This window comes from Synchiropus splendidus, chromosome 4, assembly GCF_027744825.2.
Source record: "Synchiropus splendidus isolate RoL2022-P1 chromosome 4, RoL_Sspl_1.0, whole genome shotgun sequence".
In the NCBI taxonomy this organism is placed as follows: Eukaryota; Metazoa; Chordata; class Actinopteri; order Syngnathiformes; family Callionymidae; genus Synchiropus; species Synchiropus splendidus.
In genome coordinates, this window is record NC_071337.1 from 10,804,888 (window position 1) to 10,912,838 (window position 107,951).

At 42.1% G+C, this 107,951-nt stretch overlaps 8 protein-coding genes across 21 annotated transcripts; 4 read left to right on the forward strand and 4 right to left on the reverse strand.

Annotated features, from left to right (window-relative positions):
- The first annotated feature begins 3,038 nt into the window (after window positions 1-3,038).
- On the forward strand, window positions 3,039-29,703 carry cdk6 (cyclin-dependent kinase 6). Of its 2 annotated transcripts, none has more exons than XM_053863647.1 (8): window positions 3,039-3,482; window positions 4,179-4,522; window positions 6,638-6,773; window positions 11,705-11,872; window positions 21,441-21,550; window positions 26,866-26,916; window positions 27,051-27,186; window positions 27,603-29,703. In XM_053863647.1, the coding sequence occupies exons 2-8, from the start codon at window positions 4,299-4,301 to the stop codon at window positions 27,753-27,755; spliced, it is 978 nt and encodes a 325-aa protein (XP_053719622.1). In that variant the 5' UTR covers window positions 3,039-3,482; window positions 4,179-4,298; the 3' UTR covers window positions 27,756-29,703. The 2 variants fall into 2 exon arrangements, with proteins under 2 accessions (XP_053719622.1, XP_053719623.1); XM_053863648.1 differs by lacking the exon at window positions 3,039-3,482 and adding an exon at window positions 3,585-3,854.
- A 244-nt stretch (window positions 29,704-29,947) lies between these two features.
- fam133b (family with sequence similarity 133 member B) lies at window positions 29,948-34,745 on the forward strand. Its single transcript, XM_053862468.1, has 11 exons — window positions 29,948-30,094; window positions 31,243-31,340; window positions 31,503-31,581; window positions 31,894-31,998; window positions 32,072-32,104; window positions 32,301-32,375; window positions 32,853-32,951; window positions 33,023-33,061; window positions 33,154-33,246; window positions 34,177-34,227; window positions 34,507-34,745. The coding sequence occupies exons 1-11, from the start codon at window positions 30,071-30,073 to the stop codon at window positions 34,600-34,602; spliced, it is 792 nt and encodes a 263-aa protein (XP_053718443.1). The 5' UTR covers window positions 29,948-30,070; the 3' UTR covers window positions 34,603-34,745.
- Window positions 34,746-34,787: 42 nt separating this feature from the next.
- Window positions 34,788-38,643, forward strand: LOC128757295 (progranulin-like). 3 transcript variants are annotated; one of them, XR_008414370.1, is made up of 7 exons: window positions 34,788-35,266; window positions 35,439-35,511; window positions 36,199-36,336; window positions 36,414-36,575; window positions 37,240-37,368; window positions 37,464-38,432; window positions 38,593-38,631. XR_008414370.1 is itself a non-coding variant. In XM_053862467.1 (6 exons), exons 1-6 carry the CDS (start codon window positions 35,070-35,072, stop codon window positions 37,557-37,559), a joined length of 792 nt encoding a protein of 263 aa, XP_053718442.1. In that variant the 5' UTR covers window positions 34,788-35,069; the 3' UTR covers window positions 37,560-38,643. The 3 variants fall into 3 exon arrangements, 2 of the variants coding, with proteins under 2 accessions (XP_053718442.1, XP_053718441.1); XM_053862467.1 differs by having other exon boundaries at window positions 35,442-35,511; window positions 37,464-38,643; XM_053862466.1 differs by having other exon boundaries at window positions 37,464-38,638.
- Window positions 38,644-41,620: 2,977 nt separating this feature from the next.
- On the forward strand, window positions 41,621-55,690 carry LOC128756959 (serine/threonine-protein phosphatase 6 regulatory ankyrin repeat subunit A). Of its 2 annotated transcripts, XM_053861859.1 has the most exons (28): window positions 41,621-42,089; window positions 44,142-44,198; window positions 44,281-44,364; window positions 45,227-45,305; window positions 46,138-46,208; window positions 47,087-47,290; window positions 47,355-47,442; window positions 47,577-47,719; window positions 47,785-47,892; window positions 48,618-48,722; window positions 48,925-49,003; window positions 49,077-49,191; window positions 49,877-49,959; window positions 50,019-50,082; window positions 50,140-50,208; window positions 50,271-50,414; window positions 50,481-50,592; window positions 51,385-51,459; window positions 51,522-51,720; window positions 51,798-51,879; window positions 52,844-52,961; window positions 53,027-53,246; window positions 53,317-53,398; window positions 53,750-53,833; window positions 53,896-54,044; window positions 54,104-54,180; window positions 54,241-54,320; window positions 54,388-55,690. In XM_053861859.1, exons 1-28 carry the CDS (start codon window positions 41,940-41,942, stop codon window positions 54,464-54,466), a joined length of 3,000 nt encoding a protein of 999 aa, XP_053717834.1. In that variant the 5' UTR covers window positions 41,621-41,939; the 3' UTR covers window positions 54,467-55,690. The 2 variants fall into 2 exon arrangements, with proteins under 2 accessions (XP_053717834.1, XP_053717835.1); XM_053861860.1 differs by lacking the exon at window positions 44,142-44,198.
- btd (biotinidase) lies at window positions 55,312-58,978 on the reverse strand. Of its 5 annotated transcripts, XM_053861870.1 has the most exons (6): window positions 58,559-58,971; window positions 57,984-58,133; window positions 57,758-57,909; window positions 57,517-57,694; window positions 56,924-57,451; window positions 55,647-56,084 (listed from the first exon to the last, which is right to left on the reverse strand). In XM_053861870.1, exons 1-6 carry the CDS (start codon window positions 58,769-58,771, stop codon window positions 55,797-55,799), a joined length of 1,509 nt encoding a protein of 502 aa, XP_053717845.1. In that variant the 5' UTR covers window positions 58,772-58,971; the 3' UTR covers window positions 55,647-55,796. The 5 variants fall into 5 exon arrangements, with proteins under 5 accessions (XP_053717843.1, XP_053717845.1, XP_053717846.1 ...); XM_053861868.1 differs by having other exon boundaries at window positions 55,312-55,944; window positions 57,517-57,909; XM_053861871.1 differs by having other exon boundaries at window positions 57,517-57,909; window positions 58,929-58,978.
- Window positions 58,979-60,044: 1,066 nt separating this feature from the next.
- On the reverse strand, window positions 60,045-84,032 carry snx13 (sorting nexin 13). 5 transcript variants are annotated; one of them, XM_053861862.1, is made up of 25 exons: window positions 83,810-84,032; window positions 72,203-72,315; window positions 72,025-72,127; window positions 71,845-71,934; window positions 70,660-70,781; window positions 70,465-70,583; window positions 70,284-70,388; window positions 70,110-70,198; window positions 69,723-69,806; window positions 69,419-69,557; window positions 69,082-69,170; window positions 68,470-68,569; window positions 68,180-68,373; window positions 67,838-67,942; window positions 67,598-67,765; window positions 67,446-67,515; window positions 66,040-66,218; window positions 63,938-64,045; window positions 63,755-63,865; window positions 63,522-63,683; window positions 63,373-63,444; window positions 63,164-63,309; window positions 63,030-63,098; window positions 62,841-62,953; window positions 60,045-61,789 (listed from the first exon to the last, which is right to left on the reverse strand). In XM_053861862.1, the coding sequence occupies exons 1-25, from the start codon at window positions 83,852-83,854 to the stop codon at window positions 61,554-61,556; spliced, it is 2,931 nt and encodes a 976-aa protein (XP_053717837.1). In that variant the 5' UTR covers window positions 83,855-84,032; the 3' UTR covers window positions 60,045-61,553. The 5 variants fall into 5 exon arrangements, with proteins under 5 accessions (XP_053717837.1, XP_053717836.1, XP_053717840.1 ...); XM_053861861.1 differs by having other exon boundaries at window positions 67,595-67,765; XM_053861865.1 differs by having other exon boundaries at window positions 66,040-66,182; window positions 83,810-84,031.
- A 13,885-nt stretch (window positions 84,033-97,917) lies between these two features.
- On the reverse strand, window positions 97,918-99,745 carry twist1a (twist family bHLH transcription factor 1a). Of its 2 annotated transcripts, none has more exons than XM_053862962.1 (2): window positions 99,051-99,745; window positions 97,918-98,290 (listed from the first exon to the last, which is right to left on the reverse strand). In XM_053862962.1, exon 1 carries the CDS (start codon window positions 99,630-99,632, stop codon window positions 99,078-99,080), a length of 555 nt encoding a protein of 184 aa, XP_053718937.1. In that variant the 5' UTR covers window positions 99,633-99,745; the 3' UTR covers window positions 97,918-98,290; window positions 99,051-99,077. The 2 variants fall into 2 exon arrangements, with proteins under 2 accessions (XP_053718937.1, XP_053718938.1); XM_053862963.1 differs by having other exon boundaries at window positions 97,918-98,293.
- Window positions 99,746-101,931: 2,186 nt separating this feature from the next.
- On the reverse strand, window positions 101,932-102,400 carry LOC128757897 (fer3-like protein). Its single transcript, XM_053863520.1, has one exon. The coding sequence runs from the start codon at window positions 102,387-102,389 to the stop codon at window positions 102,027-102,029; it is 363 nt and encodes a 120-aa protein (XP_053719495.1). The 5' UTR covers window positions 102,390-102,400; the 3' UTR covers window positions 101,932-102,026.
- Between the last annotated feature and the right edge of the window lie 5,551 nt (window positions 102,401-107,951).

Genomic DNA, 107,951 nt, shown 5'->3' on the forward strand with positions numbered 1-107,951 from the left:
TGAACATGTGTCCTCTTCATTTGTTGGTAGAGCATCACAGCGCCTACCACTGGCCTGGCATATGTACAACATCATTTTAGGTTATTTTGATGAGCGACTCCTTGTGTGTATTGCCTCCATTCCACAGCATGATGATTCATTTCCACGTTCATTCATGCTCTTGATATGACCAGGAGGAAAGGACCAATCCATGAGGTCCTTCATTATCTTGTCTGTTTTGTCAGTAATCGTGTTGCCAGTTTATCAGCACATAATCCCTCTCTTCGCTCAAGGACTCAAGTATTCTCCTCACATCAATACATTCTTTTAGAGCACAACAAGGCTTGTTGTAATTAGTAATACAATATGGCAAACACAAAGCAACTTAGCAGGGAAAAACTGACAAAGAGGAAAACCCACTGGAGCGCGCAAACATGTTTTCACAGTCTTTGGTTTCTGTCTATTCTCATCTCTGAGCTGCCAATTGATTCTTTTTCTTTTGTCGCAACAATGAGCAGTTAAACGTCACGTTTTAATGGCCGACTGTTTATTGGACCCGACAAGCTGCGAGACAAGAGGAAGCTTCAAAGATCTCAAATGATTATTTTACACAAAAATTCAAACTGATTTAATCTAATAAATATGACAAATTAATAGACAAATATTAAGATATTAAAAGCTTTGTTTAGACATTGTGCTGCCTAGGGGATATTTGTGCCATTTTGGGAGCCTACCGTATGTATGCCTCAATACTTAATTTAAATGTGTTATTTATGTTATTTATTTTATTTATTCTATTTTCCCTCTCTGAAGTGGCATCTTTTGATCCTGTTGAGTTAGAAAATATTATCTGATATGATTATCTATATCTGATTTTCCTCTGACTGCAAATGCATACAGATGTTAATGGATGTCTCTAAAGTATACGAAAGATTAGGTGTGAGTTTGTGCACGAAGGGTTTTCTGTCTCTGCGCTGTGATCAGCCGGTGACCTCTGCAGTGTGTCCCCCTTTTCTTCTCCCGTATAACTGGGAGAGCACCGTTAAAATAGCTTTTAATGATCAATTAAGACAATGAACTGCGACATCTCCATCTCTAAGAACTAACTGTGTTCTTTATTTCAGTATGATCCGATCATTGCGGCTCCACATGCTGACAAGCGGTGATAACAAAGTTTTCTAACTTTTATCAGATCTTAAGTGCCATTGTTCATTTACACGAAGCCTAATGTAGCCACATGTATTCACCCCGGTCCATGCCTCTCACAGCTCATTCCACAAGAACAATACTGATCAAAAATCTCCCCTCCAGTAGGATTGATGTGCAAAGCAGCGCCCCCATTATGATGGAAATGGATCGAATTTTGGGCTTGCCTACAAAATTGAGGAGCAAATTTTGCTCCAAATACTTTTTTTTTGTCAAGTAGGAACCCCAAAATGTTATTGAGTCAGAGAGAAATTGAAGTTAAGTCCTGTCTACAAACACCTTTTTACAATTCAAGTGAGTCATTTTGGTTCTAAATTTAAGTTACAGAAGACAAAATCATGTTGAAGAAGGACAATAATTTGCTATTGAAGCGGTCATCTTGTGCTTATGCAGGAAAAAAAAAAAATATATATATATATATTTTACTGAGTGCTGTTAGTCACACGACGAGACTGGACTTTAGATTGGGCGCACGTATTCACGATTAATAAACAAATTGATAGCTTTTTACAGTCAAGTATCAGTAAATATGAGGATGTTTACAATGAACTGTTAGACAACAATAAATACCGTATAATGACTGATTACGGGCTAATGTGCTGCCAATGCACATACTAATAAGTAGTTTATTTATGCTAACATACAGTATGTTCATTGGTCAAAAGTGTGAAATCTACAGCTCCTTCAACGCATAACAGATGGATCAAAGGAATTCTTAATCATGCAAAACTGGAGAAGATTCAAAATCAAATAATTTGAAGTCTTTGAAAAATTCACCAAATGTGGGACTCTTAAATATCCAGAAATATCATAGGGACTTTGACCTTGTAAATATATATGAGAAATAGGTTTATTCTTGTTGTTAATAATAATTATCATATTCTACACACGTGGTTATGTAAAACAGAAATTGACTGTGGCCTGATCTCCAATTTAACAAGTGAACTTGATTTGGTTCAATTTTATTGAACAGAATCTAACGCTGTTGGACTCATAAAATAATGTGTTTATTTTGTTTTGTTTTTTGTTATCAGAAGGATTTATACTGTTCCCTTTTATTTTTCCTCTTTATGAATATTCAAATAAAAACAACTAAGACACAAAAACCCTCATTTATTTAATATACTTCACAATGACAATTGTGTTTTTATTTTTTAATGTAATAATCTACTTGGTTTTCCGTATGACACAAAGTAAATACTTAAAATTGAATGTGTAAATTGTTTGAAAACTGTAGTTTGTATTATATAACTTGAGAATGTCAATATTTAAAAAAAGAAACACTAAACACAAAGAAAAAATCAGAGAAAAATGTATTTGTTTTTACCATGTGACATGTTTATTTAACATGGATTATTTCAAATAAGACACAACGAATTTAGTGACGCCAATTGTCAAGTTGTTGCTTAAAAAAACTTTTACTGAGTCATCAAACGCAGAGCCCTGACCAAACCCGCACAGCCAAACGTTCTGATGCAGCTAGTGCCATCCGACCACCCAGTACTGGAGTCCCCCTCCTCAGATGGAGTCCCGGGCCTTGAACCTGACCCCTCCGGAGCATCCAGGGTGAGCTTGTCACATCGCATCCCCGCTGCCTCTTTTAAGCTTCAGTACTCCCTCAAGTGTTGCAGATAGATAGTGTGTCCGATGTAAATAAAAAAAGCCTCCCGTTCCCCTGCGCGACCCCCGCGGTGCTCTCGGTCCCAACACAGGGAGGAGACCTCTGAATGGCAACAGCACCGAGGAGGCGGCGTGTCTTTGTAGTCGGGGAGGAATGCGGAAATGTCCCCGCTCCGTGTCAAACCACTCTCTGAAGGGGGTCAGGCCACATTCAGCCGGCGTGGGAAAGGCAGCCTCAGACGGAGCTCACACAGCCAAGCCGGGCTGTAGTTGCATGGGCCTACCCGGGGTAAAAAAAAAAAAAAAAAAGAAGAAAGAAAGGGAGAGAATCCAAAGAGGAGCGTGGTTTCTTGAAGGCTGAATCACGCCTTGCCTTTGTCCTCTGACCCCCCCTTGCTCAATTCCAGATCCCGTCCCCTATAACACACACCCACCGACGCGGCGACACCCCCTACTCCTCCGCCTCCAGCGGCCGCCTCCGCCGAAGCTGCTGCAGTCTGCGGGAATGGGGGGTCGGTTCGCGCACGCACCGACTACCAACTACCTGTGTGGCCCCGGCATGGACGATAGTGGACAGTGATGCGTTCGCGACCGCACTGACTGTCGGAGACGCCAGTGCCTCCTCAGCTTCTTGTCGGACATGTCGACTTTGCCACATATTACTGACCGCAAATAAGGTAAATAAAATCAAAGTGATTACTTTCCTTTAAAAAGACGTGCCAACAGTGGCATGACGCGTTGAATCATTTATTTTCACGCATTCTGCAATTAAAATAAGATTTATTTAAATATAGCAGGCAGCGCACAATATTATTATGCTTCACACTCTAGCACATTTTTTTTGCCTCGTGATATGTTTCTGTAGAGCTTCTGGGGTTGAAAAGTCACTTTATGGGTTTGTGAGAGATGCAGTGAAGCAGTGGGAGGCGAGGACAATGCAGGCGCAGACAGCCACGTGCTCTCCGAGTTGGTGTCGCTAACAACACAAACTTTATTTAAATAGGACAAATGGACAAGATCGCTGTTATGTTTCCACTCGCTGATGAAAGGTAGGCGCTTTATTCACCTGGGTTCACTTTAAATGCTGGCGTTTAGTTGCCTTTCGACGTCCTGGTCACTTGCACGGACGAGCACGGACTATCTTGGTTCTTCAGGCTGATTATTTACAAACTTTTTTTTTTCTCCTGTTAAGTGATGCTAACGTGTCGCTTAATTCACACGGGTTTTTAGCAAACCTTGCTAACCAGTAACCAGGCGAGGAGTGGACGTTGATACCGAGCGAGTTGCAGCTGGACGTTAACGTTGACATTCGTGATATTGACTTCCAGGAGAAAGATGACATGTCACGGTCCTTGTTTCTGTCTGTCGTGCAGGCATTGCGTGTGCCAACTCTTCCCTGCGAATATGACTTTGTGAGCAACTCTCTGGCTCGCCACCCTCGCCGGGATTCCCCCTCCGCTTTTCCGACCAGAAACACAATATATTCTGCAAAAATGGACAAAGACAGTCACGTCCATCAATATGAACCTGTGGCCGAAATTGGAGAAGGCGCTTATGGGAAAGTGTACAAAGCCAGAGATTTAAAGAACGGAGGGCGATTTGTTGCCTTAAAGAGAGTCCGAGTGCAGACGGAGGAGGAAGGGATGCCACTGTCAACCATCCGGGAGGTGGCGGTACTGAAGCAACTGGAGGCGTTCGAGCACCCCAATGTGGTCAGGTGAGCCATGACGCAGCAGCTCGCTCTCCTTCTGATCTCCACAGCGTGACACACGCCTCCTTCATGTACCTGACATGTTTTTTTTTTTTCTTTTCCTAAGTCCAAACTTCTTCCATGACCAGCTACTTCTGCAAATAGCTCCATCGCTATTGAGTTTGAAGTGTTTCTTTGGACTGCATTGCGGAATACCACCTAGTTTTTCTGCAAAAAACACAACAAATAAGGCCATCATTTGCATTATTTTTGCATTATTCAGAGACAAAACAATGTGCACCTTCTTGTCTAATGGAGTCAACAGTGATGTCCTATGGCTGGCATAGATTAGAACATAGTTATAATCTATTGTAATATGGATAAGGTTTACACGTATTGTGATCTGAATATTGCTTTAGTGACTCCTGCTTCACACCCAGCACCCAATTGGCATGAAAATGTTTCCATTATGTTATCAGCCAAGATAGCAAATGTATTCCTGCGGTGAATGTATGAGCATATCTCTAGGAACCTTTGGTAAACAGTTGCCTCTATGGGGACTTTGAAGAGGCTGATGTCAGCGACACCAAAGGAGGGGTGTCCACACTGGTCCACAAGGGGCTGTAGTGGACTGGTTTAGACACCCCGGGGTTAAAGCATTGGGGTTTTTTTAATTTCTTTTTTATACAGATTTCTCCTGTACTTCCTTCACTTAGTTCTCAATCTGCCCAGTCTTTCATTTGCACACACCGTTTTCGCATGAGTCACAGCAGTCCGACCTTGCTCCACAAGCACCTTATTTTGGAATATTGGGTGCCGTGGGACTGAAGGGGAAGTTCAAATGCATGTTGTTGTGACCTGGTGTGTGTTTTGCAGCCTCTAACAATTATTCCCCAGTGCATCAATGAATAATGGCCATGGTTTTATCTTAATGGAAACACATGGGCTTGTGCTCTGGCTGGGAGACAGACATGCTTCAGAGATTAAATGGTTTTGAATTGAATCACAGGGTGTGCGCAGTAAAAAAGTTCTTTAATCAAGTGAACATAGCAGAATGGATTTTGATTTAATCAGATTAGCATACACCCCTGATCTTGGACGTTGTGTTGTCTGCCTTCTGTATGACTCATGTCGACACCTGGATGTTGCTTGTAAGTACTGTTATTTATTCCATATGTTTGAGAGGCCTTACTGTACACCGACAAGCTGGCTGTTTAACCCTGGCGCTTCAAGAGGAGGCCCTCATCTCCCGTCTCCCATCATGAACCCATCGCCTCTTCAGCGACTCCATTGCTACGAGTGTTGGGCTGTTGGCAAAGGCACCTGAAGAAGAACTTCCACAAAGATACTACATTACTTTTGCACTTATCCATTGCAGTCATCAAGACACATTTCACTTTGAGGAAGTTGAAGCTCATTTTTACGTGTTAATTATTAAATAAATTCCGTACTAATCGAGCAATTTAAAATACTTCAAAAAACTGCTTGGCTGACTGGTGTGACACATTGATTTTCTGTCAAATATTTACCAGTGTTATCGTTGATGAAACATTTCTAGTTGCCTTCCACCATCCTCTTTATCATAGTGAAAGTGAGAGTTATGCCAGATTTGTGAACTCAAACAGCCTTTATCAGTTCATTGCTTTATACGATGAATAAAAGTTGCTGTCATATTTTATATAACAATGGATAATCAGTAACAAAACTTGCCAGAGCTCAATCAGACAGTTGTTATATGAAAATGTAATCAATGATGAGTTGGCACTTTCTCACTATAAAGGAACGGTTTTCCCATTCTACAGGGTTTAAGTAAAACAGAACTCCATGCACTTTCCAAAAGCAGTTTTGGAGCTGGATAGTTAACTGTTTGAATCAGAATCATAAAAACTTTATTAATCCCAAGGGATTTTTTTTTGTAACTTAACATGCTCCGTAAACGTATGTCAAATATAAAATGCAAAATACATTTTTTAACAGACAGTTAGTGAGTCTGGAAGGAGTCACTAGAATCCAACAATTTCAAAGTTAACTTTGTAAAACCCATTATTCCATGCACTATTTTCTGCTTTTCGATGATTTATGGAGCTAGAAACTAGGTTCATGCAATTGAAAGACTGACATATTGATTCTTTTCTTTCTCAGATTGTTCGATGTCTGCACCGTCTCTCGAACTGATCGTGAAACCAAACTTACTCTTGTGTTTGAGCACGTGGACCAAGACTTGACCACATACCTAGAGAAGGCCCCGGACCCTGGAGTACCGCCAGAGACCATCAAGGTAAGTAAATGTGCGATAATATTAATATTGACAATGACATGTGGCTCTGTTAAGTTTTTGTTGCATATCTATGGAAGAAATCTATTAGAAAATATGGCAATTCATGTGAAAAGTCAGTGAGCAACCTCAGCTGAAGAAGGTCTGAAAATCTGAATTCTGAAGATATAATTATAACACTGTGAGACTAATAAAGGCCATCTAATCTAATATACATGGAATAACAACAACACCACTCACAAGTGGTACAATTGTTTTGAGGCTAATTTCATTTTGAAATAACCACTGTAAACTCGAGATGTGAATCAATTGATCAAGTTCTCTGTGTTTCAATGTGTCACAAGTGTGGACATGACCAGAGCTGCACGGCTGATGGTGCTTCCCCAGATGTGCTTTGAGTGTTAAACCACATCTATGAATACCCAAGTGCACGTGCAAACTCCTGTAGCACGCCATCAGAGGAAAGGCAGCCAGTTAGCTGCCGGCCGTGATGAACGCCAGACATTTTAGAAACAAAAAAAACAAACAAAAATCTTTGTTGGTTTGATTCTTAATTTAAAGTTAACTTTAGTGTTCATGTGGCAGAGTGTCATGTGTCCATTGTACACTCCCATTGACATGTTACTCATGACTCTTCTATGGTGTTGCGTGTTGTGGCTGTGTGCATGGAGCTAAGATTATGATTAAGTCTATAAGTACCAATATGCAGAGTAGTTGCAAAATAAAAACACATTCAACCACAACCTCCATTTAAAAATTCTAGAAGGTTATTTGATGCCAAAAATGATCTGTGAAGTGTAATAGTGTTGAGTTACCCTTTTTCGAAAGGGTCGGAACTGGACGCGTCGCCACTTCCTTTCCTGAGTAACTGTTCCTCTTTATTTAGATCTTTCTCATAAACATTTCTTTCTTTTCAAATCTTTATCATGTTTCACCCTTAGGTCTCAGCTTAGTAGGATCATGTGCAATACTGGAAATGTTCAACTCAGTTTTCAAAAAGAAGGAGCCCTCCAGTCCAAGTGTCACATTTAAAAAAGGGGAACTTCTGGGCGTTTGAGTAGCAATCGCTTTTATAGCCTGGAGCCAAGTTAATGTTGGTTGCTATTGTAGTGACAACCTTTAACTTTGTGTTGCGTGCATGGAAGAGCTCACTCTCTGTCTGTAAGCACTTATAGACACATCAGCTGTTTCTTTGATGTATATGAATAGACCCAATGAAACATGGACATGAAAGGGTCCACATCCTAACATTCAATAATTTATGGATGTGTTTTGAATCACTGTCTATGTCTATTTGATAAGCGTCTCTGTTTTGTGGGACGCACTGGAGAAGATGGTTACAAATGATGTAAAAGTCATGTCCTCAACCAATTCATGGTTGGCATCCCTGGAAATATGTTGGAACATTGTGATAGGTCCTCGCATCCTCTCATGGATCTTATCAAAGCCATCTGGTATAATTTTGACCATCGTGGCTATCTTGGCAAGACTCTTTCCCTGGACATCATTAGATTTAAATAGAGCTGGCAGAGATGTTTTTGATTGTATTTTGAGTGGGTCTTGGTTTTAAAAATCTATTAATCTATCTGTATTTTCCTGTGCACGTCCTGATACTGATACCTAAAGGTTTTTTTTGAAGGCCCTGTGTGTAGAAGCCAGAATGTAAACATTAGTATTTTCAGTAATGCAGCAAGTTGAGGGTTCTTCTACTGTTTATATAATCAATTCTCTGAGAATCTCCTCCATATTTTAGCAAAGTTGGTAAAGATTTAATGGCCTCGATTCACAGATGAAATCAATGCGGCCATCCTCAGCCATCAGGAAAATGTGTACATTTATTACATATTCGTTTTTTAGATTGTGTGTTATTTCATTTTCCTGATCTGTCTGAAGTCACTAATCCACTTTTATTCATATCTAAGTAAAACCACTCAATGACCTGTGGTTTTGGAATCCACCTCCATTCCAAGCTATCGAACAGACATTGATTTATTTTGTATACAATTTCTTTTGTAGTTCTGAGAGTAGGTGACCATGTGAACTTTACCCTTCATTCTCCTATTGCTCACCAACATGTATGATTCGGGATTAAGAGAAGATAAAGACACATCCCAAAGACATTCTGGCATCCTTCCTCAATTTACACCCAGACACCCAACTTAAGGTCAGGCCTTCCTTTTACAACCCCCCCTTCCGCTGCCCCATTCAGACTTAAGACCCACCACATGGTCATTGATAAAAGAGGCCCTCATCCAGGAATCAAATGAGCTGGAAGGACATCAAGCGGCCAAGCTTCCCCAACCTCACTACTCCCTATTCGGCTGGACGCTTGGGTCTCACCCACCCTTCTCCGTCGCCATCGTTCAAGCTTCCACAGTTGTGTTCTCAGTAGCCCATAAAGGGGGAGGTTAATGAAGCATGGGTCGGGAATTACACTAACGCTAACCGGCAGATGTCCCATATTGTGCTTGGCTACAATAAACAATATGGCTGCCTCTGGTGCATTTGCATCAGAAAAGGTGGTGCGCTCGGAAAGCAGTGTTGTGACTGCATCATACCGAGGACATTCTTGCTCCCCCTGCCTTATTTGGATCAAGCCAATTGCCTTTTTTTTTCTTACGGCTGAGATGGATCTTAAGATTCACATTTGTCATTAATAGTTTTCACTATTTTGTTACTACCCATTTCAAACTTAAATATGTTTTTTTTATATGCTGAAATTGATGCCTTTTTTTTTTTTTTTTTTTAAATACAAACCAAACTTTGAAGCTAAAATGTGTCTTCCTTCTGTCTGAATGGTTACAAGGAAACCTCAGACTCGATATTTCACTAATACATACCAAGCTGTTGCTTATTGGAAGCACTGAAAGGTTCACAACTAGAAACACAAACACGATAATGGAGAAAAGGCCGCCACAGACATATTCTACTCGCTGTTGCTGCCAGACACGATAATGTCTACCAATCAAACAAACATAAACTTGAGATTGTTTGAGGGTTCAGGATAAGTATGGCAGGTATTACGAGTTACTCCGCATATCATATACAACCCGATTCATCCGAGTCACAGAAGCTTGATATAAATGACCAAGTTGGTGGTCGCATGATAAGCAGTGTACCATCCCACGAATGCATGAAGATGCAGCGATGATGTAGGTGAGAGCAAATGTTTACCCCTTTGCAATACTGTGAATGTTTTTGTTTGTAGACGTTTGCATATTCAATCATATGTCTCGTCACTTCATGCTGTTGAACATTTCCCTCAGCCACGTTCATTTAGGGAAATTGATACAAAAGGTGGGAGGGATCAAGCAAGACTGTGTGTTTGTATACAAGTTGCATCCAAGGTGGTGTTAATGAGCAAACCCCACAGAAAGGAAGCCCCGTGAAACAGCTATTTAAAGTGGAGAGGAACTGATGGGGTGTGCTATTGTGACAGCCCACCCACTCACAATAACCAACTGCCTTCCTGTGTCCAATGCTTGTGTCCGTCTCTCTTGCCCACTTTGCTGGGTCATGGTTGGATGATTATATAGAAAGGAGGGTTTGTTTTTGCCACCTGCTTTGAGGTCAACATACACTTGCTCTGTGCCATGGCGAGATTGAAAAGCAAAGATGCTCGCGTTTGATACTGACACGCTTTTGTGTCTCCATGGCTCTATATAATCTTTCACACCATTTCTTTTCGCATTGTGGGAACCAAGGCAGCAGACAGCAGACCACTGGTGGTTGCTGAGTTTCGACTTGAGTGTGTAGACCCGTCAGACTCACTCACTAGCTGGTTAGATAGTGACAAGAACCCATCAAATCGATTGAAAAGTTGATGTGCATTTGCATTGTCATTTTTTTTTGCTCATGTCATAGAGGAATGTCACGACGTAGTAACTTAATAACTGTATTTCTAACAATGTTGTTTTTCATGCGGCTTTTGCCATTAATGTCAACTTTGGATCTGTCGATGGATAAGCATGACACACCTGAATTAAAATTTAGCGATGGAAGACAGTACAAGAAAGAAATGTATGTAGACATCTCAGTATCATGAAATTAAAACAAAAACACTAAAAATATTTAGGTAAAAATGTTGATTGACAGGTTAAGAAAAATGGCTAAATGATGTTACATTTTGGCAGTTTGATTCCTCCAACTGTATTCAATGACCTCATTGAAATGTATTTTTGTTTTTCTAGACAAGCTGCATCACTATTCCTGGTTACTCTTTATTACATTTGCAAGACCTGTTTTGTTGTTCAGTTAGGAAAGAACAAGTCTAAGCTGGTCTAGCATGGCTCACTCTCGTTCACATCAGACTAGTTTCACTTGTGTTCCACGGACACTGCAGCCAGTTCTGAGGTCAGCTTTTGGACACAGAGGAAGAATGGGGCGCCAATTAACTGAAACAGGACAGCTGCTGAGACTCGGCGGTCCGTGCTTGCTCAGAGAGGGGCCGCCTTCTGCCTCTATCATTTGTGTGCGTGTCAGTTATCAAACATCTGCCACTATTGACAAGAAAAACCTCCCCAGTTAACTCTTTCCACACAGCCGTGTCTGCTGCCATTAGAGCTCACTGGTTACTGCGTCTTGTCATTCAAGCTTTTTATTGTTGCCAGCTCAACAGGATGAATGTGATGGGTCAGGAAACCACATGTTGGTCGCATTCAATGGACCTAAGGAGTTCTTCAACTACCCATAACTTTGTATATAGACTGCTCTTAATCGTTCCAATTACTGAATCGATTGCTAGTTATTACAACAGTTCATATTTATCGAAAAAAAAATCTTCATGTGACTATTAAATAGTTGGATTTCAACTGAAATAAAAATAAATAATAATAAATAAACAAATAATGTCCACAACAAACTTTCTAACCTATTTTTGTCAAACATGTGTTATAATTTCTGATTGTTATTCTCATAATTTTGTCACCTTGCAGGATATGATGTATCAGCTCCTCCAGGGTTTGGACTTCCTACACTCGCACAGAGTGGTCCACAGGGACCTGAAGCCTCAGAACATCCTGGTCACCAGTGGAGGACAAATCAAACTGGCAGACTTCGGTCTAGCTCGGATCTACAGCTTTCAGATGGCATTAACTTCAGTGGTGAGTTTTATTACTGATGCCCGGATCCATTGGTTCATATAGTGAAGGAATAAGACCCTTAAGCGCATCATCCTGTCACGAATTAAGCAATGTATTTTTTTTTTTTTTACAGACATTTTTGACCACTCCATTAAAACCCTTCATTACTGAAACTCACTCAACAAGACCTGCTTTACTGAACTTTAAGGAATTATAATCAACTTTTTATGTAAACTTGAACTGAGGACGTGTTATAATTCAAATTTTTATTTAGTAATATATATATATATTATGTGGTCAATCGTTTGATGCTAGTCGTTCCTAGTCATCCAGAGACTTTGACATGCCGCCGTGAATCGCACTGCGGCTCAAGAGAGTTGAATGAAAAGTGTCTAACGTGGTGGGTACTTACAGTGCATCCGTGGGTCATTCTGCAGCACTGGGGTTGATGATAACATTTCTCTGTGTAAAGTGAGAGCCGGGGCCCCTGGTGGCCCGTCTCAGGAATCCCTGAGTGGGATGGCACAGAGGAGGAGAGACGGGCACTCCTCCCTTCCCACTGTCGGTGCTTTGATGTCCCGCTGGTGAGCGCTGGCGTCTGATGACCAGATAATATCCAGTGACTGAATGGAGTCTTTGGAACACATTGAAATGTCGGGAGATGGGACTTGTAAGATTAAGGGGATGAGAATGTTCATCAACACTTTATTCCTTTCACATTAATCACATCTTCAGAACTAAAAATAGAATTCATTAATATATTATTTTTGCGAATGTCTGCTTGATTAAATCCAAAACAACACGTTTGATTTTAACAGCAAAATAATGTTATTATCATAACATTTAGATTTTGTCTTTTTGTCAAAGTTAAGGATGAATCCGGGCGAAGCCTCAGGGGAAGTAATAACCATGGAATTTGCATAATGTTACTCATTTAGATGATGGGGTTTTTGTGGCAAAGTTCACAGCTCTTTTTTTTGAATGAGTAGATCGGCTTATTATGTGTTTGGGAATTCACCTTGAGATGTATGAAACAGTCTCAGAAACTTGCTCACAGAAAAAGCCATCCACATTTCCTTCCTCCATACACACTCGTGTGGTGAAGTGAAACCAAAAGGTGGACTTTTTGGTGTCGGTTCATTTAATAAATCATCTGTGTAACTCTTGTAACACGTTTCTTGGGCAGAATCAAGTCACTGTTAAATGTCTTGCACGTGTTCACAAGCCGAGCAGATCGTTCCCCTTTGCCCTACAGTTGCACATTGAGTCAGTAAAATGTTGAATTTACTGGTATGGTGAGGAGGTTTTGCGAACTTCTTTTTGTGAAGCAACACCTCAGAGTTTCGGTCTGATTCATTTAGCGCTTCTACAATGACAATAGTCGACTGCTGATGTGTGTAACCAACATGTGTGACAGTTTGTGAATGTTTTATGTGATAAATGCTCTTCCCCTTCTGTCATGAATCTGCTTTCTCATTTCGCACACTGTATATGGTATGCCGTTTTCACATGAGACGTATTACCACATCTTATCATGTAGAAATCCCATTGAACACATTTTACCCTCCGTGGGAGACCGCCGGGGAGACCACACATTGGCTTGGTACTGAATTCTAGATGAGACCGCCCTTGGCTGTCCCTAGGGGTCTGTTGCTTTGTTGATGGTATTTTAATGACCCAGTCTTGCTGCGACCTCATTGTACTGGCTTGAGTGACAAGTTGTGTGGAGCTGATGGGCTCATCTTAAGTTACGAAAATAATCTGGGGTTCTGTTGCTCCAAAATCCTGAAAAACACATTAAATTTGTGATATTTAATTTGACTGTTTTCCGTTGTTAGTGTATCGGATCCTGTATTGCTGTGATGTGGGATTTTGCTGCCATTTATTCCCCTCATCAATCAAGTCACTGTGTTTGTGTCACATTAAGTGTGTCCACCAAAACTTAATATGGGCTTATTTGCAGGCATTTAGGAGCATGCCAATATTTGGGCCGTTATTTTTTTCTTTCCTTCTTTCATGGCAATTTGGCTTATCCGATATCACAATATCTCTCAAGAAGAGGACTTGTTTGGAGTCTATTTCGGGCTTATTCTGCTATTTCATTTTTGTATTGGTGGATTTCACGTGTGAAATCTGGTGATATGAAATTCAGTAAATCATATTCTATTCATTTTTCAACTGGCTTACAAAGTCCATGAAACGCTTGGAAATTCCCCACAGACCAGACTGCAAAGTATGAAATTGACTTCCTGTTGATATACGAATGTCCAATTATTGTTGGTGGTCATGTGATTTTGTTTTCTTCTTGGTTGGACGCAAATTGTTTTCAGTCGATGTGGGAAATGTTCTCGTAAGCTTCAGAATTTCCCTGCCAAAAAACGTTATTTTACAATGCATGTTGAAAGAAAGCTGTCTTTTAATCCACGCCATGCTGCAAAATGTCTGGTCGATAGATGAGAGATAAGCTCTAAGCTGTGATATTGATTTTTCCGTATCAAGTCTTATTTTATGTTCCACATTTTTTGCTTGTGAATGAATGAATTAAGTATCTTCAGAGGTGCATAGTTGTCTGTCAAGGAGTTGATTCTGATTTTTTTTTTTAGTGATATGCTGATCAGTGATATGAAATGAAAGCAAAAACCTGTACATGTCAACCAATGGCGATGTGTTGTTCCGCTGACCAGGAAGTAGAACAGACGTATCTTCGACCTGTTGACAAACATAGTCTTTCACGGATATAAATGTTCCACGCATTTCGAAGTTTCTCTGGCTCATAACATTTAAATAAGTATGGACGTCATCAGCCGGCGGCAGTTAGACGACCCATTCTATAAGGGGACCCCTTTGGTACCGCCACAAATTATGAATGTTTGAATGAATAGAAATAGTTTCCAACTTGTGGGCATTCAATTTTACAATTAATTATTAACTGCGTGATCTTGTTTTGTGCCACATGCTTCAGATTAAAGTAGTTTGGACTGGATCAAAGTGGCTTCATTTTTTTTTTTCTCCTGAAAGGCCTCCCACAGTGCATACAAGACTAATATTGCCATATCTTGAGTAACTTAAAAGAAATCGAATCCAGGTTTCCTGCAACCCTGTAGTCTAGGCGGCCAATTAAAACAAGTCCTTGATCTTTCTCCATCTGTATTTTCTTTGCTTCCTTGCCTTCCATCACTAATTGAAATGATTTTTGCTTTGAATAGTAATGTTTGATACGTTTTTTCCACATTACCGTTGAGGAAGGACTTAAGTCAGTGATGTTTAAAGATGAAGCAGGCAGTTTTGTCTCTGTATCTGCTCTTCTGCCAGACAATGTGTTTCTACTCTGGACAGATGGGGACCAAAGAGTCCAGGCATGGTGAGAGAGAGCTGCACGCAGGAGTGCACGTGCATTGCACTCTGGGAATGTTTAGATATCGCCTCAAACAGCTCCACGTGGGAAGAAGAGAAGTTCTCCTGCTTTGACTGACGCTGGCCTGAGAGAAATTTGAAGACCCCAGTTTGACACCCGTTGGCTTGCCCCAGACTCAAGTCATACATGCACCACGTTGCAAAATGATATCAATAATGTTCATATATGTTCTTTGACCAATGCAACTTTCAAAAGTTTGTGGCATCCTGATAATTAAATGCAATGGCTGTTATTCCTGCGCTTACGACAGCAACTGCATATCAAAGCATTGTATGTGCCAGCAATGTCCCGAGGAATAACGAAACGGGGGGGCAGAAAAAATTACAGCATATATCAGGAATTTTCCAGCTAATGATGTGCGGATGTGGTAGCACTGAGGAGAGCGAGCCACTGACTGTGCTGTCTTTGTTTCGCTTGCCCAGGGCCCCATGCTGCATTCCTCTACACTGTGCATACTTTGGCAACAGATGTAGTTCCATTTTTTTTCCTCGCTGTTTTACTGTATACAGTTTATGTGCTGGTATTGCAATTTTCTCCGTAGTCGGTTTCTGCATGAAACATTGCAATACTGTTCTGTATCATACACAGTAGTGGAGCTCGGTGCCCTTTTCAAGTGGTCTACCATCTCAGCTCGATAATGCCAAAGAAAATGATCATTACTTTCATCTCAAAAGTATCTCTGCAGTCTATTTGTTGTTTTTCTCTATCCAGCATTTTGCAATTATGGCTGCAGAAGTAAAGTTGTTAAGGTTAATAAAAGTATACTTATATATTTTCACTTCTTTTCCATAGCCGTCTTTGACAGTTATTTTTAAACAGCCTTTGTCTCTATCTGAAGGCCTTTCTCACCGGGACACAGGTACTGTTATTTCCTGAACTTAAATTGTTTATCGGCCAATGGCATGGCAGCAACTCGATGCGGTCTTTAGCCCTTTTGTCGCACTTCTGTCCCATTTAATTCACACGACAGTTTGCTGCAGTGTCGTAATGTGTCATTGTGAAAAAGGTTTACCATATCTCATCTGCTGATTAATCTGTGGTGAAGATGACTTGCTGTAGTTCAAACCGAGCGTCAGAATGAGGAAGAAAGGAGATTGAACGTGTCATGCTTGTTGCAGTCAGAAGGGCGGAGAGACTGGGTTTTTCTCGCACAACTGTCTCTTGGGTTAGCAGAGAATGGTCTGGGAAAAAAAGAGAAACTATCCACTGAGCAACAGTTGTGTTGACAAAAATGTCTTGTTAATGTCAGAGGTTATAGGGGAACGGACAGACTGGTTTGACATGTGAGAGGCTCCAGTAACTCAAATAGCTGTACGTTACATCTATGCACGATCCCATCTCTGAACGCATGTCAAACCCTGGCTAGATGGGCTCAGCAGCAGACTGGTGTCTCTTCTGAACTAGGAATGGTGGCTCAGTTTCTGCATTTAAACTCTACGATGATGAGTATGGCTCCATCCTACCTTGTCTCAACAGAACAGACTTGTGACAGTAGTGCGATGTTGTCACAAAGCTTCAATTGTCTCAGGCTGCTTCTTAATCATGACAATGGGTTCCCTTTACTTGAGTGACCTTCACAGTCAGTCTCAAGCCAACGGACCTCTTTTGGGTGTGGTGGAGCAAAACGGCATCACGTGAAATTTCCACCACCTGTTTGAATCCATGCTACAAAGAACAGAGGCGGTTTTGAAGACAAAAAGGTGGAGCAAATAAAGCAGCGGATTAATGTATATTATATTTACAAATGGCCATTCAGGCTTTCCAATAAACTAAACCAAATGTGATGCTGATGTTCATTCAACCATCAAATACAGGAGCCTACAGGGACATTTTCCTGTTCGTGGTATTTTAACATCTTATTTTCTCTCAAGCACCAGTTTCCATATAGCGGGCTTACGTTTATGGTTTGAATTAGAAATGAACAAGGGAAATTTGTGACCTTAGCCTCGGCTATATTTCTCTAACCATAAAGTCCTTATGCACCTTGAACAAGTCCTGTACATTGAATTGTTATAATTGGCTACTAGGCTTCCTAGTTTCTCCTAAAAAGAGTATTTATTTCTACCTGTGGGGCTTCCAGAGTGCTCATCTGTGAGAGCATGTAGGCGAGACGGCATGTCTGTGTGTGCACTTTCATCCTGTACTTCCTCAGCGAGAGGGAATGTAAATATGGGAACATGGCCAAGCTTAAGCAGTCTCATTGCAGCCTCGAGCACCAGCTTGGTTATCTCCACTCTAGTCTGCCAACTTTCAGCTGTTCATTCTTTACTTTAATGATGCAGGAACAGTTGGATCTTTCACTTACTGATAATTGATTTTTCTTTTCAGACCTCGTTGTTACATCCGAGTATTACTGTTAACTAAAGCGTGCGTGCGTGCGTGCGTGCGTGCGTGTGTGTGTACATACATATACATACACACACACACATATATATATATATTTTTTTTTTCTTAATAATGCTTTATATGCATGAAAATAAATCCAGTTAAAATAACAACTAAAAAAATAATTTAGTCATACTAAAATCAAGTACAAGCTGCCGATAATATGCACACGTTTGGCGACGCACACACGTAATCCATTTAAAAGCAGGTGCACCGTCAGTCACGTGCTTGTGCTCACACATACACAAAGATTCGCGGTTTCAATCTTTGTTTTCGTTCTTTATGTTGCTCGCACACTTTGCCACTGGCTATGTGCCAGATGAGGCAAGTCTAACAGGCTTGGAGGTCCAGTCCAGGAGGTCCAATGTGCTCCTTTGGGGCAGAAGAAGTCATTTCCTCCCTTAAGCAGAGTGCAAAGGAAAGCAAATGAGTGACAGTGGAGCAGGACAGTGTTGGTGGTGAGGGGGAGGATGCTCTCAGCAGAATGGAATTTTCAGAATGTCGGCCTTTAATCTGGAGTCAGCCTCCACACTCTCAGGCCAATCTTACATTTGTGCTCCCTGCTTTATCTGACCCCGGTCTTTATTGTTGACATGTGGCAAGCAATAAAGGTATCCAATTTAAAAATGTACAAAAACACTTATCCTTGTTACCTAAGACAAAATCACTCACATGCTTTGCTCTTCCATGTCTAACATGCGTATGCAAGACGTGAAGTAGATTTAATCTATAACAAATCTGGATGAGCGGGACAGGTTAAAATGTCATGACAACAATCATCTATTACCAGGACTGATCATAAAATGTTTTTTTTTTGGCCACAGTTTAGTTGATTTATTTTATTTGTAGACTTGAACTGTAGTGACATTAGTTCTTTGAGCAACAGTAACTTTTTGGTGAATAAAAGTTTTAGTTTGCTGACAGTTCTATTGTATCCATATGGACGCAGGTGAAAGACTGACCTACACAATTGAATTATTTTGAGACAGCAGTTGATGAGCTTCTTGAAATTTAAGTCCAGCAGATCAAAGATATGCGAGTTTTAAAATCATAGGAAGCAGTGGAATTTCAGCTGACGATAAGATCCAGTGTGGATGTCTTGAGACGTTCACATGTTGGGACTCTCTTTGGTGGAATCCTGCACTGACTTGTGCAGTCGCAGGCAAGTTCGTGCACACAAACCCCCATAACGGAACCCAATTTCGAAGCATGGAAAGTCAGCCTTATGATTGGAGCTATCGGATCATGGAGTCTTTTGCCTTCTCTCCGTCGTCCGTCTTATCCCATAGCGGTCTCAATAGGCCAACTAAACCCAAACTGAATGGTGCAGGATTCTGCGTCCGGCTTCTGCTGAGCATTTGTCTGTTACAGGAGCACTGTGTGGCTCTAATCTGAGATGCTGTTAACGTGTGATTTCTGAGGCTGGTGACTCAGATGATCTTATCCTTGGCAGCAGAGGCGGCTCGTGGTTGTCCTTTCCTGGGGTGGTCCCCTTGGGGGCCAGTTTTGTTGTAGTGCAGGCTGGTTTGGTGACTGCACTCAGACAAATTCAAAGTTTTGCAAATTCCTATGCTGACTGACCTATATTTCCTTTAGTAATGATAATTCTATCGTGTTTTGTCTTTATTATGCATCGCCAGTGTCAAAGGTAGTAAAGCCTAGGCAACATGAATGAAAATGTGTCAAAACATTTGAATGGTAGTGTACAAGAATCTCAATGAAATAAACACGAATGGAAAAATAAATCACATGACAATCATTAACACTGTTGAGAGAGTGTTTCTAAAGATGCACTGCTACATGAGCAGGTGTTACCACCTTCTATCTCTTTGGTGTGAATTTTCACCTATCATACAGCGTTGATGAAAGCGGATATCCTTCAAGGTCTGTGGTTCTTCCTAGAAGGCCTGGTTTATCTGAGATCTGCATGCTCTTTAGCAAACCTGACTCAACATGCAGTTCATTTCTGCTTCCATTTTTTTTCTTTTCAAATGTTAATTGTTTATTAATTTCTGTTTTTTATTTATTTGTACCAAGGAAAGACAAGAGAGTGCAGTTTACTGCTGGAATTATGCTAATATTGTTGGTATTATGTGCTTCAAAAACTCATTCATGTCTGCTCTGTATCTTGTTTTTTGCTGTTGCAGTGCTGATGCACATGTATTACTGTTACATAAATTACCTTGGGGTCCACTTAACTTCATCATCTTGAGACTTCACTGGAATTAATTAGCTCTCAATTCTTTGAAAAATAACTTCCATTCATGATTTCTTTTTCTTTTTGTGGTTTCTCTTATGAATGGCCTATGGGGTTTTTTGTATTCAGTCATATGGCAGGGTTTGTGAGGACAGCTAGCATCAACTTCCTCCTGGTTTCCACTAAAGCAGGAAACAGGAGATGAGAAAGCATTTGTGCATCTGTAAAATGCAGCCGCCGTTTCTAATAATAGCATCATTCACTGTAGATAGAAATGTCAGTCTGCAGCACAACTTAACCCCCAAAAAGTTTATGATTTTTAACCCCTTTCCTGCCGCAACAGAATATATTCATTCAATCCTGCCTTGTTGTATTTAGAAGCTGTTATGAAAAATCTCACTCTTATAATGGGTTTAATTTGACCATAATGCAAAAAAATAATAAATTAACAGCATATATATACATATATATTTATCAGCATATCGACTGACTGCAGCTGAAAACAGTTCTGTCCCTTTGGCCTGAGAAATTCCCTTCCTCTTTAGGAACTGGGTTTTCCGTGTGGAAACCAAATGGTCAACAATAACCAAATGTTGTTCCAGTTCCCTGGACGCATTCTTGACAATGTTAGCTGTAGTTCTGCTTTAACTGTATGTTAAGGATGTGACAACTTTACAATTGATACCTTAAAGTGAATTGCTTTGTGCTGGTGTATAATGCTTTTTTAATTATTTTTTATTTACTTATTATTTAGTTTTTGATCAACACCACTTTTTATATATGTATGGAAATCTGATTATATTCTTTAGATCCATGACTGGATTTTCTTAGCATACAGAGGAAACTTTAGTGGATGTGTAAAATGGCTGTTTGTATTAATAAAATACTGAGTTAGACAAAAATGACTGAAGGTTTTAGTTGCTGAAGCAAACTCTTATTTTTGCAGCATATTGTCTTCATAAGTCATTCCCCTTGAAAGTAAAACTGCTTCAGTTAAAATGGGCATGTATAGTTAAATGCACATCACATTCAAGATTTGTGGGAATAACTTTCCAGAAATGCTCACAGAATGAAAGCCCTTTTTCTTTAAAGGCCTCAGTTCTGAGTGAGCAACTGCTGCTGTGCCAGACGAAGGAACTGTAGCCACAAACTGTAGAAGAAATCTGCAGTTGAGGAAAGCACCTGGAACCAGTCCACTCTTCGTAGGGGTCACTGAGTTTTGTCTGGAAGCTTTCCCTACTGTAACAATGTTGCTGCTTTTCCTGCTGGTTATAACTGTACACACACTGTTTCATGGCTCCCAAAAAAGCGACGACATTAAATGCCCTGGCTCTAATAATATTGGGGCAACTAGTCGGATTGAGACATCTGTTCTATCATAGCGTCAAGTTTATATTGTAACTGAAGTATAGTTCCTGCCTGTAATTATTTTCATGTCTTGTTTTATTTTGAAAAGCAGAATTATAGTTGTTTTCAAAATATAAGTGAGTCATTTTCAGTGTTACCGCTACTTAAATCTATGGTTGTTAACACATGTGCTTGTATTTTGTCAATAGATTCATCTAAATATTCAATGTCTTTTCTTCTTTTAGGTGGTGACTCTATGGTACCGAGCTCCAGAGGTGCTCCTTCAGTCCAGTTATGCGACACCAGTAGATCTATGGAGTGTGGGCTGCATTTTTGCAGAAATGTTCAGGAGAAGGTGAGATGAAAATCCAATATTTTTCAAAGGTTTCTCACTCAGAATATTTAAAATTATTTTTAAATTTGCCTCAAGTGACTATATGAGTTATATGGCGGATCCATATTAAGTCTACTTGAGTGATTATTTATTATTATTCTTACTCTGTTTTTTAATATCCTCTTTGTTTATTGTGTAGCTGCATGACAGTCAGTATCACTGTCTGGGCTTCATGATAAGTGCATTTATCATGAAGCCCAACGGTTAGTTTCAGGTTGTCTGTATTATTTAAATACTTCATTCGAACATTCTTTACCCACATAGCAGCTGTCAGATGCATAGTGTGCTGCAATCACTTTTCAGTTAGCTTATCAAGCGTTTACAGTAATGACAGTCATCTCTGTGTGCTCGCTGCATGCTTGTCTGGATTCCACTTCTTAGAATGAGTATTTGTCAGTTTGTGGTCTAACGAGCTTCAGACACCGTACTAATAACGGACCCTTTTGTAGCTATTATACTGTATCTCTTCTCAGCATTAATGTGTGCGTGTGGTCTTTGGGCTTTCATCTTTTAAGCAGTTGTATCTTTCAAGCAATCTAGTTTTTGTTTAATTTTAGCAGGTTGTTTGGCTTGTGTCAGCCTCCCGTGGCAGGTCTTGCTCAAGAGAGCAGAGTCTCACTTGGTTTCCTTCCCTAACCGTCGTCAAACCCCAAAACGCACATCCAACTGCTTTCACCCTCCATAAAGAATTATTGTAGAATTATGAAGATAGATGATTGTTCAAGACGACTTTCAACATGTATGTGAGAGTGTATGTAGTTGAGATCCGTTGATAGAGGCTCATTTATAAAAAATGGCATTATTTAAATTCACTTTCAAGTATAAAGCCTTTTGACCAATAATAAGCTTTTTTTCTGTATTATGAAGTTATTATTGACCCCTTTTACCTAATGCTGATGATGATCAGTTAAAGAAAAAAAAAATAATAATAATAATAGACAAATAATAAAAATAACACTATCAGTCGGAATTTTTAGAATCATGTTACTACTTATTACTACACGATCTACTTATTACTAGGGTAATAAGTAGACTTATTACTAGGGTAATAAGTAGACCAAAAGGATTATATATAATTTTAAAAGAAAGTAGACTGCAACATTCTATGCTACGAGGGCATACCTGACAGTAATTCAAGTAAGACGCTCATGCAGTCAAGCAGCTATTTTATAGATTGGTATTGGAGATGCTGTGATGAAGTTCCTACCCTGTTTGTTGTTGCAATCCTTCCAACTTGTCTAACAGGTAAAACTTTATTCTTTTTTAAATATTCATATGGCTTTCATGAGCAAATTCACTGTCATACGTAAAGTTCACGCTTTAAGACACGGGTAAACTGATTCAAGCAATATGCTGTTCTTACTGTGCCTTCATGGACTACTGACAAAACAAAGAGCTCATGTACAGTGTAAATAACCTTTCTACGGACAAGAGAGAGACACCTGAACTGCGTTCATCTGGAGTGTCTGGTGTTGGCTGCTCTTTGTGTGCAACGTGTGTCTTTCTTGTTCAGGTTTGCACAACTGCCTTTGAAAAAGCACTGATGTGTAAATACTTTTTTCACAATCTGGCCCATTTCCAAGTTAGCCTGAAGGCAGAAGGTTCAGAGGTGTGCAGGCCGAGGAGAACATACACTTGAGCACACACTCTCTCCCTATGTAGGCGATTAGATGGCTTTTAAAAGCCACCTGTTGGAGATTAAAGGGCACCTGGGAGAAGAAGGGAAAGAAAGCACACGTTTGATTGAGACTCAAGGAGGTTTCTGCCTGTTTTCTGTTTCAATTCAATGTTGGCGATTGTTGACGGCTCAGCCACTGTGATTTACTTGCCTTTGTTGAGTTGTTTAGGGTCACCTTAAATCAAAGCGTGGGCTTCAGGTGTTACATTTCCAGACTCAGTTTCATATAAATATTGTCTATTTGTTGTTTCCATAAGTCTCTGACATAGATTCACAGCTTGGGGTTGAAGGAATGTAAAAGGTTTTAGTTCTGAAGTGAATTGCCATGTAATAAAGTCTGAGACCTGAAGCTTCATCTCTGCTTTCCTGCAGTTGCTTCTTCTCTTTTATGGCATCTGAACTCCAGTATTGCAGCGTTATCTGTCTCGACTCAGGAAGTTCCTGAATAGGAATAGGCAGTTGATAAATCTGGACAGACTTGTTTGGATTCGATATGATGAACTGCTGACTGTGAGCCTCGTGGGTTCACTCTAGGACACCACATTTGGCTTCACACTGTTTGGCGGTTCGTCCTCCACCAGCAGCAGTTATAGCCTCTCTCCATATCAGTCTGTGAGAAGCTTAACCTAAAGATAAGAGGCCTACCATTGGACGGCCTTACTTTCCTGTTGCTTTCGAGGAACAGTTGCTTTTTGGACAGATCATAGTGATTAACCAAAAAGCTGTGAAATGTTTCTTTAAAATGAGAGCTAAATTAAATTATTCACACCTTCAGAAGTGTTGGTGGCTTGTAATTTAAGCACCACACAATTCAACACCTCATAAAAACACGTTGCCTTTTAAACATCTGTGTGGCAGTATTTCTTAAGCTCACAAAACTGTCTTGGTTGCATCAGTATTTAGTGGTCTTTCCCTTATTTGTAGTTTTTTTATGTTTGTGTATTGGTTAGGCAAAAACATTTTTATGTCCCTTTAATAAATGCAACTTATTCAGTAAACAAAGAGTATATTGCATAACCGGCAGAAAAAGAGTGGTCATTCAATTTAGCTAAATCTGTTGACACCCTCTGGAAGCCCCGCCCTTCCCTCTTAAAGAGTTCAGTAATGAATACTTTGTTGTCAAAGGAATGTGCGCAAACATACAAGTCTGCATTTGCATGGATGGAATGGCAGAACTGTGAGTCATGGCTCAAGTCAATACAGTAGAGAAACGCCTGCAAGTTGACTTTTCTCCCATCAAAAAGTCTGAATGTGTTGTGTTAATGCTCCAGAACTCCAGCCCCAGATCCTTGTTGACTTTCTCACGGTGTGGAACTTCAAACGATTCTCCAGTCAACTGATAAATTGCCAAAAACACACAGCGTTAAGTCCTGCAACAAAACAGAGACACACGACGAGAGTCTGCCTTGGCCGTGACGCTTCTATCCAACATGTTTTTATTTGTTTGTTTGCTCCATTTCCCACTTAAAGTTGCTCTTTCATGTGCAACCGCATGCATGCACACACACTGAAACACATTCCAGAGGTTGTGATGGAATGTGGGTCGTAGGAGTGTTAACAGTAAGGGAAACGTGACTCAGCTGATGGTCCAGACACACAGAATCTCCTTCTGCCGCTGATGTATGTTTGAAAATGTAACATTTAGAGACAGTCTCTGAATTCAACTGCTTCATTTAACCTCAACTGTTCCCTGTGCATGTCTTAACTGTACATAGTGTTTTTTTCTAATACTTGTACAACTTTCAAACTGACTTAAAATTGAACTTTACGGTAGGCAAATTTTTCACCTTCTTTAACAACAGTCAGAACAGGTTTGGTCTGCTCCAGAGTTCCTCTGACCCAGCATAGTTCCAAACCATGAGGGACCTCTTGTGGTCTTCCTTCCATGACAAGAAGTCACAGGGAGGATTGCCTCAGCAATGAACGACCGTTTGACAGTTGAAGCTGCTGCTGAATAATTGAGTTCTGCATCAGGGATACGAGTCATGTGACTTTCTGCGTTAAAATGTGCTAATACCCCCTGGGTGACGAATTTCCTGATGTCTCACTTTATAGGAAAGTGTGGGTGTTCAGCTATGCAGCGCTTTCCTGCTCACTGGGAAAATACAGAAAGTCAATAGCGTCTGAATGGACCTTTGCTTGAAAACAGAACACACACAAACACATGTTTGTGACACACTGTATAACATTGACATCTGCTGGTGACGGATCCATTGGTCAATTTTGTTTTTCAGTGCCCTCAATGAATAAGCATACACGACATCTGAGGACTAATAATTTGACGTAGCATTATTTTTATTTAATATTTTTAAGGAAATGGAAGATAAAGATAAAACTGGTCCCTCAGCTGTTTTTGTTGAACCTGCATTTTTCACATCATACATGCTTATATACACATATGATACAAATCATTTTCTGTTAAGAGGGTTGAATTCACAAGACCTATAAGATGGTGCTGCTTGGTTTGCTTCATCATTGTTAGTCAAGTAGGTTTCATCTTGTCGGAGTTTTTTTCCAACCCCAGTAGAAATACAGAATTAAATCTGTCCGCAGACATGCAAATGTAAACAGGATAATAATCCCATGTGAAACGAGAAGTGCACTTGTGAGGGAAGTCTGCCGTTAAGCTGCTTGTTTCTACTTGTTTCAAAGTTAAAGCAGGTGGCAGTCACGTTACTGTTCACATTACTTACTTTCTAACTCAGTGATGTACTGGACGAGTACAGTGTTTTTTACAGTGTGTGTACAGTCAGATTTGTCTGAGTTGTAGTCGTCATTCCCAGGATAAGCTGGTCCAGTCTGTTTGAGACAAAAGTTCCTAATAAATTTGCTACTTTTCCATAGCTTAAGTTGCCCGACGGACACATCTAGTGGAGCATCAGAATTAGGTAATATGTTAAGCTCATGACTGCAGACCAGACATGAGGATAAGTGCCTTCATCGGCATCCGAAGTTAAGTGTTCAGACAAAACTGGCATCATGGCAAAATATGGAGAGTAGACATCCCGATAACCTTCTTTGGCTAGATGAATAAAATGGTCATCATGTTGTCACAACTGTGTTTGCAAACAGACCAACTTATTTTCACACGCTGAGACAGCAGATATTTTGCTCATCCTTTTTGAAATGTGCTTGCTTTGCTGGTTTGATCATAAACCAGTGGCTCCACAACTTCCCTAACTGCAGCACATGAATGAAACACGATCGCATAAATACATAATGACCAATAACTTTCTAACCCATGTCACCATTAGGTTACATGTCACTTGTATTCAAAGCATTGTCCTCGTCATTTACCTTCTGTCTATCATAAAATACACATTTTTAAACTCTGTTTAATATTACAAGATAATAACCTGTAATAAACAGTTAGCTTTGTTTGTTTAAAGTCCGTTTCATGAGGGTCATGTACCTTTCTGTCCTGTTCATTCTGGGGTGCAGCAGCAGTAAAACACAAATGAGCCAGTTTCAAAAGAGAGCAGAAATAGATCACATTGAACTCGTGTGTGGTTTCTCTACTTTGCAATGTGGCTATTATGCCCATGACTCGCATAAATGTTTAAGCAGCAGACTTGATCCCCAACTTCCTCTTTTCCAGACCTCTGTTTCGTGGGAACTCGGATGTCGATCAGCTGCGGAAAATTTTTGAGTGAGTGCACGATCCAAATCTTTTTTTTTTCACAGGAACCCACATAATTGTTGACTCATCAGAACTTTTGGGCATTAATGCCGACAGCTGAATGTAGCTGACTGTTTTTTGTTTTTTTTTCTTCATCGTTGCAGTGTTGTTGGTGTACCTCCAGCAGAAGAATGGCCACAGGAAGTGGCCCTCCCACAGAGTGCCTTCACCCCTGTGATCCCAAAGCCAATAGAAGACTTGATTCCAGACATGGATGAGCAGGGGCGGACTCTCTTATTGGTAATCTTCCGTGTTCTTCTTTATTTTTGTTTTGTGTATTCATTTATTTATTTAATGTTAGTTTTCAATCATTTGTGATTGGAAATATGCCTGTTTTTTCACAATTTAACTTTGCAAATTCAAGTCACATTTGCTGAATACCATTTAAAATTCTTATTTTGGTCTGTTAATGTGCACAGACTTTCATTTGAATAATTCATACAACATAGCAATTTTGCCTAGTGGTGCGCCACCATCATTTTCAGTGGAAACCCTGAATAATTATTGTAAATACTGGTCATGTTTAAACCATTAAAATGGTGGGAAAGAGGGAAGTGGTGCATGTGATTATCCGCTAAACTTTTTTGGACAGTGATCAATGCCTCGACTCCATTTTTCACATCATGTATTCATTGTTTTTTCTCCTCTCTTTGCAGCAATTCCTTGCCTTCAACCCCTCCCGGAGGATATCTGCCTTCGCTGCGCTGAGCCACGACTACTTCCAAAGCGTGGACAGCCACAGTCGAAGCGTGTACGCAGCACAGCCCATCCTCTGCAACAAGCCCACTATTGAAGAGCGGTCTGCGTGATGGGCTCCTTTTAAAGAGTTGATTTAGAGTTCACTCAGTCCATCCGCAGAGTTTGCTGCCTGATAAAAGAATCAATTCAAGATGCTGCCTGAAGCCGATATATTTAGACTTGCATGAATGAAAGGAGAGTGCTTGGTCAGAACCTTCCTCTGACTTGGGTATTATAATGTGTAAATGTAAGAATGACTCCGCCCCTTTGGGTGGTCCACTTGGCAGCAATTTTAGAATCACTGTCGATGAGTCTGTTTATTCAGTTACAAAATTGTTTTTCAATGCAAACGCCTTCTGAGACATTCAGAAAGGATGGATGGTTGATTCACTCTGACGTACCCATAAACGCGCACGGACCCTCAAGTCCCTCCATGATTTCGTGGTAATTGCTGCTTTTAGGTTGTTGAAATGGAATGTTTTAACAATGCAAAGACTCTTGCGACTTCCCCTGAGATCGCAAGACCGACTCGATCACCTCCTGGCTAAGAGGGAAGATTTTGGGGGCGTCAAGAGGGACATCGCCTTTGGGTTTGCTTGCTCCGCTAATCTTTACAGCACAATGACTGATATGGACTCCTTAAAGTGTGTGCACTGCCGCTGACATCCACACACTTGCGTCTTCAGTCAAGACAACAGAGGCACCTCTCAGCCACTCACTGCCTTCGTCATTATTTTATTGATCTCTGTTTGTGTTTGGTGCCACACTGAGGATGTGCTGAGTCACTGCGGACCAGTAGCAGGATTCTAGTGGTAGTTGAGACTCAACACTTTCCAGCACATTCCAGGCTACCAACATGAGGAGCTTACACGGCTGCTAAATAAACAGTAAATGCATGGATGTTTGTCACCACAACGATTATATTGACTATCCACATTGTACACAGGCTTGAAGAAATGGAGGAGCACTGTCGCTGTTGCAGACGTGGTCCACCCTTCTGTAATGAATTGTAACATTGGCAAGTCTTATATGCATGTTTGCTGCAGCTCATGCCTCTTAGAAACCGGGCCTTTTTATATCCGTACACCAGCTTTTTAGCCTCCTGTCTTAGGGTAGTTTGACGACGCAAGGGTCATATAACTGATAGGCATTGAGGTTGTGCAGAACCTAGGTGTAAAACAAGCAGCAAGTGCGACGTGTAGAGTTATTAGACGGGCAATGGAATGTCGAATGGTGAGAGTATTTTGTCTGATTCTGGTTCCGATGGGTAGCTCAAGTCAGATTTGAGTGATGATTTTTCTTTTGAATGAAATGCACATTTATTTTTGTACAGCTTTTTTCAGCCGCATTTATTTTAAAGAAATGTTCCATTGTTTTTTTGTTTTGTTTTTTTATATTTAACCTGCAGATAAAAATCAAGTCGAGCGGGGTTTATTTTTCCTATCGTGGTTCTTTCAGAACAATAACACCTTGTTTACACACTGGTTTACCTTTTCCTACAGGTAGTGCTGCTAGCACACAAACACACACACTTTCTCAGGTTCTTTTTCATGGACGTCCATACTTTTCAGACAGTTTGCACAATCTTGGGCTACTAACTGACTACACCACAACTCATTCAGGTTTCTGTCGTCTTGCACCGTGATCAGACCATTGATCATTTCTCTGTTTCTTCCTTGGCATTCTTCATCTTACTGTTGTCTCCAATAACTGTTTGTATTTGCCACAAGTGTCTTTTGTCTGCCGGACCGTAGGCAAATTATACTTGTACAAATAATTCACCAACTCAAATAGGCTTGTGTATTTTATGGTGTATAATATTGGTTCTTTTACATGTCGAGTACAATAAAATCTTGCTTTGATGAATTGATACAATTATGTGCCATTTTGAGTCCACTGGTGAGCTCTGCTGTTGTTTGCTTTGAAACCAAGTTCATCAACACAAATCCGAACCATGTCACATTTGTGTACATCGTATGAAAATGTATTGTTTATTCTGTTTCACCAGTCAAATAAAACTTTTACGCCATTTCTGTGTATCCAGCTCATGTATTGTCGACTGCTGAGTTTCAGCTGACTGACATTTTTTTTAAATATTTAAATATTAAAAAAAACAGTTTGAAGATCTGAAGAAGAAAAGATGTTGAAGCAAGATTCCAAGGAGGATCGAATAAAAAGTGAATACACAACTCAAAGGCGCTGGACCGTGGGTACACTGAGCGCCCCGCAGGGGGCGTTAAGGGAAGCTGATAGTCACGTTGGTATCATTACAGTGGTGACGAAGAAGAACGCTCACTATTATGTGTTGATGTGGCTCCGCTGTGTTCGTTTGATTTCTTGTAATTTATCTGTTCTGTCGGTCACGTTTCAGTGTTAATGGCCAACCATGGGGAAGAGGGACAATCGAGTGGTGAGTGAATGTGCAGCATGTGTGTGCAACGAGTCGCAACAGCGAACCGAGAAAGGCGACTGCGCTGCAGTGTTGGCTGGGTTAGCTTATGCTAGCCTGCTGCAGCGGGATGCTGAATCACAGCATTGGATCTTACCTTGTTCGTTGTATACGATGCGACAAAACATACACTTCGCACAGGCAGGTTTCCGCCAGGTGCATACACTTCAATGTATTTTCAACGTTTACATACGTGGTGGGTGTTTCAGTTGCTACAGCATTCAGTGCTAACTGTAACCCTCTTTGATTGTTGCTGTGCTAACATTCTGCTTTGTCTGGGAAATGTTAGTCGCCGTCAATTCAGATGGTGCTATTTTGTAATGTGTTTGTCTCCCTCGTCACTGTGCATCAATCACAGTCAAACGATATTGAGTGCCTTTGTGTTCATCACTCTTTGTGATCAGATAGAATTGGCTGACGATATATTCATATATTTTTTACTCTGGAGTGTCTTTTATTGTCATATAATGAGCTGTTGACAGCAGACATTTATTTTCCCACATGAACGCTCTCAGTCTCCATGGTTCGTGTAGTAGCATTGTAGTTATTGTCTTCAAATAGTGTCGGGCATTTTATTTTAGTTGTCGATGTAGAGCTGATTGAACGCAGTAAGGCTGCAACCACTGTTAAATTAGTCAGGGGTGAAATGTCCTACTCCTGATGTCTCTTCTGTGTGCACGCATGAGTGGGCGCAATACCAGAAACGACTGATGCTCCGGTACCATTTGCAAGGATGTCTTTCTCCCAATGGTACATCTGCCATGCGTTTGATGCAGATCCCAAAGCTTCTCTGTGGCATAGGTCATAAAACCACAGCTAGATGGTGTTGTGAAAACTATCATTCTAGCTAAAGTCAGCAAGCACCTTCAGGGTTTACTGGAGACTTTTACAGTGACGCTGGCTGCTTGTATACGTCAGGGATCTTCCCGGGAATCACGAAGTCGCTGTTGCACACAGAAATAGTTAGGTTGCACTGAGCAGAAGCTGTTAAACTGTGATATTGTTTTAAGTACACTTTAAGGCTACCATGGGGATGAATTGTAGCATTAAACAGTAGGACCAATGATGGAAAATCTAACACTTTTACATGTTTTGTTTTGTCATTTCAGGCGTATGTTAATCCCATAGCTGCTGCTCGAGCCAGGGGGCCGGTACAAAATGCCGGACCAACTATTCAAGATTATCTTAGCAGACCTCGACCATCATGGTGGGTAAAGACTTGTCAGGTAGAAGACCTGAGAAACAATACCAATGTGTGAATGAACTCGTAGAATCTGTTGTCAATTGAATTTCTGCGAGATTTGTCCTTTAGGCAATTGATATACTGTGATCTTTGAGATAATGCTTTGTTGTGGTATTGCATCATTAGGGAGGAGTTGAAGGAGCAGTTGGAGAAGAAGAAGAAAGGATCCCGAGCCCTGGCTGACTTCGAGGATAAAATGAATGATGTGAGTTGCATGTGTCAAAATATCGATCACTTATTTGCCATTGTTGACCGTGTGGAAAAAAAAGGAATTTATTGATCAAAATGAGTGGAAGATTAAGCACTTTTTTAAACAAATTTGAACATTATATGACACACACAATCATTTTGGCTTAAGAAAAATGAAACAAAAGTAAGGACCTCACCTTTTCATCACACTTTCTTCACTCTGGTGGAAGCACCCTTGATAAAACTTAAAGTCTGACGTCGTGTACGTTTTGTGACACGGTGTAAAATGTATTTATTTTTTTCCCCCCACTGTTTGCTGTGTTTTTAGAGATGGAGGAAGGAGCTGGCCAAAAACAGAGAAAAGCTCTTGGGTGGAGGCGACAAGGACAAAGAGAGAGACAAAGAAAAAGATGAGAAAAGGGAGAAAAAAGAAGTAAGAAAGATACTTGGACGAAGCTGTCCCACTCATGATGCTCCTTTGCCTCACTCCCACCTTTCTTTTCCAGAAAAAGAAGAAGGAGAAAAAGAAGTCCGCTAGGGTGAGAAGAGACCTCCACGACCTCACTCTGACATTCATGCATGTGTTTTGTAATAATGGCAACTATAGTAGAATATATTATGTGTAAAGGACGCGTAATATTGAATTTAGAATAGGGATTTATGAGTGAATAGTTGTACCAGAAGCAAGTTTGCTTTGTGTCTAATGAACCCTGCTTTCATTGTGTTTTGGTCAAGCGTTCTTCATCTTCTTCTTCCTCCTCATCGAGTTCTGATTCCTCCAGCAGCTCTGCCTCCGAGTCTGAAGACGAGGTGAATTATTCAAACTGTTCAAAAAATGTAGTCCAGTGTGTTACTAACATTCCTTCGTTGCCATTTTTATTTCACAAGGTTTATTTTTGTTTTGTAAAACTTTAAATTCATATGATTAGGCAGCATTAATATTTCACTATGAAGATAATAGATTAACATTAATACTGCAGTGAAAAGCTATTTTACTTGATTTAACTCCCATTTCTGCTGTTAAGCTGTATTTTTGTTATTTTGAAATTATCCTGTTGGAGAATAATATTCATCTTATTATTGTATTTTCTATATCCATAACATTAATGCAAAAGTTGCTGAATCAATGACTTATGTTGTCATATTTTTATAAGCATATTAGCTTGTAAGCATCAGGCTCACCCCTAGATGTCGCTTTTTCACAACTTATATTTGGAATTTGTCGCTGTCAATGAAGGCGTTCTAAAAAAATGTTAAATGTTGTAAAAACCATGTATTTTTATTCAGGATGAGAAGAAGAGTGTGAAGAAAAAGCACAAAAAGAAGAAACTGTCCATCAGAAGACGTTCGAACAGTTCTGACGCCGGCTCAGATGCTGAGTACAAGGTTTGTAATCCACATGATCGCACAGGTTTCACTCCAAGTTTTGCCTTCATTTTTTTCTTTCTCTTGTGAAGAAAAAGAAAAGAATCAAGGAAGAAGGAGACAAAGAAAAGGTAATGATCTTGTCATATATAGATGACAGTTTTCAGTGAGTATTGTGTGTTTAGGCCCCTGAGTCACGTCATGTCCGTCTTGTGCTGCTCAGGATGAAAGGAGTCGCAGAAAGAAACGAAAGTCTGAACGTAGCTACAAAGACTCTGCGTCCGAGTCGTCTGCTGACTCTGAGGGGGAGGAGCCTGTAAGTGTTGAAAGACGTTTTGACATTTAAACACTGATCTTAGAGGATTTAATGTACCAGACTCTGTATTCAAGATCTATTACTCATCACGAAGTAATCTTTGAGAACAGCATTATGAACAGTTTTAAACCTGTAAATAATGCTCCGGCTTCTGTACTTTGATTTAATATTCCCTGGAAACACTAGTTAACTCCGTATGTGTGGTCTCATAAGGCACGTGCCACCATTTTCTTTCCAACCATAGAGCACTAAGAGCATTAACCAATTAAGTATTTTTACCTTAAACCCAACCAGCCGGTGCAATGAAGTACTTTTCTAATAGTAGGCTGGTCAATGTTATGTTTCCTATACTGAAGAGAAACCTTTTTTTTAACTCATTGATGTTGGGGTGAGCAACTTCCAACATCTTTTATATAATGATGACAAGAGAATCCACAAACTAATGCGATAAAATGTAGAATGCAGTGATTTGACACCATGTGCTGCCTGGCCACCCTCAATAAACCGTCCATATCCACAACTTAATTCAGTGAGGAAGTTGGACGTGTGATGAAGAAGCCTGCTCGTGATTTACAGCATCACTTGTTGAGTTTATCGCCAACATTGTGTCTTCAGTCTTTTACTTTGTTCTCTCTGTTTACCAGTTATCTTTTGGTGTTGATCCAAACACATCTTTACAGATTTGCTTTTCATTTGAAATACACATTATATTTAATACGTCAGTCCCCTTGCGTTAAACCATGTGACCTGATGACAACTGTCCTGGTGGATTGCTGTCCTCGGGTTGTTTTATTGTGTGAACAATGATTGCAAAAAAAAACGGTCTCATGAATGTAATCAGGTTTGCATCACATCCTCATTTCAGTTCTTTAATTCAGCTGATAAAACATCCCTCGTCCTCGACTTTCATTACTGTTTTCCCCCCCTCAGACTGAAGCCAAGAAGAAAAAGAGAAGCAGTGAAGAGAAAGAAAAAATCACAGTAAGCAGAAGGGAAAGTCATTTCACCCTGTGTTAGTTGAACAGAAATGAGAGTGAAAATCAAATGAATATATATATATATATATATATATATATATATATATATATATATAGCTTGTATACCCCAAGAGCCAAAGCAATGGAAATCACAGTGACTCTAGAAAGAAGCTTCTTAGCCAGATGGAGCTGAAACCAAATGTTTTCCCATGAATTCATGCTGTTGATGAGCTTTCTTGTAATTTGACGAAAAGATTGTATTAATTCATGCCATCTCTCCCAGGATAAATCAAAGAAGAAGAGGAAAAAGAAGCACAAAAAGCACAGCAGGAAAAAGAAAAAGAAGGCAGTGTCTCAGTCGGACTCTGAGCTTGACTAACTTTCAATCTCTCGATCCGCATCAGAGGAGCGTTGCCGTTGTCGTTGCCTTTCATTGGCCCCAAATACCTTCTGCTCAGCTTGACCCACTCTCAACAACCAGGAAGTGGTTCTTTGAACCTGACTCACGTGAGAGCAGGAGGTCTACTTTAGTTTGTGGTGGCGGTCGGCTTCCATAGCTGATGGCCTCCACTTTTCTTGGACTTGCTGAGTGGCTGACCTTGTAGTTGCTACTTGAAGCTGCTGCCCGTCATCGTGCATGTGGACTAGATCACTTCACGTCTTGCGTGGCAACCTACCACAGATTTTTTTTTTTTTTTAATGCAGCTCAGTTGTTTCAGCACCATTGTCCTGAAGCGAACAACAAATGTCAGACAGCATTGTTGCCTTTTTTTAATTGGCAGTGCAATGTTGTAATAGAAATAAACAATTACACAACATGTACATTCATACTCAATCTGTTGTCACATGGTTTGTCTTGACTGTTGCACAATGTCACTTCATCTGTCAAAGCTCTTCTCTTCTGTATTTTGTCTCATTGCTGGAATTTCCTCTGTTGTGTTCTACTCAAGCAATAAATCTTTCAGTATCCAGAATTCTCCTGATAGAGCAAACAAAAACCTCAAGAAACCAACTGCTTCTGTTTTTCACTACTGCGTTTACAGGTAAGTCTTGTGATTTAAATGACAAAGTTCAGCTTAGTACACCCTTTAATGGCTTATCTTTATTTGGGAGGATTTTATTGTACGTCTGAGGGTGCAGCCATTTCAGCTTTGCCTTTCATGACAAGGATGAGTTCTGGTGCCCTATTTTTTTTAAACTTCTGGTTTCATACAGTAGGAGGTTTGATTCTGCTGCGAGAGTTTGCTTTGTATTGACGCGGAAGACGAAAAAGGAAGCACCTCTTACAGTAAGTGAAACATTTCTGTCTATAAACTATCAAAATTTCTGACGAAAACCTTCGTTTATGCACAGTTTTTAATGTGAGAAAGAGAAATAATTGAAATTGTCAATGAAATGTCTTGTATGTTGTATGTATGTTGTTGTTGTTTTTTCCAAGTTGTCGGTAGGAGTGGTTTCAGATTCTCTTTTTGTTGTTAATTTTTTAAATAGTTTGAGTTTGTGGCTTGAAAAGTGCTTATTTTAAATTTAAAATATTTTTATTTAAATATATGAATAAATGGCTGCACAATTGATATGTTCATGTACATTTAAATATTAAAGTCCCTGTGTAAGAGATAAAATAATAAGCAAACTGATTAATTCATGTTCATCTTAACCTTTTTTCCTCCTATAATTTTACTATATTATTCTTTTCTGTGATGTTTTTTTTTGTCTAGTTGCATTGCTTCATTGTCATAAGTTTTTCAATATCCTCAGAATTTTCATACTTAGCCACTTAAGTAATATTTAATCCTGTGAATTTGTTTTGTGTGCTCTTGTTTTATTTATTTATTTATTTGCTGTATTATTTATTTAGTAAGTAATGCACCAGAAAGAGCTGTAATAGTGGTACACACACACACACACATATATATATATATATATTTTTTTTTTTTTAACAAGCTTACTGAAGAGTTTTTCCCCCCCTATCTAGATGATGCGTTTCCTGCTGTGGCTAACATTGGCCTCTTCGGTTTCCTGCAACATCATTTGCCCAGATGGCTCCGTGTGTTCGACTCAGGCCACCTGTTGTCGAACAGCACACGGATACAGCTGCTGTCCGTATCCAAATGTACGAGCCGTGCAATAACTCGAGAGGCTGTTCTGGAAACTTAACTTGAGTTGAAACATTTTCATATTCTCTCCAAGGCTGTGTGCTGCACTGACCTGTCTCACTGCTGCCCGCCTGGATTCCAGTGCAACCTCCAGGCTCATCTGTGTGAACGGACCGGCCAGCCCTGGCTCACCATCCCTCTGACGGCAAAAGTGGAATCCCAAAATCCAACTAGGCCCCTTCTACTGCAAGACAAGGTAACTTCATTGAACTTCATTGAGTTACTTGTCAGTTTAAAGCATATGTCTGAAACAACTGTAGCAACCAATATCACCAGCTACACTCTGCAAATCCCAATGAGTATTTGTTATTAAGGGGAGTCAATGTTAGACTTGTTTTTGTTGTGTGTGTGGGCCTGTTTATACTGCCTCCTGCGGACCAATACCTGACAAAACACTCTCCTCGTGGGGACCTAATGGCTTTGTGGGGACCTTTTCAAAGTGTGTAATTAAAATCTGAGTCTCATTCATCTGTTTCCCCTTTTATAATGAATGTCCCTTTTCATGAAGAAAAAACAATGAAGATAATGCACATTATCCTAATAATAATCTTAGTCGTGACACATTGATTTAAATTTTTACGGCAGTTTTAATCCAGATTTTTCACATTGTTTCTACAAAGAATGAATGCATTTAGGTTAGTGGTTTAAGTGAACTTTAAACTCTGTTAAAACAAAATACGAGGTGTAACCAGAACTAAACTCCACTGAGGATTCGCTCAAATCGGTGACTGGCTTGAGGCAGCAGTATTTGAAACTTACTGTGAAATGTATCGGAATGAAAGCAATAGAAACTTGGGTTGTTTGGCGTTTCTCTGTGCTGGAATTCCCAGTCTTTCACATTTTACTTTCACTTTTGCCAGACCGTGAGTGAGGCTCCAGAGGCCGGTGGTGGTGCAGTCATTCGCTGTGACTCTCAGTTCTTCTGTCCGGCCGGCTCCAGCTGCTGCCTCGGATCCACGGGCAGGTGGAACTGCTGCCCCTACCAAGTGGTGGGTATCTCACCTTCTATTTCACATTACAACAGCACATCAACTTGGAAATGTATCGTAGAATCATCTTTATTGACTGGAGTGCTTTATTTCAGGGCGAGTGTTGTCCAGACGGCGAGCACTGCTGTGCGTATGGATACCACTGTGACCCTTCCTCACAGTCATGCAACAAATGGTTCTCACAGAACTGATCAAGAACTGTGGAACTCTGGGATTCAGACTGGTGAACTCTGCCAGCGTGTTAAAAGCGCTGCCACTTCCTCAACACTCTTTCAAAATCACATCATGAGAAGCATCAAGGCTGCCGCTCAAATCCACTGCTGATGAAATAAATGTTTGTGTTCTGTGTGTTGGTTCTGCTCATAAGCCGCTACTTACTTACTTAATATACTTTGGGTCTTCATGAAAAGCCATTTCACGCTGAGAATGTCCATTCACTTCATTCACAACCTTCAGCTCGAGATAAGAGGGTCCATCTCTGTATGGTATGTAGCTTTAAGGAATTGAAGCCCTGGTTCACAGCATCTTGCTTGGAAGATATACACAAATGCATGATTTCAAAGAATTTTATGAGGTATTTTTGAGCAAATGTTTGTGATTTGTGGTGGAATTTTTGCCTCGGTGAGCAATATATCGTCTCATTGTGCTCCAAAAGTATATCTTGGTGACATAATAATTTCTTCCCCAAGGGGGCGTCAGGTATTGACATATGCCTGACCGGGAACAGATTTCTGTGTTATTTACATGCTCTTGGCGTTTCATATGTTTTCTGTAAATGCATTGAGTTGTGTGTGTCTGTGTGTGTAGCTGCACAAACACACAAGGAGTTGCTTCAAGCGTGTTTGGTCCCTCTGTGGTTTTATATCGTGGATTATTGGCTCTATGATTCTGCTAGAGGACATTCTCCTACTGAAAGTCTGAGTCTGAAAATAAATCCACACTATTAATGTTAAATAATGTGGAATACTCTCTGTATTTTCTTCCCACCATAAGTGCGCGCTAATGGATGGCACTGTGTGTGTAGCAGGGATTCTCTTACAAGGTGTCAGAAGGTCAAAGCAGAGGTCAGTGTAATTTTACACTGGGCTACTGTGTCCCATTGCTAAGTGTTGCATCTTTTCCTGGGTGCACACACACTTGAAGTATATATTTAAGTCAAACACAGTATAGATTATGACCAGGTTGTGCAACCACCCACTGACTTATTTTCTTACTGACCTGCAGCAGCCCTGAGAGCCTGAACATCTGGCCTACATGTGTGTGGATTGAGGAAAGCATACAACCTGCTCTCCTGTCAAATGGAAGCTTCTCAATAGCTGGTAAGAATGGCCTGTTCCTCCTCCATGCTTTCCTTCTCCCTCAGGGTCATGTGTTTTTTGTCCACTCACGAAGCTTGTTAAGCATTTGTTTGGTTGTAGCTCCTTACAGCTTGATGAAGAAGTCTTTGCCTCAAGTGGGATTTTTGTGTACCGACCACATGTGCCAAACTCAAGGGTCAGGGGCCAAATCCGGTCAACCAAGTGCAGAATCAGACATGTGCAAACAATGCCAGGAATCAGGAAGAAACTCCCAAGACAAGTGGTTAAAAAAGAGGAATTTGAAAACAGATGGAAAAGTGTATGTTTGTCCTTAGCGGCATCTTGACGTGATGCTAAACACTGTGGACTGAACACCTAGGAAAGCAAAGTGAAGGTCCTTCAGAATGGTAAGAAGATTATTTCAGTCATTCACAGAACTAATTGGAAAACCACTGGATCAACTGAAACCTGTGGGACGGTCATGTCTTCTGTAAGTGAGCTGTAACTCCCAGCTACTTCTAGTGGGAATCTAGTGGGTAGTCTAAATGGTTTTATGGTCCTCAAACAAAGTAAAATCCTACTCTTCTGTGTATTATACTTACATCCAGGGTCAGTACGCACTTGAGTCACATATTTTGAAATAATATCCACTCAGTTCAGCGGGTGGTGGTCTTTATCTTGGAGAGTCATTTTCATACACAAAACAGACCTTTCGCTTGAAAACCTCCCTCCCTCTGAGTGAATTTGTTTGCGTGGTTTGGCAGGACCGTTCATCGTGGAGCGGTGTTGAATGTGCAAGCAGACACACACACACACACACACACACACACACACTGGTCTCGTTAGCTACCCTCACATTCTCTGGCAAATCCGGTTTGTTCCAGTTTCATAATGGGATGGGACTTTTGAGGCTCTGCCACCCAAACACACGCTGGGACCTAACTAACGTTGGGCTTCGTTTTCACAGTAGTTCTCAGTAGCTCCTGCTCAGTCTCAAGAGATGCAGAGTCTCTCCTCACACATGGCTTTATTTGACCTTTTATTAACCATTTTCACCATTTTCCCCATCTTTGACATGGATATGTCCTGGAGGATTTCACTCTTTTGTTTCTCTTTTCTGCACCTATGTATTCAAATGTAACTGAGCTGAGCAGACAACTGTCTCCTGTGCCTCCCTGTACATGGACCTATTGTTCAGGTTGTTGGGGCCTGTTTGTTTCTCTGTTACTCATGACATTCCTCCGGTTCAGTTACCCTTCATTCTTTCTTTTCTTATTTTTTCTGTTCCATAAATACCCCCATGGTTCCACTATCATTGTTTTTGTTCCTGTTCCACCAACCCTGTGACTTTTGCATTCTATTCTCCTTTGTGTTTACGCTCTGCTCTTGACTTTGTGAAGTGTGCTTAATAAATAACGCTGACCTTTTCCGACATAACTCACTGCAACATTTTACTCTCACTGGAAACTGTTTTCTGGACTCTGCATGTGTATCTGTGAATTTGAGTGGAAAAATGGCACCTCCACTCTCCCTCTGCTCCCCTCTCCCCATATACATTCCAAACATTTTACGAGCCAGAGACCTGAGGTGCACAGCTGCCACCTTACTCCTGAATATTTCATCATCCCTTTAAAACAGAGGCAGCGGTTGCTATTTTAGATGAGCATGGGCTTCGTCTCACGCGTGATGTGTGTATACATAGACGCAATCACTTGATGTGTACTCAACTGAAACGCAACACTTTGCTTTTGCTCCCATTTGTCATGAGATGGACTTAAAGATCTGAAATTCATTCCAGATACACAATGTCACCAGTTCTCACATTGTTCACAAATCTGTCTTTTGCTTTGCTGCGATAGTCCAACCCACATCACAGATGCTGATCAGGTGAGCCTCAGACTGTCCGCAATAAAAGGCCACTCTGAAATGTGCAGTTTTGTCACACAGCAAAATGCCACAGATGTTGCAAGCATTGAGGGAACGTGCAATTGCGGCATGCTGACAGCAGGAATGTCAACCAGATTTGTTGCTTGTGCACTGAATCCTCATTTCTCCACCATAAGCCGTCTCCAACGGCGTTTCAGAGACTATGGCAGTACATCCATCCCGGCCTCACAACCACAGACCACGTGTAACCACACCAGCCCAGGACCTCCACATCCAGCAGGTTCACCTCCAAGATCGTCCTCACACAGCTGCTGAAACTGGTTTGCATTGGATCTGTACACAATTCTTGGAAATGTCCCAGTTCTTGCATGGCCAGCATTCTCACCGGACATGTCACCCATTGAGCGTGTTTGGGATGTGCATGACTGGTGTATGAATATCCAGCAACTTCGCACAGCCATTGAAGAGGAGTGGACCAACATTCCACAGGCCACAATTGACAATCTGATGCGAAGAAGATGTGTTGCACAGCATGAGGCAAATGGTGGTCAGACCAGATGCTGACTGGTTCTGAGTCTCCAGACGCCCAATAAAGCAACAATTATTGTGGACAGTCTGAGGCTCACCTGTGCATCACCTGTGATGTCAGATGAGCATCTTGATGTGGCGCCTCTGTGAGGTGGAATGGATCATCGCAGCAAAGCAGAAGTGCTCACTATCACCCAGATTTGTGAACAGTGTTTGAGAGGAATGGTGATATTGTGTATCTGGAATGAATTTTGTGATCTTTAAGTCCATCTCATGACAAATGGGAGCAAAAACAAAAGTTTTGGTTAAGTATATTTGTGGTTGCTGTTGAGGTCTTTCACTCACCGCCCAGATGTGCACATTCCAAACATGCTGTGCTGCGAATTCCTCCCATTCTAACCTTGCCTCTTCTCTCTTTCTTGTCCATCTCCATTCATTTCCAGGATGTTGTGCTGGGACTGTTCTGAATCTCCCTCCCTCCCGCGGCTCCGCCCCTCCCCTCTCCTCACCGCGCCTCCCGCTGAAAGCGCTTGCTTCAGCAGTCTGCCTGGAAGCCGGTGATGCATTCCCACTCGGCCCACAGCGAGTGGGTCCGTGTGCGCCGGGAGGATACGGAGCTTCCTGTCTGAGCTCGATCTGCCGCAGAGGACTCCCCTGCTGCTGCTGCTGGAGGTGAGGGAGGGGAGAGCGGCGCTGACAGATGAAGGACGGCCTGATCTGGATCAGACCGCGAGATGTGCAGCCTCTCTCCGCAAGGACACAGCAGCTCCAGGGACGACCTACCGACACATGTGCAGCTGGATTGTGTCAACAGGAAGTGAGCGTGAGTGACTGTGTTGTCGGGCGACCGGGATCCTGATGCGATCAGAGCGGGCGAGCAGAGTGTGCATCGTGGTGCTGGAGGAGGTGGAGGAGGATGAACCCACCTCTTCACACGGGCCTCTTTGGCCCAAACCGCCCCCTGACCACAGACACCATCAGCCCTCTCCCAGGGCTCAGGAAGACAAGGTAGGTTGGCTTTGCTCGTGACTTCACGTTTAAACCTGAACTCAAGCCTTGATGCTGCTGCATAAAAATACATCCCACTGCAGACACATGTCCTCCACCCAAATATAGCTCCAATATACTGAGGCATATTGCTGAGCTGGAGTCACCGTGAAGCTGCTAGAGGAGGGGAAAGTGCCCACAGTCTGATCCAGGATGCATATTTCCCTGGGAAACGAAACACACCGAGCTTGAATACATACGACAGAAGTCCAGTGTTTATACGTGGGGGCGGTTGTAAACCACTGAAAGGCTCCAGGAGAGTTGCAGGTGACACTTCTGGTTTGAGCACAACCGCTGCTGAAAACATGAACTTGAGAGCGGAGCGCTTCTCATGGCTGTATCAGGGGAGAACCATTTAAATGACTGGACTCTTCCCTGACCGTGTCGTCTGTCGAGCGATAAACTCGCAGGGATCATTACCTGTGGTCGGCTCCAAGTCTCTTGGGCGGATGATCTGGGACCAGAATCACAAGTTTGACATGGGGGCTCCTCACAAAAGTTGGAAAACTTTCATTCCTGATTCCAAAAAGGGAATTATTTTCTCCCGAAAGCTGAAGCCTTCTGGTATTTCCAGGTCCTAATGTTTTGGTCTTATGCTTGTACTGTGAAGACTTTTAGGTTTTAGATGTCTTCAACTCAAAGTGTTGCTCTTGTCTTGTCTTAAACTCTGGAAATTATCGGTTTTGTACTGTACCAATCTCAGCTGTCTAGGTGTCCAGTACTCTGGCCCTTTTCAGATCAACTCAAAGACCCCTGCTCTAAAGTCATGCTCTCAGAAGTTGGTTCTCAGACTTGACATCTAAGAAACTGGTTTCATTTCCGTAACACCTAGACGTCTTTGACCAGTTGTTTTCCATGGCTGCTTAAACATTGTTCTATAATCTAATAGAGATTGTCAGACAAACCCGGGGCCCCTGTGATGTCCAGCATTAAGAACAATTCCTGCTGTCATCTCCATCGTCCTGTGGCAGCTGCTGCTGCATGAACCTGGCACTGATGGAAGGTTTAGTCTGCTAGTCATCGTGGATCTTATCTAATCTGAGAGTTTGTTCAGTTGTCGTCAGGCTAATATGCACAGCACAGAGGGCAACATGCCTCGCCTATTTTTAGAAGGTGGAGTTGTGTATATATAAATGACTGAATGGCATAAATCGAATCTCACCGCCTGCAGCTCAAAGCTGATGACATTCCAGTGAAGGTGGCACCGCCGTCATTTAAAGGAGACGGGATCATTTACCACGCTCATGTTGCAGGTCAAAGGTCGGCCTGACTCATCAGGTCAATATCAAAACATCCTTTAATATGCAGATGAACTTCCCCCATCTTAGGGAAGTTGGAGGATGATGAGCAACACGCAGTCTGGACGGTGAATCTTGTTGAGTCTCAGGGTGATCTTTTCTGGACACGCAACAAAAACGGTGTTCCTCAGAGGTGGGACCTTGGACCACTGTTGTTGAGCACAGTTATGTGCTCCAATGTCTGGCTCTGCCAAATAAAGAACCGTTCCGTTCTACTCTGAGTCTCCTGCAGATGTCACTGAGCAGTTCATCCATTGTAATTGAAGTACTATAGAGCTACTAAATACTGTACATAACGTGACAAATACTTTCAGACTCATTGCAGGCACATCCAAAGTCTGGCTCCGGGGCCATGTGTGGCCCACAACCAAGTTTTATATGGTCTGGAGACCATTATAAAAGGCATTATTTGTGACTTTTCACCATTAAAACTAAGAGCGCGAATTCAATTACACGCCATGGGTGAAAAGAAAACATAAGGAAGTTGTGCTGCTGTGTGGTGAGACATTTTGAACTTAAGATTTGAAATGTGTCCCCGTTCATCCTTCTGTTTTAAACCAAGCCTGCAGTTAACATATAGGACACCGTTTGGCCCCTCAACTCATTACGTATTTGCATGTGTCGATCTACCACGATAAAAGTTATTCTCGTGCTTTTGAATGAAAATGTCTTTTCTTTTTCAATTGGAATTCATTCATTTGTGTTGCCCTTGCAGCAGGCTCCGCCCCACGGTAGTGAAAAACACATTGGTAAACTTCATTCTTCATTTCTGGTGAGGGAGAGTGAAGCTGTCATCTTTCACCGGCGACTTCTCTGCTGCGCTAATCCACACCATATCTGTCTTTGCTCCACAGCCTCCTCTGCTCAGAGCCATTTTCAGCGGCAGTGCCGAAGAAGTTCGTGCTCTTCTGCTCAACAATGAAGATGTCAACCTTCAGGTCGGCCCCTCAGTTTTGAGGCTCAGTCTTGTTTATACCATGCAGCAGTGGGACAGGCTCATCGGATTTCCAGCAGCACGTTAATAATCAGTTGTATTAAATTGTATTATATAGTTTTAATCACTGACAGAAGAGTGCATTTTTGTGCCATTACACCACAAATGTAGGGCAAAACAAGCAGGAAAAGATATGATTCTCCAAAAAAATAATTCTGTCCGTAATTTTAAAGAGAGTTTTTCATTGAAAAGCAAATGCAAGCTATTCAGTGGTATTAAAACACCCTGGGTAAACAGCAGCATGTGAAAGAGCTGATAAACTTAAAACCCGGTTTGTCAGGATAAGAATTTAATTAATTCACACAAATCTGATCCAGTCTTGTATAGGAAGTGTGTTAGCTGCAGTGTAGCAGTGCGGGACTCAATACATGGGAACAGTGTGGCAGATCTATGGAGTCACTGAAGCCCTCACCTGATGCTCTCACACACGCTATTTAGCCCCAAATATTTCTAATTTAGCTTTTGTTTGCGTTTGTGGCGTGTTGTAAATTATGCTGATGTCATCACCCCGATTCTTCCTGGAGTCAGCAACATAAGCTGCAGCCCACGGTGGTCACATGACTTGTGTTTATAGCCCACTCTGCAGAGGCTACGGTGGAGAGGAGCAGATAAATGCATCAGCAAGCTGCAATGGTCAGCGCAGAGAGTGTTTCAGGATGCCTGTCTGTCGCGGTGACGAATCAGATTACTGCAGTTTGGAGTGTTTTCTGTGTGTGTGTGTGTGTGTGTGTGTGTGTGTTTGGGGGGATCGGAGTCTTCTTCAAATTGTCACGCAATAACAGAATAAATCAAAGATGTGTTTACAGGACGAGGAGCAGCGGACTCCGCTTCACGCTGCAGCCCACGTTGGCCATGCTGACATCATTGAGCTGCTCATCCTCTCAGGTACCTTCTGTCCCTCAAGAACATCTTGTTCACGCTCAGTGTTGCCAAAAATGTTTCGTTTTAGATGAAGTGACATCTAGATTGTGCATCAAATGATGTGAATTGATGACAGCAGCATGCAGCAGGGACGTATATAGAGGGGCCCCTAGCACCAGCCCTGTTTGCATATAAGTGAAAAGTGCCCCTCCAAACCCTAAATTCTTGAAGTTTGAAGGTGATTTATTTCAGCGATGAACCAACTCAGCAACAACAATGATATAGTTTGCAATGGATGCCCCTGGCTTGAGCTCCAGCCCCCCAAAATGTCACATGTGCACATGCCCACTAGCGTGACAGCACAACAAAATGTAAACAAATTCACTCAATAATGCAAGATATTGAATACATTTGAGTGTATTCTCAACTGCTCTCTGTAAGAAGGGAGTCTGTGTCCTGTGCCACTTTCAGACCCCGGACACCAGTCATGTGTCAGAGGTGTCCGCGTGCTCCCATTTCTGTGAAGTCACCTGAGCACTCTGGGCGTCGTCAGCAAACACAGCAGCGTGTGATCACTGTTTCCCAGGCGTGTGAAGGCAGAGCGACAGGTGCATTTCAGGGCTATTTAAAAGAGCCACGCCAGACAGGATGATGGGAGTTTTCGCTCCATCTGGCACCATTGGCCAGCAAGGACACCTCCTCTATGGGCCACATGTTCTCTGTTTACATCCTCTGATTTCACCGCTGTCTCTGGCCTCAGCACTGCCACGTTACAGGCTGTTTTCCTGCTCCACTTGTCGACTTCTCTGTCTGTTCCCTGCACACTTTCCTTATGTCAATTTTCACTCTGTTCAAGGAGCCAAAGTTAACGCCAAAGACAATATTTGGATGACTCCGCTGCATCAAGCTGTCGCCTCTTGTAGTGCGGTAACTGTTTACACTACTTGTTTCTGAGTCCAACATTTGCTTCTCATCTGGTTTCACAGTTCACTCTGCTACTTATTTTTCAAAACCCAAAGTTCTATATAGTCACATATTAGACATACAGAAAGAATGAATCATGAAACAATATTCTGAATATTATCAGATGGCATTGCAACATTCATTTATTTAGATTATGCTTGTAGTTTGATCAGAAAATTTAAGTAGTAGCTTGCAACAGGTTTAATCGCTTCAAAGGGGAACAGAAAACTATATTTGAAGTTAAAAAAATAATAATTTTAAATGGCGAATTAGAAGTCTTTCTTTTACCATGTAATAAGTGGCGACCCCTGAAGGGAGAAGCCGAAAGAAAAAGAAGAAGATGAAGACAACATATGGGGTGGAAGAAAATAGGATGTCAAGTAGCAAAAAATAGGAAGATATGTAATATTAATGTTTTTTCCCCCCTAAAAAAATGATGAAATTATCAGAGAAATTAAAAGATTGCTCTGTAGAATAACACATTAAGCTGCTGTACTGTAGGGAAAAGATGTTTTGTAATAATATAAGTTTTTAATTTATGAAAGCATGATGAAGTGGAAATGTTTTTTACATGATATGGTGATGGGGAAAATGCTAACAACATTATATGTACTTTGAAAATTACAACAAAATATTCTGTTAATTCATTTTAAAAATGTATCACCAGGTAAACATTTGTATTAGATATATTAGAAATAAATTAACAATATTAAAATTATACATTTTTTTAATTTATAAAAGCAAGAAGATGACCAAAGAGGATTTATGAAGAGATGGACTTCTTGTTTATATATATTACTGGGGGGGAGTGATCACTTTGTTCATGCCTGCTGTGGGTCCAGGAGTCTGCGCTGATGCTGCTGAAACACGGTGCTGATGTGAACGCTCAGGACAAGAGAAAGGTCACGCCGCTCCACGTAGCAGCAAGCAGCCGCAGCCTGAGACTCACCAAACCATCCACTCCTCCGCCCAGCGACCCTGACGCTGCTGAAGAGGACGGGCCCTCGCCACTTCTGGATGCCACCGACGGCGCGCACTTGTTGGAGGTCTGGTTCTTACATCAGACTTTCCCACTCAGATTGTGTAAAGGAGCTTATTCTGACCTCGCAGATGGTCCAGCTGCTTCTGTGCAAAGGAGCAGATGTCAATGCAGAGGACGAGGACCAAATCAGAGCCATCCACTGGGCAACCTGTCTGGGTAACAGAGATTTTTTTTTTCCCAAAAAGGTCAAATTTCTTTTTGGATGAGGTCGAAAGACTCTCACCTGTTGTTAAATCCCGGAGTAAAGTGCATTGTTGTGGCAGTGAGTCCATCCATGGCTACTCCTTCAGGTCACCTTGATATTTTCGAGTTGTTGGTGGCAAACGGCGCAGACATCGACTGCGTGGACGCCATGGACAACACTCTCCTCCACCTCGCCGCCTACAACGGGGTCATGTCCGCCGTCTGCTACCTGCTGCAGCTTGGGGTCTCGGTACGTGTCCCGACACCTCCTGCCATCGCTGGTTTCTTTACTTGTTTGGCCCCTGCTGTGTGCAGGTGAACTCCAGTAACATCTATGGAAACACTCCGCTCCATCTGGCGTGTTTGAAAGGACACAACCTGGTGGTCTCTGCCCTGGTTGAGTGTGGCGCTCAAGTTAACCAGGTGTGTGGCTGAAGAGTCTTTATCGGGATGATGCAGTCGGGGGAGTGACATAGCAGCAGCAGTGTAATAACTGAACAGCCATCTCACCTAGATGCTAAAAGCAAAACAACAAATCTAGCAAAACCTTAAACTTGGTCAATGATAGCCAGCTAGAGTTTATGTTTCTTTAATAATACAGATTCTATGTAAAGGGAAAGCTTCAAAATTGTACTGGAAAATGATCTTAAATACTACACAATATCACGAGAACATCTGGACTGGATTTGAAGTTGAAGTACACATGCATTTTAGAAAAAAAGGTGAAATACACCAATGGTATTATACTTTTTAGCGCAATGCTTACAAGAATGTTTTCAGAATTTAGGTCCAAAATGTAGAATATGTAATATATATAGGCATATATTATTATAGTTAGTGTTATGTAGTAGAGCAAAATGATAAGAGGAGGGTTGGAGTTATTAATATTTTTTGTGTTTAATGAATATATTTATTGTCTGTAAGAAAAAAATAACAAGAAAATGTGGATTGGAAAGAGGCACAGGAGTAAAAATATATAGTGTTTCTGTGAGATCTGAAGAATGTGTCTGTATTTAGGATTTCTTTGTATTTGAATCACGTGGTTCGATTTACGACACCATGTTAATGGTCTTGACTTACCATATTGAAGTCCAGTTTCTGCCTCTGAATCCCAAATGTGTTGCTCAATGCTCTGCTTCTGTCCTCAGGTGAACAACAGAGGGTTTTCAGCCCTTCACTACGCCTCCTCCTCCTGTCAGGGCGAGCTGTGTCAGAAAATACTGTTGGTCAACGGAGCCTGTCTGAGCCTGCAGGTACACTGATGCAACTCAAAACATGTGGACTAAACATGTGTTTACGCTTGAAATATCTCACCACACACGTAAAAGCTTTCCATTGTAGCTACCAACTTGCACCATCAATAGAATATTTTTCCAGAATTCTGCTGCACTTATTTGATTTTGCCAGGTCATTATTAAGTTTTAGATTAAAAAGCTTTCCTGACGTCCTGTCCAGACCCAGAGTGGAAAGACCCCTCTGCACTCGGCTGTAGCAAACGGCAGTCTGTCCTGCACCAGGACCCTCATCCGAAGTGGTAGGAGACGAGACTCAGCGCCGCATGAATCCATATTCTGGCCTTGAAACAAAACCAAACCTGGTCTGTGCAGGAGCTGCGATCGAGAGCGAGGACAACAGTGGGAACAGTGCTCTGCACTTGGCTGCCCTCTACGGCCACAACCTCATCATCACAGCTCTTCTCCAGCATGGGGCCGATGTGCTGAAGTCAGTCACTGTTTGATGATGTCTTGAACTTGAACTTGACTGTCTTGAAACCAAAGTTTGATGCTACTTTTTTTATTCTTATTCTTAGTTACACGAAAAAGCAATTCAAATTTCCAATGCAAAGACAGTGTTGTAGCTTTCTTAATAATATTAAACAGATTAAATATTACAATTAGAAACACTTTTGATGTTTTTCGGCCCCTCAATTGTTTGATTATGTATTATATTATTATATGATAATTACATTATTATTATATTATTATTATATATAATATATATTATTGTTGTTGTTGTTGTTATTATTATTGTTTAATAATACCATCTGCCAGTCCCATAATGATTAATATTTAATGTGACATTTGACACTACCTTCAATAGTGAACCCATCTGGAATATAAAAAAAAAGAAAGAAATGTTTCAGAAGGCGATTCTTGGTCTGAAAAAGCTTAAGATTCACCAGAGAGAGAGAGATGAATTTTTCAAAAATATTTTTGGTGTCTCTTCTGTACCAACAAACGAAGAAGGAAGAAATGAATATTAGATGTGAAAGAAACCAACGTTCTGTGTTGAGATGCAGTGAAGCTTTTGCTGCTGCCTATTTCACTTTGAAACACTGCACCTGCTCCTGTGAAGCATAATCATCATGTTCCAATGAATTTTCCTGCTCTGGCGTTGCTCCTCTCAGACGCGGCGTTCACGGTCTCCTCCCCATTCACCTGGCCGCTCTCAGCAGCCACCTGGAGTGCTGTGACAAGCTCCTCCTCTCAGGTGAACTGACTGCTCGTCCTCACGTGGAGACCTTCGACTGATGCTGTTGGTTTGTGTAGGTTTCGATGCCGACACCTCTGACCACTATGGGAGGACGTGTCTGCACGCAGCAGCTGCTGGAGGGTGAGCTGCTCCTGCCCCTGTGCTTTGGCTCTGATTCCTCAGCCTCTGTCTCCACAGAAACCTGGACTGTTTGGAAATGCTCCTGAACGTTGGAGGGGACCTGAACCGAAGGGACAAGTTTGGAAGGTGAGCGAGCGAAGGAGGGGATGGAGTTGAGTCTTGGGACCTGACGTCCTCATCTCTCACAGGAACCCTCTTCACTATGCAGCGGCACACAGTCACTTCCAGTGTATGTTTGCGCTGGTGGTCTCCGGGGCCAACGTCAATGAGCGTGACGGGAAGGGCTGCAGCCCTCTGATGTACGCAGCTGCTGCCACCAGCTCTGACCCTCAGTGAGTCCTGTCAGCGACATGGTCCGGCAGCCAGTCCACCGTGTCTCACTGGTGTTCTGTTGGCAGATGTCTGGATTATCTGCTGAGTAATGACGCTGACCTCAAGATTCAGGACAACCAGGGTTACGGCGCACTGCACTATGCAACAGCCAGCGGCCGAACACTGACCCTGCTGCATGTAGGTATCACTGCGGCGTGAGTCAAAGTGAGAAACACAGACTCACATAAACAGGGTGTGTTGACCAGGGAAATCACATTTCCATGTTATATAGAGGGGCAGTTCTGAGTTGTCAAGGGGGAAATTTATGGTAAAACTAATAATGGAAGATGGGTAAGAAGTATTATTAGCAGTTGAAGTAGTACTGCATTATTACAAATAACAATACATTTATTATTATGCCTACTTGTATCATTCTACATATGAATATATGGCACTTTATTCATGTCTTATTTTGAGAGTTGATCTTATAATTTCTTTTTTTTAAGTTTTGAATGTAACATAGTGAGCTGACAGAAACACTTCCTATGATCAGGTTTGTAGTTCTTCTCTTATGAGGGCTGCGTACATACAGTCAGTGTCCAGCAGGGGGCACCTTGGTTGCACTTTGCCTTGGTCTGATCCAGACACACTAGTCCAGAATGAGGTTTGTAGGTTTGAGAGACGAGGAAGAAGAGGACAGGGTGAGATGGAGGAGGATGATCCACTGTGGCCACCCCTGAAGGGAGAAGCTGAAAGAGAGAGACGAAGAAGAAAACAATAAGAAAAAAAGAATCAAACTAGGGACTGAAAAGAGTATAAAATAAAGTGGTATTTACATCTGTCTGTATGGGAATTTAAAGCCAACAGGCATCTTGCCGCTTGATCAGTTTTAGATTTTCCTCTGACCTCCTAAGGGCCAGACCAAGGGCTGCACGTGGCCCCCGGGCCGCTGATGTTCACTCCCTGCCAATGAAGACATTTCTCTCTCAGTTGATAGAGACTTCAGGACCGGACGTGCTGAGCCACTTTTTCCGCAGTGCACCATTCAGCCTGCTCCATCTGGCGGTGAGTTCAATGACCTCTTATTGATCAGGTCAGAGCTCAGCCAGTCATGTGACCTTGTCCAGGCTCACCACGGACACAGAGACTCCCTCGAGGTCCTCCTAACCTTCCTGCAGCAGGTGGACGTATGCAGCGCGGCGGGCCGCACGGCTCTGACGCTGGCCGCCAGCTCAGGTCACCAGGACTGTGTCTCTCTCCTGCTGGTGCACGGCGCCTCCCCTCTGCTCCAGGATGGCGCCGGCAGGACAGCGATGCACGCTGCAGGTAAACCCGTCTGCTGATGAATGGTTTGAGTTTGTCGGGGAAAGTGAAGATTCAGCAGTTTGGGATTTCGGTTTCAGCGGCGAACGGTCACCTCCAGTGCCTGAGTCTGCTCCTGAAGAGCAGCGGCGGAGCTGCAGACCTGCAGGACGCCCACGGAGAGTGAGTTCTTCTTCACCACTCCTCCACTGTCAGACCAGCGGACCAGGTTTATTATAGCAGCCTCAGCCAGTCAGAGTGGTGACAGTATATCAGGGCGTGCATGTGACGGCGTATATGACTGAACACTACCCTTGTGACCTTGTGACCCCACGAGGTAAAGCATCAGTTTGAGGATGAAGACTTCAAAATAACTGGGTCTGGTTTAAAGTCCTAGTTAAGCTTAGCCATGTCTTACCGTGAGAGGCCTGGAACAGCACGCTACTGCCACCTACTGTCCGATTGAGCTCAGTGCAGTTAGTGATTCCTGCATTGCATAGCAATGTTGGGCAATAATATGGTGTCAAATATGAATACATTTAAGTAACTGTGAATGGAAATAAGCAGCTTGGTGGAGGTCTGCGCTCTCTTGAGTGCTTCTCCAGTTATTGGTGGGAATGACCTGTATAGTCTTATGGTGCGACTGAACACATGAGGTTGGTCAACCATCAGGTTTTTTATTTGTATTTTCACACCATAGACCATACTATAGCTGCTCCAGCAGGGCAGCAGGCAATGGGCAGATTCAGAGCTCGACAGATGGCGCTCTCGGTTTAATAATAAAAATGATAATAACCACATATTATTATTTACAATTATGAGTAAACGCTGAGTTGTTATTATCATTACTATGCATTTGGCTTTCCAGATGTATTTCTCTCTTGTCACTGTCAGTCTCTCTTTACAAACCTTCTCCTGCTGAAGTGGGTCTCATTTGATTCAGTTTCTTTTTTCTCTTGTAGATTAATTAATTTATATTTAATTTTCGATATTTTTGCCACAGTAAAGTTAAACTTTTTCATGTAACAATTTGAGGAGGCCTCTGTCTGTTTCCATCTAATTCAGTTTTTCATGTTTGGATTTTCCAACCTTTTCTTGTGAATTTCTGTGATTCATGTGATACCAGAACTGTGACTAATGTGCGCAGGACGCCCCTGATGTTGGCCGTGTTGAACCAACACTGTGACTGTGTCGACCTCCTCCTCAGTAAAGGAGCCAGAGTGGACGTCCCAGACTGGCAGGGGCGGACGGCGCTGCACCGAGCTGTGAGACATCATCACACACCTGTGTATGACCAAGCCTTGCTCTCATTGTTACGGTGTCTTCTCAGGCGGTGATCGGGCGCGAGGCAGCTGTGGTCTCCCTGCTTCAGTTCGGAGCGAGTGTCTGCACCAGGGACGACCAGGGTCACACGCCTCTTCACCTGGCTTCTTCTTTTGGCCGAGGGGCAGCTCTGAGGGTCATGCTGCAGGCCACTAGCGCCTCCCACGTCCACTCCCACATGACCGACAGGAGGGGCTACACACCCTTGCACTGGGCCGCCTACAATGGTACTTTGAACCCTCCGTCGAACTCATACTTCTAGATGTTATTCATCTAGAAGTGTGTTGTTTTCTGCAGGTCACATGGCCTGTGTGAAGATGCTGCTGAAGCACAAAGTCTGCTGGAAGGGAAACTCCTTCAGCCCGCTGCTCTGTGCTGTGTGAGTTCACACCTGCTCACACGTCGCCTCTTGAGATCATTATTTAATCCAAGGTTCCGTCTGGATCCACAAGTATTTTGAAAAATGCATCACTTTGTTAAGAATATTTTTTCTTTTTTTACTCTGTGTTGCGCAAGAAACACTGCCACCTGCTGTCCAAATCAGGTCATTTGAAATGTTGTAGTCTGCATCACAAAAATCTGAATCAGAATCAGATTTATTGCCATGGTCAGTGGGGATCGAACTAGAACTAGGAAAACGTGCGGTCAAAATAAAATAAAATAAAATAAATGAGAGATTTGAGTCAGTGACATTGAGAATAAATGACAGTAACAACATGCATCTTCCCAGAGCCAACAACCACAAGGCAGTGGCGGAGATGTTGATCACCTCTCTCGGTAAAAGGACGGTGAACTCAGTCGACTCCAGAGGAAGGTGAGACTCATTCCTCACTAAACGCGAGCGGCACGTTCTGAAGCCTCCACACTCTGACGCAGGAGTCCTCTGCACGCTGCTGCTTTCTCCAATCACGTGGAGTGTGTTTCCCTGCTGCTGACCCACGGTGCCAGGGTCGACGCGGCGGACCGGCCGACTGGCCGCACGCCGCTGATGATGGCTGCACACCTGGGACACACAGACGCCGTGGGTCAGTAGGACGGGTCGCTCTCCTCCTCCACAGTCATGGTAGCGCTTCATTGGTTGCAGGGCTGCTGGTGAGCAGAGCTGATCTGAGCGTGCAGGACGTCGACGGCAACACAGCCTTGCATCTGGCCTGCAGCCAGGTAGAGTCGACGCTGAGGTGACCCAACACAGCTTCATGGACTCTCGTTTGTTCCATTCAGGGCTATGAACAAGTGGCCTTGTTGATTCTGAAGAGCAGCGATGAGAACGTCACTCGCCTCAAAAACTCCTCCCATCACACGTATGTAGTCGTCCCACATCACCAGCGCCACCTGAGAAGATCTGACCTCTGACCTCTCTGTCTGCAGAGCTCTGAATGTTGCAGCCAGGAACGGTTTGGCCGCCGTGGTCCGGATTCTCGGAGCTACAGTGGAGCAGGACACGTAGCTTTTCCTGGTGGACTCAACCCTGATTACCATGTAATCTCCGTCTTCTGGAGGTTCTACTCCAGCGCTGGTGGAGGACCTGTGCCTCGGACACGTCCTCGCAGCAACACTGTGAACAATGGCTGTCTCCGATTCAGAAGCCTCTCTGCTGCTCCTTGTCTCAGCGCCACGCGCTGCACACTCCAGTCCCAGTCCTGGAGGCCGGGTCGCTCCAGCAGCTCTGACTGGGTCACAGTCAAACTGCGGAGCCGTCCACACTTGAAAACCCATGTCTCTTGTTTCCTTTAACCGGCCTCTTGATATGATGGGGATCTGTTCTCTCTCTTTATACTTTAAACAAACGGCATCATGTACTTTTTTCCTTTTATATTTTTCAGCACAGATCACAGTTTAGCTGGAAATGTTTAACTTATATTTTCCTCCAAAATGATCAATCATCATGTCGAAATGTTTTATGTTGCCTTTCTACTGTTTCCACTTTAATCCTAATTTTTAAGACATTTTATTAGTTTATAATTCATGCATTTCAAATTTAAGATTTTATCTATTTTTATAGTGATAATATAGTAATAAGTGATGATATATATATATATATCTCAAGTTTCAGAACCTTGTTCACAAAGTACTTTATTGTGCATTATCAATAGTTTCAATTTTTCTAATTTATCAGATTACTGCTATTAAGACAGTAATCCCTCACTACATACTTTTCTTTACATTGTGTCACTAGAATCTATAGCAAGATCACAGCATTATATTTTGGCTTTCTTTATTTTAAAATGATGTAAATAAAGATAAAATTATAAATCATGTTGTAATGGAAACACGACTGCATTTATTTAATATTTAAAACTGGGATTTCATTCAATCTGTTTAATAATGTTTTGCTCACACAATGTCAAGCTTGCTGTATGGTGGTAGATTTGCTGACTCGTGTTTTCCAGGCTCAGATAGAAACACTTTGCCATCGAAGGTTGTACGAACAAAAGTGTGCATGTGAGCGGTGTGTTTCATTTTGACAGGTCAGCAGTTTTAATACTTTTATTGGAACGTCCAGCATGTCTGAGGCTCGTTCAAGGCACAAGGTTGGTTCCAGTTGGCATAAACCTGATGCATCAGCAACAATTTCTTACATTCGAGTCTGACAACCGCTGGACATTTGCAGTTCACAGTTCTTGTGATCAAGATTTTGTATCGACTTCAAGGTGAAGGTTCATTATTAAACTCTGACTCAAAGACTGTTGATGTCTCACTCTGACTGAGCTTCTGTGTCTCACTCTGAGACACAAAGTTTGAAGGCGGGTGAGTTACACTGGTGTTTCCTCTACTCTTCAGCCGTCGTCCTGACCGTCCCGGTCCAGGTGATACAGGCGTCCGTACAGGCAGGCGGTGACCAGACCGGCCGACATGTTGCCGTGTCTCATGGTCACGCCGCCTTCTGCTGTCCGCTCCAGGTTCTCGGGCTGCTCCAGAACCATCCTGCTAGCCAGAACCGAGGGAAACACGTGTTTGGTCCCAAAGTGTCCTGCTAACACAAAGTCCACCCGGGTGTCAGCCCGGTCCACTTCCTGCCCACAGGAGCTGGGGTCGGACCCGGCACAGCGCACGACAGCACACACCTGCCAGTGAGGAAGCAGCCAAAATATTATGAGAAGCTTTGTGATATCTTCCATTCTTCCTTTTGTACCTTGGTTCTCGACCACAATCCGTTCCAGACGGCTGTTCGAAAAGCGACTTGTTCGAAATCTGAATCGATTTTTTCCATTACAATGAATGGAAAAAGCAATAATGCGTTGCAAGCCTTAAAACAGTCTTTTGTAGGAGTGAATGTAGAGTGTCTGCTGCAGGTGCGCTGTTCCTCTATGTGTGTGGCCGCTGCATGTGGGAGGGGTTGCTGAGTGAGTGACGTCTCTCCAGAAGTGAAGAGGTGCCCGGTGCGTGTCCAGCTCTGAATGTGCGCTTCTGTGCAGTTTGGCTGTGACAAAGTCATAAACCAAGTCACGCTCTGTCCCAGACTCGCCTCATCCCTGTCAGAGCTCCAGCCCACAACAGGACATCAAACCCTGGAGTGAGCGCTCCAGCACCTCCCCTGTGACACTCTACCACGGTCCAGTGTGGAGACAGGAAAGGTTTAACACCTCAATATGAAGAAAAAACAGTCAGTAAATGTAGCTAATGGGACACGTCTGCATACAGAGGCTGCGTTATACACAAAAACAAAGCGCGTCATGGGTCAGATGATCGGTCCGCGCACGTTATGTTTTTTCCAGCTTTTTTCGGGGGCGTTCGAGTTCTGGATTTTCGCTCGAAATCCGAAGCAAAAAAATCTCGAAATTTTTGTCCGAACTCCGATTTGTTCGGATTCCGGGACGTTCGAAAACCGAGGTACCCCTGTATCATTTTAATGACTAATTTTTATTCACACTTATTGGTTTAAGACAGACACAGACTCACTCACCTGGACGGCGTATCTGCCGTTGACTGTGTGCGTTCCCGCGAAGACACCCAACGCATATAGCTCTCGACCGCCCTCTTGTGGCGATAGCGTGTACTGCAAGTGGCAGCAGAAGGCGCCGTCACAGACGCCGAGTTCTCCCTGCAGGTCACTGAGTAGCACGAACTTAAACGGGTCGTGCATCATGGTGGAGGTGAAGGACGGCGGTGAGGCGGGGCAGCCGTCTCTGCGACAGTAGCCAGGGGCCGGACTCGAGTAAATCTCTGAGGTGTTTTGCCCGAGTGGTTCCAGAACCGGCACCGAGGCCACCAGCAGCTTCCCTTCCTCGGGGTCCCCGAGCCGAGCGTGGTGGTAGACGGCGCCGGACGGCCAGTAGATGCCACTTCCTGTCATGAGGAGCGCATCACTCCGGATGTTGGGTGAGAGCAGAGTGATGTTGCTTCCGAGGCTGAACGCTCGCTGGAACTGGATCAGGTCCAGGAGAGGAAGCTGGTTCATCCAGGCGGCAGGGAAGATCAGCTGACGGACGCCCTGCAGGGGGCGCCAGAGTCAGGTCATCGAACACACACACACACACACACCGACGACTCTCTCACCTGCTCCAGCAACGTTAACGTGGGCTGGTCGAACAGGATGTCGAAACACGTGATGAGGCCAAATTTCCCCGCAAACGGCGTTTCAAAAGTGACGACCTCGGGCCGCGGCGGCGCATCGAAGGCCGCCTCAAAGTAAAGGTTGTTCTTATGGTAGCGAGCGACTAAGACGCCCTCAGAACTGCGTGAGAAAGAGAGGCAGGGAACTAACATCATTGGAGTCACACTAGTTTTGACTGTGTACCTGAAGACCACATTCGTGTTGAACTGCCAGTGGCCATCGGGAGGACAGGGAGCGGAGGGGTCAGACGGCAGAGGGCACGGCTGTACATCGGCCATGTTGGCCACCAGGTAGATGCCGTTCCGTCGAGCCATGCAGCTCAACCTCTGCAGCACCTGTGACGAACACCAGCGTGACCTCACTTCGAGCCAAGCTCCAATCACAAGCTCTCATCTTGAGGTCACATCACCTCAGTGCCGTCGTGTCTCCCGGGCTCCGTGCACGGGTTCCAGGTTTCCTGCTGAGGGTCAGGAATGCTTTCCAGGTAGCTGGAGATGGACGAGCGGCTGAAGTTGAAGCCCTGCAGACCGTCCTCTGGGAACACCAGGATCTGTGCTCCCTGGGAGAGACACACACTCATGTTCAGCCCACTCCTCACTTCCTGCAGCAACACAACATCACGCTTCGGATCTTCTAAGAGGAGAGTGGGGTTCACCGTTAACACTTCTGTAAACTTTAACTGCAGACGTTAACCATATCAAGTTTTTGATGGGGCCAGAATGGGGCCAACTTACATTGGCATTAAAGAAAAATGGCAGAAAAAAAGAAAATACGAATTGGCTGAAACATTTTTGTATTGAGGTAGAAAACTAGAATGGTATTAAAATTAAAAATAAGAATATATTTCTATATTTATTTTGTCAGCCAATATTCTTTTTTTTTTCAATGCCAATGTAAGCTGGCCCCATTCTTGCCCCACAGTTTTAAAAAAAATTCTAAACATGACCTATTGAATATATTGAATTCACTGTTAAAGCCATGGACCTGCTGGGCCGCCAGAGCCGCCTGCTCCTCGTACAGATCCAGGTTCTTCTTCACGTGCTGGAGAGCAGCCAGGCGGGAGGACGCGAGCCAAGGCTGCGGGTTCAATACCGGGTGGTGCTCGTACACCGCCGCCGTGTACGTGGACCCAAGAGAGGCTTCTGTTTGACTCCACGACAGAGTCAAAGCAGCGAAAAACAGAGCGCGCAGAAACATGGTTTCGTCCCGGAAAGCTGGAGCGCTGACTAAACACTATCACCAGGGAGGTCAGAGGTTAACGTGGGAAAGTGTCGCTGTACATGCGTCGCAGCGAGGCTCCATATATAAACGGGTTACCATTATTTGTTTACTAGAGTTACATTTAGACACCTACGTGAGGTCGCAACGAAGATAATCGTCCTGGTCTCTGCATGTAAACAATGATCTTATTTTGAAAGGCGGAAATGGGACTACGTCGTACGCGGAAGCGATGATTTCTGTTCTTTTACGCCCCAAAAGTGACAAAAACGTGTACTTTCAAACAATACAGGGAATTAATATAATTGCAAACAAAAAGCACGCACTGACTGAGACGTCACATCTGTAAATCGTCTCTACCACATTTGTGGTATACATGTTTTATCTTCTAAATTCCTGATCATAGAATGGCACCAATTATTATTTTTTTATTTTTTTAATTAAAGAAAAAGAAGAAAAACAATTTGGTCTTCTTTGAGAAAACAAAAAAGAGAATAATTTTAAGACAAATCTTTTTATGAGCTGTATTTTTAAAGCATGAAATTGTTTTCAAATTATCATTGCTGAGAGCAGGTAAATAATTTATATGTAATAATTTAATTTCTGTTTATCGGTTCGCGTTTGTTATATAGACTGACATTACGCTGGCCACCCAGACTCTTATTTTGAAAAGTAAAAAACAGGATGTCAAAATACAAATAACCCGGAACGTTATGAAGCGTGACCCTTTCAAACTAGCAACAAGGGAAACACATGCAACATAAACATGGAACGAAACCTGCTCTCGCGTCGAGATTTGATAGTTTAATATTGGGCGCCATGTCAGCGGCTCCTCCTGAAGGGCAGAGCGGCCGGATGAAGAACTGCTGGAGCTGTCGGCTCCTCTCCGGCGGGGGACTGTTGCTGTCAGCCGTGTATGTCTTCCTGCCCGCCCGCAGAGTCATGACCAGAGCCGCCCCGGTCACTCTCGCCTCTGTCCTCCAGATCTCATTCGCCGCTGGTAAGGTCGGAATTACCCTCCGCTCCTGCTACCTGGAAGTGAAAGCGACTGTTTGCTCTTCAGGTTTGGCTGCGTGTGGAGCTTTTGTCGTCTTGGATCCAAGGAGGAACCCGAAGGTCACCTGACCGAGTACATTCACTGAAACATTAGAATAATCTGACATATTGTCAAATGTAAATAAATCTATTTTTTACTACTGAGCACTACATCATCTGATTTTGTTTAATTTAGACATACTGTATATTTCTTGAAGCAAGACAAAGACGAGTTGGCCTGTTAGTCTGCCGTTTATTAGTGTTATACTGATCTGAGCGCTGACGCTCCGGAGGAAGTTTGAGAAGCCTGCAGGAACATAAACACACACATACAAATAATTTCAGTCGCATAAAATGATTATGACATTCTGATTGACGTTTTTTTTTTAGGTTAAACAAAAAATATGAAAATAGAGTTGACAGTACATTTAGGCACACTAGAACACATACTGTACACACATATGCACATTTTGTCATTGTCATATATACTGAGGTTAAAAAGCCTTCCTGTACGAAGATGTGCGGCGTTCACTGTGGTCACGTCTGAGGTCACGACCCGGGGGCTCTGTCAAGAGTCTGCCGTGGATCATCAGAGCGAGGATCACTGCAGCAGGAAGGGGCTCTGGCTCAGCCAATAGGAAGAGTTCTCTCCCTCGGTTGCTACTTAAGTGCTCTTTAGCAGTGATTCCATCGTCCGCAGGCTCCCTGTGAGCTTCACCGCAGACGGCATGTTCGTGCTGAACAACCCCTGCACCATAAAATACTTAAAAAAAAGAGCTCCTAACTGCCTTCGTCTGATGACACCCGCGCCAGTGGGAGAGACGGACATGTGAGAGGAAGCTTCTTTAAACAAATAAAACGCAGACTTATAAAACAAGTCCATAAAAATAATATTCTTTTTACAACAATGGAATGTCAAGTTGTCGATATTTTACGGTGTAACATTTCAATTTTCTATTAAAATAACCTTTTTTTTTCAGTATATAATGATTCAAGAAATATTGCACAAAACTTAAAAGTGATTCGGGACACAAGGTGGATATATATATATATATATATATATATATTTATATATATATCTCAGTCATGTCTCAGTCAGTGATGAGGAGCTGTAGCTCGCATGCGTCTGGCGGTCAGTTTACGTTAACAACTTTAAGGCTGGCTCAAAATCACGCACAGTTACTGACTGAAGAGGGTTTCAGCTTCTCACCTCACACACACACACACAAACCGACACAAGCCAAATACATTCTTGAAGCGCCTTGTGTCGCTTCCGACAAGGGTCTCAACCTCCCAGACTGCAGGTACGGAGAGAAGGAGCTTTGGTCATCACAGGTCTGCGACACTCGATTTAAAGGGGCGGAGTTTTAGAGCAAAATAATGTAACTATCATTAAAAAAAAGCTTTGTTCTGTAACCGTTTTAAAAACCGCGTGACGGAGATATTTGGTTGCTATGAGAATGTGTGCAGCTCTCAGGGGTCGGGCGGGGTGAGAGGACGACCGCACTGACTGACAGAAGCAGGGCGGTAAGGCAAGGTGTGTGCGTCTGCAGGTTCACAACAGAACAGTCGTGTCCAGACCACAAGACAGCAGCATCGATGGCCCAACTGAAGTCTAACAGAGAAGGGGAGTGTCGGCAGGTGTGAGGGGCCACAACACAAAACGCACGTCATGTTGAAGATGTGTCTCGCTCTCAGCACGCGTGTGTCCAGTCGTGGTCTCCTGTCACCTCTTGAGCGAGGAGGATTTGAATTTCTGGCTGTATCTGTGCAGGCGGGGGGAGCGGGAGTGCAGTTTGACGAAGAGGTCGGGGAATTTGTACTGGGGAAACATGGTCTCCAGGAAGCCTTCTAGGAACACGTAGACCAGGCGCCGGTTCATGGGCTGATACTGGAACATGTCGAAGACTCGCAAGATCCCCTTCCTGGTGGTGTCCGCGCCGATGATGTGCTTGAGCTCGTCTGCAGAGACCAGAGAGGAAGCGGGACGTGTTAGTAGTCTGGTGACCTTCAACCAAAGCACAGGTGCTTGTGCCACCTGACAGTGATTCAAGTTGTAGCAATCTTTGTGTCATGCAAAGTCAATGTAGAGCTGCGATCACGCGACGTGTGCCAAACTGTAGACAACAACGCAACAATAGCTTCAGCTTCATTTGAAGCGTTTGTAGCGCCATGTTTCAAGCGACATTTGCTGCACCAAGTTGAAGAACCTGAACCCCCGCGAGAGGTCAACAAGACAAAGAAGTGAATGGAACAGAAGCTGATGGCAAAACTTATACAATGGAACGTTTGTGTGAACTTGTGTGTCTGTGCTTTTTTATTTTTCATATGCGAAACCCAGCCAGTATTAAGTTTCTGGACATGAAGCTTGCAACACTAAAATCCTATAAAACTTATCCGCAACTAATGTTTGATTTTGAGCTGGACTGACACTATTCAATATTCAAGCAAAATAATCTACAGTAACTGAGGAAATCTGAACTTATAAACACCAAGACTATTTTTATTTTATTTATTTTCACTTATAAAAATAAAAAATAAAATACTGATTTTATTATTTTCGTTGTTGACAAATCTATTCATTATTTTTTCGAAATAATCGCAAATACCTTTGTTTGGACCCATTTTGAATTTCTTTTTAACCTGAAGTTGCTTAAATCTTATTTGAATAATAATCTAAAATGAAGTGTTCAGTGTGGCTCCCTAGTTCAGTTCTGGTTATTACGAGTAGCGCAGATGTGATGTGTGTGACATCATTAAAAACAAATCAAGCTCCTCTTACAAGTTAGTGTTCCAAAGTGTCGGTTAGCACGGAACTATTACTTCTCGATGCCCATCCTTTGGCCCGTGTGTGTGCAACAGCAACACGATGCATTGACGCACAGATTTTGACGTCAACGTATTTTTGTTGTCGACCTTATCGATGACGTCAACTAATCGTCGCAGCCCTAACCACGACACAGACCCAAACTACTGTAGTATTGTGACAGTCCTCAGGAAGAATGTGAGTCACCTGGCATGATCCCCAGCAGACTGGTTTTCGCAGCGACACGTGTCCTCATGCGCACGCACTTGTCCCGGCGAGGAGACTTCTCTGCCAGAATACCGTTGGGCCAGTAGGAGTCCCTGCAGGGTCCAACAACGGCGTGAGCCCAACGCAGGCTTCCACATTCAACTAAGCCGAGCAGAGCAGGAAGCTCACCTGAACTTCTTGACGTATTCTGCCACCTGCTCTGGGGACGTGAGGAAGTCCACATGGTCCACGATTTTCCTACAGGGAGACGGCAGGGGTCAGGTTGAGGTTGGGCAGAGTCATGTGTTCAGTGGGAGTCAGACCTGTTGATGGTGTCTCCGTAAGTGGCTCGGATGAGCTGCTGCAGCAGGTTCTTGATGTTCCTGCGCAGCCACTGGTTCTTCTCCTTCAGGTCGAACACCTCGTCCATGAGGAGCAGCATCACTCTCAGAGGGATGTTGTCGTCCACCTAGAAGCGCCGTGGTGTGAGTCCACTCAAATGAATGACAAAAAAGCAACGTGGCAGACTCACGTTGTCGTCCAGCTGGGCCGATACCCGACAGTGCTCAGGGTCAATGTCAGACTTGGGCAGTAGGGGGGGAACCTGGGAGAGACAAAACAATGTGGTGAACCAAAAAAAACATAAAACCCGGTACCAACGATGGAAGGTGATGTCGACACCTTAAATATGGACTGTTTGATGTCCTGGCCCAGGCGCTCAGACATGCGGCCCATGTTGTCCGACACCTTGTTCATGCCTTCAGCCAGGCTGTCGGGCAGCGCCTTGACTGCGTTGGACACATTCCTCATGGAGCTCCGCAGGGGATTCACAAGCGTGTCGATCTGGAAAGTCAAAAACAGCCACAGCACAATGTTACGGACACGGCAAGTAAATGACGACGGAAGTGACTTACCTTGCGTGCAAACTCTCCTTTGCCCTTGCTGTAGGCCTTGTTCTCCAGGAAAACATAGACGTGCTGGATCAGGGTCGGACAGGCCTTCACCGTCTCTGGGTTCAGCAGCACCTGCGACACAACATGGATTATATTCTCACCCCGTAAACACTGACAGTTGTGCTTGTCGTCGTACAGCCGCACCTGTAGATATGCATTGAGATCTTTCTTCCTCCGCTCCAGAAACTCTCTGTCCATGTTGTTGAAGGTCTTCTTCCCAGGCAGCTTGAGGATGGACGCCAAGTTTTCAAACTGAAACGGAGACAACAAAGATGAAGGGAGTTTTACAATCTGACAGACACTGTTTATTTCTATGATCAGACGGAGCACGATAACAAGCACCTTGTTCTTTCAGAATTTCCACACTCCTTCACCTACAGGTAGCTTGATCACCCTCAGAAGTCACACCTGTCCCTAAACCTTAACGGGGGTCTTCCCGTTCCACTTCTGCCGCCCTCTAAGACGTTCATGACCCATCAGATGAGGCGGCTCTTTGACGTGAACAATAGGAGTCGTCTCTGATTCCTCGTTTGTCTAGTATTTTTTTTTTCCGGTTTCCGTCGTACGTGATTGGTCAAAATGTTTGCTGACACCGTGCAGAAATAGTGAAGAAGGCGAGGCTAACACAAGCAGCACTGTCAAACATGAAGAGGAGAGGCAGACCTGTTGAAGGAGTCAATGTCAACCGAGAGCCCAAAAAACTGTAGCCTCTGAATCATGTTTGATGATTGATTTTTCATGATATTTATCATGAAAGACATCATGTCCAATTCAAAAAGGGTTGTTCTCAATGTTCCCTCTAATTTTCCATGTGTCGGAGAAAAGACAAGACTGAATTTTGTCCACTTCAGGCCACCATATTCTGCGACCGCTGGTCATGGATCAGGCAAAAATGAAGGAGGAACAGGTTTATTTCACTGACCACACAGTTAATTTCCTCACCTGACTAGCGTGTAGTCTCTGTGTATTGTAGTCTGAAACCACTGCACTGATTCTCTCTCTCTCTCTCTCTCTCTCTCGTTTCTCTCCCTCCTGTGCGTAATTCCACCGCCCCAATTGGCTCAGTGTGCACACACATTTTGACCAACCATGAGCGACTTTAAGAGAAATCAGCTCATAAACATCAGCCAGCTCCAGTAGTTCACTTCAAATATTGGGTCTTCTAGTTGCTGTTTCTTCCATTGTGTATGTAGCGGCGTCAGTCGGCGGACGGTGTTAAGCACCGCTACACCCGGGGACCTGTGGAAACTGCTGGTTAAGGACACTCACGGTCGAACAGCGCTGTGAGCGCTTCATTTCATTGGTCAAATACAGGGGTTTATGTCTTGACGGCAAGAAGCCCTGTTATCTGGAAACTGCAGTAATTCATATTCAATTCAGGATGAATTTTTGTTGCGCAGCGTAGATATTTTTGTGCGCCGAGATCGTATCAGCTGTGCACAACTGCGCACGCCACAGCTTAGAGGGAAGATTGGTTGTTCTTTAAGTTGTCGAATATAACTGAACACACCTCAATACCAACATCATACCTAACATCAAGACAGAGCAGTGTTTACTGAGCACAAGGGTTCACTGTGAGATCAGTCGAACCTTCCACGCATATATCATCAATGTAATTACACACCCAAAAGACACTTAATACCTGTGTCTTAAAACAGGGCGACTTCAATATTTTTCCTTCATCTGTCCCGTCAGGAGCTTATGAATATGGCCCTATCAGTAACATTCATTTCATATAATAAACCTCAGAGGAGGCGTTTGGAAGCACTCTCTCAAAGGAGCCGAAATGCCGACCACAAGTCTCTTAACCATACATCATTGCAGCTCTCACTATGAAGATCATTTTTCACTCCAGCTGCTCCTCTTCAGTGACAGATCACCTCCACCTGTTCCACCCTGTCTGCACTCCACTTCACCTCCCTGGATCTCTGCCATCCAAAACACTCACTACCTCACTGGACTCCACTGCCATGGTTCTACCAACCTTCACTTCTCTTCTCTGCATCTTGCATATTCATAGAACAGAATTAGTTACTTGATTCTTTGAACAGAAGTTTTGTGATTTTGCTATAAAAATGGTACAAAATCTGACAGTAATTTTGGAAATATCAGCTAAAATATGCTTGCAAAATAAGTTGCCTGTCATGTTATTATAGCACTTAATTTTATTATTTTTAAGATTTTTTTTTTTAGATTGAAGCCAACTTATAAAACTAATTATGAAAGTAACAATAACATTTCCTCACCTGTTCTGTGATCCTCATGTGGAAGTCATGGAAGTCCGAGTACCTCCGGTACGTCTTCCAGCAGTCTTCGCTGCCGTCCGGGTTGCGTCTTAACACAGTGATGGCGTACAGTGCGTAGGTTTTACCGTGGTCATTGCAGACCCCTGCAGCAGCCCAAAAGCCAGGGAGAGACGCATCAGCTACCCCAACCAAGCACATACAATCCACAGGGGGAGGAGGGAAGCAAGAAGAATGAAAGAGAGGAGAGCGTGTGCACAGGTGGTGATCGAGGGAGCAGAGTTGGAGCCAACGAACAGAAAGCAGGAGGGGGAAGGATGGGGGGGTTGAAGCAGAATGACAAGGAAAAGAAAATGGAAAAAAACAAGAAAAAACATGAAGATGATGGAATGAAATATCAGCATGATTCAACAAAAAAATAACATTTAAATTTTGAGATGAAAAATGAAAAGAAAAAAGTGCGCAGGGGGAGAGCAAGAAAAGGCAACATCGAATGGGCAGAAACTAGCGCTGGGTGATACAGTGAAAGTCATCACAGTATTTTTCTTCAGATCAGTCGATCTCGATTACTCAAATGATTGCTTTCAAAATGATAGTTTTTGAATGACTGGTAATGGAAACTATAGAAAATACAACTATTTTTAAAAGTTTGGCTTTAAACAAAGTAAATTAAATTCAAAAAGATATAGGAACAATACATTACAAAGAATACAACAATGATATCCACCCATGGAAAACAGAAAAATATAACAGTGACATCTTTAACAACAGATAGAATTAATATAATAATCTCATGAACAACCTCCACTCACTGGGAAAGAGTCGCAGGAAGTCACATAATGCCAGTGGCACCTGTTAACTTGTTAGCTAATGCTACAAACAGACTCCGCAATCCTCAGCGAATGGGGCCAAAAACACCAACTAATCGATCGGTTGAATAAACGTACTCCATTATAGTATTAAACATTTTAAGAGGACTTTATATTAGAGCTTTATATTGGACTTGAGCATCTTCGCCATCCTCAAATCAGAACACTCTGGCGACCTCTGGTGGTCATAGAGGTGGGAGTGCATCCATGTAGCGGGCAGGACCGAGATTAATCGAGAAACGGTGTGATAATCGAAATCGACCTGATAATTTCCATTCTTTGAGCGTTTTAATTTAATGTCATTGCAGGAACATATTATGAGAATACTCCTCCAGTTGACTGATACTTTGCAGTTCGCTCACCTTAACTACAGGAGCACATGAAGGCTTGTGTTTTTAGGCCAGTTAAATTTGCAGTGAAGCTTAAACACATGATCAGAGCTAACTCAGTGTATCAAATCCTCGTATGGTTCGGCGTGAGATCAGCGAAACACATCCCAAATCCTGCTGGAGAACAGCAACAAAGGATGTGCTGGTGTACCTGTATCAGAGATGAAGGCATGGATGTGCATAGATTCGTCATGGCAGGAGTTGGACAGGTCGTCCAGAGACTGGAATCACATAAGATCCGATCATTCACACAGATTATCCACAGCCGCCGTCAGCAGACGTGTGAAAGAGGCGACTCACTACGTTTATGCTTCCAGTCGGAGATCCGTTGAAAGACTCGCCGTCGCCATCGTCTGACCCCCGGTAGCTGGGCTCCTTCAGCATGTCCAGCTCTGCCAGCATGCGGACGTAGAGAGGACTCTGCTTGAAGGAGGGGTAGTAGCGCTCATCACGTAGCATCATGTCATACACCTGTGATCACGAGGACAATGAGAACGCCAAGCACTGATACTCTATCAGGGAAGAAAAATAAACCCTAGAAACCTTTCTCTGGATGTCATCAAATATCTCCGGAGTGGGGTCATCTCTCTGCAGCCTCTCTCCCAGTTCTACCACTGACGACTCACTCACTTGAACGCGGGGAGAAGCCTGCCAAAGAGGAAAGCACGATCACAGCCTGTGTTTGCATCGCCAATTTTACCGATGACCATGAGACTAAACACTGAACACAGGAGGCTGTTGGAGGCCACCTGATACTGTGGTTAATCCAAACACTGATAGCATTAAATGACACAGAGTGTGTCACCACTGCCTGGTCACCATGACAATGACATGGCTGGGATTTCAGCTCACTTATTCAGATGCACTCATGTCTGAATGTCTTACCTTGTCTGAGAGGTATTGCTCATAGACTCCCAATGCAGCAGCCTTTAGCAGCCCCTTGGTGGTGCTGCTTTGTTTCTTCCCATCTTTCTGCCAGTCATGCATGGCTTCCAGCTGCTGCTGAGCCGTCACTCTATAGCCCTCCACCGTGAGCCAGAAGAAGAGTTCCGCCTGGGCTCCCGCTGCCTGCATGAAATCTGGAATCCAAAAGACACTGTAAGATTTCCTCAAGAAACACTTCGACATACAAGGGAAAAAATGTAGAGGCTCATGAAATGCGTGAGTGGAGTTACCCATAAAGAACTGCAGCGCTATGTTGTGGACGAGGATGTGGTCCAATGGGATGACACACAGCTTGCCAAAGTTGGCTGCCAGCTTAAAGGCATCCACATCCTGTACAACAGGACATAAAGAAAACATGACTGTAGAGTGTACAACTCCCAAATTTGTCATCATTCATTAATATTGGAAATCTATATATCACACATTTATTAGATGTTTTTCTGCATACAGAGAGTTCTATTATTTTACAGAGTAATGATAATTTTCACAAATAAATAAACAGAAGCTATTGTACCAATATCATTCACGTTCTATCCACAGTTCTGTTTATAACATATCCACCTCTTGTAAAGGTGTTTTGACACTGTCCACTGATATTTCTCTTTATTTCAATCACAGTCTGAATATAACTATAAAGTCAACATAATCAAAATTACATATTTGTCTTGTCTATCTGATTTGGCGTCTACAAGCACTCAGTATATAGAACCTGCGCAGTCCTTTCTTTAGCTTAAAGTGGATATCTAATTTCCTCCCATGGTTAGTTCTGACTAAGAGCTGCAGTTGAGGATTCATCACTAAACTAGCGGATGGCTTGTTCAGTCTGGGCTGAAGCTCCTCACCTTGCCAGAGTGCAGTCTCTGGATCCTGGTCTCACACACCTTCTTCACAAATAGAAGACTGTTTATCTGGTTCTTGATCACATTGATGTCTGGGACAGGAGAGCGAGATGAGAGAGGATGAAGACAACAGAAGAGCAATAGATCAGAATGAAAGTTCTTGCAGTTCAGATTCTGCGCAACCACTTATCACCTTTCGCTGTGTTCAGAGGAGGTCAATGATAAATGGTGCAGCTAGTAAATGTTTCAACTAAAAAAAGTGAAATTGTAACAAGAGCTTCAAGTCTTTTTCAGACAAGCAAGGCTCTAAACCAATGAAACCTGTGACAGGAGCACGTACCATCTCCAGCAGTGTCCAGAGAGCGAAGATACTGCAGCTCCTCCAGCACCTTGTCCTTCACAGCTTCTAGCTCAGCAGGCTTGTCGGTCAGTTTCAGAATGTTCATGAAAGCTTCATAGTTACAGCTGGTGTCCCGAATCTTCAGCAGAAAGAACACTCTAGTCACCTCCACGACACAAGAAATGTTTGCTTCAACCACCAGAGGTGTATCACAAACATCTTAACATCGCTCTCTTACATTCTACCATGTGTTTGCCTGAGCTCGGACATGTGTTACACCCAAACCAAGTGTTTTGACTCTCACCATCCAGATGACAAACTGGTTGATATAGTCTGGATCGCTCAGCTGGTTGATCAGGGGGAGGAGCACGCCACGTGCAAGAACCTCCTGAAAAACATCGGAATGGTTGTTCATGCATACATTTTAACTTGCAACACAATTAAATAACTGGTGACAAAAATTAAGATTCTCAAAATTGCCTCAGACATAACACAATTTACATTATTCTAAATTGAATCCACTAAAAACATTTGCACTGCACAACAGGAAGACACCAGATAATCTTTAAAAATAATTTTGGTCAATAAATCTAATCAAAATATTGCGGTATTGTAAATCAAATGTCACTGTCCAGAACTATACATAGACATTTTAAAAGGTGATCCCTCAAGGCGACTCTTGTGAACTCACTCTGAGGAAGTATCTCATATTCTTGTTGTGGAAATCTCCAGGAGGTAGTAACAGGTACAGAAGCAACTCACACAAGTCACGCAGAAAACCTACGACCAAAAACATAGAGACACGGTGAATGTTTCTTTGTCATCAATCCTCGGTCGGGAGGAGTCCTTCACTCAGGTTATTAACCTTCCTCTTCTTTGAGTGACGTGCAAACAACATCTCGACAAATCTTTCGCTCCATCTCCACTTCGGCTTCGAAGAACGAGTCCACCAGTTCGTCTGTGATGTCCCCTGCAGCGATGACATTCATCTCTGTTACTGTCACGAGCTTGGACACCAAAAGATCCTATCCAAACTGAAGACTCACTTTGCTTGTCCTCCCGATCAGGGAGCCGATCCTGGGCTTTGCGAAAGACACGTAAATGTGTGGCGAAGTCGTCCACCAGACGAGTTGTAAAGTAAGGCTGCCAGTCCACCTCTTTAGACCTTTAGAAGACAAAACAACCCGCAACACTGAGTCTAAAATAGTAATTTCTGGGATGGTAAGAAGTGAGTGCTGTACCTTGTAGAGAACTGGACCAGGGCATTCTGCAGTGTTTGTCTGATCTCCAATATAAAGGACTCATCCTCACTCAGCGTGTAGTACCAGTACTGGATATAATCTCTCAAAGCAAACTGGATCACCTTCACAGGCACAGAAAAAGATTGTTTTGATGTTTAAACTATGGATGGGATTCAATAAAAAAAAAAATAGAGAATTTGTGATTAATTAATCGCAGTTTAATGGTATAAGAATATTTGCCACAAGAAGCCACATTTTTCAATTTGAATGAATTTGGTATATTACTGAATCAAATGATGGACCCATACATACATTTAAACAACAAAATATTGTTTAGTTTGCATCAGATTGACAATAGCACAATAAATCACAATGGTGGCTATATTCAAGTTTTTATATCACCTTATTTCAACTAAAGCTCTTTTCATGTCTTGAAAATATTTGGATAAGAATTTCAATTTTATAAGAATTTCAAGTCCATTCAGAGTAGTGGAAACTCATTGTGTAGCGAAAAACATCCCTGAACAAAAGCAAACAGATGCTTTTGCTTGCTTTTGTTCAGGGATTCCTCCATGTTTGTTGTCGTTGTTGTCATCATCCTAGCTGCCACGTGTCTTGTGCATCAGTGTGATCAGTGGACCAGGAACTCCTGCACTTACAGGTTCCCTGTTGTCTGGAGAGCAAACTGTTCAATTGAATTATTTTTTATGTAATTAATTAGTTGTAATAATGTTGTAATTAACTTGTTAAAGTCCAACCACTTAAACACATTATTAGGTTACAGAAAATTCATTAAAGCGAATAAATAAGAAACACCAAGATCCCACCAACACCTAGAACAATGGGAAGCTAACAGGTGGAGCCATTTCATCTCAAAAAGTACAAAACTCAAAACACCTTATGGACCCCAAATCTCAGTAAAAGGAAGTCAGAGATGTGATACAACATGAGATTGGCACCGCAACTCTGTAATAATATATATTTATATTATATTTATATGTAATATTTTGCTTTGTTTGAGTCCAATATAAAGAACTTAAGTTGTTCTGAAAGAGGGACGATGCGACACTGTGTGAGGCCATGATAACAATAATGTAGAGTCCAGCGAACAGCAAACAGTGAGCAAATGAACAGATAAGCCTTTCTTTATTGGATGAATAAACAAAGCAGAAGCGAGGCACCCACCTGCTGCAGCGGTTCATCTATGAAACTGGAGCCGGTCAGCCTCCTGTCAATTTTAATGGGCTTATTTTCAAGCCTCATCTCATCTAATGTCTAAAAACAAGAGAGTTAAAAACAAAGTTATATTATCACGAACAAGAGCAATTTTCAGAGAAATTATAATTACATGACATGACATTTTACCTTTGCTATACCAATTTGGGTGGGGGGCAGATAAGAATGCTCGCACTTCTCCAGGTGTCTCTCGGAGTTGATCTTTCCAAACAGCAAAGTGACTGCAAAGCCCCTGGGAATCAGTAGGACAAGAATTTAACACCTATGCCACAGCGGCTCATTTCACAATGACTAGCTCTCCACTCACCCTCCAATGAAGCAGAAGATGTAAAAGGCCAGGTAGAATATGGCAAAAGGTCCAAATGTGACGAGGAAAAGCACAACTCCAAGACCCCCCCATCCCCAGATGGACAGACTGGCCTGGAAGAAAGCAGAGAAAACGTTAACTAAAAAAAACCAAACAACACAAAAACTATTAACAGAAAAACATTCGAATATTCAAATATTTTATTGAATTCAAAGATTGTTTTTGCATCATCTGTTAAATTAAGGATTCACACACTCCAAGTAAACAAAGTCCGTTCAAGAGAAACAGAAAGTTGAACACATGTATTGTAAACTGGACATTCGCAGAAGAGTAACAATCATTGCAATAGAAAGTGACACTTGCATGGTTGAGTGAGCAAAATTGCTAACGAACAAAGCCTGAAGAAAGCCCTGAGGGAGTAATGTGAAACCTCTCCAGACTTTTATAGTTTGTAAATACACTTAGAACCTAGGCCGCGTCCCAAACAGCACAGTAAAGCTCTCACATCACAAGAATAAAGGGCTTCAAGATACAAGTTATGTTTATCTTGTAAGGAAGAACGTCAACAGAACATTTTTTTGCTTAATTTCTTAAAATAGTATTTAAGAATTTGTTTTATTAGAAGAGCTACTGGCCACACTTGGAGAGGAATCTCTTGTAATACAAGTAAGCAGCTAAATTTACAAAAAGCCCTTGAGTTTTAAGCATTTCTTTACCAGTATGACGTGACTTTTTCAGGAGAAGCTAACACACTTGTGTCTACTCTCTCCAGATGACAGGTTCGCCTTCAGGTCGTGTAATAAAACGTGTTTCTGTACACTTTTAAAACGATCTTCCTGAAACACTAATCAAACCTTGGTGCATCGGGACTATTCTCTGCAGGAAGAGACTCGGGTCATCTGAGGTCATTGCCAGGCCCAAATCTCATTAAGTGTCTTAATCAAAGCTCGGAGGACATCAATGTCAGCACGCTGCCACATCAGGCCTGGGTGTCTCAAAGAACACCGCGCTCTCCTCTGATGGAGAATCTACTGCTGCGATAAAACAAGCTCACTGTCTTATCGAACAACGTTCGATAAGATACTCAAAGTAGCCACAGTGTCAATCTGGAGGACCACTAAATGGAACAACAGCAGGCCAGAAACAAGAATCTATTTCCAAATGTATATAGTTTGATGCAAGTGTGACAAACTGAAATGCTATTTGCTCTCACACTGCTTATACCAGCATCCATGAGAACCTTTTTACAACCAAGTTGCACAATGGTCCCAAAACATACAATATTAACAACACAACTCTCAACACTCCCTTTAGCTCAGCATGCTGTTTTGCACCTACTTGTATTTGTCAACCAATGTCAATAAAACAGTGTCATTTTCAACCTACTTTGTACTAACTCTCACTTGATTCAGTTCCACACTTGTCAATGCTAACCTCAAAAATAGCACACAATCTGTACAAAGAAGCCACCATCAACAACCCTGTCATTTCTGGCTTCAGGGTCTGCGCTCAGATGTGAACTAAAAATCCAAGGACTCCTTCGACGCTACACCCATTTCCCGGCTGAACTCAGGAAAGCGTGGTAGGAGTCACACCTGGCTGCCATTCTGTGGCCACTTGTGTTGGGTTATTGAGTGCTGCAGGGAACTCTGATGTGTGGCCTCTATGGTTGGAATATTTGAATGTACTTGCAGCAAAACTTACCGCCATCAGGGGACACATATTCAGTATACAGGACTGAACAGAGGAATGGCAATAACAGCATGGATGATGACTGTGGACCAACTCAGTTTTACTTTTCAAAAGGGACATTGAAATGACATTACTGTTACATTACCATTACACACAACACTTTGCTGTCCCGCAAATGAGAAATCCAGAACGAGCGCTTGAAACATTTCGAATACACTGCTGACATCAGCAGAATATGAGCTTTGGCTCAAGGGAAATTTAATTAAGTAAATTCATTAAAGCATTTTTTCTCCATTACATTATGACTTTAAGAGTCATACCACACCACTAGCAGACAATGTTCTCCCTGCAATGACTTCAAATGTATCAACCTGAAAGTCACTGCAGACTCGTTTCACAGCCTCTTCTCCCCACCAGAATGGAGAAACTTTGATTGACAAAGTAAACAAAAACAATACAACTGCAGGACGACCAATCACTAAAGAGCCTCATGTCCTCATGTATCACTCCAGAAACATTGGCACAAGTCTCCCTTTCATTTGAAGATGAAAACTTTATTTTTTTTATTAAGCAGGTAGCCCCTTCGGTGACGGTGGGATTAGCGATAATCTGACAGCTCTATTCGACTCACATGAATCAATGGGTCTCCTGCAGGAGCGATTTTATTGGCTCAGCTGACCTCTCAACTAGTGCCCACGCTGATCAGAGTCTCAGCAGCGAGAATCATCCAGTTGTGGTGAGGTCTTGACGTGTGAGTGTGTCTTGACGTCAGAGTGAGGGAGAGAGTACCTGGTTAATCCTGATTTGTGGAGAGCAATTCTAGACAATACACCTTCTAAGGGCCTTATGCCTTTGTGGGGACCCCACAAATTCAAGCCTCTATTTGAGGATGAAGATGTCAAAATAAGATGGTCATTAAAAGGGCAGCATTGTGAATTATTTTACATTGCAATGTATATATATTGCCATATTAACACAAACTAACAAGAATTCCCACCAGATAACTTGAGCAGTGAGAAATGGGAAGAATTAGGTTGATCCTCACAAGTGGATCTCATAGAAGAAACAAATTGGAAAGTAGATAAAAATGATGAAAATATGAAAAATAAACAAGACAAAATAAACATGTAATTCAGTTACCAGGGAGAGTGCTGGCAGATCGAGGTCCCTTTATGCAACTCTGGACTTCCAATAAACGTTATTATTATTAGCAGTAGTAGTAGTTTTGAACAGCAAAGCACTCATGTTCATGGAACAGAACAAGTGTAGGTTTTCGAGATACAAAGTTACTGCATCTGTGATATTTCTGTGCCGTAGGTTTCTGGTTGTCAGTCGCGCTCTGTGACAGTGTCTCACGTGACCAAAAAGATTTGCCATGTTTACTTTGGATTGGGGCAATAACAGCGAGACACGGTTGGCACAGTACCGATCACCTATAAGAATAGGTGATGAAAAAAAGTTCCATATTTCTCACATTGACTTTGCTTTGAGAACTTCTACCTCATCCCTTGCAGAATGTTTCTCCCGCTCACCTCTCATTGGGTGCTGCGCGAGCTGAGAGAGGAGGGGCTGTCAGAGAGCAGACGGCTCAGTGACTTGCAATGACAACCCCCGCTGAGAAAAGAGTTTCCGCAAAATAAAAGTTGAAAAGTCAGGGAAAAAAAGTGAGATATCGCACTGCCCGCCGGTGTCACTATCACACACAAACATATCACCATGATGTTTTAAGCGGCTATCGCACAGCCCTGGTCATTACAATCAAGTTGGTTAAGAGTCTTGGTTACGGTTTAGCCATTTGTTTTGGGTGGTAAAGTTTAGGGGGCAATGGTCCCAACAAAGATAAAAGAGATACAAACATGTATGTGTGTGGGCTTGCTTATACTGCCTCGTGGGGGCCAATTCTTGACAACACTGTATGTCTTCTGGGGGACCTTTTCTCTGGTCCCTACAGGTCCAAACCTCTATTTGAGGACAAAGACTTCAAAATAACTGGGTCATTATAATTAGGTTTAGGTTTGGTTCAGAGTCACGTTTAAGATTAGCCATTTGTTTTGGAGGGTTAGGTTAAGGGTGAGAGGCTGGTGAAAGGGTTAGGTCAATAAGAAACCTCACAATGTCCCCACAGGAATAGCAATACAAATGCGTGTGTGTGTGTACTAGGAAATCACAGGAATAATATGTTCAAAGACACGGTGACAAGCAGCTATGCAAGTGCTCTCAACAATTCTTGAGAAACATTACGTTGATGGACGAGGTATACAAGCCATTCTGGTCTACAGCAATGGTTTTACTGCTTCTATTTTGTGTTCAGGAAGTTTTGCTTTCCACAGTAGCAGATCAACTATTAAAAAAACACCAAATAAAAACGAAAGTAGGAGTCTTCATGTAAACAAAACACCCTCAGCCTAAGTCAGAATCCAGATTATGAGCAAGGTGTTCATAAAAAGATCTGTTGTTGGTATAAATAATGACTGAATGTCAAACGTTGTGGAGTCTCCTGACCGTCATAATCAACCAACTGTGATGAAAACATTTTGTCAAACATAAACCAGCATGTTAAGAGTCTCATGTTTTCATGTTGCGCAAGTTGTGTTAGAGTCTGTGCAACGGTTAATCACTGTAACAGATGGTTCATGTTTTTAAACCGAGTATAAGCTGCAATGACTCACAGTGTCGATTATCATCTCTGCCACTGGGCTGAGATCCTCAGGGTCATCCCCATCCTCACACTGCCAATTCAAAGTGTCCAGCGCCTACACCAGCAGGCACTGAACCGAACCATCCAGACTTCGTGCTGACCCCTTTTCGAATGACACGGAAAAAATGCCCAATAGTCACTGTTAATCTGATCATGTGAAGTGTTTAGCCATGTATTGAAATAGTTTATTAGTGTGTCCTTTAAGGGCAGTGGGGAAAAGATGCAGATGCACAAAAATGCAATGCTGTTGAAACAAGTAGAAATATCGGCAATGAAAAGCAGTAGCATAACATTAGGGCTGCGTCACGCGACCGAAAATCCATATCATGGTTTGAATCGAGTCCTGTCATGGTACATGTAGCACAACATGAAGTTAAGTGTAAAAATTGTGTTTCTGAATCGGTTGTAAAGACCCGTGTCAGAAGAGCAATCGCAGTGCACCAAACTATAAATCAAAATCTTGCATAATTACAAAGCTATTATTCCCCTTACTTTGAATAGAATTTTTGCCCACTGTAATGTTCCATTCCATCGCCAATGTTTTACAGAGCACATGCTTGTCTATCATCATTGCTGTTGGCAAGAAGACAGAGAGAAATACAGCGCCACTTACAGGACTGGCATGTGTATTACATGTTTGTTGTCGATTTTATGGAAGACCTGCATGTAATATCTTAAGATTTACTCAACACAACTATAACAGCCCTGGAATAGAGGACAAAGGTCAACGCAAATGCTGAGCCGTGACATGTGAAATGTATATTAGCTTAGCAATAAAAAGGATCAGAGGGTTGACAGTGTTGAAAATCAGTCCAATGACTGAGGTCAGCACAACGAATAGTCACTGTACTCAGTAAACCTCGATCATCCTGTCTCAGGAGAAGTATTTTTCAACTGCATTATTCAAGAAGCATAAACTGAAAGCAGTCCGTGCTCTTGAAATGAAAACTAGCTCACAATGGAAAAACAGTGCGGCAAAGGAAAACCACAAATGCTGAATAAGGCTCTTAAGCAGAGTCTGTTTCAGTGCTGCTTAGCAATAGTCCTCACTGGAAATGCAGATAACAGTTTTTCCAAATTATAGAATAATCAAAGAGATTAGCCAGAACAGTACGGAACAGTAACAACTTTGGCTTCCGTAAGGGTTTAGCAGTTTTTTTCCCTGAGTGACTCATCCACGATGAAAAATAAACACAGGACGTGTTACTTAAGTTCAAACTGCTCACCAGAAAAACTGCTTTGAAGGTTCTGCTTTTCCCTAAATCTGGACTTTAGGACGTGTGTGCAAATCAGTCTCTCACGTTCACATTCCGTCAGTCCTAGGTCAACAGGTGGAACCGTCAACATTCACAAACCCTCCTGTCACACAGGCCTAACCCCAAAGCAAGACACTGCTCAAGCAAGTTTGGACTAGAAGGGTCTTGTTGAGCCAGTTTGACATGGAAAACAGACTTACTCTGTCAAAGCCAGAGAACAATTGGAGCATCTCATTTGTTTTTTACATCGAGGCAATCCATTTCCAAATGGAATTTTAAGTAAGCAAACCCCGACGTCATCTGCTCTGTAGGCTAATGCATGCTAATGGAGCATCATAAAGGAGGTGAAACTGTGGGCTGGATGACTGAAAAAGAGCAGATGGAAGGAATTTCTACTACTATTGGTAAATGCTTACATATTACAGCTAGGATCTTGCCAGTGCAGTGGAACTTAGTCGGACTCTACTCCGGGAATTGGATCCCATATATGCTGTGATTTCCACCCTTAAACAGAATTGTATTTCCTCCAAGAAAATAAATACATAAAATAAATAACAATTTTGTTATTTATTTTTGTAGTTTTTTTCCTAAAATCATTCAGCCCTGCAGCACAAGTTAGTAGAATCATTGTCATGAAACTCATAAAAGAAATAAATTCTTTCATTTTGACCACATCATTATACCCTTTGCTTCTCTCTTTCATATTTCCTAATCAATCCTTTCCAAGATTCGATCCCACTCACAAGGCTCAGAACATGGGAGCGGATGATGCATCCGATGGTGAGCGATGGTGGATTATAGCTTTCTGTGGCACTACAAATGATCCAATGAGGCCCTCAGTGTATTGTTGGCATAGAAACAAATCCTGGTCAACACCCACTAGCTAAGGAGTGACAGTTCCGGGGCCACAGATAACAGAAGCGGATGGATAGACCCTCTGTTGAGAACCTAACACACCGATCACTTTATTAAAATAAATGTAAAAAAAATGTAGGTGAGTAGTGGCACAACAACTCATATAGTAGAGTGATGTATCAGTTAATATACCTATGATGCAAATACCTAAATTAGATCTAAATTTTAAAAAGTTTTTTTTAGATTGGCTGGTCTGTGATCACCATGCTTCAGCAGCGAACACAACATGGAAGCAGCAGAATGCTCTGTGTTTGTTAAATAAAATAAGAGTTGCAGGTTCAACCACTGCTCATTTAACCTGAGAAAAGGTTGCGCTTTATTTGGATATTTGTATTGTGTCTTCAATTAAAAAAAAAAAAAACATAACTGAAGTAGTTCAGCTTTTGTTTTTCAATGAAGAAATATTACATTATGGAAACAAAACAAAAAAGGTGAAAGCAACATTTCTGTTTGTTTTGTGTGGTTGGCTATGAACATGATCTACAGCCATATTTTCAGACAAAACAAAAGACATGATCAACCTTCAATTCAGTCAAATAGTGTCAATATAGTTTTAGATTGTAGAAATTCCATTTTCATGGTCATTTAAAAAGAGTCACATCAGGTCATATATCATGATAAAGAAAACATATTTTTAAATGGTTTAAATGGAAAAACAACACAATTGTCAGGTGCAGTTCTAAAATCTCTGAATGGATTTAACATCAGTGAAACAAGCATGTGTTGCACTTGGTTCATGCATGGACTCTGTGAAGCCTGCACCATGAAACGGTAGAGAAAGTCCAGTTCTTTAAACAATCGATAAACAGGATGACGGCCGATAATCGTCAAGGACCAGAAATTTTCCGGGGACACTTCATTGTCAAAACAGACATGATACTAGCGCAAGTAAGATTAGATTAGAGTGGCTTTATTCTCCCCTCAATGGGGACATTTGGGTTTTTACTGGAGAATACAAGTAGACATCAAAGACAACCAAAGCAACAACAAAAATCAACTCTGTAGGAACAAAGAATGTGACTTTTTTAAAACAAATCTCTTACAACACCATGGTAACCGACATGCTAGCTGTTAGCTCCAGGGTGCGTGGCAAAACAGATCACTTGGATATTCTTTTTATACCATGATGTCGGGAGGTCTGGTCATCCTACAGCCGCGTTAACTGTGCAAACAAAATATTGCCCCACTTTAGTATTCTTCACCACCCATTGCCGCTCACTCTCATCCATGACTGAGTTGAGCTGCAGGCACAGGTGGTGACGCAGCGCTGTGAACGCACAGTGACTACAGCGAGGGTTGAAAGTGACTTTAGAGTCATAAGATAAGAGGAACCAAAATTGACATTTAACACGTCCAGAGAATTGGACAATATCTTCTCGGTTCTGATTAGATGAGGAACCGCTTCCCAAAGACCATCCCTAACATCAGGATTGTCACATAATCTCAGCCAAAACTAAATATTTATCCAATATGTGATCCACACATGATTCTCAAGTTTGCTAGATTTGATTTTCACATTTATCTGAACTGATTTAACTTGTGTATTTGTTGCTGGTGATCGCCGTCACAGCATTCAATTCACCAGCGCTAACATTAGATTAGATTAGAATGGAAAATAAAATAAAACCCGCGTGGGTCTCTGTGAAGAGTTTCTTTGTTTGACAAGGTAAACATTCATTGAGATAGTGAAAGTAAAGCGTTGATGATGAACAGATCTCAAGAGAAAGTGTCAGCATACGCCACCATTAAAACTCGCATGTCAGTCTCACCAGACTGACATCAGTCAACAACCCATCACCATCAAAAGCAAAACACAGCATTTGGGACGGTGTTTGTGAAGTGCCAGTACAATTAACATATTTGCTAAGCTGTGCATGCGCGGCACAGTGGTTCTCACGATGAATTTCTAAAAATAAATGTGGCTAGTTCATGAGTCTAGATGACAAATCTGTAATCCATGTTGCCCCAACTGAGCAATGTTTATTTAGTAGCCGTCTAGTCCGACATGTAATGCTGGTGTGTCCACTGCGGCATTAAAAACAATGTCGCCGAGTCACAGTCTGGCTCCGGCAGTGGAGCTGCTTATCTCAGCAACACAGCGAATGTAGGGCACAAGAAGATCATCACTGCTGTGCCCATCATCACATCTTTGTGATTAAGAGTGACATCGTGTCACATAGTCAACATACTGCCAGGCACATCCAGATTATTTATGTTGGAGTTTTATTAGACACCACATGTCTATGCTAACACACCATATAGGCATCAAGCACATGACTGTACAATGCTGAGTCAGATCTCTTGAAGTAAAATTTGACCTTTCTTGAACTGCATGATGCAAACGCAATTACGAAACCATTGCCCTGACAGATGGACTGTTAGTGTGCAATGCAGTACCCAGGGAGAGTCAATTATGTATGTTGTTTAAAAGAATTATTTTAAAGCTGGAATGGACTCGCAACCTGACCGGGATGTCCCTGACCTTTAGCCCCTCCTGACCACATCAAGCATCAAGGGATACAGAGGAAAATTAAATCAAGTTGTTAGGTTTAAATGAAAAACGTGTTTTACACACAATAGCAGGCGACGGAAACTCAAAACAATGGATTTCCAGCTGAAGTTTACAGTTTATTATGCTACACGTCTCTGGCATCACACAAGGCGGAAGACGTGGATTCAGGGTGCGGTGACGGAACCCAGTCGGGGACTTGTGTCTTATTTGTGAAAGAAAGCAACAATTGGTTCAATGGATAAATTAAACAAAATATATAGCATATGCAAATCTCTTATATAATCTAATATTAACTTTACACGCATAGCATGTCGGCAGCACCCATAATAATAGCTCATGAATCGGCCAGCATTTAAGACAAGAAACCCTAAGTTCACCATTAAAACAACACAGATAACAGAGATGATACTAAAATCAACATTTCCTTATTTAACAGGAAAAGCAAGGTCCGTATCTGAAGCGTGCATCATAAAACCATCAACACCAAACTTTTGCAAAGGTTTAGCCATTCAAGACATTAAACCGGTTTAACACCGGGCACTTTGAAATCAGCACTTCCTGTCAGACACGAAGAATCGTGCAGTCACGGCTAAAGCCTCATTACTCAGGCTAAACTTGGCCAGGAGAGATGCCAGGGGGATCACCTGCTCAGGTAAAGTGGCCAGCGGCCTTTTCAGCTTATCTGCAGAGGTGGAGGTGAGTTGCAGGCAGTCAATACAAGTGTGAGCTCAAAGTCAAGTCAGATGTTTCTTGGAAACATGTGAGAGCCGTAGCTGAAGGACTATGTCATCAATATCTCAGAGCAAGCCAAAGTCTGGTCTGAGCAGCAGCAACAATAGAGTGAGGAGGTGTGGTGACAAGTCAGATGACTCTGTCTCGAGACACACATATCATGACATGTAACATCATTGGAAACAGCCAAACGCAAACCAAATGGCGATAAAATTCATTTGTTGAGCCTTATTGACTCGATTAGGTTAAATCATGCGGTCCAGATTCAAATGGGCCAAAGACAAAAGACATGATCAACCTTCGATTCAGTCAAATAGTGTCAATATAGTTTTAGATTGTAGCAATTCCATTTTCATGGTTGTCAGGTTTTACTATGTTGCACATATTACAAGAAAAACAACACCCTTATTGAGTCTTCACAGTTGTTTATATGGACACATATTAAAGATAGTAGGCCTGATGCGCTGGTCAGCTTTGGGAAAAATACACTTTATTTAAAACCTCAACTTAAATACGGTAAAATCCCATAATTTATCTAAAAAAAAAAGAAAATAGGGATTACATATTGGAGATTAAACTGTTGAAATTTAGAGGGTTTTTTGAGACTAAAAGACATGCTTAAATGTTATATTTTTACAGACAGACAAATACATTAACACAGTCATTCTACATACCTGTATATACTTTCTAGATATATTCACAGCAAGAAACTACAAAAATCTCACGTGACGACAAGTCCGACTGCATCATATACTATTTGTTGGTGGCAGTGAAGGTGTCACTGTTATGGTTTTATGACAGATGTGTTTCGTGTTCAGGCTGCATTCCATTGATGTTTGGAAGTCATTAGTCCAGATTTTCCTGGTTCCAAGTGATTTAAGTAGGTAGACATGAGAGCGGTACACAGATTACCTGAGTTTTAAACGTAAATGAATAGCTCTGCTAAACGTTTAAGTCAATAAAATGAAGAGATGCTACTTTTACGTTTACACTTGACTAGCAAGCATGATTTCATCTAAGGTTGTATACAGTAGTTATATGTCATATTGAACAGTTGCACAACTAATGCTGCTGGTTGCAGAACCAATTATTTTTCTTTCCAACTTGGGTTCACTATCATAAGCAATACTCAAACATTATAAATGTCCAACTATGTGGCTTTATCTCGTGAAAGCTCACACAAGCTAATAACTTACATTTAAAGGACTTATTGCTGAGTAGCTATATTACAAAAGTTGAATGTCGCACTGTTTGGTTAATCTAATCTTTTGTTGAGCAATTTAACATGGTGACCCAGTATATCCTCGCTTGAAAGTAAAAATATGAAGAGGGACATTACCAATTCATGCAGGTAAACACTCGCTGCTATGTAAACAAAGTTTGCTTTTTTCCCGTTCCTTTTTCTAGCTGGTAAATATTGTGATGACTTTGCATCACATTCAGAAGAAACCTGTTCAAAGAGAGTTCCAGAATCTAAACAGGTCAACAGCAGTGATGCAATCCTGGTCACCAAATACTGTAACTGTGCCTTCGCAAAAAAGGGATGAGCGCTCATTGGAAAAACGGAAACAACCAAAACAAGACTATATTTTTCATATAGTTCTTTCTCCTTAGTGTTTGTATGATCCAAGTTTCAAACAGCTCTACACCTGAGGACAAAACCAAGGAATAGGCTTCAAATAGACATCCATATAACACCATAAAGACTTGCCCATGAGAAAGACTCAAAGCAAAGATGTAATCTGTGACAATGACACTGATGATATCCGATTTAACACTGGCATGCATCCGGTCCGACTCACCTGTGTTCGCTGTTCTTGTTGTTGCTGCTGATGGACATGTATCATTATCCAAACAGACCACAGACCTTCCCCGTCGAGCTAAATCCAGCACGGTCTTGACAGCTCACACAACCCACAATAGACGTAATACCTCGGTGTTAACCGTGTAATCCCGGGCCGACTGCCACTTGTAGCAGACAGGGTTTCTGGAAACACCGAGGCTGACAGTCTTCTCCCCGCTCCCATGGGCTCTGTTTACCTGCGGCTAATGCTAACGCGATAGCAGCTACCAGCTACAAGAGCCAGCGTCGGATAAAAACATGACAAACTAGTGGCAACTTACCTCTGCAAACATCGTTTAGAGGACTAATCCCACCACATTGCAGCATGCGAACGGGGTCGTTTTCATCTCAGTTAAAAGCGCTCGTATCTCCGGGGTCCATACTCCCTTTCGCGCATCGCCATGTTTGCGAGGAGCACGTCTGCGGTCAAACCAGCCGTCATCCGAGTTTGCGTGTTGGAGCGAACCGCCCATAGCTTTGATGTGCGCTTCCATTCACATAGTTATGGTACAAGGCTTTGACGGCATCTAACACATGTACAACATGTAGTTGTACATGGGGGCGAGGGGTTGCATTATTTTTCTATTTATTATCATTATTTTTTTCAATCGTCACAAATTATATATGATTGTAAATGGTGTATCCCATATTTTCCCTTCCATAGCTGCATGTATTTGGTTCACGCGGAACCATAACTGAAATGTAATTGTATAACCGTGGAGATATAATGTGTTCTACGGACATGTATCATGAGTATTTCCTGTGGTTTTTCAGGGATAAATATTATTATTTTTTATATTTATTATGATTAATAAGTGCTATTTCGATTTAATAAAATGGAAAGAATCGTAATCCAACGACTAATCTTAAAAAAAAAAAAACAAATGCATAACTCTAATAAAACATAGAAGTCACTGCATTCATACTATTATTATTTTGAATCTGATGGTTTAATATACATTTTAAATGAAAACGGAGGTAAGAATTGGAAAATGTAGGGAAAGTGTTTTGTTTTTGTTTTTCGTTTTTGCAACCGGAAGTATCTGTATGAAATCAGAGGAAGTGGTGAACTTGGAGCGCAACTGGGCACATTGGTACCGTAACTTGCACTGTACGAGCGCATTAGAAAATCATGAGTTCTTGAACCACGCAAACGGGAGTGACGGACGGGTTTGACCGCAGTTATGAGTCCTGTTTGACGGCGAGTGTGAGGATAGTGCTGACGCATGAACTCACCCGATTCCTCTGGAATGTCGCGTATTTAATTTACAGTTGTGAATCAGTACGTTACAATGGATCACCACTGAATTAATTTCTCCAGGGAGCTCAACTTACTTGATCAGTTTAATTCAACAAAATCCTAAAATCTTACGGAGCCATAACAATTTTTTTTTTTCATTACAACGTGACGCGTTACAACGCAGCGATGTGATCATAACTAGCCACGTGACAACCTCCTTTATACGCCTTTTAAATTACCTATTTTTATATGAGCACTGTATTATCAGTACATGAGATTATGTGAGTCTTTTAATATCGATGTTTTGTTCGTGAAATCTCAAAGGTATGTCATAAAACTAAACTATTGGAGTTACAGTGTTGTGATTATTTTTGCTGAGCTAAGCAAAAAAAAAATGTCCACTAGAGGTCCCTATCTGCGCATAATTAACTTTTCTAATATAGAAAAAAAAAATCATTTTTCCGTTTATAAACGTTTTTCAATATGGAGATACTTCATTCCCGTCTGTGTCCCACTGCACCTGTGAAATGAAAAAAAGAAAGAAAGCGATAGAATCATTCCGAGCCGATGTTGAACAGTCGAACCACCTCTATCACTCCATTGCTGTGAGTGACGCTCCACTTGTGTGACACTGCAGGGTGCAGTTCAAACGGGTCTTGTGTGGCCTGCGAGCTTAGGCACACAGTGATTAACCTGAATTGTGTCATGAGCAAACATATTCAGAATGTCCTATAAAACAGCCCAAGGGGTTTTCTTTTCTCAGACATCTAGGTCTGAGTGTCTTTAACATTTCTCTATGGAGATAAATCACACTGTTTTGCATCATTTACCATCTAAATTTGACTAAAATTTACGCTCAAACACTTTCAAAAGGACGGGACACAACTGATCTATTCAGATGACTTCATCTCTCAGATGAGGAGCTTTTTATTTTATTTTACTTTTTTCAAAGCCATCTTGAGCAAAGACAACTCAAGGCCTGTGAGTGTCATTCACATGGAATATAGCCTTACTTCATCTGTAATAATCCAGTGTTGATGTGAGGTGGAGCAACTCACTCCGTTCAAGTCCCATGATGTACTCCAACAGTTAGCAGGAAGCAAAGTTATTAAGTCTCGAGTATTGGTCCAATATGAGACTAGAGTACTCGTACTCAAAGAATGGCCACAGATACCACGAAACGGATACCACTTTACACCAGGGCACAGCTTTTGAATGTCAGTTTATGACATTTTTGTAAAAATTGTGTTTGTACTGCAGTGAAACGTGTGATAGTCATCCATGTACAAGAAAAATATACTGAGGAAAGTTGTTCAAATAACTTTATATATGGGAAAAAAAAGTCTCAAAGTAACTTTGTGTGTAATGGCGCAAGTACGCCGTATCGTTGAATACTCAAATGCAAGTAAAAAAAAAAATGGTATCAGTGAATCCCTCATCAATATATATTTATTTTAGGGGTGGGATTCGATTAAAAAAACAATCTAGTTAATAAGAGAATTTGTGATAAATTAATCTCAATTAATCGCTGTTTAATGGTATAAGAATATTTGCCACAAGAAGCCACGTTTTTCAATTTGAATGAATGTGGTATATTACTGAATCAAATGATGGACCCATACATACATGTAAACAACAAAACATTGTTTGTTTTGCATCAGTTTGACAATAGCACAATAAATCACGATGGTGACTATATTCAAGTTTTTATATCACCTTATTTAAACTAAAGCTCTCTTAATGTCTTGAAAATATTTGTATAAGAAAAGCACATCTACTCTTAACACAATGTCATTCCACCATTGAAGAAATCCCTTCCCAATCCAGTTTAACAGAAGAGGATGGCAGGAGACATTCCCATGCCAGAGTGCAGATTCTCCAGCCGTCTCTGACCATTTGGACCTCAGCTCGCAACTTACTGTTCAAAGAAAATATGAATATCAAGATCGAATTATTAACCATAAAGACCTTTTTGTTCTGGGATTCAGTGATTTTTGTCTTTCATTTAGGATTGGTTGTTGTGTGGTTGTGCCAGGATGCCCATCCTGTGGTGGCATGATGACACAATTAGAGGTGACACTGGCTAAATGTTTGCAGATGAGGAGCTGCAATATCTAATCACCCAAGTAACAAGGGTCACCAGGGTGGGCCAGCGGGGCAACTAGCCCAAGGCACCGCGTGGCTTTTTAATGGGAAATATATTAACTGCCAAACTGGCTGGCATGAACGTGTGTGTGCTGACCACTGTTGCCGAAGGGAGAAGTGTGTTCGACTCTGGCCAACTCTGCTTAGCACAACCTTTCTCCCCCCTGACCTCTGAATAATCCAGGCAGTCACCGTCCAGGTGGGGGAGGAGAGGGGTCACTTCCTGGTGCACAACAACTCTGTCATTCTACTTGTGTGTGCACATTCTTGACTCTTGCAGTCTCGTGCACGCAACTCATGATTGATGGTTTATGGACCCTTCAAATTGCGTAGGTAGAGCCTATGCTTATTTTAAAATATGTTTCTCTCTGATTAAATTAAAACTTCATATTGAATATTTGCCTGTTGTCTTTCAAAATTCTGTTTTGCTCTTTAATCTTTCCTTGTAGGACCTTTTTTTTCCCTATTTTTTCAATTCTTCGTCAAGTAAAAATTGAAATAACTCCTGGAAAAAATCTGACAGAGCTGAACAATTTAATATTCTGAGCTGGACAGAGTCAAATATCTTGGACAGGTTCTTCTCTTTTTTTCAATTTCTACAGGAAGAGTGTGGGATTCTTTGGGCAGGATTACTGCTGGCCTGCAGGGATTTGAGCATTAGGGGTCCTGGTTGCCACTCCTCCCTTTTACGGTAGGACGTTGCTCACTTTGAGATAACACAGGTAGTCGAGTCTCTCGCCCCCTTGACTGTTACTCTCAGGAGAGGCAGAAATAAAAACAGTGGATGGAGAGAGTAAGATGTGGGGAAGAGAAAGAAAATACAGAGAAGGGAAAACAGTGCATTTTTGAAATGAGGAATAATTTGTCTTCGCTGACATGATGATGCACAGGACCACTTCCTGCGGCTCAGGTTTCGCTGTGTGTGTGAGTGTTAAAGGGGGAGGGTCCACTTCCTGCTGTGACTCAAGAGTGGGGCCTCATATTCGTGGAAAAGTAGGAGAGAAGTTGAAACTAAGTTAAAATCTTATATAATGGAAGTTTCTTCGCTTCTTTCAACTGACAACAAATACCATGTCAGGAAGCTGATTCATATTTATGTTAGCTTGAGAAAATCTTGAGTGGAATGACTCAAAGTGACCTCCACTGAGTAATATAAACTCTTTTAAGATAAACTCCCTCCTAAACTAGGCTTTGATATTCTCCGCCACTAATCTTCAAATTTATAGTAATATAGTGGGAAATAGGGATGAAGAGAAAGTTGTTTGTGCTGTCTTTATTTATTCGTTTATTTTAACATTTTAAATAGTTCAAATATAAATAAAATAAAATGGTAATTGTAATACAAATAATTCCAAAATCATTTAAAAAGATTTTTAATGAATAAACAATTTAAAAAATAGATAAAAAGAGCTTGCTGGAATGAAAAATGGGCAAAACAGTAATTTTTGATTTTAGTTTCAATAAAATTGTTTGGCATTAATTTGATTATGAAAGCTTATTGAAACTGTTTCAAAATTACATAACATTCCCGACCAATTTGGTCTGAATAGCAAATTAATTAATATGATACTAAACAGAAAAAAGAAAACAAGGATTTCCCATAAAAAGAGACCGTTTTCATTTCAATAATGCCATTTAAAAATGAATAAAGTACTAATTTTAGACTTTTTTTTATTAAGCTATTGAGTGAATTTTGTGAGTGGGGGGAGATATGTCTTCTTTTTTTCATTTTATGGATGAATACAATCTTATTAGGGGAAAATATATACATATGTTGGGGAAAACTGTAAAAGGGCATCATGTTTTGATGTGATATAAACAGACAGATCTTAGCCATGAAAGCTCACAAATGTTCAATGTACAATTTAAAATCTGACTTGCTGAGCTGGAATAACCTCGGCCCATAAGTTGACACAAACCAGTCTTCTTCAGTCAGACCCTATGATAACCTTGAAACCTGTTTCAGAATATTTATAAATATTGTGGACTGGGTTTAAACACCTACAGTGGACCTCAATCACAGTCCACACTTTCTGCCTTGTAATATTCCAAAATTATATTTGCAAGTGGGAGCAGTTTTTGGCCCGCTGGCAAATCTTGATTGTTTTTTTTTTTGTTTTTTTTTTTTGTCCATGTATCACCACTGTACCATTTTTAGAATACAAAAATGGAGCACATTCGGACATTACATGTTTCTAAAGACAAGAAATGGTTCCAGAAGAAGACAAACATCGACTGTATGTTTCAGAGTTAAGTTATACCAGTTATTGAAGTGCTTTGAGTGAGTATTTGTTTGTCTTCTCATTCTAAACTATCTTTCCCCAGGGTCACTGCCTCCACCTGAAGAGGCCTCTTTCAGAAACAACAAGACTCCAACAAGTGATGTGTTGCTAACTCATCTTATATAATGTTCATTACATTTTCTGAATGTGTCTAATGGGTCGTCGTGTGTTAAAGTTAGCGTGTGTGGCCTCTCCGTCAGCTCTAAACCAAACAACTCTGTTCCGACATTTTGCCTCTCCGCCCTTCAAATACAAGTCAGTGTTTAATAATTGATATCCCCAGTGAGCTTTTCCTAATAACTCATGTTTGTCTTGAAGTTGTGGTCTCTGCAATCTGCCACAGAAATGTCCGACCCTCAGCACTGCTTAACTACCTTTCACTCCAAAGTTTTTTTTTTTTCTAATCCTGCGAGCCTTTCTTCACATGAGGTTGTTAAAGGGAGTCTGCAGAGAGCACTGCGGCTGCTGCAGCGGACACGTTCACTTTACACCGTAACTGTAATGAGCTCCAGATGATGTCGATATTTTTAACTCTCCCATGGTCACATAGATACACTGTGACCTCTCTTTACAGTCAGGTGTTTATATATTTATTCAGTTACTCTGGGCATTAATGACAGCCAAAGTGTATCTACTGTAAGTGGCAAAACTCCGACTTACATTAAAGGTACGGTATGTATTTTCCTTCCTGGCTATATTTTTTTTCCTATTGCTTTAGTCCCCTTCACACCTTTACTACACACATGAACTACATGATCTAACTCAAAAATAATTTGAATCACCAGTGGTTCGTGCACTGCTGTATAAACATTGTCCAGTGATTTTGAGTGACAAAAAAAACTGTTTAAAATGACTGGCTGGTGATCCAATGCCATTCCTTCTGCTTTCCATGAGGCCAAGTTCACATGTAGCCAGGCATCTGGCACACCATGTAATGTTTAAGGAAATCTACATTTTTGGCTCTCAGCCTTTCATGTAAACAAGGTTGAACAGATGAATGTCTATCTAGTGACGTGTAAACAGGTATCAGTCACACTTAGTTAATAGGGAGTCTAAGTCTCCGCTCCTTCCGGTCGAACCATGGAACATATGATCGGGGAAAAAAATGAAGAACAAAGTTATTTTCTGCTCCACTTTGCCCACATGCCCTGGATCACACATGTGCCATACCTCAAAAATGAATTAAATGATAAATAATGACGTGTATTTCAACTACTTTTGTCATGTAATTTATGATTTATTTGCTCGTGAAAACACCTAATTATTTGGACTACAAAACAATTATGTATGACGTCACGGCAGAATATGACTGCTCCAGCCCTGACGCAGGTGCGAAAGGTACTAACCTATCCATGGTAGAAGATAGCAAACATTAGCTGACATGGTTAAACACAAACAAACAAAACAAACGTGGCCATGTAGAGTTTGTCCCGCATGCTGGCTCTCACTCGACCAACTATGGAGTGAGAGACTGCGACAAGCATTGTAGTTCACTACTACGTATCACACAAAACCTAAAGTAACTTTCGATGCCAGTCAAAAAGCTGTGCTCTCACAACATTAAAATGTATCTTTCAAATTCGCATCACATGTGCGATCTATGACGTATTTCAAGCTAGATCAGAAAATATCTCTCCATTGACTCTTGTTCATATTTTTTGTAAACCATATCTCCCATGAGGTGGAAGCAGACGGGCGTGACTTAGGCTCCCCATGGATGCTATGCAAGTTTGGAGGTGTGGCCTCAGGGAAACCTCAGAAGGAAGACAGTTAAAATTGAAATAGCAGTTTGTTCATTTTCATGATCACCCAGCCATCTTTGTCAGCAGGTACGGAGACATGCATCACATTAAAGTGAGCAAACAGTTCAACAACTCAGACAATAAACTTGTAGTTCAGGTGTAGTGTTATAAGCCTTTTCACACAGCTCTCATGTATTAGCTCCTGAAATGCCAAGAAATCATATGACTATCATGTGACATTTTCATGCGCTTATGCTGAAACACATTGTAGCTTTTATACTGAGTCATGTCCGCTACCCACATTGTAAGAATCCAGGAATTTCCCTGTTACTTATTCATGCTCAAAACACAGTACAATCACGTTCTTTCTTTCTCTCACACTAACTCATTAGAATGAGTTCTCTTTCTTTTAGTCATCGAAGGTTTTTGGGCGAACCCACATCATCCAGTCTCCATTTACATGTTTCAAAGAACGAGAATAAATAAATAGACTCGCCCACAAGACTTGGGGAAAACAAGCTCAACTCATAAAAACACACTGTCACCACCTTAATATTTGCGAAAGGGGCCGTCAGAGAGAATGTTCTATTATTAAACTCTTTATAGGACATGAGAATAACACACCCACGCACTGATTCGTGAGCCAGAAAAATGCTGGCCAGAGACAATCACGGCAGAGTTTCAGCCCCAACAAATTCATCGCAGCAAGCCTTTTCCGGCTGCGTCCTTGAACTTCCAGGGGAATTTGTGTGAAAACCGACCTCCTCATTAAAGGCTATGCTGTAACATACAAAAACATTAAAGACAGTTGGCAAACTTGCGTCTTTTTTGGCTTGTGAAGTGCAAGCCAATGCCTTTACTTCAAGACAAAACTAAAATATTTGGCCGGCCCATAGATCTACACGAGCCAACAGAAATTATGTTTACAGTCGAGGAAAGGAAGATTTTCTTTCACTCAGTCAATGAATGATTTAAGTCCTTGTGAATCGCCCTGACTAGGTGTTGGAAGAGAATGTCAATGTGAACACAATGGCAATATCAAGCCTTCAGATATAAAGTCAAAATACTGTTGTTATTATACTGTAAAGTGCACAAGCAGCCAACCATTTATGGAGAGAGGAATAGTGCGGTTGAACTAGTAATTCTGTCGTCCTGAGCGACACTTTTGAACCTGTCCACAAGAAGGATCCATTGTCAACAAATATCAAATAATGTATGGCATCAACACCATTGTTGGTAGCATGTGAGATGGTAACAAAAATATTTATTTATTCCTGTCTGTAACTATGACGAAGGCAGTGTTATAGCATGACAGGGAGGTCATCACTGTACGGCTTGAGTCCGGGACCAAATCAGATGCTATTCACACAAGAGACATACTCTTTGCTGACATCAGGAAAAACATTTTAATAGAGAAAATAAACTTTAAAGAGGAGCAATGCCGCAGCTAGAGAGAACATGCACCGCATTTGGCAGATAGAAAGAAAACTTGGAACTGTTGTATACACAGGGAAGAAGAAGGGCAGAAGTGGACCACCTCAAAGATAATAATGATGGTGGGCGAAAGAATGAAGGTGGGGGAAAGAAACAGAAAGACCACCCCGCAGTAAACACCAGAGACGTCCATGGTTTTCATCGCCAGCTTTCTCTCAGCCCTCGCTCCCCTCGGACCAACACTGAGGCACCGCTGCTGCCAAGTCATCCCTCATTCCAACATAATACGTGTTTGAGTGTGCAGGACCTGCGTGTTCCTGCGCTCTCTCCACATGAAGTACAGAACGAGGTGGCGAAGCCACACTTGTACGGATAACGCTACGTTTCACCAGACAATAAGGCCAGTCTTCTTTATAGTTTTTCCACACTGACACTCCAGATTTGTGCGTGATAAGAGGCCAGTGTGGTTTAAGAAGGTAAACATGGAAAAAACCCCTTAACCTCCATCAACAGACCCCCTGAAGTTCCATATCTTCACCAAGAATTAGACATTCAAGCATCCACAATCCAATAAGGGGACTTTGCAGGGCACAGGTAATTAAGTTAGGAGAAAGGGCCTATGTGTTGGAATGAGCCAAGTTGCTCTTTGATAAAGCGTGTATGTTTATATTCCTAAAGCGGGGCCACAGTGATATTGTCTGGTATGTGGGGAGTTATAAGAAGCTTGTGCTTAACTCAATCTGCAAGACAAACAGCTCCAGGCCGGAGCGCTGAGAGGATCCCGGAAAGTTTGGTTCCCATCCTCCTGCCTCCTCTCGCCTTCTATGTTCCCTCACTTGGACGAGGTACATTTTTTAATGTGTCCACTCCGCTGTTCTTCCTGTTCCGACATCACCAATGAATGATCACATTGTGAGGGGAAGCACCTTGGCTTGTGGTCTGGCTGGGGTCACTGTATCTTGGTGACCGGGTCAATCTCTGAAGTCACAGGTCAAGAATGATGAGTGAAGTGGGCATCGTCCTCAGGGTGTGTGTGTGTGTGTATATGTATGTGTGTGGGCAGGTTTTGCTATAGTTATAAGTACCTAGCCAAGCCACCTTCCTGTGAGGACATTTTTGCCAGTCCTCTTTAGAGGGTTGAAACATCAGTAAAAGTAGTTTATTATAATTGGGTTTGAGTTTGGTCCTGTTTAAGTTTAGTCATGTGTTTTGGATGGTTAGATTTAAGGTGAGAGGCTGGGGAAAGGGTTATGTCAATGAGAGGTCCCCACAAAGATAGAGATACAGTCATGTGCATGCGTGTGTGTGTGTGTGTGTGATCCTTGTATAGCTACACTTGTGGAAACCACATAATGGAAACACACCCACTCGTGGGGACCTTTTGGGGACATTTTGCCAGTCCCCCCAAGTTTAAGCCTCAGTTTGAGGAAGTGAATACAACCTCCTGGTCAAGGACTGGAATATAACCCACGACACAAGTGACTAGTTATGCAGTTTTAAATCATGAAATTGACATCCACGTTTCTCTGTTAGAGCAGAGATAAAGTCCTGCAGACCTACACCAACGCTGGCTCAGCAGCAGATCCGCACTTAAGAGTTTGTTGTTTGTTTGTGCCTGCTATTGCAATAAAGTCCACTCAAAGTCCCCGGCAGATCAACAAGCGCCCCAGCGGCCCAGATCACAGGTGTCCAATTGGATCTTTTAAAAGAACCAAAAAAAAATCATTCATAAGTTGCTGGGCAAAACAAGATGAAATGTATTTAATTTATGAAAGACTTAACTGAAACTACAGTATTTGTCCTTCTCCTTCATAGCTTAAACTTCAGTACAGCAATGTGGGACTTGGACAAAATGACTTCCATGGCTCGCATCACGTTAAAAAATGTAGGTCAACTTGCCGGGGGGCGGGTCTTAAGTGAGTGGTAAATCATCATGGCGGGTCGGAGAGCGAATTGTATCCCTCTATCTCACTTGGGGAGTTTGTTAAAAACAGGGAAAAAAACAGACTTGGACGTCGGCGTTTCTGGGGCCATCAGAGGAGTCATTGCTATTCACTTCATTGTGTTGCTGATGAATCATAATCTGATAATCTGACCAGTAACATCACCATAAAATCTGGGCTCCAACTGCTTAATCTCAACGTCTAACCAGAGTAAATTCAGCTTTGATAGCATGTTCCTTGAATCAGTCCATGACTCTGTCACTCCGAACGTGTCCTCGCCAACAACGTGACTGTACATTGACCTGGTACGTAATTCAGCTGCTTTTATTGTTTAGCATGAGTCAGCATGTATAGTTACTCTACTGGGAGGAATAAATGTAAACAAACATGAGCAGGAAACAAAATTCCCTTGTACTTTGTTCCAATGACTCATTCTTTATTTGGTCTATCTATCCGTCCATCCCTCCATCCATCTATCCGCCCATCCCTCCATCCATCCATCCATCCATCCATCCATCCATCTATCATTCTATCTCTATCTATTCTATCTCTATTTAAATACATTACTTTACTAACATTACATTTACTATCATTTAATAACATTACTACAATACATCACTTCTTGTTCTTGGGCTTCAACCATTTCCCCTAATGTTTTGAAACGTTCTATAATCTTAAAGCAACATCGATAATATAAAGATTACACACCACAAAGTTTAATTGTTGTAATCCAATTTCACTTCTGAATAAAAAACAAAAACCCAAACCTCATCTGAAATCTGATTCTTGACGTGTTGTTATGATTGGCTTGACGATAAAATACAAGGAAGCGTTCCAAAAGCCTTGTTACAAGCGTCTCTGGAGGATCGCGTTCGGCTGGAGAAGATGACAGGGCTTTTCACAAAAGGCTCAAAAGACGTGCCACGAGCCAAAGAACATATTTACGTCTGGACTTTATCTGCTGCCGGCTTCTAGTTACAGTAACTGGGCTGCAATCAGGGATTCATTTGAGTTGAAAACGCCGTCGATAGCCATTTCTTGATTTGAGAGCGTAAATAAAAAGCGACTGCATGGGAACAAAGGTACGTAAACACAGCCATGATGAACATGCGCTGCTCCAGGTTGAGATGAAACACTTGTAATTAGCTCTAATGGGAACCAGACTTGGGCTCTCTCTGGCTGGTCTGTGCGTGTGTGTGTGTGCGTGAGTGTGTGTGTCCTCCTGTCTTTTGGTGGTTGTTAGGGTTAACGTAAAACAGGGCCTGTTTCCCTGTTATGAAAGAGCTGGAAGTGAGAGAGACAAATGAAACCGGGGGGATGAGAAAAATAGGTATTTCTGCGCTGAGATGCAACAGTTCAGTGAGGGAAAACAACGCACTCCCGATACGACACCTTTGACTAGGAGATGGCTTTAAGGATTAAGACTCCAAAGAGATAGTGATTCATGTGTTTGGGGCATCAAAGAGCCTATAAATCAGGGCTCACTCAAACCCAAGAACCAGATGCCGTCACACTGATAACAAGCCGTTACCGCGGCACGTCAAAAGCGGGCTCCTGACCCCCCGTTTTCTCGGTGGAATGCCTTTCTGTTTGGTAGGCGTGAGAAATCCTCGTAACCCATATGTGTGTGAATGTGTCTCACGTGTGCTCAGGAGCCTCAGAGGTGACATTCCTCCACGTCAGAGCCTGAAGTTTAGGATAACATGGACATGGTGATCTAAGGGTTGGGAATCTATTCCTCTCTACAGGCTAATGGCTTTACCTTCCGCATGCAAGCAGCGATCCTGTCTATTGATCAGAAAAACAGTCTTTATTTTACCTCTACTACCCAATATTCCTCCTCATAGCACACATAGTAGAGCATTTGAGTTAGTAGTACATGAGATTCCTCAGCAGATAAGGTGTTTATATATATATTATATATTATTTTTTGACAGCACTTTATTCCAAAGCACATTCCTAGTTGGTCAGATCCCCACTGACCATGGCAATAAATTTGATTCTGACCATTCTGGTATAGACTACTGATCTGACATGAGAAAAAGCATAAGCCCACTGGCCCTCTGGGAGTCAATATGAAGTCATTGGTGAAGCAGGAAATGAAGTTTCAAAAACACATTGAGGCAGCCCATGTCATTTAGAATAAAAGAATAGCTTTTGTGTGACTTCAAACAACCTTTGGATTTTCATCTAAACAGATTCACTTGCTGAATGCTGCATCGCATGTTCACCCCAAATGTCCAATGTTTAGACTTCTTGCCTCGAGTGAAGATGCCTCATTATTCTGTGGTGCTCCTCATGAATGAGGCGATGATGTGAGACTTGTGTAGGAGGACAGCTCCTCTGCATTTTGAGATGGTCACCAAGATGCAGACCGCAAGATGAAGCAAAAACATTTCTGAGTGACTCTGTCCTGTCTGGTTTGTTTTGAAGTGTCTTATGAAATATTGCAGATGCATTCATACATGTATATATTCGGATATGCAACACACATCAGACAGTAAATACGTCTTTAAACTCGGATGTGCAAAAATGGCCTTTGAAGAACGTTACTTACTCTTTCCAACTCTCTGTATTTTTGGACTGATGGAGGAAATCAGAGTGCCTAGAGGAAACCCATGAAAGAAAACATTACAAACTCCACACACATCTTCCTGTGAGGTGTTTTTGATTCAGGTTATGGAAACTGCATAGAGCTGAAATCAATACTATTTTTTAGTACACGTTCCCCTTCAGGAGCACTTCATCTGAAGACCCTATTGTGTAATGCATGCAGGTGTGCTGTCATATTACAGTAGCTATCAAGATTTGACCCTTATCTCCTCATCACTCAAGGCTTGTGTCGTGGCTGCAGCAGCACCTGCAGGAGACTCCCACGCTGACCTGTCGCTGTGAGGACATGGGGGAATATCGTGCATGCCTCCCAAATCTCCCTGTTTAAACAGACCACCGGCTAATTATGGCTTTTCCAGAGCCCCACGCTCATGAAATCTTGACAGAGAAAACCTTTGGTATGAGATGTTTTCTTTCACCCCGAGGTTTAGTTTTCTGGGGATTCAGAGCCGACAAATGAAAACAAACACTTTTAATTGGCTGAAAATGTGTCAAAGGAGGATTTTTTGTTAAACTCGGGGTGGGAGGGGTTGATGGTTTATGTGCAAAATATATTTATGTTATGTTAGAGGAACACATTCAGAGAAGAACTTGAGCACAGAGAAAACATGAAAAATACACTTTTTATTCTTGAAATATTTACAAAACTCAAAATGTGCAGACTGCAAATTCCTTCAGCATCCTGTGGTATTCCCGAGAAATAAATACCCTTCATCTGAGTGGGCACACTGCTTCTTTCGAATAGTAGAAAAGAATAAATACTTCATTTACTGCAAGTCTGAGATTGTCACGGAGGAATGTGAAATGAGTTGTAGTTCTTCTCTTGCCTTTCAAAACAGTGCAGTTCCGCGGAGATGGTTTTGTTTTCACAACATTCATAGTCGCAGTGGTCTCTCTTCATATCCGTTCTGTCCTTTAAGTGCTCCCTTGCAAACATAACAGTCCCATGCAAAGGGAATGTGAAGCCCAGCAGCTGGTCAAGGCCTGAACTTGGTGTGTTCCAATCTTGAGTAGGTGGCTGCTCCGCTTGTTCGTGACGATCTGCTGGAGACAAAAGTTGAAGGTTAATCGCAGTGTAAAAGGAAAAGAGCCAAAGGTGAACGGCCCTTCCTGTAGGCAGACTAAGCAGGGACACAGGTCTCAGGGAGAGGAGGAGCATCGCCTTATAAATATAGACAATTTAACTTTTGCAATATCTAAATGTACTTGTGTTTATGTATGGGTCAGATCACAATATTAAAGTTTGACATGTAAGTACTAACATATTCTGTACGTGTTACTTTTAAGAAGAATACATTAATGAAAAACCCTCAATAAAAGAATAAAAACTTGAAGAATTATTGGTGAAAATGCAATCCTGACTGATACGGTCCTTTAGTATCCTAAATAATATAATAAATGAGGTACAATATTTGAATGTTTAAAACTACTTTGGGGTTAGCTGTGGTTGTGAGGCAGCTCAGAGTCTTGGGCTGCCGTGTCACAGAATAAAGAAGTTGACTCGATTACAGATCCATTCAGAATTTCAAAATGGGACGGTTACGCCTCCTCCGCTGGCAAAGGAGGGATAGAACACACACCAACTCTCATTGGCTGTCCATGTGTCCACCCCATCGTCGTCGGTTTATATTGAAATTATTAAATAATTATCATCGTGAATGGATAATAAAAGTGTGGCTCCTCTTATTCAGGAGCATTAATGTAGTTGTGTAACTGTGACCCAGACTTTGGATTCAACAGGACATCTGCTTCATTTGAGCTTGTTTTGTTGATAACTTGAAATGAAGACCACGATACATACCGTGATGGATCATCGGGACCAGCCCTGCTAGTGGGATGTCGTGGATAAGGACCAGGCGCCCCCCATCCTCCACACGGAGAACGCGTAACTCAGGCGTTCGTGCGCCACGTAGCTGCAACTGGCTCCTTTGGCGTCCAGCTCGTCACTTTGCAGAACTTGGCACAGGAAGTCAATGTATCTGGCCGCCAGCTTGAGCGTCTGGATCTTGCTGAGCTTGTCTGACGGCAGAGTGGGGATGATCTTCCGCAAGGACGTGAAGGCTTCGTTGAGCGACTGCGTCCGCTGGCGCTCGCGGATGTTGGCCATGACGCGCTGGGTCTGCAGGTCTTCGATGGAGCGCGTCGGGCTGCTGCTGGCTTCGCTGCCGCCGCTCCCTGCGCTCCCTCCGCCCACGTCACAGCTTTTTCGGCGCGTCTTTTTCACCAAACTCGATCGCTCCGCTTCCACCTCCTCGTCTTCGTCCACGGTCGAGGCTCGGCGCGTTGCGCGTCGCTTCCTCGCGCCTCTGCGCGGCACTAGACGCTCAGTCTCCTCCTCGCTGTTCCCAGCACTGTCCATCGGGGAGGAGTCCTCTTCTCGCATTGTCTTGTCCCGAACCAGTCACCTCCTGACCCGAGTCCCAGTGACTTGGTGAGGCCTACAACATCAGTGAAAATACTTGAGCTGAGAATCAAGGCTGGTTTTTTAGATAAATCTGGTGCGTCACGAAGAAGCCGGAGGTGTTCGCCAGACTGGGAGGACCGGGGCTCTTATATCGTATAGCGGGGCAGGAGGATTTTGGGGAGAGCTGTGATTGGGAGAGGAGGGGTGTAACTTAATACCCAAAATGAAGGAACTATAATATCAGGGCTTGAGTAAGGGCGTGCACAGTTATGTCAGCATGTGATGAACGATTGAACAAACATTTCATTCTGGGCCAAAAACAATCCACAACCACCAACTATACATTAAAAAACTATTAGATGGATAAAAATATCCTTTAATCTTCTCAGTTATTGTCAACTTTGAGTTTTATTAACAACAATACACGCCATAAAACGAAATTAATGTTTTTTTAATTCACTATTAAAAGGTTTTATTATTGTTTTACTTTTTCAGTCTTTTCATAGTGTTGTTATTTTTCCTCTATTTCGTCCAATTTACTCCTTTATTCTCTCTCTCGCCACTGCTCCAGTCTAGACCGGTGGCGCTGAGCGCCGCAGACCTGGAGCCCAGGATTCCGTCACAGCTGGAGGCCGCTCTCTCCTCGTAACCAGAGCGGTGTGTTTATTTTCCCGTCAGCGGCCTCGCGTCGAGGTATGTGCCTAAATGGGTCTGACCCCCGCAGGGATGTCGACACCGAGGCTCAGGTTAAAAGACGGGCCGTCCCAGGGCGGGATCCTGCGCGCAGCAGGGTCGCTGAGGCGGTGCAGGGCTGAAGGCAAACATTGATGGCTTCGACGGAAGCAAATGTTATATTGAAGCCTGTTGTGAGAGATGCCATCGAGATTGGAGGGACGTCGTGGGGAGACCTAATCTGGATGAGAGGGGCTTCACCTGGTGGTCCTCCATCAGCACCTGGGTGCGAGAGATAATCTCATGCTGAAGGTAGATTGGTTGCTCAGATGATTGGCGGAGCTTTTGCTGATGAAAAAATGCACTTCTCCTTTTTTGTTGACTTTAAACCCCCACACACGATACGGACCCGAACACTTGCGAAAAGTAACGAGCAGTGGAAAAAGTCGTTCCGCGGGATGCGAGTTCATTAAGTGTCAATCGTGTTTAGTCACACGTTATTTTAATATATTGTATTAATATTGATCTATTTAATGATTTATTTCTCAAGGAGTTTTTTAAGTGGGTGTAGGAATCGATAACTACAACAACCACAAAAAGAAATCGCATTAAAGTGATAAACTAGATGTATTCATTTGTTCTTTAATTCATAATATTGCACGTTTAAAAAACATACATATTTACATTACATATTTATTTCTATTTTAAATGATGTTTCTCAGCTATCAAAAGAATGCACTTAATCACTGACTTCATTATTTTAAGGTGTTCTTGCATGGTTTACCCCCCATACTATGCATTTTAATAACATTAGGGAAAACTTGCTTTTGTGATAAACCCAAACCTAACCCACTTAACAGTCCTGCATTTGATGGGGGTCGTATATTCTGATAAATAATATTAATAAAATGGCTTGTTTGTTATTGAAAACTGAACCAATGTAAATCAGGTTGTATTTAAATTCCTCCATATTTTTTTCCGTAAAGTGCATTTTTAAATAATGACATTTTGATTGAGGCGTTGTGTGTGTGTATATATATATAAATCGCAGTTGTTCAATCTGTTTCAGGTCCATAATTTTGGCTTGATTTCTGTACATAAGGAGATCATAACAATACCCTAATGTCATGCCAATTGAAGACAATATCATCGATGTCTGACTATCACTCTTCATTCAGTAGTAAAGCATCCGCTGAGATGCATTTTTAAGAGGACGCATGCAAATCAGGACTCAGTACCTGCTCAGGTGTACCTCTCTGTCGCTCTCCATGGTGCTGACCAACACCTCCAGCAGGTGTGATTCAGACAGGAGGATTCAAACTATTACTGCTCACATTATATTCCACCTTAGATAAGTTACATGTAAGGCGGAATTTAATTCTGGAAGTCTAAAACTCTATAGTGCATTTTCCCTTCTCAATAATAAACGGTTTTATTTGATAAATTTTCCATCACTGCATTTAATGAATAGTGTTTACTGATATTGAATATTCATCATTATTAAAACAACTTCCATTTAATTTTCATAAAAGTAGCAAAACATTGGAAGAGAATGGACTTACAAATGTATAATTTAATTTAAACAGTCGACTACATTCTTCTACAGTAGATGGATGGAAACAAGTGTTGAATCCGTCACCAGTTTAGCAGCTCTGTCACAGATCTTTTACTCATTTGATGAAGAGCCTGGCGGGAAGAAGCTCAAGTGGTCTCCAGCAGGTCCCTCATGAAGGAGATGTAGATGATGGCCAGTCTGAGAGTCTCAATCCGTGACAGTCTCTTCTCGTAGGCAAATGTAGGCACCTTCCTTCGCAGCTCATCGAATGCCTCATTCAGACTGAACATCCTTTTCCGCTCCCGGACGTTGGCCGCTTGTCTCTGGACCATGTTGATGACTCGGCGCCGCTTGCTCTTGGACTGACGACTGCGGGTGCAGCACTGGGACGGACTCACCACGGTGGGTGGTCGCACTCGGACCAGACCGGGCGTCCTGGCATCACCTTTGTGAGGAAACTCCATCAGGTTCACATCAGTGACAAAGTCCATGTAGTCCACCAAGTCCATCGTCCGTTCAGACCCTTTCTGCCCGGTCCACTACGCTCAAGAAGTTTGGGCGCAGCAAAGCATTTCAACAAGGAAAATCCTGCTTTCCTGGAATCCGGACCGGCCACACCAGGGTGAGATCCTTTTTGGCCCAAGTCCAATGTCCCCTCCAGCTGTTTTAATAACCCACCTCACAGCACCTCATCTTTCACAGCCCCTCTAGCCTTAAATTGAGTCAATTTCCTCCATCGCTTCAGTGTTAAGTGGGTTGAAGTGTTGGACCCAGCAAGGCAGGAGTCCAAATGAGCCGCTGTCCTCCTGGACGCTCTTAATGAGCTTCTGGAGGGCCGAGGCTCTTGACAGAGGGTCATCCAGTCCTGTTTGCACTTTCCCCTCCGCTTGTGAGGCTAAATAATGGCACTTTTATCACTTAAACAGGCCAGGAGAAAACCAAATAGGACATTCCCCGACAGTCACTGTCCACCTCCAGCTTTTCTATTGCAAATTAAAGCAAATAACTGAGCGTTCCCATGGCAGGACCTGACGGACACGGAGCAACTGCGAGGTGTAATCCTCAGAGAAGAGACAAGCGGTAATGCAAGTACTGTGGGGTAATTTTATTTATAGTATCATGCATTATTTTATAATGAATTATATCCTTTTTCACTGGCACTTGAAACAAATATTCTTTAAACCTCCAAATGTTTTGTTGTCTGTCTTTTGATTCTGTATTATACGCCATGACTATTTTCTATTGTAAAAGTTAATAAACTGAAACATCCACCATGATATGAAATTGAACTAATTTTGGTCGTGCTAATGTTTTATTTATTCAAGAAAGCTTTTTAACTAGCGTGCTCTCGTTTCTATGGTGGCTGGGAAAGCTCACAGGAAATGCAAAACGCTGCAACAAATGCAACATTAACTCACAATCTGCAAAAGTCGCAAAAAATTCAAGTGCAACAACATGACATTAAGCTGCAGCATTATCACACAAACTACAATGGAAGTCACAACAGAAGTTCCCAACATCACAAAAAGGACAATACATAGTAACCTGCAAGGTGGAAAAATATTTGCAAGTCCCAATACTCGTTTGAATTATTTGTTGGTGTTCAAAATCGGAGTGTTGGTGTAATTGTAGCGAGAGTTACTATTAAACATAGTAGATTTCTGAAAACCAGAAAGCAACATCAAGTTTCTCCCTCAGTCGTTGACATCCGCAGTCCCGTATGTAGTAACGTATGTAGTAATGTTGCAGATAATGCAGCTTGATGTTGTTGTGCTGTAGCATGAGAATTTGTTGCGGCTATTGCAGATGTGTTGTGAGTTAATGCTGTTGTGTTTCAGTGTTTGCATTTGTTGTGAGCTTTCCCGACCACAGTATACTGCCCTCTGGTTTTTAAGCACATACTGTAGGTCTAAACAGAATATAGTTACTTCCCATGTCTGGTGTTTGATAACGTGAGGTCACAAAGCACGTGCCGAGTTAAAGATCTGTGCAGTACATAATGACCAATTCAGAAACTATGATGTCAGAGTGTTTTGCTCATGGAGAAGTCAGATTTTATCAGTGGGACAGTTAAATATGAAGAACACTGAACATGAAAACAAGCAGAGCTTGTGGAGAGGCGAGGCTGGGGACTGCTGAACAACACCATCGAAGATCATGGATGTGATGAATGAGGACATAAGGAGGATTTGGGAGGATGATCAAGATTGTTGAAGATGGCGGAGAATGACTTGATTTGGCAACGGCTTAACTCTAATATAACTCAATTATTCAGGTCATAGTCGGACAAGAGTGTTATGAAAACCCAGTCTTTACACACTGATATATGAGTTGTAAAATATGAGTATTGACATTTCAACCCTGCACAAACACATTTTTGTGAAAATAAAATAAATTCAACGTTACTGCACTTTTAGTTTTTCGAAAACTGGTTACACACAAAACAATAACTGAGGACTTTTCCTCCAGATTTCTTCCTTTTAACTCTGAAAATGATTATTTAATAATGTCTCACCCACATACTGAATTATTCAATCATTATTTCCGCGCAGAACATTTATACCTCTTCCGATGTAGTGGAGTGTGTTTCAACATCGCAGACCAGTCGTGTTTTACCGTCTTGGGTCAACAGTGCTGGTGAGCCACGGTGTTTCCTGTGTGACTGAGGTTGTCATATTTGAGAATCTGACCGAGGGCCCAGCAAGGCCCACAGATCAGACCTTGGACCTGCCTGATTTATAATGTCAGCAAATTTAATACATGGAGACCACAGAGCATTTCCTTATCAATGTCACCGTCCTTACCTCAATTCCATTTCAGGTCAAACATCAAATGGACTTGTGTATCTTCCTGTATTTCGTCTCTTTGTTTTCTGGCCAGGCAGATAAACACGATAGGACATTCCAACGGTTGTCATGGAAATACTGAGAAAGCACAGCTGGGCGGCCGAATATGAGGTAATCTCACCCCGGGGCTGCTGGGTAAATATTGGTCTTAAATAAGGAGTAAAGATGCACACAAACACTCTCTCACACAGACACACACATACCTACAGGAATTTAATCCCACTTTTTTGTGAGTGGAAACTCACGAGGAGACCTTCACACAGACTCTGGTAATAAGCCGCTTCCTGCTCTGCCTTGTTGTTGTTGCACACACCAAGTGGAGATAATGCCAGTTTGAGGAAGTAAACAACTGAGTAAACAGTCTTAAATACAGCTACAGCTAGACTCAACCTGGAGACTGAACTTTATTTGGAAGCATAAAAATCATTTGCAGGCGGATTTTCACTTGTTAGCTAAGGAAGAGAGTGGAGTGGGGCTAACGCTAGGCTAGTTTGGGGGCTAGCGCTAGGCTAGTTTGAGAGACAGAGCTTCTCTCGTAAAACTCCTAGATGTTATGTTTCCTTAGCCTGTGCTACAGATGACACACACCTCTCATCACCTCAAGCACATGAATCTAGAATTAAGTCCAACATAAATGCTAACCCTCATAGCGGGAATCAGATTTAAGCTAATCACATCGTGAATAACTCAGGTTTTTTCTTTGAACTCAAAAGGCAAATTTTAAAACTACCTACTGGCCGCAATGCTAACAATTGAGGCGATGCCTCAGTATAATATTTGTCTCACAAATGGAGCGCATAAAGCCCAGCGCTAGAAGGAAAAGGCGCTCTCGTTCCTGTCATAGCTAATCTTTAGCCACTACACTGACTGGAACTTGTTGAACATGGAACGTGTGGCTTACTACAAAAAAGGCGGTGTAACCATACAATATCTGTAAATGACAGTGTGTGTTTTCCAAAGTAAGATCAGGTGACAGTGTTGCGAGAGGTGCCGACTCCATGAGCTGTGCAAGGATTTCAAAAATGCTGACTGCCGAAAGTGGTTCTTCCAACGATAACCGTAAGCTTTCAGCAGTGACTGACAGTTCATAGTCACAGGTGAGAGAATCGAAGAAGTGATGTAAGTGAAAGCCCCTACTGCCGTCTCCATTGGCAGCCATGGATGGGCAAACACTTGCAGAGTATTCATCACAGTTTTTAGCCCAGAATTATGAGCACGTGCCTCAGAAACAAATGAGAAGCAGTTGGTATGCAGCAAGGAAAAAAATGGAATCCTCTACCAGGATTCAAGCTCAAGCTCAAAAAACAAAGGAGATAGAATGAGTGACCAAAATTGCTTGATAAAGCAGTAGGAGTTAGGAGGTTGGGATGTGTCGAGCGTTCTGTGCTTGAGCAACCAGAGCTTTCGCACTGTGTAAATCTGTCATCGCAATTCTTCAGCAAGCTGCAAGAGACCGAATCTGAAACCCAACCCTCTCCCTTGATTTTGCTGCTTTTCAAAACATTCCGTTTTATAGGTTTCTCAATGGAATTTAAGTGTTGGTGACAAAAGTTCTGGCTGGGGTCCACACAGAGTCCCACTCCAGAAGGAAGCAGTTGTTGGACAGTGGGAGTAGAGGAAGATGAGTTTAACTCCTGACCCTCTGATCCTGCAGTTCTACTCCCCTCGGCCTCCACACCCAGAATCACTTGTCCACTTGACCATCCTCCACCTACATCTCACCGTCTCATTGGCCGAGCATCTGAGCAGCGGCGGGCTGTTGACACAGCTGGGGCGGCCGCCGAACACTATAGGCCTCATGCGAGTGTGTCTGTGTGTTTGTGGAAGTTGGATAAACCCCAAAACCACATCATATATCTCCTCCTCCCCCCCTAAAAAACACACCCCTCTGAACCTCCCACTTGCGAATCTGCTGCATGTCTTCAACTCCTCCTTTCTGAACGACTCCCTCTTTCTCTTCATCTGGACTCTCCACTTGACACACTCTAAAATCATGTTGTTTTTCTCCCCCGTCCAGCCTCACCCATGTCAGCACCTTGCCTCCGCACAGCCCCCATGTCCATTCAGAGCAACTGTTTATTTTCCGAGGTGTCGCCCACTCTTTCCTTTGTGTTTGCATGGTGCCTCGTTTCATTTGAGTAAGAGTCAGATTCTGCACTCTGGTGTTCGCTGCGATGATGGTCGGAATGATGACTTGGTGAGAAGCGGCTTCGCCCTTGTGCTGTGTGAATTCCACTTGTTGATAATGTGTGTTGGCGCGTGATGTTTACGTTTAGGTGGAATTCCATTTCCATTACAACACAATCATTAGCCCCACAACAGTCATCATGTTGTCATTCTGAAGGAATTCAGCAAAACTCATTTCTCTATGAGCAAAAATATGAGATACATTTCAGCTATATAACTTAAAAGAACATTAAATTGGAATTGAACTCTATTTAAAAGTGTCTCTGCTAGATACCATAAAGGACTGGCTATATCGATTTCTAGCTTAATAAATATATGTAAAAAGCAAATATATATGCAAAAACGTATTTTATGAAGGAAACAAAAACTGCTTTTATTGTTCAATATGATTAAAATATTAAAACGTCTTAACAAATTTATTATTATTATTATTCTTACTTTTAAAAATTAAAATCAATAAAAATCATAGATTGGTCAATCGCATACTATTAGACAGTTTAAATGTATACATATATCCATAAATACATACATACAGTATACACATATATATATCATATCATCATCATAATAATATTGTTTTATTAATCGTATCATGGTTAATAATAATAATATTTACTGAGCATTGTAATATTTCATTACCATTTTGAGGGCCAGTCAAATACAGCACAGGGGTCCCTGGTTGGACATATGATCGCTCTCCGAGTCTCTGGAGGTTTGTTTATGAACAACATTCTCCCTCCCAGACGCCTTGTCCAGTACGACTCCCTCCTATGGAATGGGCCCAGGAAGAGCTGCAAGGACTTTACAGGTACGCTTGTCTCTTGGTTGTCCTTGGTGCACCCCTGGTAAACCCATATTAAAAGGTTGAAGGACAGTGAAAGGGAAGGTGTCCAAAAGGGTGGTGAGGCCAGCAATGTTGTATGGTTTGGAAAAGACAGGAAGCAGAGCTGGAGGTAGCAGAGATGAAGATGCTGAGGTTCTCTATGGGAGTGAGCAGGATGGATAGGATCAGGAAGCAGTAGATCAGAGGGACAGCAC

Excerpts from the sequence above, each read along its gene's own strand:
- cdk6 (XM_053863647.1), top strand. The coding sequence starts at position 4,299 with ATGGACAAAGACAGTCACGTCCATCAATATGAACCTGTGGCCGAAATT. Across the intron at positions 4,523-6,637 it reads GAGCACCCCAATGTGGTCAG|ATTGTTCGATGTCTGCACCG; the intron begins GTGAGCCATGAC and ends TTTCTTTCTCAG. Across the intron at positions 21,551-26,865 it reads GCAGAAATGTTCAGGAGAAG|ACCTCTGTTTCGTGGGAACT; the intron begins GTGAGATGAAAA and ends CCTCTTTTCCAG.
- fam133b (XM_053862468.1), top strand. The coding sequence starts at position 30,071 with ATGGGGAAGAGGGACAATCGAGTG. Across the intron at positions 33,247-34,176 it reads ACTCTGAGGGGGAGGAGCCT|ACTGAAGCCAAGAAGAAAAA; the intron begins GTAAGTGTTGAA and ends TCCCCCCCTCAG. Across the intron at positions 34,228-34,506 it reads AAGAGAAAGAAAAAATCACA|GATAAATCAAAGAAGAAGAG; the intron begins GTAAGCAGAAGG and ends CATCTCTCCCAG.
- LOC128757295 (XM_053862466.1), top strand. The coding sequence starts at position 35,070 with ATGGTTTGTCTTGACTGTTGCACAATGTCACTTCATCTGTCAAAGCTC. Across the intron at positions 35,267-35,438 it reads TTTCACTACTGCGTTTACAG|TAGGAGGTTTGATTCTGCTG; the intron begins GTAAGTCTTGTG and ends GGTTTCATACAG. Across the intron at positions 36,337-36,413 it reads GCTGCTGTCCGTATCCAAAT|GCTGTGTGCTGCACTGACCT; the intron begins GTACGAGCCGTG and ends ATTCTCTCCAAG.
- LOC128756959 (XM_053861859.1), top strand. The coding sequence starts at position 41,940 with ATGCGATCAGAGCGGGCGAGCAGAGTGTGCATCGTGGTGCTGGAGGAG. Across the intron at positions 47,720-47,784 it reads TGCTGCAGCTTGGGGTCTCG|GTGAACTCCAGTAACATCTA; the intron begins GTACGTGTCCCG and ends TGCTGTGTGCAG. Across the intron at positions 53,399-53,749 it reads AGCCCGCTGCTCTGTGCTGT|AGCCAACAACCACAAGGCAG; the intron begins GTGAGTTCACAC and ends GCATCTTCCCAG.
- btd (XM_053861867.1), bottom strand. The coding sequence starts at position 58,771 with ATGTTTCTGCGCGCTCTGTTTTTCGCTGCTTTGACTCTGTCGTGGAGT. Across the intron at positions 57,910-57,983 it reads GGAGACACGACGGCACTGAG|GTGCTGCAGAGGTTGAGCTG; the intron begins GTGATGTGACCT and ends TGTTCGTCACAG. Across the intron at positions 56,085-56,923 it reads ACGGCAGATACGCCGTCCAG|GTGTGTGCTGTCGTGCGCTG; the intron begins GTGAGTGAGTCT and ends CCTCACTGGCAG.
- snx13 (XM_053861861.1), bottom strand. The coding sequence starts at position 83,854 with ATGATACATGTCCATCAGCAGCAACAACAAGAACAGCGAACACAG. Across the intron at positions 63,684-63,754 it reads AAGGAGAGTTTGCACGCAAG|ATCGACACGCTTGTGAATCC; the intron begins GTAAGTCACTTC and ends TTGACTTTCCAG. Across the intron at positions 63,099-63,163 it reads TACGGAGACACCATCAACAG|GAAAATCGTGGACCATGTGG; the intron begins GTCTGACTCCCA and ends GTCTCCCTGTAG.
- twist1a (XM_053862962.1), bottom strand. The coding sequence starts at position 99,632 with ATGCGAGAAGAGGACTCCTCCCCGATGGACAGTGCTGGGAACAGCGAG.
- LOC128757897 (XM_053863520.1), bottom strand. The coding sequence starts at position 102,389 with ATGGACTTGGTGGACTACATGGACTTTGTCACTGATGTGAACCTGATG.